General features: G+C 42.4%; 5 protein-coding genes, 1 long non-coding RNA gene and 1 other non-coding gene across 10 annotated transcripts; 3 read left to right on the top strand and 4 right to left on the bottom strand.

Annotated features, from left to right (window-relative positions):
- Positions 1-4,532: 4,532 nt before the first annotated feature.
- On the bottom strand, positions 4,533-10,382 carry pus3 (pseudouridylate synthase 3). The gene is made up of 7 exons (XM_021565345.3): positions 10,210-10,382; positions 7,659-8,101; positions 7,107-7,384; positions 6,574-6,766; positions 6,299-6,408; positions 5,843-6,015; positions 4,533-5,018 (listed from the first exon to the last, which is right to left on the bottom strand). Exons 1-7 carry the CDS (start codon positions 10,247-10,249, stop codon positions 4,774-4,776), a joined length of 1,482 nt encoding a protein of 493 aa, XP_021421020.3. The 5' UTR covers positions 10,250-10,382; the 3' UTR covers positions 4,533-4,773.
- A 5,754-nt stretch (positions 10,383-16,136) lies between these two features.
- LOC149976614 (EF-hand calcium-binding domain-containing protein 3-like) lies at positions 16,137-23,228 on the top strand. The gene is made up of 8 exons (XM_090201683.1): positions 16,137-16,224; positions 16,537-16,680; positions 17,350-17,421; positions 17,661-17,784; positions 18,470-18,618; positions 20,038-20,180; positions 22,453-22,578; positions 22,998-23,228. The coding sequence occupies exons 1-8, from the start codon at positions 16,137-16,139 to the stop codon at positions 23,226-23,228; spliced, it is 1,077 nt and encodes a 358-aa protein (XP_090057809.1).
- Positions 23,229-36,410: 13,182 nt separating this feature from the next.
- Positions 36,411-55,592, top strand: LOC110491700 (myosin light chain kinase, smooth muscle). The gene is made up of 15 exons (XM_021565343.3): positions 36,411-36,585; positions 37,108-37,298; positions 42,182-42,217; positions 42,443-42,573; positions 42,801-42,957; positions 43,759-44,070; positions 44,272-44,368; positions 44,719-44,922; positions 45,353-45,570; positions 50,634-50,757; positions 51,166-51,318; positions 51,722-51,851; positions 52,163-52,244; positions 52,413-52,553; positions 53,084-55,592. Exons 2-15 carry the CDS (start codon positions 37,133-37,135, stop codon positions 53,281-53,283), a joined length of 2,151 nt encoding a protein of 716 aa, XP_021421018.3. The 5' UTR covers positions 36,411-36,585; positions 37,108-37,132; the 3' UTR covers positions 53,284-55,592.
- Positions 55,593-55,706: 114 nt separating this feature from the next.
- On the bottom strand, positions 55,707-74,584 carry coasy (Coenzyme A synthase). Of its 4 annotated transcripts, none has more exons than XM_021565340.3 (10): positions 74,399-74,584; positions 71,468-72,224; positions 70,415-70,629; positions 69,786-69,917; positions 68,516-68,708; positions 68,314-68,378; positions 63,604-63,688; positions 63,244-63,341; positions 62,712-62,858; positions 55,707-61,042 (listed from the first exon to the last, which is right to left on the bottom strand). In XM_021565340.3, exons 2-10 carry the CDS (start codon positions 72,174-72,176, stop codon positions 60,971-60,973), a joined length of 1,716 nt encoding a protein of 571 aa, XP_021421015.2. In that variant the 5' UTR covers positions 72,177-72,224; positions 74,399-74,584; the 3' UTR covers positions 55,707-60,970. The 4 variants fall into 4 exon arrangements, with proteins under 4 accessions (XP_021421015.2, XP_021421013.2, XP_021421016.2 ...); XM_021565338.3 differs by having other exon boundaries at positions 68,510-68,705; XM_021565341.3 differs by having other exon boundaries at positions 68,516-68,705.
- LOC149976613 (uncharacterized) lies at positions 68,586-127,888 on the top strand. Its single transcript, XR_016487188.1, has 3 exons — positions 68,586-68,723; positions 124,645-124,751; positions 127,753-127,888. It is a non-coding gene; the product is annotated as an uncharacterized LOC149976613 (long non-coding RNA).
- Positions 78,972-86,643, bottom strand: LOC110491698 (uncharacterized). The gene is made up of 3 exons (XR_016487187.1): positions 86,298-86,643; positions 86,029-86,116; positions 78,972-80,433 (listed from the first exon to the last, which is right to left on the bottom strand). It is a non-coding gene; the product is annotated as an uncharacterized LOC110491698 (transcript).
- On the bottom strand, positions 109,679-123,792 carry naglu (N-acetylglucosaminidase, alpha). The gene is made up of 6 exons (XM_021565336.3): positions 123,258-123,792; positions 115,169-115,316; positions 114,810-114,956; positions 114,627-114,712; positions 114,198-114,454; positions 109,679-113,888 (listed from the first exon to the last, which is right to left on the bottom strand). The coding sequence occupies exons 1-6, from the start codon at positions 123,665-123,667 to the stop codon at positions 112,681-112,683; spliced, it is 2,256 nt and encodes a 751-aa protein (XP_021421011.3). The 5' UTR covers positions 123,668-123,792; the 3' UTR covers positions 109,679-112,680.
- Positions 127,889-128,090: the final 202 nt, after the last annotated feature.

Raw genomic sequence — 128,090 nt, 5'->3', positions numbered from 1 at the left:
ATAATTGTAATTATTCATAGTTACACTGTAATAACACCAAGTTCCCATGGGTAGGCCTATTTCCAGGAAATATTAAAATCCTTACTATGTGGTATATTTTCAATATCAAATTTCAGTCGCTCAGAAAAGGATATATAAAATAAACATTTTAAAATAAACGGATACTGTGGCCTTTCGTCATGCGAGCTTAAATGTGTTGTGGACACTGAATGCACTTGATGTCCTTGTCTTATGTTCAGGCGATATCACACATTCAGATGAAGATGGTATGAAGACCATTCCGAGCTCCAGAGAGGGATCAACTTGCATTGTCATTACATAATTTCCTGTGAACTTTATATGGGGCTGTATTAACAGCCAATGCCGACTTCAGATGTTTGGCCGCTCAGAACAGAAGTGGCATTGGACTAGATACATCAGTGTTGACAAACATCTGAACGACGCACAAAAACAACTTTTGGGATTCTGATTAAATCAAATCACTGCAATTACTGAAAGAAATAACCTGAAGATGACCAAAATACAGCTATCAAGGGATTTATGTTTTACAAGTATATCCTGTTAAAAAGGTTATATTTGTTTTACTGGGGGGAGGGGGGAATCAGACTCTGGCATGATATGACAAAGCACAGTGCAGTATTCTGGGACAGCACTGGTGGTGGGATCAAGTCTAGAGTCAATAAAAATAAGGATTTTGCTCTGATAGTTGTAGCTTGCCTTGCCGCACCAAACTACTATGCCCCTGTAGCAGTTATGGTAAGCGAGGATCACACACAAATTGTAATAGAGCAGTTTTTTTTTATGCAATGAGGGACAAAGAAAGGCTGGTGCATGACAGTAAAACGGTACCTGTACAAATGGTGGTAGGTCCATAAGTGTTGTTGAATACAGCTATGAAAATGTTCAATAGCGACAGTATGTTGCCGTATTTGCGGCGCTGCTGAAAAATGGTCACAGGACAAACCACGGCAAAAGATCTGGACTCCTGTATCATACGAGCCGGTGAAAGTTACTTAAGTGAACCACGCAATGCAATGGATGAACTGCGCTGCAGTTTATCTGAGCAACTGGGCTCTGTTCTGTTCTGAAAGAAACAAATTATCAAAGACAGTGGTAGTGTCCAATGCACAGATCAAAACCTTTAAGGGATGTTGGACACACTTTTCAAAAACATTCTTGTAATACCAATTCGATCTGACCTTTTGGCAGAAGATTTACAGATGTTTTCAGCCTTATACAAGTCAAACCCAAGACAGAATAAGTACAGCAATTAGTGAGGTAATGTCTTGTTTTTTTTATTTCTTGATGAAACAAAACATAGAATTGACTATTGTAATGTCAAATTGTATACTCCGCATAAAGCTGGCCAGAGAGACGTGAGGAAATCAAACTTCGCAATCCCAAAAAAACACAAAGCTGCTAACCTGAAGCTGTGAAAAAGGAAAATAAAGAACCAAAGTATCTCTGAAGGTCTTTTCAAATTCCTCCAGCTATACATTCTAAATCGTTCAGTCTTAATAAAAAGACCGGGATGAACAATGATCAGAATTTACAGTGTAGTGGACCACCACACCAGATACTAATTGTTCTTGTTGTACCTGTGTAGCAGAAAATGTTACAGTTAAGAGGCCCCATTTTTCCATCCAGTACAATTGAAATCCCAGTTGTTGGCAACAAGAAACAGATGTACAGATTGAGTTCTGTAATATTTCACTCAGGCACAAAATCAACAAGGGGGCTTTTCTGGTCAGAGCTAGATTTGAACACTTAAGATACGGGCAAATTACTTACACATTTCAGTTGGCACGACTAGGGAAGGCATTGGACAGAAGGGGTTTTATATTCCTATGAAGTAGTTAAATGAGCCTCAGACACAAACAAAACTTGATTCAGAATGATATAATTTCTGTAATTCCACAGTATGAATACTTTCCAGTCACACAGTAGATAAAATGTTACCCATTTACATCTTTCTCAATACTGCATCAGAATTCTCTGGCTGCCATAATAGATTACTTAGAGCTAACCAATGGAAACCGTCTCCTCACTTCAAAAAGTCTAATTTCCCAGTTTGAAGCATTGAATTCAGTGACATTTTCACAACCCACGGTTCAAGAACTGCATTACAGTGGTGTAAAGGACATAGTTGAACATTAGTGTTCAGGAAATTCCACCCGCAAATGATACTCTCTAAATTCAGTCTAAACATTTTTAGTCAGTGTGATACCCAGGCAGTGTATGGCCAGACTACAGGGACATTTCTGCAGCAAGAAATACCTTGTTGGTTCGAATCGACAGAGAAGTGTGCGCAATATATCTAAGAACTCAAAAGGCTCTCAACGATCAAGCTTTTATGTAACCCATGCCCCACAGACTTTGCTTGTAAAAATGGACATGGCTAGGATCAAATGACCTAGTAGCTTTCCTCTACCTTGCATATTTGTCAAACATACATAGAATTTGTCCAGTAGTCACATTTTCAGACTAACACCCATTTGTGAAATTGTATACATGTCACAACCATCTTTGGCACGTAAACTGCACTGAGACATGAGTCATCAGTGGGCTATAGATTTGAATCACTCAACAAATAGCTGCACAAAGACACGTTGTCTAGCTGCAATTTACATTTTAATAATGTAGCACAGACGCTCTTAACCAGAGCGACTTAGAGTAGTGAGTGCATATTTTCCTTTGTACTGGTCCCCCATGGGATTCAAACCCACAACCCCGGCATTGCAAATGCCATGCTCTACAAACTGAGCCACAAGGGACCACACAAGTAGTGTAGAGGTTCTCCACTTTGGTCTGAAAGAAGTCATTCACTTATGCACTGTCAACTGCAAGGAATGTGATTCTTTAACATAAAAGGCATTCAACTCACATGCGCCGAATACAACCGGTTACTACATTTAAACAAAAAATGTAACATTAAAATAACATTAACAAGGCTATATACAGGGGGAACAGATACCCATATACCACCCACCACTGCGACCTGTATGCTGTAATGGCCCTCGCTACATATTTGTCGCCAAACCCACTGGCTCCAGGTCATCTATAAGTCTATGCTAGGTAAAGCTCCGCCTTATCTCAGCTCACTGGTCACGATAACAACACCCAGCAGTAGCACACGCTCCAGAAGGTATATCTCACTGGTCATCCACAAAGCCTTTCTTTACAGTTTTCTGCTGCCAATGACTGGAACGATTTGCAATATTATTATTTTTATTGCTGGAGACTTATATTTCCCTCACTAACTTTAAACATCAGCTATCAGGGCAGCTAACCGATCGCTACAGCTGTGCATAGCTCATGTGTAAATAGAACATCCAATCTACCTACCTCATCCCCATATTGTTTTTTAAAACTTTTCTGCTCTTTTGTACACCAGTATTTATACTTGCACATCATCATCTGCTCATCTATCACTCCAGTGTTAATTTGCTAAATTGTAATTACTTCGCTACTACGGCCTATTTATTGCCTTTCCTCCTCACGGCATTTGTACACACTGTATATAGACTTTCTTTTTTACTATTGTGTTATTGACTGTACGCTGTTTATTCCACATATAACTCTGTTGTTGTGTCGCAATGCTTTGCTTTATCTTGGCCAGGTCGCAGTTGTAAATGAGAACTTGTTCTCAACTAGCCTACCTGGTTAAATAAAGGATAAATCAAAATAAATACAGAGTCAATGTGCTGGGGTACAGGTTAGTCGACTAAGCCAACTCAGAGGAAAATGTCTTCATTCACAGCTAAGAATATTGATACAATAAGCAATGGAAATTGGTTCAGTGATAACATAATTAATGTTTACCTTGAACTTGTAAAATCTCATTTCGAGGATCACTGTGTTGATGTGCCTTGATTCTTTTGCAAGCCAACAATGACAATCTCTGTTCTGAGAGGATAGATGCTCTGCCTTGGGTACCTAGAATAGCACACAATTGGTGGTGTTCTGAGAATGTTACAAGTATGTCAATCTATATAACATCATTTTGAAAAAAATCATCAAAATCTGTCAGTTTAAGCTAGAGATATCTGGGTTTTGCAATGGATGCATCTCAATCCACTGCATCCGCCGATGTCGCACTTCCGCATCTGCGTTGAAAGGAGGCAGAGCTATTGCGATCAAGTGTTTAATAGATGAGAAAATTTGCAGAATGTTGGCCAAAATCCATCTCGCGCCATCTTCCTCCAATGCCGGCCACTGGGCTTCCTCTCATCAACATATTTGGTGGTGATTGGAAATGCCAACCGGATGCTTCAGATTTATACATCTGGTTCATTGTTCCATCTGTGGTTAGGTAAGAAACATCCAAGTTAGCTAGTCAACTTTCTTTAGCTTACGAGCTAGTTTAGCTCAGTGCATCGATAATAAGCTCCCAGTATTCACTCGAATTCTACGAAAGGTTCTGCCTGATTGTGACAAATGTTGACTTGAGCTTCCTTGGTGGGAACAGAGATCCTATTAAATTACTATAATTAATTCTAATTCTATGGGTGGGCCACATAACTTGACAAATCTTCAATGATGAAAGGTTATTTTAATCCCGTATCCAAGTTCTCCATTAGACTTTTAAACCCTTTCGGATGAATCTCAAATTGATTTATTCCAGAGAATAACAAAAACCTACAATTGTTTCTCCATTACATAAAAAAATAATCTAAAAGTAAAATAACAGCATTAAGAATTCAGACAATATTATATGATAAGTCCAATTTCTCTAGCAGGTGTCAATCTTATGGTTTCTGATTGGCCCTGGGGTCAGAAGGACGGTGACACGTCGGGGAGGACAGACGAAATGGAGGTATTGTGCGAGTGCTTTGGCCTTTTGCCCTTGTGTACCATTTCGCCACCATTTTCCCCTTCTTCTCGTTCAAGCCTGCCTCTTTTAACAAAGTGTTCTATCCTGGACTCCAGGCTCTCGCAGCGTGGACGCTCAAGCAAGGGCCGATAGGTCCGCTGTTTGGTACCTTCCATCAGCCAGCAATGGGGAGAGGAGGTCCCACCTGTTGATGGAGAAAATGGGTTGTTCCATTACACATCCCCATACAAAATCCCAATGTAACCTGAGTATAAGACAATTAGCACTTGCTCATACAGGCAACTGCCAAAATAATGGTAAATCTTGAGTAAATGAGAGATACAAAGTACACTGAAAGCGGGTGCTTTCACACAGGTATGGTTCCTGAGTTAATTAACATTCCCTCATGCTTAGGGTCATGTATAAAAATCACAGGTTGGTGGCACCTTAATTGGGGAGAACGGGCTCGTGGTATTACCTGGAGCGGAATCAGTGGAATGGTATCAAATACATCAGAACACATGTGTTCCAGGGGTTTGATGCCATTCCATTTGCTCCGTTCCGGCCATTATGAGGCGCCACTGTGCTGGGCAGGCCATTATTTTCGAAACCATGGCTATGCCCCCATCCACAGGGCATGAATGGTCCCGGAATGGTTTGATGAGCATGAAAACGATGCAAACCATATGCCATGGGAGTCTCGTTCACCAGATCTCAATCCAATTGAAGACTTACGGAGGATTTAGAAGCGGCGCCTGAGACGGCGTTCTCCACCACTGGAATTTCCCGTTGAAGAATGGTTAAGCATCCCTCCAATAGAGTTCCAGACACTTGTAGAATCTATGACAAGATGCATTGAAGCCGTTCTGGCTTGTGGTGGCCCAATTAAAGACACTATGTTGGCGTTTCCTTTATTTTGTCAGTTACCTGTAGCCTTTATACTTCTTGACCACAGTCTCCTATGCAGTGCTAGACAATAGGATAGGGATAAATATAGTTGGATTTGATTTCAATGAAGGATTGACAGACCTGTGCTGTCTAGGCCTTGGATCATGCCGTGAATGACCTGGGTCTTGACTGCTGTCTGTGTCCAGTGGTGCTGCAGCGTGGTCAGGGCATGCTCCACCTCCTCAGCCTCCCTGCGCCAACTCAACCCCTCAAAATGGCAGTCGAACAGCACCAGGGGAAAGTCCACCGCCATGCTGAATGAAAATAGAAAGACCACTCGCTTTTGTACTGGGTTGTGTTCATTAGGGCACACTAAGGCAAAATATTTTACAATGGATAAATGACAAGTTTTGGACATGTTCAGACATTACCTCCCTGTTAAAGTGTTTTCTTTCGTTTGGTAACTAATGAACACGACAAAGCACTATGGTGGACATGTTTTCCAATGACTTGTCTTGTTGTCCAAAATAGATGTTATTTGCTTTTCTAATGAGTGTTTGGAAGAGTCTCTGGATAGCAATGCCTAGACCAACTCACCTGTATTGGGGTTTCCTGGGATTCTTCTTCACATCCAGGAGTTGATCCACTATCTCTGGGGGCTCCAGCTTCTGGCCAATCAGCAGCAGCACTGCCATTATGCACCGCACCTGGTGGAAAGAACAACAGACCAAATAGCATGGAGTTAGTACTGGGTGATATAATAATACATTTAATTTGTAACGCGCTGTTCAAAAACCCAAAGCGCTAAAACATATGCAATAAGCCACAGATGAAAACATGTATGTCCAATGAGTCAGGGAGCATTCTCTGACCTGGTGATAGAGGAAGGCCAGTCCTTTGATCTCAAATATGTAGAGGTCGTATGGGTCTGCGGTAGTGGGCGCAGGAGGGGAAGTTTGATGGACAGGCTGGACCGTGGCAGACAGGATGGTCCTCTGGAACTGCAGCACTCCGTTGCCCACGTCCATCTTGCAGAGGTTGCGGAAGTCGTGAGTGCCCTCGTAGCTGTAGACCAATGAGTAAGGAGAAGATGCGGGGCTTTCAGTTCAGCTTCTAAAATGACTATTGCTTCAAACTGTGGTGGTGAGAACATACAGGAAGCATTTCGCCTGCTTTTTAATCTAGCAGGGCGGGTTGTCCCAGCCTACCCATACTGCTGCCAACCTGACTAAATAATTTAGCTTCAGTCAGCATCATTTGACATTTTTAGATTCAATAGCAAATATTGTTTAGAAGGCCTAAGCTTTGCAGCCCTAGAAAGAATCTAGGGTAAACAAGACAATATGGCTCATTGTTTATTTGACCCGTCTTCAAATTACATGCAGGATCATTTGGCACCACCCACCGTTTGGCAGCCTCTGCCATCAACGTTACATCCAGAGCCCCGCGTGGGAAGTAGTACCGGTAGGTTCTAGACTGACAGTCGAAGCGCGCACTGAAGCCCTGCGGAGCAGGTGACCAGTCGAGAATCCTGATGTCCTGGGGCAGGACTCTGTTCAGCATCTTCACATAAGGTAGCTCCGCCACGTCCACTTCGTTCTTGACACCAGCATCGACATTGGAAGGGAGAGTCACTCCTAGGCCTCCACAAAACTGAGTGGAGCGCAAGTCTATGGACATGACCTATGTCAAGAAAAAAAGATATATACTGTTAAGACTACATGATGGCAAAAAACAAATGGGAGTTGGGAATTTGTTACAATATACATGTTTATGTCCATGCATGGACAGCTAGCAATCATATAGCCTTGCTAGCTTAATCTAAGGCATAACAAACTTGTCCATATTATTTGAAGTAACATAGTTGGGTTGGGAGAGGTTGCCCGCTATTGTGCTAATGTTTTCAAGAACTATTAGCATGTTATTGTTGGAGGTGTAGTAGGCCAAGTTATCTGACCTGGGAAAAGGCACTGACTCCTTTGTCAGTGCGGCCACAACGGTGATAGTTAGAACTCTGGCGATCCTGGATCAGTCGAGTCTTCAGAAGAGCCTCGAAGAGCCGGGCTTCCACAGTGTTGTCTGTGTTCTCCTGGACAGCAAAGCCCTGATAGGCCCAGCCCAGGTAGGCTAAGCGGAGTGCAACATGGCGCCGAGGATGGGCAGAGAAATCAAACGGTCGGTCCCGACTCCCTCTTTTGCCCTTTTTCCTGCCACCAGCATCAGGCTTGCTGGTATCCTTCTTTCCATCAGAGTTGGTTGACACCGCCATCTCACCCCCAGTTCCTTCCTTGACCTTCTCTCTCAGCTGTGCTTTCAATCTCCCCACCTCTCCTTCCAGGTCTCTCACTCGCTGTAGTAATTCCTCAGACATGTTGCTTTGCAAACGGCAAAATAACTTATCTGGAAAGTAAGTTAGAATGACAAAGAGTTAGACTGTGTTTGAATGTAGCTAGTAACTAAGACATTCCTTTTTTAGAGTATTTCTGATTTAGTTAGTCACCAGACAGTGACAAATCTAACATATGAACTTAACCTACACAATTGTCTGCTGCAGAAGGTCAGCTTGCTAGCTGTGTAAAGATATACAAATTTAATTAGTCTAGTATGTGATTCAGATGTAGTTAGCATGTTAGCTAGCTAGCTACCCCATTCACTGACGGTAAATGCTTTAGCACCTATTGACGATAGTATCTTCTGACCGGAGTTTTATTAAGAGCCCTGACGCTTGCTCTAAACATTAATGCGGATTACTTGCAGTACATGTGGCAGAAGAGTCAGAATTAGTTAGGTAACATAGATAATTAAGATGTCTTAACTGCATAATATGCTTATATAATTGAATGGTTTAAATCATTATTAGAATGTTTCCCTTCGGACTCTGGTGTTGGCAGTTGCACTTCCTCCCTCAGTTGGGGCTCAGTCACCTGGGGCCCAGAGAGGGGAGAAGTCAAGCTTGTCTATCACATGCCCCTGGTGCTATGCAGAATATCAGAAAGAGAAGGACAGGAGGGAACATCGTCTTCATATGTGAATGTGTCTAACTATTTTAAACCACGTGAAGGGATGGTGTGATTAATGGGGAACCAATTACTTGTCTCCACAATGTCTGTGCACCAGTCACTCCCTCCTTTGGCCTTGGGGGAGATGAGGTCTGAGACAAGATGTGTGGGGTAGTGTCTCGAACCATTGTATGTCATCTCGGATGTTGCACCTATCCTGGGATAATGTATGACCTAGAGGCTCACTCCCCTCAGTGAGCTTGTCCAGGCGTGTGGTCAAGAAGGGGTTTTACTTGAGATAGGAGTGTCTGGAGTTCACAATTGGATGTATGCCATAGAATGAGTTGGTGTTTGTGTTATGAAGTAACAGGGATGAGATCAAAGCCTCGTCTTAGGGGCCAAACTCTGAACAATAAGAACAGCCTTCATAGCAAATACTATCTGGCTCCGGGATACTCCTTTCTTATATATCAAGTTTCACCTTGTGACCCATTCCATACATCTATTGTTTTTCATGTAGACTAAAAGGGCGTAACTTTGCTGTAAAATATATTTGTATTCTTTGTACATCAAATTTGCTTGCCACAACACGGGAGTGTTGAGACGACCAGCCTCGTTATTATAGAAGAAATTAATTACTCTATTCAAAACTTAATAAGGAGAGCATAAAGTCATATCCCAATTGGTGATTGACCTCCTCTCTCCTCATTATTGGATTAGAATGTCCACGACATACATTTTTGGAAACATAAGGAACGCATCTTTCATATCAGCAAGAAATGATCAAATAAAATAAATGTAAAAAAGGTTAAATCACTACACAGCTTTATATTGGTTAGGTTTACTGTTCCCACACTGCCATTTCTCCATGTTACATTGCTTGTTTACTGAAGACAGATGGAAGACATAGGCAGCCACATGTGTTAATTAGTTATCTAACTGCTCTGAACACCTGTGTGTAAACATAACTGGGGAGGTAATGTAGTCCGTCAACTGGAGGAACACAAGGCTTGAGTATCTGTTCAAAACTGCTACAATAACTTTTTTTATTTGAAATAATTTCTCGCTGTAATGGGCCATATCAGCATATGTTCAAACCGAGAACCGGTTTCAAAGCGAAGGTTTACTTTTGTAAACGTAAAAACACAGCGTCGGAATGGTAGTTTATGTGGAGCCAAATGCAGGCGAATGTAACGGCTGAAAACCCTAGCTTTTCAGTGGAGGCTGTTGAGGGGAGGACGGCCCATAATAATGGCTGGAATGTCGCAAATGGAATGGCATCAAACACATGGAAACCAATGTATTTGATACCATTCCACCTATTTCGCCCCATCCATTACCTCGAGCCCGGTCTCCCCAATTAAGGTGCCACCAACCTTCTGCGCTACACATGAATAAAAACGTGTTTTCGAGTGGTAGCTAGTTAGCTAGCTAGCTTTATTCTGAGAACGAGGCACCAGTGAAAATAGTTTCAGCTTGCATCAGCACAATAATATCAACATATTTTACCTTTACTTTGACGTGTAGCTTTGATGAGTAAGGTTATCATTCCCTATCAAGATACTTTGGTAAAACGTGACAATGCATGCTTCAACTCGTGCCTCTACCTCGGAATTAACGCTTCAGTTCGTTCTGAATCAGACGCAAATTCTAGACGGACTTATTTCCTGTAAGGGTTTCTGGGAGTTGCAGTTCATTGTTGACACTCATTGGTATTTTAGGCAGCTATATCTTATATTTGTATGTTTATGTTGTTGGCTATAAATAAACAAATATAAAGCATGACATCATCAAATAAACTTTATTCCCAACAAAGAATACATTTCAAGCTAAAAAAGTTTCCAATGACAGGGTAAAATATATGTGGACAGAAAGCACGCCAAGCAAACACAATATCAGCATCTTACTAACAGTAGCAGATGTGTGGAATTTGTCATGATAGTATCATTTTTAAGTACAGTTTTTCGTAGCTTCTTCGTTTCAAGTCTTGAAATAGACACATTCCGAGTAAGGCTCCAAAGACCTAGAGGACACAACAAATTAGTCAGTTAGCTGTGAATGTGTTGACACACATGTTCTACATATGCCTCTTGTTTGTGTGAATGTGACACAATAACGCATGTCTTATGCTGTCAAAATAGAACATGATGGACAGATTGACATTTGTTTACCTCCACAACCCCCAGACCAATAGAGGCAGCAGCCACCCTTTCCAGGTTCTTCCCCGGGCATTGTCTGATGGTTTGGACACAACCCTAAGGATCATACAGTCACTATCATCAATCAATATGATGACACTATGATGGCTCTCTCATTCTGTGTGTGTGTGTGTGTGTGTGTGTGTGTTCTGCACATGTGTGTAGTCTGTCTGTTTGTAAAGGGACATGCATTTGTGTGTGTGTGTGTGTGTGTGTGTGTGTGTGTGTGTGTGTGTGTGTGTGTGTGTGTGTGTGTGTGTGTGTGTGTGTGTGTGTGTGTGTGTATGTGTATGTATGTATTTGCTGACCTTCAGTTATACAGTGGTTTTACTGATGACGTGGCCACAGAAATCATACTCTACCAGGCAGCATGAGGCTGGGACTGAGCTTCTTGTCCCAGCCCTTACTGCGGAACCAGTCGGTGTAGTTCTCTGCACCACAGCAGTGGTACTGCAACACAGCAACATACAGGGCAACATATGAAGTACACACACACACATGCAAAACAGACACACACACACACACACACACACACACACACACACACACACACACACACACACACACACACACACACACACACACACACACACACAGGTCCAACCAATGTCAGACTATATTACACTATATTACAGTTTAGTGTAATATACAACTTCCAATGGATGGATTTCCTTTTTCATAATGCATCACAGCAGTTACTGACGGATACAACAGGTGATCATTGTTCTCGTCAATAGTGATAGGCCAATGGTTGAATAAAGCTGTGTCACCTCATCCTGAACATCATCTACGACAGGTCTGTTCTTCACGCTGTACTCTGAGATCACGGAGCGGGCTTTCTTTTTGATTGTCTCATCCACCTGCAGAGGGCAGTATAGGACATAATTAATTACATTTGCAATTATACAGCACATTCACCAAAACAGCTCATCGGTTCCCCACTATTTCGTCCAAGGCGCCGCACAGAGGCTTTAGATGTAACAATTGCAGCAGCAACCACAAACCTTTCCTATTGAAACTATTGTGGGCTTTGAAGTAGGGGGCAGCAGAGCTAGGCAGAGGGGCGTAGCTTTCTGCCCAACAAAATAAATGGGAACTCGAGAAGCACTGCTGTTTATTGTGAAATATTTATCTTCAATACTGAAAAGCATTTGCAAAATGCAACACACAATTGACATATATCACCTTACTTTGAAGGACATTACAGGGAAATCCCTGCTACAATCTCCATAGTCAGGATCATGACAAGGATCTCAGCATTATTAAATGGCAAAGCAAAGAAAATGTGTTATTGCAAATTATTTTTTTATTTATTCATTATTTTACCAGGTAAGTTGACTGAGAACACATTCTCATTTGCAGCAACGACCTAAGGAATAGTTACAGGGGAGAGGGATGAATGAGCCAATTGTAAACTGGGGATTATTGAGGGCCAGATTGGGAATTTAGCCAGGACACCAGGATTAACACCCCTACTCTTACAATAAGTGCCATGGGATCTTTTTTTATTTATTTTTATCATATGTTTATTATTTTCCAGCCATGGGACCTTTAATGACCTCAGAGAGTCAGGACACCCATCCGAAAGACGGCACCCTACACAGGGCAGTGTCCCCAATCACTGCCCTGGGGCATTTGGGATATTTTTTCAGACCAGAGGAAAGAGTGCCTCCTACTGGCCCTCCAACACCACTTCCAGCAGCATCTGGTCTCCCATCCAGGAACTGACCAGGACCAACCTTGCTTAGCTTCAGAAGCAAGCCAGCAGTGGTATGCAGGGTGGTATGCTGCTGAGTATTGCAAGCTCATGGGGCTTTCTTTAATTCTGGTCCTGATGACCACAAGGTGTTGATTCCAACCTGATTCAGCCTGCACTCATGGTATCCAAAATAATTAGCTTTAAAGGTCCAATGCAGCCTTTTAAAACATCTTGATATCAAATTATTTCTGGGTAACAATTAAGTTCCGTACTGTGATTGCTTTCAATTAAAATAGTTTTTAAAACATTTTTTAAATAGCTTCTTAGCAAAAAGCTATTTCCCAAGCAAGAATTTTGCTAGGACTGTCTGGGAGTGGTTTGAGTGGAGAGGGGAAACTGAACATTTGCTGTTATGGGTAGAGAGGTTTGGAACTTTTTTTCTTATTGGTCAATTAACTAATTTACCTCATGGTGATGTCATCTTGAAAGGCCCCTCTCATCCAAAACAGGCTGAAATTGCAAGTATTTTCTAACAGCTTTTACACTTAAACGGCATTATCATCATTTTCACAATTCCAAAGTATGAATCCAACCTCATAGCGTGGAAATATATATAAAACACAGGAAAATCCCACTACGATGATGCCCTGTGCGATAAGCAACATGGAAGTGCGGGACAGACCACTGCCGGTGAAAGTCGCTAGCTCTGTGTATTTCGTGAGCGACATTGACCCATTGACAATAAGGGCAATGCCAGACACCTAGAAATAAAGCTGTGAGTATTACTGCTTCAAATAGATGTTGTATTAAAACATTTAAAAGTGGTTTGAGACACACGTCTAAGTATAGTTGAGTGTACGCCTATATTAGTATTTTGACCCTCAAAAAAAGAAAGATGTGATGAAAGTCAATACACTTCGTCCAGTTCTGGCAAGACAAGACTTGAAGACATATCATCATATCAAAATATCCTATCAAAGTGTTTGGAACTTTTTTATTTTTAAATAGAGTGTATCATAAAAAAGTATAGGCTACATTTTGTTACAATGAATGAGCATTTACCTTGGCATAATAATATGCCATTTAGCCCTTGCAATGTGCTCTGAAAAATTATATATCCTTCATGCCACGACACATAGGCTTTTATATATATAGTAAATATACAGTAAATGCATTATTTCTCAATACATTTTTTTGGTGAGTTATTAGCTTTATTAAGATGAATGGTAAAGACTAATGGTAGGCTATATATACAAATCAAATGAAAAGGAACTTAATGCAGAATATTCTTATAATTTTGGTGACACAAAAAAAAAGGTTATCAATTCTGATCACGAAATGAAATGTCTTACCCCGTAGGCTAAATTATTATTCCAAATGTAAGGGTATTAGCGGAGAACAAAGGATGGAAATGGTGATGTCTCCACTGAATATATGGAATGATCCTATTCTCATTTTCTGAAATTGTGAGCCAGACCTAAACAAATTACGCATCTAATGAATGGTATTGAACAAGGTTTATGCAAAGGTCTCTGAGAAACTTGTTCTACAGCGATGATAGTTTGACTATCAAGTGTTATAGCCTAGTTAAACATTTTTTTTTATTATAAAAAAATGACTTTTGCCATGACAGGACAATGAACCTATATTAGATTCATTATTATGCTTTTGTAAACACTTTTTGTTGTTGTTGAGGGAAAAAAAATTCAAGATAAAACGGCAGGTGCGAGACGGAGTAATTGGGATTTCTGCAACTTTGTCGAATAAATAAGAAACGTCACTGATGCGTACGTCATAGGTAACCCATGACACTTGTGTGCCCAAAATTAGTGCAAATGAAATGGCTGTGAGAACCTGCGTCCCCTTCGATTGTTTCTATAAGAGGTGCTTTGAAGTGATATTGGAAACCATTCCTTTTACTCTCAACGTGAGAACACAAAATGGGCAATTCTGATCGTTAACTTTAGAAGGTCTATAAGTAACCAATGTGGTCATTTCAGCGTTTATTTCAGCGTTTTCATTTTAAATGGTAAGCTTATTTTAAACGTATTTTTTTAGGCAATAGAATTAGGATCAAAAATACGTTATTTAATAGGACCTCTATGATGTAGGTCTGGTTGTGACGTCATGGTTTTGATATCATTTTATACTCCCATCACTGCACTAAAACTCTCCAATTGTCCTTCCTGCAGGGTCAACGCCCTATGTGAGCTTATCTGAAAAGCATGGACCATCCCATACCTGTCACAATGAGAGAGACCCCAGCAGGCAGGATGAAGGTTAGGCTAGCTAACATACATTTCCCACTATTTAGCCTTTTTATTATATTGGTGAAAAGTAAAAAGTAAGACAAAGATAGGCTATTGATATAATAAGACAAACATATTCTACTGGAGAAAAAAACAAACAGGTTATTGATATAATAATAAATACAATATTTTTCATAAAAAAAACATTTCCTAAATAATTCACCTATCACTTGTATTTCTAGGGCACCGAAAACCCTGTGGGTCAGGGCAGCAGAGACATAGACCCCAACAGGATAACCTCAGACTTGAAGGAAGTCCTAGATTCTCTGTAAGTACGCGTTGTTTTCTTCTTCAGATTTTTGATCAGAACAACATGAATCAGACAAGCATTATATGCTACTAGGCCTACTCCTCCAATGGATCGTACAAAACATTAAGGACACCTGCTCTTTTCATGACAGACTGACCAGGTGAATCCATGTGAAAAGCTATGATTCCTTATCAATATCAATCCACTTCAATCAGTGTAGATGAAGTCGAGGAGACATGTTAAAGGATTTTTAAGCCTTGAGCCATGGATTGTGTATGTGTGCCTTTCAGAGGGTGAATGGGCAAGACAAAAATATTTAAGTGCCTTTGAACGGGGTATGGTAGTAGGTGTCAGGTACACCGGTTTGTGTCAAGAACTGCATCTCTGCAGGGGTTTTCACACTCAACAGTTTCCTGTGTGTATCAAGAATGGTCCACTACCCAAAGGACATCCAGCCAACTTGACACAACTGTGGGAAGCATTGGAGTCAACATGGGCCAGCATCAATGTTCCCTCTAAGCTGCAGCCCTGAAGAAGTATCAGCCTGCATAGAAAAGCAGGAGACTGAATTTCACTCAACTTTCTGGAGATTCTGGGGGGGGGGGGGGGGGACAAAATATTAGGAAGGTGTCCTTAATGTTTTGTACACTCAGTGTAAAGTGCAGTCTGTTTTATCATTCCAAGATTTTGAAACTACATCTCTTACCTCAATTTGTCTTTCCGCAATTTTCACATCCTATTTCCTCACCTCCTTGTCAATTGTATTGGAGGAGAAGGTCCAAGGTACCTCCTCTCGCACCTTCTCCTTCAAGGCGTTTTGGCAAGGAGACGAGGAGAGCGGAGGCGAGGAATCTAGAAGAGATTAATTGAGCAAGTATGCCAACAGTGCTGAGTCTGTATTATTGAATAGAAAGAGGTTTTAGAATTTTAGAACTGTTTGATGACAATGTCCCTTCTTACCAATGTCACACCATCTTACCATGGCTCTGACCAACAGGGGTGTGGGTCAGCTCAAGGACTTGGCAACCATGGTTGCAGAGGAGCCACTGTCGGATGCTCAAGTTGAAGGTGACAAAATTCACCTTGTGACACCAATAGTGAAAAAAGACAAACACAATCATTTCTATACTATAAATGAGTGTCAATCGCTATGCATACCTGTCGAAAGAATTTAAAATGAAAAGAAGGTTAGTTAATTCCAGTAGCACAAACAGAAAAATAATACAATCGGAAAAATTGTGTATTTAAGGGATCTTAAGCTTAAGTTTTGGTCATAGGACCTTCATCAGTGTACAAACCAGACATTTTCAACCAGAAGGAGTTTGTTTTCTCCTCGGGGACAATCAAGTTAATCCTTTCCTATTCTATCCTATCCCATAGCTTTCCAGGCTGTCTTTAAGCTGTTTGCCACCGATAGTCATGGCTGCATCGACGTAGTGGGTCTCTCTTCCCTATTGGACACAGTAAACATGAGACTCAGCCCCGAGCAGACTGAGGCTGCCCTACATAGGGCCGACTATGACGGTGAGGTCACTCACAAGGACATACACATGCAATGTAATCCCAATGCAGGATCAAGGAATGACGCTATTGGAAATTTCACAAGATGAAAACATTCCATTTGCAATTCTAACATGTTCCACTGAATTCGAAATGCCTTTATAACCTGCTTCCAATACATGTTAAATGTATTTAGGAACTAAAAATTAACTCCAAACTAGCCTTTCAGATGTTTGTGAAATCAAAGACGGGTAGAATATGGGGTGGGTGTGAGTAGTCGATTCAAGGTTTGTACTCAATTGCTTATTAACAAATACTCATAAATGTAGAAATGCAGCTATTTATCAGGTACAATGTATAAAGCACAGAGAACATTTCAAACTTTTAAATGTGTGTGGAGTATGTCAATTATGCAGTAATTGCAGTAATTGCAATGCAGTAATTATGTTAAATTACATTTTCAGTTGTGTATCAGAACAACCACAGGCTTAATTGGAAGATCCAATAGGATACTTATTTTTGCCATCAGCCCCGTTTCACGCTAACATGCAATAACTTGATGACTCAAAAATGATTTCCTTGAGAGTACTCCAACACAGACGTTCTTTCAAATCCCCACCCCTAGTAGAACATATGAAAGCTATCTGTAATTGAATTGTAAGGAACAATAATTCAAATGTGATTTGTTTCTAGGAGATGGTGAGGTAGGTTTTCAAGACTTTCTGTGTGTGATGACAGACAGTCAGAAGTTCGCCAGGTGTATAAACGGTAAAAAGCCTGTAAGAGAGAAAAGTGTGTTTAGACAGATTTTAGATGGCATGCACATGTTCACAATGACATATTTTTTTCAAGCCATGAAACAGGTGCCAACTGCTCCCTCTACTCCTCCCTTAATCTCTCCCTTTCTATCCCTCTCCATTGTCACCCTCTGTTCTTCCCCTTTCCCTCTCCATCAAACCTCCCCCCTCTCTCTCCATTCTCTCTCTTTCTCTCCCTCTCTCTCCCCGTAGCAGAGTCCCCTGACCCATCTCAGAGTGTGGATCAGTCAGACTCTGTATTCTACAAAGCCTTGAATCAGATGCTGAATGCGGGCCTCATTCCCAGCAGTGCCACTGGGGAGATAGTTCGGTAAAATACAAACGTTCTCTGAAAATATACACTAGCAGTACTTCTGGTCAGGCGCTACATGTATGCAAGATTTATTTGTTATTTTTTTTATATATTTAAAAAAGATATACCCCCCATTTCTCCCCAATTTCGTGATATCCAATTACGATCCAATTACTATCTTGTCTCTTCGCTGCAACTCCTCAACAGGCTCGGGAGATGCGAAAGGTCAAGTCATGTGTCCTCCGAAACATGACCCACCCACCCACTTAACCCGGAAGCCAGCCGCACCAATGTGTCGGAGGAAACACCGTTGAACTGACGACCAAAGTCAGCCTGTAGGCGCCCGGCCCGCCACAAGGAGTCGCTAGTGCGCTATGATGCAAGTAAAGCCCCCCTGGCCAAACCCTCCCCCAACCCATACAATGCTGGGACAATTTTGCGCCGCCCTATGGGACTCCCGGTGACGGCCGGTTGTGACACAGCCTGGGATCTGTAGTGCCGCCTCAAGCACCGCGATGTAGTGCCTTACACAGCTGCGCCCCTCGGGAGGTCCCAAGAATTGTGAGGTTTATGATGGGAATAAATATTAGAGTAAATCATTTGAGTAAACTGTTGCTCATGACAAAATATGAAGAACAAAGCCCCAAAATAAAATGTTGTCAGCTTAAGTTCTCGTTCTTTGAGTCTCTCTGTCTCCACCCAGGTATTACCATAAGAAGTCGCTGCGTCATGTGTTGCGGGTGGCGCCGCATCAGGACAAGAGCAGGGGTCACGTGATCACCTACTACGCCAAGGGGGCCCACCTGGTGGGCCTGCAGCCCAAGCAGCTGATGAAGTACATCAAACCCAATGGTGAGCAATGTCTGTGTAGCATCTGAACAACGTTTGACCAGTGTTTGAGAAACATATCTAAACTACATAATTTCAGTTCCTGGTTTAATTTTGTGTATATTACTTCCCCTCCTTAGCACAGGAGGTTGGTGGCACCTGAATTGGGGAGGACGGGCTCGTGGTAATGGGCAGAATCAGTGGAATGGTATCAAATACACCAGAACACATTATTTCCATGTGTTTGAAGCCATTCCATTTTCTTCGTTCCACCATTATTATGAGCCGTCCTCCCCTCAGCAACCTCCTGTACTCCTTACCTATCTTTCAATTTTACATTGTACACTACCATTCAAAAGTTTGGGGTCACTTAGACATTTCCTTGTTTTTGAAAGAAAAGCACATTTCCTGTCCATTAAAATAACATCAAATTGATCAGAAATACAGTATAGACATTGTTAATGTGAAGAGTTGCCTCTTCAACAGTGAAGAGGTGACTCCGGGATGCTGGCCTTCTAGGCAGAGTTGCAAATAAAAATCCATATCTCAGACTGGCCAATAAAAAGAAAAGATTAAGACACCGGACAGAGGAACTTTGCCTAGAAGGCCATCATCCCGGAGTCCCCTCTTCACTGTTGAAGAGGCAACTCTTCACATTAACAATGTCTACACTGTATTTCTGATCTCTTCACTGTTGACGTTGAGACTGGTGTTTTGCGGGTACTATTTAATGAAGCTGCCAGTTGAGGACTTGTGAAGCGTCTGTTTCTCAAACTAGACACTCTAATGTACTTGTCCTCTTGCTCAGTTGTGCACCGGGGCCTCCCACTCCTCTTTCTATTCTGGTTAGAGCCCGTTTGTGCTGTTCTGAGAAGGGAGTAGGACACAGCGTTGTACCAGATCTTCAGTTTCTTGGCAATTTCCCGCATGGAATAGCTTTCATTTCCCAGAACAAGAATCGACTGACGTGTTTCAGGAGAAAGTGCTTTGTTTCTGGCCATTTTGAGCCTGTAATGAACCCACAAATGTGGATGCTCCAGATATTCAACTAGTCTAAAGAAGTCCAGTTTTATTGCTTCTTTAATCAGAACAACAGTTTTCAGCTGTGCTAACATAATTGCGAAAGGGTTTTCTAATGATCAATTAGCCTTTTAAAATGATAAAGTTAGATTAGCTAACTCAACGTGCCATTGGAACATAGGAGTGATGGTTGCTGATAATGGGCCTCTGAACACCTGTGTAGATATTCCATAAAAAATCTGCCGTTTTCCAGCTGTCTACTCTGTATTTCTGATCAATTTGACGATATTTCAATGGACAAAAAATTTGCTTTTCTTTCGAAAAGAAACACATTTCTAAGTGACCCTAAACCTTCTTTGGCAACATTGGATTCCTGAATTGAATTGAATCCGAGTCACTGCGTTGTGTGTGTGACTCTCTCAGCTCCCAGTACCAGCCCATACTCTAAGCGGCCAAGCCTGAACGTCAAGTCAAAGGTCATGGTGGGCAAGCGGGTGGCGACACAGGGAAGTGTCCCCTCTGCCAAGACCTGGAAGACCGTGGAGATCGAGGAGCGCATCAGACAGGTATGAGCTAAAACGACAGAAGGATTGGAGACAATTCCATTTAAATTCAGTAAATTCGGTTATTACTTTATTTTATTTATTGCGCCTTTATTTAGCCAGGTAAGTCATCAAGAATAAATCAATTATATTTTACAATAACGACCTAAATTTACTGAAAATGCATCTGGATCACCGCTGTATTGCATGCTGTGTTGAATATTGTCAAGTATTTTTCATTGATGTAACCAAACTTTATCTAGATGTTATCTTCCCTAGCTTCTTATCTTTAATTCAGTTCTGAATCAGCAATTCATTCATTATTATCCCTATTTATGAATCTAAAAATAAAAGGATAATAGCAGGGGAAGTTTAGTATATTTTACCCAAATATGAAAAGACGGCGATATAAAAGCCGACGTGGGGGCACCCCGACGAAACTACGGCAGTGATTAAATAAACCTCCTCTACCCTCTGTTCTATTGGCGAATGTACAATGACTGGAGAACAAACTAGACAATCTCCGTTCGAGACTATCCTATCAACGGGACCTGAGGAACTGTAATATCCTATGCTTCACGGAGTCCCTGGCTGAACGAGGACATGGTTTATGTAAATTCAACAGTTTTTTCCCTATGCACCATCATGACAGAACGGCAGCGTCTCGTAAACTCAAGGGCGTGGCTCTTTGTTAACAACAGCAGGCGTGCAATCTCTAATATTAAGGAAGTCTCGAGGTTCTGCTCGCCTGAGTTAGAATACCTTGTGATATGCTGTGTAGACCATACTATTTACCAAGAGAGTTTTCATCTATATTTTTCGTAGCTGTCTATTTACCACCACAAACCGATGCTGGCACTAAGACCGCACTCAACGAGCTATATAGGACCATAAGCCAACAAGAAAATACTCATCCAGAGGTAGCACTCCTAGTGGCCGGTGATTTTAATGCAGGAAAACTGAAATCTGTTTTACCTTGTTTCTACCAGCATGTCACCTATGCAACTAGAGTGGAAAAAAACTCTAGATCACATTTACTCCACATAGAGACACATACAACGCTCTCCCTCGCCCTCTATTTGGCAAATCTGACCATAACTCTATGCTCCTGATTCCTGCTTCCAAGCAAGAACAAACAGGAAGTACCAGTGACACGCTCAATTCGGAAGTGGTCCGATGAAGCGGATGCTACTCTACAGGACTGTTTTACTGGAATATGTTCTGGGATTCATCCAATGGCATTGAGGAGTTTACCACATTAGTCACCGGCTTAATTAAGTGCATTGACGACATAGTCCCCATAGAGACCGGACATACATATCCCAACAAGAAGCCATGGATTACAGTCAACATCTGCACTGAGCTAAAGGCTAGAGCTGCCACTTTCAAGAAGTGGGCCACTAACCCAGATGCTTATAAGAAATCAACCATCAAACAGGCAAAGCCAATCCTACTACACCGGTCTGACGCTTGTCAGATGTGGCAGAGCTTGCAAACTATCACAGATTACAAAGGGAAACCCAAACCCGAGCTACCCAGTGACACTAGCCTACTAAACGGGCTAAATTCCTTCTATGCTCGCTTTGAGGCAAGCAACAGTGAACCACGCATAAGAGCTCCAGCTGTTCTGGACGAATGTAGAATCATGCTCTCCTTAGCCGATGTGAGTAAGACCTTTAAACAGGTTAACATTCACAAGGCCGCAGGGCCAGACGGATTAGCAGGACGCATACTAAGAGCATGCTCTAACCAGCTGGCAAGTGTCTTCATTGACATTTTCAAACTCTCCCTGACCCCGTCTGTAATACCTACATGTTTCAGCAGACCACCATAGTCCCTACGTGAGAATGCTGTTCATTGACTACAGCTCAGTGTTCAACACCATAGTGCCCTCAAAGCTCATCACTAAGCTAAGGTCCTTGGGACTGAACACCTCCCTCTGCAACTGGATCCTGGACTTCATGACGGGCCACCCCCAGGTGGTGAGGGTAGGCAACAACACATTCACCATGCTGGCCCTCAACACGGGGCCCTTCAGGGGTGCATGCTTAGTCCCCTCCTGTACCCCCTGTTCACCCACTACTCTGTGGCCGTGCAAGACCCCAACACCATCATTAAGTTTGCCGATGACACGATGCTGGTAGGCCTAATCACCAATGACAATGACACAGCCTATAGGGAGGAGATTGTGAGTTACTCATCTCCCTATCGCTCTCTCTCTCTCTCTCTCTCGCTCACTCTCGCTCACTCTCTCTCTCCCACTCACTCTCTCCACTTCCTTCCATCCCTCCCACAGTTATCAATCAAGTACCCAGGAAAGGAGACTAAGGATATGATCACTCCGGTCAAGATCAAGGTGGACCTGCAAGTGAAGGACAGAGAACGTCTCACCTATGACAACATCAACCAAATACGCATCAAGGTGCTCCAGCTCACACTATAACAACAGCATCATTGCATTTGCCATTTTAGTCAATACCTTTGCAGTATTTCAGTTAGAAATGGCCATGTTTGAGTCTTTCCCTCTTTCCTCCTGTCTCTGTCTCCCCCTTCCATCTATTCCAAATCTTCTCAGCAAAGATGCCTCTCTCTTCTCTCTATCCCTGCCATTTTTGTGTAACAGTGTGCTATGTGCTATGTAATACGTGTAAATACAATGTAGGGCTACTGTACAAACAATATCTCTGCTTGGAAAGGTCTGGTTAAAGGGAGTTACTCTCTACTTCCCTCTCTCTCTCCTCCATCTCTGTATGCCTCTACTTCTCTTTATCACTACATATATTTATCTATCTCCCTCGCTCCCTCCCTCAATCTCCTCCCTCCGTCCCTCTCTCACCCCAGTCCAAAGAGGGCTTGAACACCTACCTGGAGACGCTGAGCCAGTATAAGCAGCGGGATGCCTGGGACTCCTGGGGCTCGCTGCAGAGCTACCACAACTCTCTGGGCCACAATGCCTTCTCTGACACATTCTCCACCTACAGCTGGAGCTGGAGTGGCTGCCGCAACATGCTGCAGCCCTGCGACCTGCTGGAAGAGAGGCACAACTTGCCTCTGCTGCCAAACCAGTATTAGGGAGCAGGGAGTATGGAAGGAGTATGGCGGGAGTATGGAGGATTTCCAATTAAAAGCAAGAAATATGTAGATTTTGCACTACATCCTATTATTTCCTATTTAATTTTTTGACCCCTCTTTTTGACCCCCCAATTTCGTGATTACGATCTTGTCTCATCGCTGAAACACCCCAATGAGCTTGGGAGAGGCAAAGGTTGAGTTATGCGTTCTCTGAAACATGACTCACCAAACCGCGCCTCTTAACACCCGCTCGCTTAACCCGGAAGCCAGCCGCACCAATGTGTCGGAGGAAACACTGTTCAACTGGCAACCGGAAGTAGGCCTGCAGGCACCTGGCCCACCACAAGGAGTTGCTAGAGAGCGATGAGCCAAGTAAAGCCCCCGTGGTCAAACCTTCCCCTAACCCGGACGATGCTGCCCTATGGGACTCCTGGTTACAACTGGTAATGACCCCAGGCTGTAGTGACGCCGCATCACTGCGATGCAGTGCCTTAGACCACTGTGCCGCTCGGAAGGCAACTTCATTCAAATCACATCAAATTGATTTATTCTTAGATCAGCTGTCACGCCCTGGCCTTAGTTATCTTTGTTTTCTTTATTATTTTGGTTAGGTCAGGGTGTGACATGGGGGATTTATGTGTTTTGTCTTGTCTAGGGGTTTGTATGTTTATGGGGCTGTTTCCGTTCTAGGTAATTGTATGTCTATGGTTGCCTAGATTGGTTCTCAATTAGAGGCAGCTGTCTATCGTTGTCTCTGATTGGGAACCATATTTAGGCAGCCATATTCTTTGGGTATTTTGTGGGTGATTGTTTCCTGTGTCAGTGTTTGTGCCACACGGGACTGTTTCGTTTAGTTCACGTGTTCATGTTGAGGTTTTCACATTAAAAACCATGGACACCTACCACTCTGCATATTGGTCCGATCCTTGTTTCACCTCTTCAGAGGAAGAGGAGGAAATCTGCCGTGACACAGCTGATATCTCAAACTGCTGTACAGAAAAATAGCCTAAAACCCCAAACAGCAAGCAACGCAGGTGTAGAAGCACGGTGGCTAGGAAAAACTCCCTAGAAAAGCCCAAACCTAGGAAGAAACCTAGAGAGGAACCAGGCTATAAGGGGTGGCCAGTCCTCTTCTGGATGTGCCGGGTGGAGATTATAACAGAACATGGCCAAGATGTTCAAATGTTCATAAATGACCAACATGGTCAAATAATAATAATCACAGTAGTTGTCGAGAATGCAACAGGTCAGCACCTCAGGAGTAAATGTCAGTTGGCTTTTCATAGCCGATCATTGAGAGTATCTCTACTGCTCCTGCTGTCTCTAGAGAGTTGAAAACAGCAGGTCTGGGACAGGTAGCAAGTCTGGTGAATGTAAACTTCTGACCCACTGGGAATGTGATGAAAGAAATAAAAGCTGAAATAAATCATTCTCTCTACTATTATTCTGACATTTCATATTCTTAAAATAAAGTGGTAATCCTAACTGATTTAAGACATGGAATTTTTAGGATTAAATGTCAGGAATTGTGAAAAACTGAGTTTAAATATGTTTGGCTAAGGTGTATGTAAACTTCCGACTTCAACTGTACATTCGGGCTCCCGCTTAGACAATGTGCGGGAGCACTGGTTGTTCTGGCCAATTGAGATAGTATGTACATGTGTACATGAATGTATAGTTAAAGTGGCCATGCATATATGATAAACAGAGAGTAGCAGCAGCGTAAAAGAGGGGTTGGGGGTAGCCATTTGATTACCTGTTCAGGAGTCTTATGGCTTGTGGGTAAAAACTGTATTTTGGTCCTAGACTTGGCACTCCGGTAACGCTTGCCATGCGGTAGTAGAGAGACAGTCTATGACTTGGGTGGCTGTAGTATTTGACAATTTTTAGTTCCTTCCTCTGACACCGCCTGGTGTAGAGGCCCTGGATGGCAGGCAGCTTAACCCCAGTGATGTACCTGGCCGTACGCACTACCCTCTGTAGTGCCTTGCGGTCGGAGGCTGAGCAATTGCCGTACCAGGCAGTGACGCAACAAGTCAGGATGATCTCGATGTTGCAGCTGTAGAACCTTTTGAGGATCTCAGGACCCATACCAAATCTTTTTAGTTTCCTGAGGGGGAATAGGCTTTGTCGTGCCCTCTTCACATCTGTCTTGGTGTGTTTGGACCATTCTAGTTTGTTGATGATGAGGACACCAAGGAACCTGAAGCGCTCAACCTGCTCCACTACAGCCCCGTCGATGAGAATGGGGGCGTGCTCGGTCCTCTTTTTCCTGTAGTCCACAATCATCTGCTTAGTCTTGGTTACGTTGAGGGATAGGTTGTTATTCTGCCACCACCTGGCTAGGTCCCTGACCTCCTCCCCATAGGCTGTCTCGTCAGGCCTACCACTGTTGTGTCGTCTGCAAACTTAATGATGGTGTTGGAGACGTGGGTGAACAGGGAATACAGGAGGGACTGAGCTGTAGTCAATGAATAGCATTCTCACATAGGTGTTCCTTTTGTCCAGGTTGTAAAGGGCAGTGTGGAGTGCAATAGAGATTGTATCATCTGTGGATCTGTTGGGGCGGTATGCAAATTGGAGTGGGTCTAGGGTCTCTGGGATAATGGTGTTGATGTGAGCCATTACCAGCCTTTCAAAGCACTTAATGGCTTCGGACAGGAGTGCTACGGGTCTGTAGTCACTTAGGCAGGTTGCCATTTAGGCTAGTTGCCTAGATGAGCAAAAAAGACTGTATAAAATAAATTAATACAATTAAATAAGGCAGTCCATATAGTGCAGACAGAGGATATCAATGTTCTGGAAAGATGCTGTATGGAGGAATAGTCTAAGATCTCACCAAATGTGTTCACCAATCTCATAAAACATTTTAGAAAAAGGCTCAGTGCCGAGGGCGCCGGAGTATTGATAACGAACGGGTGCCAATCATTTTGACCCCCATTTTTTACAATCAAAATCTCTTTCTCTGAGCAGTTGTATTAGTATAAAATAATATAATTCGATTTTTGTCTTCTTCATACAATAGGGTTCAGTATTTGTATTGTTTATTTTAAACAGTCTTTTTTTGCTCATCTTTATCAAGGTTGCCATAATTTTGGACCTGACTGTACTTAACATATCTACATGTACTAATTTGCCTGACAATGGAATTCAGGCATGACACAATGACAAGATAAAAAAGTATTATTGTGGATACTGGCTCTCTCACAAGTCTAACATATCCGATACTTCGCAAACCAAACTAGAAGAGAAGCATTTTTAGCTCTCACAGTCTTCAAATGATGGATTATCATGGGACCCTTTAACATAAACATCTTAAATCAGACCTCACAGTCCCACAATTTTTCACTGGCTCATTCCTTAAAGAGTTTAAGGTTCATGTTTGGTTTGGGAGTGGTTTATGTAATGGTTGACAACTTGTCAATGACTCATGACCTAAAATCACAAATTCCACTTCTGTCCTTTCCCAAATGTTGACTTAAAAAGGACCAAATTAAGTGGTTGTGATAAAACGAAGTCACTTCTGAAGAGGAGGGCGCTATAAAGTAGGGTTTCCCAAACCTGGTCCTGGGGACCCCAAAGGGGGCACGTTTAGTTTTTTTGCCCTAGCACTACACATTTGATTCAAATAATCAACTATTCATCAAGCTTTGAGCATTTCAATCAGCTGTGTAGTATTAGGGCCAAAACCAAAACATGCACCCCTTGGGGTCCCGAGGACCAGATTTGGGAAACTCTGGCCTAACGTTCTGTCTTTTTCACAAATGGAACTCATCAGACAATAGTTTACTTGAGTTATAGCCTACTTTTGATAGACAAAAAGACAATGACGTACCCCCAGTGAGCATTATTGGTTGATATTTGTTTAGTCCGCCCTAGCCTGGATTTCAAAGTCCACAGACTTAGATTTTTAGTCTGGTCTGGACCGGCCTACGTTTGGCCCAAAAATGTATTTGGCCAAATGATATACCCCACTGAGCACTGACTGACGCAGGACATCCATGGACATTGATAATTGGTTGATGTTTGTTCTGTCCGCCATGGCCTTGATTTCAATGTCTACAGACTTAGATTCTTAGTCTGGTCTGGACCGGCCTAGGTTTGGCCCAAAAATGTATTTGATTTTGCCAAATGATATACCCCAGTGAGCACTGACTGACGCAGGACATCCATGGACATTGATAATTGGTTAATGTTTGTTCCGTACGCCATGGCCTTGATTTCAATGTCTACAGACTTAGATTTCTGATCCATCTGGACCTGTCTTTATTTAGCCCAAACATAGACTATGATCTGTTCAGATTTGGTCTGGTCCAGGCCGGCCTTGTTTTGGCCCAAACATAGACGTCTATGATTGGTTCAAATTTGGTCCAGCATTTGGCAAAAATTGGAGACATATGGTTTTCAGTGGAAAAGGAAGAGAGAATATGAATCGACTTCCGCTTTAGAATGTGTGAAAAGATGAAAGATAGAAATTTATATAATATTGCCTGTTTTTCTTTGAGATTAAATTCTTGACACAAAGTCAACAGACACCACATAACAATTTTGTTGATGTCTTCTTTGGCAGAGATTACATTAATGCTAGATAACACTTGCTATCTTGCTCTCTGAAGTTGTTTCCATCCTGAATATTAACAAGGTGACACTCCATCTTAACTCCTCCTCCACATTTACTGGATTGGTTGAACAGTCCAGAAGAGAACCTTCCCCGACATTTGACCAGAATATGGGTAATTTAGTTTCAGGTGTTTCTTTTACCCGTGCTACGTTAGGTTAATCCAGACCTGCCAAATTTGGTCTTGTTTGGGGGCAGAGCTCATTGGAATAATACCCAGGGTGCTTTGCAAGTGTTCATTTTTATATTTACAATTTGGTCATTTAGCAGACACTTATCCAGAGCCACTCACAGTGCATACAACTAAAATAGCTAAACAACTACATATCACAGTCATACACTCCCACAGTTTTAATTTGAAGAACCCCTAAAGGACACTCCAGGAACCTTTTTCTTTTTAGAGTGGAGAAAGTAAAATGTTTCTGTAACCCATGCTGAGAAGTTAAAGAGTTCTGTTGGTGGTGTCAGAAAACTTTGAACATGTTCACTGCCAATTCTAAAGCATTTGAAAAGGCTAAGGTAAGTGCAAGTGACAGATTGTAGCAATAATAACTGTTCTCCATTTTACTCTAATTTGATATTTTATTTGAAAAACAAAATGTATGAATGTAACATAATGACTTTTAAATGTACATATAGAAGTGAAATGAGGTATGGTTGAAATGTAGCCATAGAAATAACGACCAAATAAATACTTATTTTCAATGTTCATATATGATAATACATATGATACACTTTTCAACTTTCACTTAGAACTGAAAATTAACGTGACTTCAACGTCAGACAAAGACGTCTTTTCAGTGTCTTTTTAATGGCAATAGCCTCACTCTCAGAAACATTGATGCTTGTTGGCTCCGGGGTGAAGAATTCCACTAGATACAGATCTATGATCAGCTTCCCCTCCTCCAACTTAACCTTAACCATTAGTGGGGGAAATGGAAAATTGACCCAAGATCAGTGTCTAGGTGCAGCTTCACCCTTTACCTGCTTGTTGAGGAATTTCAGGAGTATTTTTCAAGGTCCCTGTCCCACTGAAACATGTATATGGAACGTGTGGGAACAGGATGAAGAATTGTTAACATATTTGGAATACACACTCAGAGAAAGAAAATGGAGCTTCCCCATCTGTGCTTTTCCTGTTTGGAATTCGTCAAAACTGAGCGATTTCCTTCTGATAACGATTAGTGTGTAGAACCAGGAAGGCGTGGGGCTTTGAATGCTGATTGTATCCCCTTTATGTAATTCTGACAATTACCATGAACTCTATGGCTGTGTTTTCACAGGCAGCCCAATTCTGATCTTTTGCCCAATTATTGGTCTTTTGACCAATCAGATCTTTTAACAATAATTGGTCCGAACATCAGATTTGGGCATCCTGTGTAAATGCAATCAATGTGGTCCATAGAATAGATCAGGTTAGAATCATAATTTTGTCTCTATTTCATTCCATTCATTGTAAAAAAGTGGAATCCCCTGGTTTGTACTCAGTACATTTTTTTTCTCAATACATTTATAAATCAATTCTAAATAACCATAGGATTTCCAATTCTACATTATGGATAGGCCATGATTAATCCTCTCTATCAAGATGTCATACTATGTACTCGTCAGATATCCAGGTTAAAATCAGATGAAGAAATATTTTCTGGTTGCTAAAAAGTCAGGCAAAATATCCTCTAACAACCAGTATACAACTTGAACATGAAGATGTCATTGCAACCTTTTGCCTACTGTGTAGTTTTAATCCATTTAGTGACACTGAAAACACATCATGGCTTTCAAAACAGTTTGATCTTCCCGGATTTCATGGTGTACTAACTTTTGTTCACAAGAGATCAAAGAGTAACAAGCGTGGCCCTCTTGAAATGATTTAACTCACACAGCCTTCTCATGGCCCATCAATCACTGTGCTTCTTCACGAGCCTACGTTTGCCTACTAAATCATTTCAGATGCTTCTGAACTTTACCACCAGCCTCACCAAGTCTTTGTGTGTGGAGCCCAGTGTCATGCTATTTTTCCTTCTTGTCCTCTCGTTGCTCTTTAATCCATTTGTAAAAATGCATGATGATTTTATTACTGTAAATTCCAACCCACCATCATTTAAAAAGTTGTTGACAACATTATTCCAGGAGAAACTATGGTAACTATTACTGATCATTGTAGAGGTTTACTTTTTTTCCCAATACATTCAAATGAAATAATTCACTGACTGCTGGTTGGAGAGAACTAAGTTTATAAAGAGATTGATACTATGAGGTATCTAGTAAAAATGAGCCTATACCTGCAGTATCACATTTGACCTAGTGACTCCCAATTAAATGCAAATTACCACTATAATGTATGAGACCACTCCCTCAGTATTTTAATGCTATGGGGCTCTGACTGATAAAACATTGATCTGTCGTAGGGACTGTTTGTTGGAGTAGTAGCAGAAGGCAGCAGGATCAGGTGCAAAATAAAGTTCAGTTTATGATAATCAGACCAGGGGCCGTCCTTGCCGTTCTGCCACCCTAGGAGAGTCCAGAAACTAGAAAAATTTCAGTAAGCAAAATGACAATGAAAAGATGTCTAAAATACGTATTTTCCGGATGTTGAAATCAAGCAATTTTTTGGTTCTGAATGAAAATAGAAAAGACATCTATAAATGTATTTTCTATTTATCTATATTTGGGCCAAATCAAGGCTGGTCTAGACTGTACAAAACTTGAAGCAAACAGACGTCTATGATTGGTTTTTGGTCCGCACCAAATCTGAACCAATGGCAGTGGATGTGGAAATCAAGGCCAGTCCGAACTGCACCAAAAAAAATGTTTGTGAATGCCCATCTATGTGGTAAGCCTACCGTTTGTAAAACAAAAAAAAGATGTCTGGTCTGGACCAAAAGAAAGACATCAGCTCGTGCTTACTGGGTTGTAGTGTAACAGAGACGCTGAGAGTCGAGGTGCAGGTGAAACGTTGAATAAAACGAAACAGTAGCATAAACACAGGAACGATACTGACTGGGGAAAGAACCTAATGGAGTGCCAGATAAAGGGGAGGTAAGTGAGGTAATGTAGTCGAGGTGTGCCTCAAGACGTGCAGGTGTGTGTGATGATTGATCCCAGGACCGGTGGTTAGTATACTGGCGACGTCGAACGCTGGAGGGGAGGAGTGGGAGTCGACATGACAGTACACCTCCCCGACGCACGGGTCCAGCCGCAGGACAACGCCGACCAGAGGGACGGTCGATAAAGGTGGAAATCACAGATGTTGGGATCCAGAATGTCCTCCAACGGAACCCGACACCGCTCCTCTGGGCCATACCCGTACCAGTCCACCAGGTATTGGAGCCGACCCCCATGACGTCGGGGGTCCAGTAGAGATCTGATGGCATAGGATGGACCCCCTGATGTCCAGAGGGGTGCTGTGGGGGACAGCATCAGCTAGCGGACCAGGAACCACTGGACTGTGAAGGGAGACATGAAAAGGTGAGATAATGTATAGGTTACAGCTCCCAATGACTACATCACCTTGTTGACCCTCCGGAGAACGGTCCCACAAACCCGGGGGCTCAGCTTCTTGCAGGGCAGGCAGAGTGGGAGGTTCCTGCCAGACACGATCCTCAGGGTGGTACGCAGGGGGGGGGGGGGTTGCACTGCGGTTCTCCTTTTAATGGTGGACGGCACGCTGGAGTCTTACGTGAGCGTCGCGCCACACTTCTGCGTGCCTGAACTATCTGCCGCAGGAGCGTTGGTCTGGTCAGGGGGCCATGGATCCAGGGCCGGCTGAAAACACTGGAAGGGGGGGGGGGGGGGGGGGGGGCTCAACCCAGTGGATGAGTGACGTAGCCAATGGAAGGAGTCAAGCCCACTCTCCCTGCCGGTGACTCCTCAGGAACCTCCCCAGCTCCTCGTCCATCCTCGCCACCTGCCCATTGGACTGATGCCTATACCCGGAAGTGAGAATGTGACCCCCTGGACCTCTTCCCTAGCCATCCCCAGTTGTGTCAGCTTGTCATGATGTTGACAAGCAGGGGCTCGTCGACCATCTGGGAGATATTTTGTTTTCCTGCTGCCTCCATTGTTGGAGTCAGTATTCTGTAACGGAGACACAGAGTCAAGAAGCAGGTGAAACAACAAACATTTACCAAGATAACATTAGCACCTACGCATAACCACAGGAACAATACTGACTGAGGAAAGAACCTTAGGGAGAGACAGATATAGGGGAGGTAATAAGTGAGGTAATGGAGTCCAGGTGTGCCTCATGATGACGTGCAGGTGCGCGTAATTATTGATGCCAGGTGTGCGTAATGATGGATCCCAGGAACTGTGGTTAGTATACCAGCAATGTTGAATGCCGAATGGGAGGAGTGGGTGTAGATGTGACATGTAGCCTATCATGTCAGCCCACAATGGAATTTTATGAGACCCACCATTTGTAAAGCAAGCCTTTGCTTGAGCTTTATTAGTCCTGATTCCTGTGACTAATACATCTGGATGTTTAAGCTCTGAATATCGGCTACCCAACTTTATCAGGAGTAGCCGATAACATCTTTTAGTGATGGGTCGTTCACAAATGAGTTTTTTTAGGTAAACGTTGGGAGCCGACTCGCATATCAGAAGAGCCGAATCTATTTATAAAAATATTGGAATACTTCCACAGGAGCACAGTAGGTGCTGAGAAACTAAAGTCTACACAACGCCAGATGGGGATGCCTGAGCTGAGGCTTAAACAAAACTGCACTACAAGGTGGAATTCAACATTTTATATGTTGAAGCGGTTTCTTGAGTCAAAGGATGCCATCATTTCTACCCTGGCCATTGTCAATGCACCTGTTGATGCTCTGACCCAAGAGGAATGGGAGGTGGTGGAGGAGGTGTGCAGAGTCCTGGAACCCTTTGAGCAGGTCACTGTGGAGATCAGCGGAGAGAGGTACAGTAAGCAGTTATTACTACATCATTATTTAATCCAGTATTATATATGTATATGAGCAGCAGATGGGAATGTAGTAGACAAAACATGAACCTGAACTAATAAGTTACTGAACGCCCTATGTTCATCAATGGACAGAAAGTTCCACAGAATGGAATATAATCATGTGCTATCAGAAACTGCTGCACTTGACCCCAGGTTTAAGAAGTTAGCCTTCAGTGATGCCAGAGCGATTGATGAGGCTCTTAAAAATAATAACCTCAGCAGCAGGGAGGGACAGCCCCAGCAGCCAGTTGGCTCAAGCACCAGGGCAACAGGAAGAAGAGGGATCAGATGGAGCAGAAGCACCAGCAGTAGTGCCACAAACGTCTGCTGTTTGGATGCTGTTTGAAGAGAGAGCAACTGGGGATGCAGCACAAAGGAATCCCTCAGCAGATGCCATAATGGAGGTCCGATCCTATTTGGAGGAGCAGATCCTCCAAAGATCTGCAGATCCTCTGAGCAGGTGTAAGAACAAGGCCTCTGTCTACCCACTGCTTACTAAAGTCATGACAGGGAGACTCTGCATAGTGGCCACATCCGTTCCCTCTGAGAGGGTCTCCTCGAAAACGGGACAAATAATTACTGAGAGAAGGAACCACATCAGCCCCTCGAAAGTGAGGCAGTTTGCATTTCTGAATGCAAATCTCTCATAAAAGCTAAATATGCTCAGCATTGCTGTATGCTGCTGGCTATAACATGGCAATAAAGAACAGAGAGAAAAGAGGGACCAGTTTAATGTTTTAAGTGGGATGCTGCAGTTTTGCATCATTGTTTTTTATTTTTCTTTGATATGGTGCAATATTCTATTATGCTGTTCAGATTGTATTCGTTTAAAATGGTTAGATTTATATGCACTTTGTTTATAAACATTAAAAAGTTATACTTTACATGCAAATGTTTAATAGCATTCTTTTTCATAACAAACCAATGCATTTTTAAACACATTGTGGTTAAGGTAGACTATGATTTCATTTAATAATTTCATTTGAATTGTTCTAACACCAATCATAGTCAAACTATCGGCAAAACGGTTTGACTTGAAAAAATACACTTTTTTTTAAAGAGACGTTTGGGAGCCAAAAGAGCCAGAATGCCCATCACTAGAGTCTATTTGCAACACGTTTACACTGCAGGAAATACAGATGTAATTTCTTCTTCGCTATGATCAGCTTGTTAAAAACTGACGGATACAAACTTGAAACCACTGATCATGACAATGGGGTGACAACAGTTGTCCATTCCATATTGTCCATTTCACTTTGACCTGTCCTGTTTTTAGGATATGTTGTTAAGATAACAATGCATTGTTTTATTTGATTGGGCGCAATTTAGGTTAGGCTATTTGATCGGAGAAACCTGCATGATTTAAAAAGTATCCGTCTCATTACTGTCACACCCTGATCTGTTTCACCTGTCCTTGTGATTGTCTTCACCCCCTCCAGGTGTCACTTATTTTCCCCAATGTATTTATCCCTGTGTTTCCTGTCTCTCTGTGCAAGTTTGTCCTGTATGTTTGTCAAGTCAACCAGCATGTTTTTTTTCCTGTACTCCTTTTTCTTCTTCTCTTTGCTAGTCCTCCCGGTTTTGACCCTTGCCTGTTTTCTGGACTCCATTCCCACCTGCCCTGACCTCGAGCCTGCCTGCCCTTCGCTACCTACTGGACTCTGAACTGGTTTGGACCTTTTGCCTGTACACGACCATTCTCTTGCCTATCCCTTTTTGGATTAATAAACATCTAAGACTCCAACTATCTTCCCCCTGTGTCTGCATGTGGCTCTCGCCTTGTGCCCTTATACATTACATTGTCATACATTTTATCTCCAGCCTGTAGGCTACAGAAAAGGCCACATACTCTTTCTACCATATCCTCTATCTGCTACATGAATTACGTTCTATTATTTTTGGGGGATGGAACGTTGGTGGAGCGCCGCAGAGATGCGTTTCGCTGACAGCACCCTGGAGCTGGCGCCCCTGCCTTTGACAAAGTGGGCGCTGCTTATCACAGGGCATCAACACTCACCTAACTAAAAATCCCTTATGCCACTGGTTGAGAGAACTTGCCATTTGTTTAGGGCAGAATTGTAAGGTTTTACATGTTGTTGGAGGTGCATATTGGTCAGTTTAGCTCAGAAAAGGCCGCCCTCGTCAATCTGCCGCCGCAGGCGGCCGCCTAATCCTGCCTAATGAGCGGGCCTGCCATGAATCAGACTCTCATGTAATTTGTTTTGATAATCTGATATCAAAACCTAAACCTCGATCAGGCCTCCCCTGCCAAAATAACCACAGCAAGTTGGGGTATACAGTACCTTCAGGCTATGGACAGCCTCTCCACACAGCTCACATACATGAGCTAGAAGATAACAGGTACAGGTACATATATACAGATGACCCCTCCCTATGGACCATACCCCATGGAGCTCTATTCACCAAATGTACATATCCCGGCTAAGTAGACATTTAAAATGTTCCTGGCTCAATCTCAAAACAGGAACACTTTTAACAAATGAATATACGCTTCACAATAGTTCTGCAGGTCAACAGGCCGAAAAATGTAGGCGTATTACTAATGAGCCGAGCACTTGCGCAGGCTCCCATTAGGAACGAATGACGTGCATGGGACTAGAGCGAGTGCCCATTTGCACCTGCACATCCCATGGACTTGGAGGATTGCAAATGGTTAGACCTAAATTACTGCACTCAAATATGAAACTGAAAAGGCCAAAATGTGACTTGACCAAACATTAAAGGGGCAATATGTTTTCGGGCAACCTGACCAAATTCACATTGAAATAATGTGTTATAGATCTGTAATTGTCATTTAACATCTACAAATGGTTAGATCTTTTCTATGGGCGGTATTTCTATGCTCCCTGTTCTTTAATTTAGTTTGGGCTTTTACTTTCGGTTTTGTGCACCAGCTTCAAACAGCTGAAAATAACATATTTTTGGTTATGTAAAAGGTATTTCAGAGCGGTTTTGATTGTACAATGATTCTCTACACTATACTTGCTTATTTTGTCACAAAAACTAAATATAAAATATGAACGCTCCAAACCATTTATAAGGGGAAGTAAACAATGTGCCTTCCAATGATAAGAGTGGCAAGTCAGCTTCTTCACACAGTCCTTTACATATGCATGAGAGAAGATGGACCTAGCAATGGCCCCAGCTAGCAGGCAGAGGGACATTCTGTACTACAACTGTGAACCAGTGTTGCCAGACACTATTGACACTTTCCTGCCCAATGCACAAAAAAAGTAACATTTTTTTTGCCAGCCCAATGACAAAACAAATGTTTGTAAAACTGCCCAATCTGGCGAAACTGCTGTAAACCCTGGAACCATGGAACACACCGTGAACGACAGACACAACAAGACACTCTCGGAAACAGCAAGCCTGCATTGGGATTTCCAAAAACAAGTGAACATATTCAAGTGAACGTATATCACCTATACCTCAATTCTATCCACAACGTTCTATCGCTGTGAGAAATCCCTAACTGTAAGATTCATTCAGCTAGAGTGGAGATTATTATTTGTAGTGTGGTTTGACACAGTGGGTTAGACAAATGTAAAAAGCTGTCCTACTTGCTCTCCTAGATTCCTGTGATGTCATTAGTGGCGTAGAGATTGCCAAACAACATGCCACAGAGGAGCACAGCGAGGCAGTTTTTTTTGTTTGTTGTGTTGTGTGTTCTGTGTCTATGTGATTTATTGTGACAGTTGGCTCGGTGTGCTTGGCAGAGGCGTTTGGTGATCGTGTTTGGTGAAGGACATAACCAAGTAGGTGAACTTTCTCTGTTCATTTCTCTCCATGTCTCTCTTTCTCTTGGTCTCTCTCTAACTCTCTTTGTTTTTGATGTATGTGTGTGGGTGTGTGTGCGTGCGTGCGTGCGTGCGTGCGTGTGTGTGTGTGTGTGTGTGTGTGTGTGTGTGAGTCTGTTTTCTCTCTGTCTGTTGTGTTGTGGGAGGGGGAGGCGGTCCACTGGCTAGCCATATAATTGAACCTGATAAATATAGTGGTTTCCTGTGTTGGGGTTGAGAGCTAGCCAGTGGGCTGTAGCCAGTGTGAAAGCAATGCCAGATGAGGTGTGAATTGTGAACCAAAGGGAACATAAGAGAGTTTCACACATCGCTTTGCAGAGAGATGGAAAGTGAAAGAGATAAGAGTGAGAGAGAGAGAGAAATCAAGAAGAAATAAAAGGAGACAGCCAATAAGAGGAGAGGGCGAAAAAGGGGTTGTTGACAGACAGCGAATCGGAAACCCTGTCGTGTATGCTTAACATTGAATGGTTGCCTCTTCAGATTTGGCTATTTTCACCTGGCAAAGATGGACAAAGGCAGCATGGGCCCCAAGAAGACTTTCGTGTCCACTTTTCGCATGGATTTTAAGCCTGCCGCCCCTCGGCAGTTTGTGTTGAAGGGGATCAAGAATGACCTAGAGGACAGGGACACTGCTCGGGGGGGTAGCAGCAAGCAGGGAACCATATCAACAGGTAAGGAATCAGTTCGAACTATTTTAAATAGTTTACTGTTGTCATCAATCAAATATTTCTGGCTCTTAAAGAACGGGATTCAGACCTTCTTTAAAAATAGCATAGTGCTTTATCGTGGCAATGGTAGTAATTATTTTAGTCATCATTTTGTAGTTATGTGGACGCTTTTGGGCATTGGTCCTATGTGAATCTCAGTGATTGAACTCAAGCATCTGACCCTCAATGATCATCCGAAACCTAATTAGCATATGATTCCGAGGTGTTTGCCTGACTCTCGAGGTAAGCAAGCCCCTAGACTAGGGCTGGATGTTTGTTGTTATTATCCTACCTTGCTGTATGGCCAGAAAGCTCTTTTTTGTTTTGTTGATTTGACAATATCAACATGTTCAAAGGCATTTGTGTATCTATACAACTGAACCACTTATAACATTTTCTAATAATTCCAGTTATAATTATTACATGTTTGAATGCATGAGCCTATTGCCAAAACATTGGTGACGTAAAACAAATAACACACTCTTCTTTAGAAGTTCAAGCCAGCAAAGCTGCCTTATATTTAAATCTAAGAAGGTGTCACGTCCTGACCTTAGTTCCTTTTTTTATGTTTCTATTTTAGGTTGGTCAGGGCATGAGTTGGGGTGGGCAATCTATGTTTTGTTCTATGTTTGTATTTCTATGTGTTTGGCCTGGTATGGTTCCCAATCAGAGGCAGCTGTCAATCGTTGTCTCTGATTGAGAACCATACTAAGGCAACCTGGTTTCGCCCTTGAGTTGTGGGTAGTTGTTTTCTGTCTCTGTACCAGACAGGACTGTTGCGTTTGTTTCGTTTTTGTTCTAGTGTTCAGTGTAATTAAAAGATCATGAACACGTACCACGTTGCACCTTGGTCCTCTCCTTCTTCCACCTACGACGATCGTTACAAAAGGATTACATTTGTTTGTTTTTTCCCAGCTGATCTACCCAACAAACAAAGAAAAATGATAGACGTTTTCTAATATTTATCAAAAAGCATGACTTCTGCCACGTTCAAAATGACTGGGAAATCTCTGACTTCAGTGAGTTCAAGACAACTGGGAACTCGGGGGGGGGACAAGCTCCGACTGGGAAAATACGTTTTGAACGGTCATCCAAGTCAGGAACTCAGGGCTCTTTGTAGAGCTCCGACCTGAAGATCACCAAAGTCATGATTCAACCTTGTTTTTTTCTGAGTTCCCAGTTGTCTTGAAAGCACCATAAACCCAGAGAATGCCAGAATTTGATGACGAAGTTTGATGACAAAATTTACCCACGAAGGACCGCCGCGCCACCTTCCTGTTCAAGTGACCACAGCACAACAAGGTTGTACAAAAATGTATTGTATCCTGCTGCATAAATGATGTAATATGCCAGGGAGATATGTTTACTGCAGCTAAGAAATAAATACTAAGTGTATGTTGTGTAGTAAGCAGTTAGTAGCCAAATTAGTCACCCGAATAATTTGGTCCCTTTTCCCCTCATAACTTAGCCTACTGTTCTGACCATTGGTCATGTGAGTACCTTCTGTATGCAGTGTCTCAGCCTGTTCTGTGAGGTTTACCCTCACTCTTTTGTTTGGGTACATCCCAGTGTTTTGTATATGTGTTTGTTTTGGGTCTATTAAAAACCTAGATGTATTCCTGCGCCTGTCTCCAAATCCTTTATACCAGCATGACAGGTATATTTTCACCTCTTAATTTCACCTACGTTCCGACTTGGTGGTGCACATTTGGCCTATAGCCTATTTTAGAGAAATGTCATCACATATTTTATGAATGAACTGTTTCGCTGCCAGACAAGGCTCAGCTGATAGCCAGGTGTAGCAGTGGTAAGGTGTTGAGACTGCTGTTGGGACTTTATGTAGGTGTCACCTTTATAGTGTTTGTGTGTTTGTCACCTTTATAGTGCAATTAATGTATTGTTTACTGTTGTGTTGGGTAGTGGCTTTGATGGCAATCATCACAATTTTTGGGGGAGTTGGGCCCCATCAAAATGGACATGCTAAAATCACCACTGGATAGATCCCAAATTAATACAATCACTAGCATCAAAAAACATTTTAAGAAATGAGGCTGAGGCAACAGATAAGAACATTTAGCTTAAAATGTTGATAAACTATTAGGCTATTTTTTTTTCACATAAGCACAGCAGTGCGCACAGGGCAGTAGGCTATAAGCGCAAATGGAACATTTGCAGGTATAAACACCATTCTCAAAAGTGACCACAAATGTAATGCTTTTATAAAGGTGCATTTTTATGGTGAAAATGATCTTCCCCAAACTTGAAACTCACTCGCTGTGTATGTATGTCAGTTAGGCTCTACACCCCTTGTAAAACGGATTAATGTCCTTCATTTTAAGAAGTTGATTAGCCACTTTAGATGTGATATGGGCCGGCAGGTAGCCTAGTGGTTAGACTTGGACTTGTAACCGAAAGGTTGCAAGATCGAATCCCGAATCCCCGAGCTGACAAGGTAAAAATCTGTCGTTCTGCCCCTGAACAAGGCAGTTAACCCACTGTTCCTAGGCCGTCATTGAAAATAAGAATTTGTTCTTATAAATAACAAGTACAGACCTTATCAAAAAAATATAGGCCTACGGGCTAGGCTACATGAGTGTGTGTGACTTTGATTTGAAAAAGTTGGAATAAAAAGCATGCGCAGTCTCGTGCTTTAAGCTGAGCACTAAGACGGCACTCAACGAGCTGTATAAGGCCATAAGCAAACAAGAAAATGCTCATCCAGAGGTGGCGCTCCTAGTGGCCGGGGACTTTAATGCAGGGAAACTTAAATCTGTTTTACCTAATTTCTACAAGCATGTTAAATGTGCAACAATAGGGGAAAAAAACCTCTAGACCACCTTACTCCACAAACAGAGACGTGTACAAAGCTTTCCCTCACCCTGCATTTGGCAAATCTGACCATGACTCTATCCTCCTGATTCCTGCAACACAAACAAAAACTAAAGCAGGAAGTAGCAGTGACTCACTCAATAAGGAAGTGGTCAGATGACGTAGATGCTACAGGACTGTTTTGCTAGCACTGACTGGAATATGTTCTGGGAATCTTCCGATGGCATTGAGGCGTACACCACATCAGTCACTGGCATATCCCAACATATCCCAACCAGAAGCCCTGGAAAACAGGCAACATCCGCACTGAGCTAAAGGCTAGAGCTGCTGCTTTCAAGGAGTGGGACACTAATCTGGGCGCTTATAAGAAATCCCGCTATGCCCTCAGACAAACCATAAACAGGCAAAGCGTCAATACAGGGCTAAGATTGAATCGTACTATACCGGCTCCGACGCTCATCGGATGTGGCAGGGCTTGCAAACTTTTATGGACTACAATGGTAAGCACAGCCGTGAGCTGCCCAGTGACATGAGCCTACCAGACGAGCTAAATAACTTCTATGCTCGCTTCGAAGCACGCAACACTGAAGCATGCATGAGAATATCAGCTGTTCCAGACGACTGTGTGATCACGCTCTCTGTAGCCGATGTAAGACCAGACGGATTACCAGGATGTGTGCTCCGAGCATGAGCTGACCAACTGGCAAGTGTCTTCAACCTGTCCCTGACCAAGTCAACCTGTCCCTGACCAAGTCAACCTGTCCCTGACCAAGTCTGTAATGCCAACATGTTTCGAGCAGACCACCATAGTCCCTGAGCACAAGAACATCAAGGTAACCTGCCTAAATTACCACCGACACATAGCAATCACGTCTGTAGCCTTGAAGTGCTTTGAAAGGCTGGTCATGGCTCACATCAACACCATTATCCCAGAAACTCTAGACCCACTCCAAATTGCATACCGCCCCAACAGATCCATTGATGATGCAATCTCCATTGCACTCCACACTGCCCTTTCCCACCTGGACAAAAGGAACACCTACTTAAAAAAAATAAAATTACTTCAGTTTATTTTAGTAAATACTTAAACTTTTTTCCTTAAAACTGCATTGTTGGTTAAGGGCTTGTAAGTAAGCATTTCACTGTAAGGTGTTGTATTCGGCGCATGTGACAAATTACATTTGATTTGATTCGCAAGTGATGGGCTAATATTGTCACCCATCAGACCATTCTTGATGTAATCTTGTCTTTACATATACTAAATAATATATGTGTGAAATTAGTTTTGATTTAGAATGGACCATTATCATTCACCTGTCTCGAAACAGGGGCAGAAGAAACATTTTTCCTTCATCTATGCTCTTAAATAGTGAATAGAGGACGCTTTTCCCATGGTTCATTTTCATGCCAGCCATGTAGGCTATACTCCTGTTGTAAAGAGAAGCAATGTGCTTAATATTAGGAAAGTTGTGAAATAAATATAGTAGGCCTAGCCTATAGAAAGCTGATGGGATCCTCCTCTTTTTAATAGAGGCCTTCAGTCTGTTTTCTCAATACAATTGAATAGCCTATTGAATTGCTGTGCAACGTGTTTGATGAGATGCTCAATCGCATTTGCATTGATGTCAGAGTGATTAGAGGGACAATAGAGTGCTGTGTACCAAGCAGTTAGCACGTTTGGAAGGCTACTAATGACCATCGGTAGCATCAGAGCTTGGAGAAGCCTAGTTACCGTGACTAAACGGTCACGTGGAATTTGACTGCCGGCATGACCACCGGTGTGACAGTAATAGTAAAATCACCGTAACAGCCCTGGATGTGTGCACCCAAAAGTTGGATGCGATCCGCCAAACAAATCCCAAAGAAGAAGAAGGAGACGATGAGACAGGAGAGAGGATGCGAGAAGTAGGCAATTGCGATCTTCCACCCCCCCCCCCGCCCCCCCCAAAAAAGTTTGAATATTAATTGCTATCTTCCCATAATCAATCACCCATGTAATGTGACACTTTTCTTTTCAGATATCACCTCAAAGAGAAGAGTCTCCACTGAAAAGGGTGAGTTGGTCCATTGACAACTGCTTGTCTTCCAGTCAGATTTAGAATAACAAGTATCAAGACAAAGGCCCTCCTATTCGCATGTGAACACTTAAAGTACCAAGAACAAGTCAAACTTTACCCAACTTGAAATATGCTTCAAACCGGCAGTTTGCATGCTTTGCAAAAAAAAGAGTTGAGCTCAGTGATGTAGTGTTAACCACTCGTTGTCTCTGCCTCTTCCAGGTCCCCTGCTGGAGTTTCTTGACCCCCAAGAGCAGTTGGAGGTGCGGGTGGGAGGGCAGGCCAGACTCCACTGTGCATTCAGGAGCTGCAGTGTTCCTGTGGCTTCCTGCTGGATCTACAACAGAGAGCAGGTCTGGGTTGAATTGGTTTGGGGTCAGAAATAAGACTGTATTCCTTTACCATATCTATTGTTGATACTTTAAATAAATGTACAACTTTTCACAGATTAAGTTAAATGTCAAAACATCTGGGAACAGTTTACCGGATTCAGATTAAGTCTAGTCCTGGATTAAACACCAATCTCAAGTGCATTTTAGTCCAAGAATAGGTTTATTCTTCCTCTTCTCCCTCTATGCAGGTGGTTGCAGGCGGGCCGAGGACTCGTGTAGAGAGCAGTGACACTGACAGCAGTGTGGAGATATCTCAGGCTTGTCCGGACGATGCGGGTACATACACTATATTGGTGCGGAATCGCAGGGGCTTGGCTCAGCACACAGTCACCCTCAGTGTTATCGGTGAGTATCCTGGGGCGTGTTCGTGATCACTAAAGTTTCAACCGTTCCTTAAACTAGCGTCATATTCCCTAGGCACCAAATGAAAGAAAACGTACTGAAACAGAGAGGGACTAGCTGAAATCCAGCTTGTCCCTCTCTGTTTAAGGTTTTTGTTGCAAAACATTTTGCTACAGTGTACACTAATGAATATGACCCTGCCTTATCCCAATTGACAATTATTGCTGATAGATTGCATTACCACAACATAATACCAATGAGCCTCGATTCTGCTCCTGGAGAACCACAGAACAAGACGAGATGGTTACTCACACGTAGCAATTCCAAGAATAGTCCTGCTAGTAAACTCAATGTCAACGAACCCTACGGGTCGGGGAAAGTGTCTTCATCTTGAATAGTCTTGTTCAGGGTGAAGCAGGAAAAGTTCACAGCTGCTGACCTCGACTACGTCAAAAGAGGTTATGCATTTGGTCTCTCGGAGCTCAATTGCTTCCATCTAAAGTTGACCATGGGCCCTCTTCCAATAGTTTTAAATGGCTTCCTTCCTTCTTTCCTACATTAAGGTATCATCACTGCTCTAACATGACTGAACTAATGAGTTAAGTCAAGTATTAGGAAACCACATCTAACTTGGGCCCTGTTCAAATTCTATACCACATCTACCTTGGATCCTGTTCCAATGCTTTCAAATGGCATCCTTCCTTAGGAATCCAAATCCACCACACCAGTCATGTTAGATTAATGCTTTCAAAAGGAAGCAAATGTAATCTCACAGGCTCTGTGTTTGTCTCCCTGTCTTCTCAGACCGGCCTCACCCTCCAGCATCTAGTCCCATGGTCTCCCAGCTCTCCTCTTGCTCCCTGGTCCTGTCATGGTCGGGGCCCAGCTACGACGGGGGCACTGCCGTCACAGGCTACGTGGTGGAGGTGAGACGAGAAGGCACTGAGAAGCCCGAGGACTGGACTGAGGTGACGACCCGCTGCAAGAACACCTCGTACCGGATCCGCTCAGTCCTGGAGCCCCTGGGGGAGTACCGCTTTCGCGTTCGGGCCTACAATTTGGCAGGTGTCAGTGAGCCGAGTGAGGTGTCAGACTGTATCAAGATGGACACCAGAGGTTGGCGGATATTGATTTTCTCCAAACAGTGACTTTGATGAATACTACAAGTTTAGATCTTAATCAGTTGCTGATCTGATTGGTTGTCTCTGTCTATTGGTTTTTCCTTTAAATGTCTCGTATCTACATTCTGTTGAATTCAACTACACATATACTGTACCGTAGTTCTTGTTGACTAATCTTGATTCTGTGCTTTTGAAGGAGAGCCAAAAGAGGAATCCCAATCGTATGTGACTGTCACCATTGACACCACGCACAAAGTCAAGGATCATTACAATGTGCATGAGAAGCTGGGAGTGTAAGCATTAGATGGTCACTCACTCAGTATATTGACTCATTGCTAAACTGGGTTGTGTTCAGTTGGCATGAAACGGAACAAAACTGTCCGAAACTGAAGTACTATCTGGGTTGTATTAATTTGTGCTCATCATAGCAAACAAAAAGTGACAATGAGTGTTCTCATTGGACAAGTTCAGGTATTCCCTCCCAGTTTTGTTTAGTTTTCTTCTGTTTGGCGTCTAGTGAATATGACCATGAACTTGTCGATTTTCATTTTCTGTGGCGACCCATTTTAAAACACTTGAAAACGTTTTGCTGCTGTGTGTCCTAATGAACACAACCCTGCTAACTGCCTTCCCCCCTCAACAGGGGGAAGTTTGGCCAGGTGTTCAGGCTGAGTCACAAGGAGACAGGTCAGGTGTGTGCAGGGAAGTTCTACCGGGCCCATAGCTCCAAGGCGAAGGCTGTGGCGCGCAGGGAGATCGAGCTGATGAACTGTCTCCACCACCCTAAGCTGGTGCAATGCCTCGGGGCCTATGACACCCGCTCCGAAATCATCATGGTGATGGAGTAGTAAGCACAGCCAGTTCCAATCATCAAGATTATTATAGGAGTACAATTGCATTGATGTCTTTACTGAGTTTCCATTACAATATAATGTGTGCATGTCAATATGTGTGCATGTTTATAGTGTGTTTCTCTTCTCTTCTGCACTTTCCTGGAGATAGGATTGAGGGCCACTGCTTGTAGCCTGGTACCTAGATCTCCTATGGTTGTTGTCATTGCCAAGTTTGGTCTTGGCAAAACCACACAAACAGATCTGGGACCAGGCTGCACGGCTGTCGAGAGATCTACATAGTTTACATTGAACGTGCATATGCAAGGGATCAGTCTAATAATGGGCTTGTATCATCGAAGCCTATCCAATCTTCTAGAGCAACAGGATCTATGGATTGGTTTGACATGAGGACCTTGGTCTTCCTTATACCTTCTATATCTCTAGCATTGCCGGCGGGGAACTGTTTGAGCGCATCGCGGACGACAACTTTGAGCACACGGAGCCTACCAGCGCACGCTACATGCATCAGCTCCTGGAGGGCATGCAGTACATCCACCGGCAGAACATTGTCCACTTGGACCTCAAGCCAGAAAACATTGTGTGCGTGGACACCACGGGCACGCGGATTAAGATCATCGACTTTGGCCTGGCAGCCAAGCTGGGTGAGTGGGTTTGGAGAAGAGACTAATAGCGTTTTCAAACTATCGTGCTGACCCGAACGTTATTTTGCTACTTTCCTGGCTCAGATATTTTGTTTGCACAGTACAGCTTGGCTGAAGCTCAACCCAGTAGTGTAAAAAGGGTCTTCATAGTGTCCTGCAGATTCAAGGGCCATGTGCCAGTAGGGCACAACGTTGTGGAACGTTCAGAATCAGGTCAAAATAAATATTGCGTAGAACAGACCTACAGTGCCTTCAGGAAGTATCACACCCCTTGACTTTTTCCATATTTTGTTGTCTTACAGTCTGAATTTAAAATGGATTACATGGTGTTTTTTGTCACTGGCCTACATACAATACCCCATAATGTCAAAGTGGAATTATGTTTTAAAAAATGACACTGAACCAAAACATTAACATCACATGTACAGTGTTGGTCCCATGTTTCATGAGCTGAAATAAAACATCCCAGAAAGGTTCCATATGCACAAAAAGCTTATTTCTTTTTTTGTGCACAATTTGTTAACATCCCTGTTAGTGAGCATTTCTCCTTTGCCAAGATATTCCACCCACTTGACAGGTGTGGCATATCACAAAGTTGATTAAACAACAATCATTACACAGGTGCACCTTGCAGTGAGGACAATAAAAGGTCACTCTAAAATGTGCAGTTTTGCCACGCAACACAATGCCACAGACGTATCAAGATTTGAGGGAGCGTGCAACTGGCATGCTAACTGAAGGAATGTCCACTAGAGCTGTTGCCAGAGAATTTAATGTTCATTTCTCTACCATAAGCCGCTTCCAAAGTTGTTTTAGAGAATTTGGCAGTACGTCTAACTGGCCTCATCACACCAGACCACATGTAACCATACCAGCCCAGGAACTCCACATCCGGCTTCTTCATCAGCGGGATCATCTGAGACCAGCCACCCGGAGCTGATGTAACTTGGGGTTTGCACAACTGAAGAATTTCTGCACAAGCTGTCAGAAACAGCCTCAGGGAAGCTTATCTGCGTGCTCATCGTCCTCACTAGGGTTTTGACCTGACTGCAGTTCGGCATCGTAACTGACTTGATTGGGAAAATGCTCACCTTCAATGTCCACTGGCACGCTGGAGAAGTGTGCTCTTTCAACTGTACCGGGCAGATGGCAGACGTGTGGGCGAGCGGTTTGCTGATGTCAACATTGTGAAAAGAGTGCTCCATGGTGGGGGTGGGGTTATGGCAAAGGCAGGCATAAACTACGGATAGCGAACGCAATTCCATTTTATAAATGTCAATTTGAATGCACAGAGATACCGTGATGAGATCCTGAGGCCAATTGTCGTGCCATTCATTCATCCGTTACTACAACAATTGGACACCACGAAATTGGGGAGAAAAAGGGGTAAAAATTTACAAAAAAAAATTAACAAATAAAAAAGGTGGTTTCCATAAGTTTGTGTTCGATACACTCCATTTATTCCATTCCAGCCATTACAATGAGCACGTCCTTCTATAGCTCCTTCCATTAGCATCCATTGGGCATGTGAGAGCATGTGAGTAGAGTTGAGCGGTTGGAAACTACTATCCTAGCTCATGGAGCGGGGCTTGCACACCACTTCGCCGCTGACATTTAATCCTAGTAAAAATGTCCTGTTTTAGGTCAGTTAGGATCACCACTTTAATTTAAGAATGTGAAATGTCAGAATAATAGTAGAGAGAATGATTTATTTCAGGTTTTATTTCTTTCAACACCTTCCCAGTGGGTCAGAAGTTTACATACACTCAATTAGTATTATTTGGTAGCATTGCCTTTAAATGATTTAACTTGGGTCAAAAGTGTTGGGTGGCCGTCCACAAGCTTCCCACAATAAGTTGGTTGCATTTTGGCCCATTCCTCCTGACAGAGCTGGTGTAACTGAGTTAGGTTTGTAGGCCTCCTTGCTCGCACACGCTTTTTCAGTTCTGCCCACAAATTTTCTATGGGATTGAGGTCAGGGCTTTGTGATGGCCACTCCAATACCTTGACTTTGTTGTCCTTAAGCCATTTTGCCACAACTTTGGAAGTATGCTTGGGGTAATTGTCCATTTGGAAGACCCATTTGCGACTTAGCTTTAACTTCCTGACTGATGTCTTGAGATGTTGCTTCAATATATCCACATAATTTTCTTTGCCACATGATGCCATCTATTTTGTGAAGTGCACCAGTCCCTCCTGCAGCAAACCACCCCCACAACATGATGCTCCCACCCCCATGCTTCACGGTTGGAATGGTGTTCTTCAGCTTGCAAACGTTTCCTCCAAACATAACAATGGTCATTATGGTCAAACAGTTCTATTTTTGTTTCATCAGACCAGAGGACATTTCTCCACAAAGTACAATCTTTGTCCCCATGTGCAGTTGCAAACCGTAGTCTGGCTTTTTTTATTTGTTTTTATTTTTTATTTTACCCCCTTTTTTCTCCCCAATTTCATGGTATCCAATTGTTAGTAGCTACTATCTTGTCTCATCGCTACAACTCCCATACGGGCTTGGGAGAGACGAAAGTCGAAAGTCATGCGTCCTCCGATACACAACCCAACCAAGCCGCACTGCTTCTTAACACAGCGCACAACCAACCCGGAAGCCAGTCGCACCAATGTGTCGGAGGAAACACCGTGCACCTGGCAACCTTGCCCTTAACCACTGCGCCACCCGGGAGGCACCATAGTCTGGCTTTTTATGGAGGTTTTGGAGCAGTGGCTTCTTCCTTGCTGAGCGGCCTTTCAGGTTATGTCGATATAGGACTTGTTTTACTGTGGATATAGATAGTCTTGTCCCTGTTTCCTCCAGAATCTTCACAAGGTCCTTTGCTGTTGTTCTGGGATTGATTTGCACTTTTCGCACCAAAGAACGTTAATTTCTAGGAGACAGAACGCGTCTCCTTCCTGAGCGGTATGACGGCTGCGTGGTTCCATGGTGTTTATACTTGCGTACTATTGTTTGTACAGATTAACGTGGTACCTTTAGTCGTTTGGAAATTGCTCCCAAGGATGAACCAGACTTGTGGAGGTCTACCATTTTTTTCTGAAGTCTTGGCTGATTTCTTTTGATTTTCCCATGATATCAAGCAAAGAGGCACTGAGTTTCAAGGTAGGCCTTGAAATACATCCACAGGCACACCTCAAATTGACTCAAATGATGTCAATTAGCCCATCAGAAGCCTCTAAAGCCAGGTAATTTCCAAGCTTTTTAAAGGCACAGTCAACTTAGTGTATGTAAACTTCTGAGCCACTGGATTTGTGATACAGTGAATTATAGAATTCACTTTCAGAACAACAGCTATCTGGATTTGGTTGAAGGAGAAGTGAGGGTGGGCTTGGGCAAGTTGCTGCAGGGGGGTAGGGGTAGCCAGGTGGAAAGCATGGCCGGGCGTTGAAACATGCTTATTGAAATTCTTGATTATCGTAGATTTATCGGTGACAGTGTTTCCTAGCCTCAGTGCAGTGGGCAGCTGGGAGGGGATGCTCTTATTCTCCATGGTCTTTACAGTGTCCCAAAGCCTGTGCTTTCCTAACTGACTGTGTTCCTGACTTCCCTGAAAAGTTGCATATTGCGGGGGCTATTCGATGCTAATGCAGAACGCCACAGGATGTTTTTGTGCTGGTCAAGAGCAGCCAGGTCAGGAGTGAACCAGGGGCTATATCTGTTCTTAGTTTTACATTTTTTGAACGGGGCATGCTTATTTAAGAGGGAGAGGAAAGCACTTTTAAAGAACAACCAGGTTTCCTCTACTGACGGGATGAGGTCAATATCCTTCCAGGATACCCGGGCCAGGTCAATTAGAAAGGCCTGCTCGCTGAAGTGTTTTAGGAAGCGTTTGAGGGGTGGCCGTTTGACCGCGGACCCATTACGGACGCAGGCAATGAGGCAGTGATCTCTGAGACAGCAGAGGATGGCCAACAGCAGAGAGACAGCAGAGGTGTATTTGGAGGGCAGGTTGGTCAGGATGATATCTATGAGGGTGCCTGTATTTACAGATTTAGGGTTGCACCTGATAGGTTCTTTGATCATTTGAGTGAGATTGAAGGCATCTATCTTAGATTGTAGGATGGTCGGGGTGTTAAGCATATCCCAGTTTAGGTTACCTAACAGTACGAACTCTGAAGATAGATGGGGGGGAAATCAATTCACATAAGGTGTCCAGGGCACAGCTGGGGGCTGAGGGGGGTCTATAACATGTGGCAGTGAGAGACTTATTTCTGGAAAGGTGGATGTTTAAAAGTAGAAGCTCGAACTGTTTGGGCACAGACCCGCACCGCACTCACTCTCTTGCTCTTGGTCCTCATCTTAGTAAGTCACCTTGATTTAGCATCTGTGTGTTTCGATCAATTTCTTTATGAAACTCCATGACAGTAGAAGTAGACTACAAATGCATGCTGGGGCGGGCATGCCCTGAGCTCAGTTGTGAAGTGAGGCTGGAGCGGAAAAGAAAGCCTACACACCAGCCTTTGGTCATTGCTCACGTACTCTGCCGGGCACAAACTATCAGCAGGGGGGACAGAGGTCAGTAAACAGGAAAGGGCAGTCCACATATCCTGCAGCTGCACTGGCTAGCATCGCTTGTCAGCAGATGCATGCATGGGCCCTACACTACCTGCTATCCAGTACCAACTACCCTTTTTCGTTTTTGCATTCTGATATCCACTACCCATTTTTATTTTTGTATTTGACTACTGGACATTGGGAGAGCATAACTCTTGAGACGCTTGCTGCCATCCGTTAACGTATTGTTGTCGATGTATTTTATTGTTTTACTGTAAAGTATACTGTATTTAGATGTGAAATTCACTTTGAGTTTGTTCCATTGTGATTTAATCTGCTCTGTGCAGAGATGGATGAAAAATCTTGACCACAATGGGCACGTTACAGGTCATCTTTATTACAGGCTTGCTGCGCAATTGACCAGATCTCACAATACCACATTAACGTGACACAGCAGTCTTCTGAGACTGCATTAAAGGGAACCTGGAACGTGGACGGTATCAATGTAATAACCTTGACCAGCATGTTTTTCAACTGTTTTCCTCTCCAATGCCAGAGCCTGGTACTCCACTGATGGTGATGCATGGGACACCTGATTTTGTGGCCCCTGAGGTGATCAGCTACGAGCCGGTAGGGCTGGCCACTGACATGTGGAGCATCGGAGTCATCTGTTTCATCTTGTGAGTTATGAACAGGCCCACCGACTTGCTTCTATTCAAGTACACCAGGGTGCGGTGTTCAGTAGGGCGCACTGTGGAATAAAATGTCTAGGTTGCGTTCACACTGGTGCAACATGCTTAACCTTTCAGATAGAAATACCATCAATAGAGCAGTTTTATTTGCTGACTCTACATGTCACAGAGACATGGCTGGTGTACACCATATATTTCTATCAGACAGTTTGCAACATTGTGCATTATTGAACATGGTCAAGCGTAAGTTATTTTGTGGCAATGGGTGTAAAGCTTGCCTTTACTGCCATCTGCTGGCTATAAAAATATAACAAACAGTGCCCCATAGGAACTGTTGAATGGTTCAATAAACACAAACAATGGGCAATGTGACCCTGCTTCTCTGCTGCCTCCCAGGCTGAGCGGTGAGTTGCCCTTCCAAGGTAACAGTGATGCAGAGACCCTGAGCCTGGTGACGGCTGCCCGCTATGAGTTTGACCAGGAAAGCTTCGAGGACATCTCGGACCAGGCTAAAGACTTCATCACCTCTCTGCTCAAGAAGGACACAAGGTTTGTGTCTCCTACTGTCAAGATGTTGGCTGACTGGATGGCTGCTTGCTGGCATCCATATTGTCTTATGCACTGGGGACACGTGTACATGCGTGCCTGCATGTTTAGTCTGTCAGGCTAGATTTTATACTCCACCAAAATGTTCTCCTTAGCGAAACATTACTGACACTTGCTTAGTTACGACCTCTGACACGCACCCAAATTCTGTGTGGAGACCTGCGGCGTGTGGTGAAGTCACAGAGCCTCTATGTAGTACATCTAGTGGAGTATAAATCCAAATAAATGGCTAACAATATACTACTGGAGTTGGAGCAGTTTATTCTGTGTTGTGCTTGCAACTGAATGCGAGAAATCGTATAAGGGTGTGTTCTTGCCCCTCCCCAAACCTTGACCCCGTCTTCAGGTGTAGGCTGTTGTGTGACGAGGCCCTGGCCCACCCCTGGATGGCCTCTTTTACCCTTCTGGTCCGCCGTCCCACCAAGTCCCTCAAGAAGGACAAGATTCGACGTTTCTTGGCCAAGCGCAGATGGAAGGTATATTACCTTACACAAATCAATTCTACATCACATTCCATTTGAAACGTTTTCTGCCCTAATGAACACATCCCTGGCCCCATACGGTATGTGCTGAAGCCAACTCTTCAGTCGTTATCATGTCCAGCCATACAAACATCTTTGGCACGACTATGAACAGAGATGAGTGAGCTAAAGCACAAACAGACTGGGCCAGCAGGCTAACTCAGTGAATGAACCAACAAGGGGTGTGTTAATTGCGTCTCATTGATTCAAATGGCAGATGCCTGGTTCTCAGTGATGTGGTGTTTTATCTCTCTCCATAATTATAGAAAACAGGCAAGGCTGTCCTGGCGCTGCAGAGGATGGCCAACCTCACCAACGGACCCGACTCTCCTGGCAGCCCTGGGGAGGGTAAGAGACACATCCATTGATCATCCAGGGCTCAATGTCAGTGTTTTGCCTTTTTAATGTTAAATCGACCTCTGAAAAATAGTACGCTCCATGGTAGTGTGCTCCTGTTCACTAACCATTGTTGGAAGATGACAGTATTATTTTCCCTCTCTCCTCCCCCCCACCCAGAGGCTAGCTGGAGCCCGGCGGCAGAGCAGGCCATCCAGACCCTGGATCAGGAGCTGCAGAGCGAACCCCGCTTCCAGCAGGTCCTAAGGGACACCAGCCAGCCCCGGGGATCTTCCGCCCGCCTGGCCTGCCGCGTCCAGGGTACGTTTGGTTGGAAGCTTAATCAAGAGCAGTGGTTGGGGCCAATTTGAATTGAAGTCAATTCAGGAAGTAAACACATTCGATAATTGAACAAAAAATGTAATCTATTTCCAATGACTTCTCAATAAATGGAATAGGAGAAGCTATTTTTAAAAGTGTTTCCATTTTGGAATTTTCAATTCAAATCATTCCAATTTGAGCGACTTCAGTTAGATTTGACCTCAACCCTGCTCGAAACCCATTTGCTACACACGATCAATGAGAGCACTCTGTTTCCAGTGAAGCAGTCTTCCCATCGGCGTGCTCAGGGTGACCCTTGTGAACTTCAAGTTTAATTTTAACCCTGGTCTCATGTTGCTTGTTATTGTAACCTTAGTTTTCCGTCGCTCGTCATTTGAACCCGTCACTCACCATTTTAACGCTATCCCCATCACTTGCCCTTTGCACCATTGACAAGCCACAGGGCGAGACATTTCAACCCTGCTCGCCCTTTCACTCATCATTTTAACCCTGGTCTCTCCCCATCACAGGCTACCCCGAGCCGGAGGTGGTGTGGTTTAAGGATGAGGAGACCGTGGAGTCATCGTCGAGGGTCACCATGGAGTACGACGGCATGTGTGAGCTGGTCCTGACTGACCTGGGACCTGCCGACACTGGGGTTTACAAGTGCAGAGCTACCAACGACCTAGGGGAGGCGCTGTGCTCGGCCAAACTTACCGTGGAACTGTAGCCTGAAAACACAAAACAACATCTGGATCCCTAATCTCCACCCATTTCCCCAAAGTGTGCACTTTCCGTTATGGATTTAACAATGCTGGAAACTCCCTAGTAGCCGATGATAACACCAATCCAATGTGTTGAATCCATAACGGGAAGTGTGGAAGTGCACACTTTGGGAGAAGGGTGCAGAATCGGGATGTAGCCAACAATCAATGTTGGGGAAGCTACGCTGAAAAGATAGTTTCCCAAACTACCAATTACTTCACACTGGAAGAAGTTAAGCTACAAATTGCAAGAACCGATCACTCCTGTTAATAGAATGTTTTTGTGCTTAATAGGACAAATTACACAAATGTTTCAAGTGAGAATTAGACAGGTCTGATGTCGAAAAAGAAAGGAAATTACCTACTTCACCCATATTTTAGCAAAATAAGTGTGTAGTAGTTAGCTTAATGGCGAAAAAAAAGTAATTAACTGCTGAAAACACTATCAAGATTTTAATTTAGCTTAACTACTATCAAGCTACTGCAAAATATAGTTTCATTGGCAGTTTGACCCTGGGATAGATTGACCACTGTCGGTCATGTTTCTTTCCCATCTCCTAGGACTTCCGATCATTGCAAGATGTAGGAGAGATGAGAAGGCCACTTTAGACTTGAGATACGTTCATTGTCCAACTGTCCACAGATGTCAAGGGTGGCTCAAAGACAATAGAATACACAATGGACTGAACTGAGGTCTAAAAAAAGTCACAGTAAAGCTTAATGTATAGTAAGGGCAAACTAAGAACTTTCCATTCACTTTGATTCAGTTGTGACACTTCATTTGATACACTAACTTTCAATAACAGCAAAGTACAACGCTTTACCAAACCCCTCGACTTTTTCCACATGTTGTCACAGCCCGAATTTAAAATTGATTAAATGTAGATTTTTTTGTTGTCGTCACTGGCCTACACACAATACCCCATAACGTCAGTGGAATTATGTTTTTATAAACGTTAACAAATGAATGAAATGCTGAAATGTCTTAAGTATTCAACCCCTTTGATATAGCAAGCCTAAATAAGTTCAGGAATAAAACTTTGCTTAACAAGTCACATAAGTTTCATGGACTCTCACTGTGTGCAATTATAGTGTTTAAAACTTATTTGGGATAGGGAGTGGTATTTTGAAAAGCGTGCCCAAAGTAAACTGCCTGTTACTCAGGCCCAGAAGCTAGGATATGCATATAATTGGTAGATTTGGATAGAAAACACTCTAAAGTTTCTGAAACTGCTGAAATAATTGTCTGAGTATAACAGAACGGAAATGGCAGGCGAAACCCCGAGGACAAACCATCCCCCCAAAAAAGAATTTCGTCCTACCACTGATTTCAATGGCTGGCACTTTTATAATAGGGCGAAATCATGCCCAATTGCAGTTCCTAGGGCTTCCACTAGATGTCAGTCTTTAGTTTCAGGCTGGTTTTTGGAAAAATAAGATAATCACATGGTTTACTTTCGCCGTAAAGCCTTTTTGAAATCTGACAAGGTGGCTGGAATAACAATAAGTTAAGCTTTGTTTTGATGTATTGCACTTGTGATTTCATGGAAGTTTAATATTTATAGTACCCAGTCACGACAAAGATACAGGTGTCCTTCCTAACTAAGTTGCCAGAGAGGAAGGAAACCACTCAGGGATTTCACCATGAGGCCAATAGTGACTTTAAAACAGTTACAAAATAATGGCTGCGATAAGATGGAAAACTGAGAATGGATCAACAACATTGTAGTTACTCCAAAATACTAACCTAATTGACAGTGAAAAAGGAAGCATGTACAGAATAAAAAATATTCAAAATCATGCAACTAGTTACTAAAGTAATACTGCAAAAAAAAAAATGTAATGCAATTCACTTTTTGTCCTGAATACAAAGTGTTATATGTTGGGAAAATCCAATACTACTGAGTACCATTTTCAAGCATTGTGTTGGCTGCATTATGTTATGGGTTTTTCTTGTAATAATTTAAAACTGGGGAGTTTCAGGATAAAAAAAGAAATGGGGCTAAGCAGGCAAAATCCTAGAGCAAAACCTGGTTCAGTCTGCTTTCCACCATACACTGGGAGATGAATTCACCTTTCAGCAGTAATAATCTAAAACTTAAGGCCAAATCTATACTGGAGTGGCTTACTAAGAAGAAAGTGAATGTTCCCGAGTGGCCGAGTTACAGTTTTGACTTATATCTGCTTGAAAATCTGTGGCAAGACATGAAAATGGTTGTCTAGCAATGATCAACAACCAATTTGAAAATAATAAAAATGGGGAAATGTTGGACAATCCAGGTGTGAAAAGTGCTTAGAGACTTACCCAGAAAAACTCACAGCTGTAATCTCTGCCAAAGGTGATTCTAACACACTCAGGGGTGTGAATACTTACAGTAATAGTCAAAAGTTTGGACACATTCAAGGGTTTATTTTTAATATTTTCTACATTGTAAAATAATAGTGAAGACATCACAACAATCAAATTATTTTTTTGGTTACTACATGATTCCATGTGTGTTAAACAAATCAAGATATTTTTTATACTTGAGATTCTTCAAAGTAGCAACACTTTGCCTTGATGACAGCTTTGGACACTTTAGGCATTCTCTCAACCAGCTAACACAATATCAGGAATAAGTTGAGGGGTATGAATACTTTGAAGGCACTGTATCTACGCTCTCCTAAACTGGTCCCAGATCTGTTTGTCCTGTCATGTTTAATCTATCTTTTCTCAATCTAGAAACAGCACAAAATTACTGCTACATTTTTATTCCACAATTCCTTATAAATATCCCAAACATTATTTTTCACTATACTCAACACTTTAAGTTTATTTTTTACTTAAAGCTATATTAATAAATACTTGATTGACCCTAAGCACTACAAAAGAAACTGTAGTCAAAATGCCCAAAGCTATTTGACTCGATTTATGCATTCTCGTGTCTGAAATATTCGTATTTACAGTACAGTTTGGTCTTTAGAGTATATTATACCTAGGATTGTCTGATGTCCGATGACCCATTTAAACATCCATATAAAACCAGGTCGCGAGGGACTTTTATTTGTTCGTTAAAACAGCAAATCTTCAAACTTATTCACTAAGTAGTAACATTAAGAGCTCGATTCCATCCATATCACGGAAGATCTGAGGTATAGCGCATTTTAAATTGTAAGGCAATTTTTTTTCCTGCGTTCGCAGAGACTGCATTCACAGTAAATGCTGCATATGTCGGTACAATCGGAAATGATCTTTAAATTTAAATTGCGTAACACCGCAGATCTTCTGCAATACGGATTGAAATCGAGTCCTAATTCTCTGGCCATGTTTCGTCTCCCACTATATCCACCCAAATGAGAACTATTTCTAAACGAGTGTGTGAAAAGTCAATCAGACACACACACTGGGGCCATACTTACGAACATTAGAAACAGAAAATCGTAGATGACAGAACATTGCATTGTAGCTGGTCGCATCAGATAACCTGGTACACCAGATGACAGTGATTATTTTCTGGAACAAGTTCTGCATCAGCCAATTGCAAATGTTGACCTAGATGGACATGAACAAATACTTCTCCATGAGAGCGTCCTTAACAAAGTCTCTCGTTATCATCCCACAGATGACAGTATTGCGGCAATGTTGTTATTTTCAAGATGTATCGCGAGTCCGGACTCGAACTCACGTTAGCAAGCATCCACACTAGAGGAAAGGTTCCTTGTTTATTGTTCTACAGCACACCTGTCAATTGTCTGATCAACACATCCTACTGCACGGGGTAGACATATTAATAAGGTCATAAGACAATTCAGTGCTTTCAGAGTGTGTTTGTTGTCATAGCGACAACCGCAAATAATACTTCATTATACATACATTGAAAAATATAAAAACGTATATTTAAAAATGTACCAATTCAAGAGCAAACACCGTTCAGCCTGCATATCTTTTACAGCACGTCATTGCTTACCTCGTTACTCAAAGCTCCGCTAACGATTCTACAACACAAAGCAATGAGGAATGTATTATTGTTATCAAGCGAGTAATCTGTGGTCTATAGATCAAATTTTAATAACCGCTCAAATGTCCTGTTTTGTTTTAGCCGAAATAACTGCATACGACCTAGGCCTGATTATGCAACCATTTGGAACAGTTTTGGGTATATTCTAGACAGTTTAGGAGGTCCAGAAAAGGAGTACATTAGCAAGCCACTCATAAGTTGTATTTTGTCAGGATGTATCGGTGCTAAGATAATATGGGCTTCTTCTGACACAAATGTCTCTCTCGCCTTTCAACTCCCCGCCAGTTCTTAAAGCTGTAGCCTATTTTACATGTACATTTTAGCAGACGCTCTTATACAGAGCGACTTAAAGTAGTGAGTGCAGACATTTTCTTATGCATGTATGTATGTATGTATATATATACATACATACATACATACATACATACATACACACATATATACACTGCTCAAAAAAATAAAGGGAACACAAACAACACAATGTAACTAAGTCAATCACACTTCTGTGAAATCAAACTGTCCACTTAGGAAGCAACACTGATTGACAATAAATTTCACATGCTGTTGTGCAAATGGAATAGACAACAGGTGGAAATTATAGGCAATTAGCAAGACACCCCAATAAAGGAGTGGTTCTGCAGGTGGGGACCACAGACCACTTCTCAGTTCCTATGCTTCCTGGCTGATGTTTTGGTCACTTTTGAATGTTGGCGGTGCTTTCACTCTAGTGGTAGCATGAGACGGAGTCTACAACCCACACAAGTGGCTCAGGTAGTGCAGCTCATCCAGGATGGCACATCAATGCGAGCTGTGGCAAGAAGGTTTGCTGTGTCTGTCAGCGTAGTGTCCAGAGCATGGAGGCGCTACCAGGAGACAGGCCAGTACATCAGGAGACGTGGAGGAGGCCGTAGGAGGGCAACAACCCAGCAGCAGGACCGCTACCTCCACCTTTGTGCAAGGAGGAGCAGGAGGAGCACTGCCAGAGCCCTGCAAAATGACCTCCAGCAGGCCACAAATATGCATGTGCCTGCTCAAACGGTCAGAAACAGACTCCATGAGGGTGGTATGAGGGCCCGACGTCCACAGGTGGGGGTTGTGCTTACAGCCCAACACCGTGCAGGACGTTTTTCATTTGCCAGAGAACACCAAGATTGGCAAATTCGCCACTGGCGCCCTGTGCTCTTCACAGATGAAAGCAGGTTCACACTGAGCACATGTGACAGACGTGACAGTCTGGAGACGCCGTGGAGAACGTTCTGGGTCAGTCATGGTGTGGGGTGGCATTTCTTTGGGGGGGACGCACAGCCCTCCATGTGATCGCCAGAGGTAGCCTGACTGCCATTAGGTACCGAGATGAGATCCTCAAACCCCTTGTGAGACCATATGCTGGTGCGGTTGGCCCTGGGTTCCTCCTAATGCAAGACAATGCTAGACCTTATGTGGCTGGAGTGTGTCAGCAGTTCCTGCAAGAGGAAGGCATTGATGCTATGGACTGGCCCGCCCGTTCCCCAGACCTGAATCCAATTGAGCACATCTGGGACATCATGTCTCGCTCCATCCACCAACGCCACATTGCACCACAGATCCCTCAGGAGACCATCCGCCACCTCATCAGGAGCATGCCCCAAGCATTGTAGGGAGGTCATACAGGCACGTGGAGGCCACACACACTACTGAGCCTCATTTTGACTTGTTTTAAGGACATTACATCAAAGTTGGATCAGCCTGTAGTGTGGTTTTCCACTTTAATTTTGAGTGTGACTCCAAATCCAGAACTCCATGGGTTGATAAATTTGATTTCCATTGATCATTTGTGTGTGATTTTGTTGTCAGCACATTCAACTATGTAAAGAAAGAAGCATTTAATAAGAATATTTCATTCATTCAGATCTAGGATGTGTTATTTTAGTGTTCCCTTTATTTTTTTGAGCAGTGTATATGTATATATATATATATATATATATATATATATATATATATTTTTTTTTTTAATTTTTTTATTCAGCAAGCAAGAGAGCATCTCTCCTCCAATAGGCTATTATTAAATAATATAACGTCAAAACAAGTGTCCAACAAGCAATTGTAATTTGGCTTTACCTGGAAATCCACACGATTTAAGACGAATAGCCGAGGCAGCGAAGATGCCAGGTGCATAATTGAGCAACAAAACCACGAACACAGACCGGCTCGAAATGTGTAGCCTAAGTTGTAAGTGTATGCATATTAGGCCATAATTCATTAGCTCAATGCTAGGCTTAATACTGCAGTGAATATATCCAGTGAATCTACACACACGAAATAAAACAAACGTTAACGAAATCAGAAAACGAAATCACAGGTAGCCTACACTTTGAAAAGCTAACCTATTGATTATATTTTATATTCATTTTTATAAATCTACTTTGTCACATATGCGTTATTTGACTCGAGGCCCAACAGTGGAGCGTTTTTTCCCCTTCAATAAAAACCTTGCCTTCATACCTTGCAGTGTCTGGGCCTTCATACCTTGCAGTCTCTGGGCCTTCATACCTTGCAGTCTCTGGGCTTACAGCCTTAGAGGTTCACACCACCAAATAGTCATAGTGTCTTTACTTTACCATTTTTTTTTTTTACGATATATGAATATAAAACATACATGTTGTATAATCCTCCTACATCTTTACTGTTGTGAAAGCACACGAATGTGTGTGAAATGGACAGGCCAAATTTGGGATTTTGTCATATTTGAAAACGTGAACATTTTGTCTAACGTTAGTACTAGTAGCCTAGTCAAGGATGCATCACTGCAATATTGGCACACAACATTGTTACATACCAACGGGAACAAAAGTAAACCTTAAATTTGTAGGTTTAAAATATCCCTTTAGTGACCTGGGTTGACCTATTTTAAGAAATGCCAAAGACAGGTTCTCTTCCAACGTCACGAAAACAACGCACACACTTCAATGTGGCAGAAGTCGGTGTTGTTGTGATTCTGGATGGCCAGATCTCAAGCAACAATGACAAGAAGCTGCCATGTGGGGAATTGTAGGTGGCTCGTTTCATCTAGTTTTTATCTTGTTCTTGATACAATGTCTTGTTTTGAGGTGTTGACTGATGTAACGTCTATGCTAATATGGATCAAAGTTGTGCAAATGTATTAATGTCTTCAATAAATATTGGAGACAAAATTAGTTTACATGTTGTCAACAATCAAAGTTTTGCCCCATAATTGCGTACTTGTCGGTTTTGTTGCTAAACAACCAACATGTCTATTGGTTGGTGGAAATAAAGTCTATAAGATATTTGATAGGCTGATGAGGGATTTTGTTCCAGGAAATAATCACTGTCATCTGGTGAGGTTAGCATAGGGCTAACGTGTGCCAGGTTATCTGATGGAACCAGCTACAATGTAGCGTTCTATTCATTTTAATTGGCTGATGCTCATTGAGACGGAGAAACTGTTTAAATTTAAACTGTTTCTAAAGTTCACAAGTATGGCTTCAGCGTCTTTTGCAGGCACACCAAAGCAACCGCTGTGGTGCTCTTTTTAAGGCAGACACGTCCCTAACATGATTGCACCCTGGCAGTTTTGGAGCCACCCTCGTCCCTTGCAGGGCTTACAGTGTGCAGTTCACTGTTGTTGTTGTGGTGTGTATGCGCGCGGAGGTCTGACTCAGGACGGTGGCTTGGCTCCTTCCCGACTCTGTTGGATCCGCTTCTGAAGAAGATCCCAGGCCTTCCGTACCTGGGATTTAAATGCAGAGGTAGACGTGAGAAAGGGTTCGTTTATACAATGCATTGACTGGTATCTACATCCTCCCTGAAAGCCATAATGAAAATACTTGGTTGTTAAACGTTAATGTGTAAGCTGCGTCCAGATTCTTCACTTTTCCCCCAAAGTGTTCACTTCCACACTTCCTGTCATGGATTTAACAATGGTGGAAACTAGGGATGTGCCAAACTTGCCATACTCTTATTTGTAGCTGTAAATTCACAGGGATAATACTCGTAATTGGAAAAACTGCTTTGAAACGCCTAAATAGAGGTTGACAATACCTAATCGTCTCTCTGCATTTTCATATAAACCAAGGAAGCTGCAGATCAGGAGCAGCGGGTAGATGCGTTTGCTGTCACTCCGTCAGAACGCAGGGGTTAAAGCAAAAATTATTTAAAAAATACTAAAATAAAACATCCCATCTCCATCTCAGATCGATTGTCTGCAGGGCCAAGTTAACCTCCCAGGTAAAAATGTCAAGACCATCATGCTTTTAAGGAAAGAGGATAATTTTGTACATTAAACTGCAAGTTTGACCAATTCCAATCTTTTTCAATAATGTAAAACACAAAATCATTGACGGAGAACTTTAACCCCTGAGAACGTGCGTCAGCCTTTCATCTTTTTTCCTACCCTCCCTCCGCTTGTTAGATATTTTATTAAATCCATGTTTGTTTTTCCCAATCATGGAAAATAACAAAAAAATACATCCGTTACGATACTCGTTTTGTCCGAGTAGTCACCCCCGAAAGGCGTCCACATACTAGGTTCGGTTTTCTCCTAGCAGAACTCGGCTACGCGAAGCGAGCATCAGTGCCTCGCATACTGCCTTAAAAATACATTTGCTTAAAAAAACAAGGAGAGCGGAAAAATTAGTTTTTCCCCTTGAGACACCGTAGCAACAACATACAGTAACACTTCCTCAAAATAGCCAGAATCAATCTAAAGATAAATCAAGAACTCTGTAATATTTTTTGTTACTGAGGTCTTAGCCGCAATTTTACATCTAAGTGCAGTATTTTTAAGGTGACAAAATGTGCATGAAAGTTGTCATTCAACAACAGATGACTAGTTAACACTTAATTAAAGAAACCCTACTGTCGACCACTCACCGACGAAGGGATGTAGGGTATCGAACTTGGGCTTGCCTCAAGAAATACATTTGTGTGCTCGAACAGCTGTAAGAAACTAAAACTGCCGAACACCAAAGTCATAGAATTTAGTCATAATTCAAACTGTTTTGACTGGGAAGCATACGGTAAGCTTTAGTGGAAACTCTCTCCAGCCAATGTTTACACCAATCCAATACTTTTTAATCCATGATTGGAAGTGTGCAAGTGGCATGCCCACTTTAGAAGAAGGGTGGAGAATCTGGACGCAGCTTAAGATACATAAAAATGATTGTTCCTATAAAAATGCAAGAAGCCTTTATGTGTGGATGGTAAAGGTTTCAGGACTTTTCAAATGTGCTTTATCAAGCCATTTTCCCCGTCAGTGTGTTTGGCTTCGCCCTGGGTCATGTTCATTAGGGAATACCGTAACAAAATGTTTTGCAATGGGAAAATGGACCAGTCCCTCCTTGTTTTCTTCCTTTTGGTTCCTAATGAACAAGAACCTGGACTCCCTCTCCCTTCCTTACCTGTTTCTGGGTGATCTCGGGCTCCCACAGAGTGCAGAGCACCACGTTGGCCTGCTCCACCTGCTGCGTGTTGGGCAACTGGCTCTGCAGCCGGCGCACAGCATCCTCTTGGCTGACACCATCCCTCACCATGATCCGAGACACCGCCTGGGGGGGTAGGAGTTTTGGGGTGGATAATAAATAAATAATTTTTAAAAAAAAGTCTGTATCAGTGTTGTGTCTTTTAGCATTAGATGTTATGCAAGGGTCTTACTCACAGTTACTGTGATTAGAGCATCTGCTAAATGACTCAAATGTAAAATGATCATGTAATTGAACTACCACTGTTTAAGTACCATTTTGTTTATTATTTTCAATTCAAAATGTTCTGGTATGTTGTCACTTTGACACTGAGGACAAAGTTGTGTTGAGGAGTTAAGATAAACCCTATGCCTAAATTCCAGGTTGTGTAATGCATCAAAATGAAAGAGTGCCCTTTGCGCAGTTATCTATGAGGTTATTCTCAGACGTTCAAAGCACAGATGTGGGATACCTCTTCCTCAGGAATGACGGCGACCCAGACCTCGTGCACGATGTCCGTCCAGCCGGCCTCCAGCAGCACAGCCGCGTCCACCACACACACCTGTTTACCTAGGGGGAATAATAGAATACATGCCGTTTAGAAGACACTTTTATTCAAAGCGACTTACAGTCATGCTTATATACATTATGTTCAGAACCCACTCTTCTGGCGTTGCAAGCGCCATGCTCTACCAACTGAGCTACAGGGGAACACAAGCCCACCGTCTGTACACACAGGTGAAAGCACACAAACACTGACACACACAAACATACATACATACACACACACACACACACACACAACTTTGACAAGTATCAATCAGCAACATACCTTCCTCTCGGGCCTGTTGGATCCTTTCCTTGACGAGTAGAGCTATCTCCGGCCACACAATGTCGGTGAGGGCTTTCAACCTCTCCTGCAACAATAGTAATACTAATTTATTACTTTCATTACAAGTGTAATCTTAATGTGCATACAATACAAATGTTACAAGACAAAACAAGTACAGATAACATATCATAAAAGCATACAAGCATAGTTTGAGGATATCAATTGATATAATGATTAACAGAAGCCGATGCCATTAAGTCACAGAGCCAAACTGACAACACATTTTCAGGCCCGATAATGTTTTGGGAAAGAAGCCCACAAAGTGCCTTTAGAAAGTATGCATACCCCTTGACTTCTTCCACATGTTGTGTGTTGCAGCCTGAATTCAAAATGGATCAAATACAGTGCATTTGAAAAGTATTCAGACCTCTTGACTTTTTCAACATTTTGTTACGTTACAGCCTAATTCTAAAATAAGGTAAATATAAATCAATCTACACACAATACCCCATAATGTTAAAGTGAAAACAGGTTTATATTAATGTTTGCTAATTTATTAAACATAAAACACATAAATACCTTATTTACATAAGTATTCAGATCCTTTGCTATGAGACTCCGAAATTGAGCTAAGGTCTATTGATCATCCTAGTGATGTTTCTACAACTTGGTTGGAGTCCACCTGTTGTAAATTCTATTGATTGGACATGATTTGGAAAGGCACACATCGGTCTATATAAAGTCCCACAGTTGAAAGTGCATGTCAGAGCAAAAACCAAGCCTTGAGGTCAAAGAAATTGACTTGTTAGTAGAGGGTATTGGGGAAGGGTACCAAAATATTTCTGCAGCATTGAAGGTCCCCAAGAACACAGTGGCCTCCATCATTCTTAAAATGGAAGAAGTTTGGGTGGGGGTTTACAAGAACCCGATGGTCACTCTGACAGAGCTCCAGAGCTCTCTGTTAAGATGGGAGAACCTTCCAGAAGGACAACCAACTCTACAGCACTCCATCAATCAGCCCTTTATGGTAGAGTGGCCAGACGGAAGCGACTCCTTAGTAAAAGGCACGTGACAGCCGGCTTGGAGTTTACCAAAAGACATCTAAAGACTCTCAGACCATGTGAAACAAGATTCTAGGGTCTGATGAAACCAAGATGAAACTATTTGGCTTGAATGCCAAGCATCACATTTGGAGGAAACCTGGCACCATCCCTACGGTGAAACATGGTGGTGGCAGCATCATGCTGTGGGGATGTTTTTCAGCGGCAGGGACTGGGAAACTAGTCAGGATTGCGGGAAAGAAAATAAAGTTTTATGAAGTTCTAGTTCTAGACTATGCTTTTCAAGAGGTGATGACATTACAACCAAATAGTTAACATTTATTTACAATCCCATGAAAATGGCAGGCAGTTGTCCATGTTTTTAGCGGAGGTAAAGCGAATAAACTACTGAAGGGAAAGCTGTCCCCCTGGAACTTTACAAAGGACTTAACGGTACAGTAGGCATCTACATCTGGTAAATCAATAACAACTAAACGGATGAAGACAGTTTGGTTTCTTATTTGCTAGCTGACGTTAGCAAAGATCAAGGTGTCTTATAGTTATAGAAATAGGACAATTGGAGGAAATATGTGTTTAGCTAGCAAGCCTAAGTTACTCCTTTGTTTATTTGTTAGCTAGTTAATTGCAGCCAATTAGCTGAGGCCGGACAAAGTTGAATTACTATTTCACGGATGCCCCGCCTCACTTTTCTCCACACCCAATATATCTTTGTGTATAATGCATTGTCCGCTCTCCCAAGTTGATGCCCAAGAGACCAAACAGTCTCAGATAAAACGCTCAGATCTGTTCCGAGCATCGGATTGGAAAGTGACACACACACGCTCACACCTGCAGATGTTTAATTTCTCTCATGTCGTCATGGCTGAAGCCAGCGCAAAGTCCTACTATTTATGTGTCCAGGTTAAACGTGGGACGTCCCTCATAAACAAATAGTCAGTTAAATGAATGGTTATTGCATAATTTCCAGATCTATGTTAAAGAACATTATTCACATAGAATATTGCATTCTATTTATTATACATCCTATCATATTCAAAAATTATTGAAAGGTTATGAATGTATTATCAGTTTATGAATCTACTTAATTGTATAGCCTAACAAATTCAAGAATGATTAACAATAAATACTTGTAATCCAATTAAAACGTTGATGTATAATAATGAGTTCATTACCTGAATGCGTCTCTATAGCCTAGGCGTTAACAAAATATTCATACAAATATGATTAGGCCTCTCATAGACTAGAGGCCTTGTAGAAAGAGGGTCAATCAAGTTAGCATTGGAAAAAATACATAAATCCAGCCATAGAGTGTAACCTTTAACCTTTAAAAAAAAAGTTTAACACGCACAATTAGAAGCATCAATCTATATTGAGCAAGCGTGACTAAATTCGAGCACAGTAACTTTGCTCACTGTATCCTCCTTCAATTGTCTCGCCTGGCTGCCTCGAAAAGGCCCCACCTGCTGATCTACACGAAGTGTGTGCGTGCCACTGGCGATGTACTTTGCTGAACATGCTAGCTGTTCTCGGTGGCGCATTATCCCTTCAAACGCATTCCGTCGTGGTATCGGTTGGCCTATTACTACTGGTAGTACCGGTAAAATGTAAGTTATGAATTGCAAATCACCGTAGAGCTGACACTGCGATTTCATTAATAATTTTGACAACAATGTGGTTGTCCAAAATACTATCAGCTTGCACTGCGTCTTTGCTGATGAATGCCATGCTCTCTGGCCAGTCAATTGGTTAAATTGCATTGTATTCAACGAATCTAATAGATCTGGAAATTATGCAATAACCATTCATTTAACTGACTATTTGTTTATGAGGGACGTCCCACGTTTAACCTGGAAAGACCCCTTGATTGGTTGAGAAATGTATTTAGGGACAATATTTGCACATTATTCTTTTAAATTCTTCAAGCTCTGTCAAGTTGGTTGTTGATCATAACTAGACAGCCATTTTCAAGTGTTGCCATTTAATTCAAAACTATCTAGGCTACTCAGAAACATTCAATATCATCTTGGTAAGCAACTCCAGTGTATATTTGACCTTGTGTTTTAGGTTATTGTCCTGCTGAAAGGTGAATTTGTTTCACAGTGTCTGTTGGAAAGCAGACAACCAGGTTTTCCTCTATAATTTTGCCTGTGCTTAGCTTTATTCCATTTCTATCTTTTTTTTCCTTTACCCGGTTTTCTCCTCAATTTTGTGGTATCGAATTGGTAGTTACAGTCTTGTCTCAACGCTGCAACTCCTGTACGGACTCGGGAGAGGCTAAGGTCGAGAGCCGTGCTTCCTCCGAAACACAACCCAACCACACTGCTTCTTGACACAATGCCCACTTAACCCGGAAGCCAGCCGAACCAATGTGTCGGTGGAAACACTGTGCACCTGGCGACCGCGTCAGCATGTATTGCGCCCGGCCCGCCACAAGAGTCACTAGTGCGTGATGGGACAAGGACATGTCTTTCCCGGCCAAACCCTCCCCTGACCCGGACGACGCTGGGCCAAATGTGTCTCCCAGGTCGCGGCCAGCTGCGACAGAGCCTGGACTCGAACCCAGAATCTAGTGGCACAGCTAGCACTGGCACTGCAGTGCCTTAGACCCCTGTGCCACTCGGGAGGCCTATTCCATTTCTTTTTAATCATAAAAAAACTCCCTAGTTCTTGCCGATGACAAGCATACCCATAACACGATGCAGCCACCACCAAGCTTGAAAATATGGTACTCAGTTATGTGTTGGATTTGCCCCAGTTAATTTCTTTGCAACATTTTTTACAGTTTTACTTTAGTGCCTTATTTCAAACAGGATGCATGTTTTGGAATATTTGTATTCGGTACAGACTTCCTTCTTTTAACTTGGTCATTTAGATTAGTATTGTGTACTAACTAGAATGTAGTTGATCCATCCTCAATTTTCTCCTATTAAACTAACTGTTTTAAAGTCACCAAAGTCATGGTGAAATCCCTGAGCAGTTTCTCCTCCGGCAACTGAGTTTGGAAGGACACCTGTATCTTTGTAGGGGCAGCATGTATTGATACTACATCCAAAGTGTAATTAATAACTTCACCATGCTTAAAGGGATATTATTTATTTTTTACCCATCTACCAATTGGTGCACTTCTTTGCGAGGTATTGGAAACCCTCCCTGGTATTTGTGGTTGAATCAGTGTTTGAAATTCACTGCTTGACTGAGGGACCTTACAGAGATTAGGTAGTCAGTCAAAAATCATGTTAAACATTTATTGCACAGAGTGAGTCCATGGAACTTTTGTGACCTGTTAAGCAAATGTTTGCTCCGGAACTTATTTAGGCTTGCCATAACAAAGCGGTGGAATACTTATTGACTCAAGACATTTCAGCTTTTCATCTTTAATTAATTTATAAAAATGTATAAAAATATAATTCCACTTTGACATAAAGGGGGTAGTCTTGACAAGTGACAAATGTAAGCTTTGACACGTCAAGGGGTGTGAATCATTTCTGAAGGCACTATATCTCTGCTGATATAGTCCATTCCATTGATATTTGAAAAGAAAACGCTAAATACAACAAAAAAAAAAAAACATCCCTTGCCATTTTTATAAAATATTATGTTCTCAAATATTATTGGGCTGTATTTCACACATGCCACACACAAACATTACCTTGTTTCCAAAAACTTTCCTGCCTAGTGCGCGTCTGTTGATAGTTTTGTCCTCATTAATAAGATCTGCAAATGATAAGAGTCATTCATTGAAACAGATGCTTTGGGTAAAGCCCTACATTATATCTGTTAAATCAATTCTCTACTATACAGAATATGATGACAGCTTCTGTTGGCTATGTGAACAGAAGACCCACCCGCACCTGATCCAAACTCCTCCAGCACCCTGTTGTAGGCAACCTCCCCCGGCCGGTAGGTCTCGTGGCCCAGCTGGTCGCTGTCGATGCGGACCGCACCCAGGGCCTCCAACTGCTGGGCAATGGAGCTCTTCCCGCTGCCACTGCCCCCGGTCAGGCCAATCACGTAGGGCACCAGGGGGAGATGGGACTTGTTCTGCTTCACAGGGGATAGGTAAGAGGGGTAAAGGTGAACGGGGCATCAAAATGCATTGGCAGTCATATGGGGGCTTGTGTGTAAATAATCACACTAAATGTCTGACATATCATATATCTACGATACTGACTACACATCATTTAATCATATACTAATTTAAGGCTCAGGTCCAATTAGACTACAATGAGATAAGGAGAAACTGAATTGTGAAAAATCAGGTCTTGTGATACCTGATGCATCCCAACAACGTGCTTGACAAAGCACTCGCTGGCAATTAGGGAATAGTAGTCTATTGTGTGACTGCAATTGCCACTGAAAGATCATTTGCGGTTAACGAAGCTGGATGAAAAGCATGTTTCTTCTGCTTGAGGAGAAAGAGTCCCTGAATATAGCCTTCTCTACCCTGGTAACCTTGCTGGAGTAACTATCAGTTGTTCTGAAAAAGCCCTGTCTGCGTCCCTAATGGCCCCCCCTTTTCCTATATAGTGCACTACTTTTGACCAGAGCCCTAGTCAAAAGAATTGCACTATATAGGGCAGGGATCAACTAAATTAAACCGCTGGTCGATTTTTTTTCTTGAGTGGATGATTACAGATAATTAGTCAATTGCAAATAGACCGCAAGCAGCACAAACAGATACAATATTTGACTAAAACAATCATTTCAAATCTTGCTTACATTTGTCTACGACGACATGTGTCTGTCTCTATTATGCATGGAAAAACGTGGGAACAGATTTCCAAAATTAAAATCACTTGGAGGCTGATTTCCTGGTGTTTTTGGTCTTTTATGTCCAACAATGAAAATTGGGGTGGCAAATAAAACCACCTGAGGGTGAAATTCAGCCCTCCAGTTGGGTAACCCTGATATGGGGAATAAGGTGCCATTTGGGACACAGTCCCTGTTATTTGCATAGAGATCAAAAATACTGAAATTAGCCCCATCTTTTGCCGGTGTCAGCGACAAACTACTCTCAGGGGTACACAAAATCCCTTTCTGTCTCAAATACCAAGTAGAAATTAGTATGGTATGTGTGACACCCATGAGCAGGCTGGAAGGGAAGAGGGGGAATGTGTGTACTTTTGGGTCTGCGAGGAGGGTCCCCAGGAGGCGTGAGCGGAGGCTGGAGGAGCTGATCTTCTCCTCCTCCATCTCAGTGTGGTGGGCATCCTTCAGCAGCTGGATCTCGTGCAGCACCAGTCCTGGAACACCCTAATAGGGCAGACAGTTGATGACAAGGACACCAGACATAAAGAGAATATATAGGCTACGTTCAGACGTCACACAAACAATACATAGCCAGCCATCCCTCAGCCTGTGCTGTATCAAGAGGCCCGCTCACAACACTATGACTGTCTTTGCCAGCTATTAGACACCACTGAAGCTTGTTCAAGTTGTACTGTATGTTTCTAAACCCAGAGACGCAACGTCACGAGACTTCCGGGAATGCTTGCGAAACAGACCAGGCCTGAATTTGGGATTCAAGAAGTCAATGAGAGAAGTGAAGAATTCTTCCTTAGTAGTTTGTCTCGAAATCTAAAGTCACAACCTGGATTTGAGCCAATGTCTTTAGTTCAACATGTTATTACTCCAACCTCTGAAAGTGACAAACTAAAATGTTTTAAATTATATCGAAGGAGTGCTTTTGATTTGACGGCCTGCACATGTGCAGTTTGACGCGAGAAGACCATTAAACCCAACGCACTTACATTTTCGAGGCGCTTCTTGTTCACAGCCTCGCCTCCCCTGCGGGTCTCCTCGCTGACCACAATGCATTGCAGCTGGGCATCAATAACGGAGGGTCCAAAGGGTTCCGAAAGGGGTACGAACTCGTACTGCAGCGAGGGCTTGACGTCCTGCAGGAACTCTTGGAGCCGCTGCACCCGCAGAGCATATGGCTCAATTAGCTCCCTTAGCACCTTCTCTGAGGATAGGCAGAGAAAGATAAGAAAAAGAGGTGGAGAAAGAAGAAGAAGAGAACGAAGAATAAGAGGCAATTTTATTCCGCTATTGCGCAAGCGCAAGCGTATCCGTAAATCCCCACTCTTCAATGTCAAGGATGAGTGCAGGGAATTTTCTGCCGCCTAAGCATTTTTTTCCCGGGTCTCCTAAATCCAAACAGTGTACAAAAATATATATAATAATAAAAAACTAACTTTATACATTTGTGATGGGAAAACGCTTTCAGTGTTAACTTAAATGACTAAAAACAGAAAATATGTAGAAAAGATAATCGACCTCTATGTTTTTCAATAATATCCTCTTTGAGAATTAACAATCCCCAAAATAAAAACTAGAGAATCGGGGGGGGAATTTAAAATACCAAAAACAATGAATTTAGCAGTATTGATTTTGTTATTATGTTTGCGCAAAACACAGTATTAGCCATGGCAAAATGCATAGGAAATTAACTTTCTCAAACAAAACTATTTTCTCTCAGCTCCAAGAATTTGAATAACAGGAAATGGCCTTAAATTCAAAAATGTCTACATTGTCAAGATGGGGGACCTCATATTTTGCACCGCCGACAGTCTGCACCCCCTGCCCACCACCTGAAACACATTTTGATCCAGAGAAAAAAACCTGGAGCACAGTGAATTCCAAAGTCCTTTTAACAATGGTAATCCAGATCAGATTATATAGCCCATTATGGGGTAAGGAACCCAATACCTTGTGTATGGATAGAAGACAAGGAGACCTAATAATGCCCAAAGAAACTTGTTTACACAGCAAACATTGTCCTTTCTCATCATTCCACTTACTTTTTAGAAGTTCTTGGTCACACACCCCGATAAGGAACCGCTTGTTCGCCAAGAGGCAAGAGATGTTCAGCAGCGTCTTGTGCGCTCCGTGGAGGCGGTCGAACGTTCCCCCTACCACCACGTCACTGTAAGTCTCCATGCGCTCCGACCTACTATCCCAGTCGTCCTTTTGGCCCTCCTCTACCTCTTCCTCCAGCTTCTGCAGCTGCGGGTGGAGTAGCACCGAGGCCAAGCCGGGCGTGCAGACGTAACAGTGGCCCGTGTACTTCTGCAGACACTGGGCCACCAGCGGGGACTGGCCCGGGTCCTGCAGGGCGAAGTCTGTTAGCACCACCTCGGGGGAGTGGGAGAGGGGCTGTGGGGAAGGGAAGGGGTTACATGCTACCCCTGTCCCACCTGTCTCTGGGCTGGAGGCGTTGTTGGGCTGGGCGCGGACGTTGGTGAGGAGCACTCGTACGTCCAGGTGGCCGCACACATAGGCAGCATTGCTGTAGAGCCCGGTGATAAGGCTGGACAGATCCACCACGGGCTGGATGAAGACAGGCCTGGGCTGGCCCCCGCCTGCACCCAGGTTCAGGCCTGGATGGAGATGGACGTAGAGGGTGCGCTCCACCACCTGGGCAGCCGAGCTGAGTACAGGGGCAATGCGCAGAGGGAGGGTGTGGAGGGGAGAGGTGAGCACCAGGATGCCCGTGCTGAACATGGACATGTTGGCCAGATGTGTCACCGGAGCAGGGACACACACTTGGCACAATGTCTGGGGTAGAGCAAAAGGCAGGGTCAAACCATCACAAAAAACACTGAGAAAACCTATACCTATTAATTAGTTACCTAAGCTAAAGGTCGTTATCAATAAAACGTCACAATACCATGCAGAGCATTCAATTTGGCTGCTGGGGAGCAAGGAGACCAGCGCCGCTGAAATGTGTATTTATTTAACCTTAATTTTATCAAGGAGTTATTTTTTAATCTATCCAGATATCTGTAAGCAGGGATGGACACCTTTCAAAGTATATGTTAGTACTAATATGGACACCTTTCAAAGTACATATGCTTAAATCAGAGTTATTTTTATGCGCCCTTCAGAACATATACAACATATACTTAGAATAGACCCCTGTGGGACACCTTTCGTAATATTCAGGAAACCCGATTTAACACCATCAGTGGATACACTAAGTTCTGTCAAGTGATTTTTACATGCAGTTACATGCAGCCTGGTCTAGGCCAATTGAGAAAAGCCTCTGAATTAGTAGGGAGTGATCAACCGTATAGAAAGCTTTGACAGGTCAATGAAGATTTGACAACTACATGCAATTTTCAAGGGATTGAAAATAACAAATGTTATCTATTTGGCTTTAATATCATCACCTCTTGAAGAGCATAGTCAGAACTACACATTTCCAATTATTCCACATTTAACTATATCATCAGCGTTATACAGCAATGCTTTTCCTGATCAGTAAACATCAATTGATCATCTATTTTCAGATTGGATAGGCTTCCCATCACCTATTGGCATGTACTGTACCTAGCTAGCTAAGCAAACAACATGTGTCATTTAGCTTGCTTCATCAGAGATTAAGCTTTTGGAAAGAGCTTTACATGGGTAAGCCCTCCTCCTGGTAAAGTTGTAAATCGGACTACTGTCTTCAGCACTATAGATGGCGAGCAAATATAGCCATCGAATTTATCCCCTGAAAGATAACGTCAATATAACAAGCTATCCCTTATATTCTGCTCGAAAATTTGACACGTAGCCTATCATGTCTGTCAGCTGCAATCTTGATGAAACTCTTAAAAACAAACTTTAGGTCTACTTACCAATATGCTCAACCGACTGTGAAAAGTTTCTACCGGTAGAAATTGCAAAGTAGTTTCTACTATGCAATTATATCTACTGGTAGAAACTTTGCACAATTGGTTAAACATATTGGTAAGTAGACCTAATGTATTTTTTAAATAAAGGATGGGAAATTAACCTAAACCACTCATACCTGTCAGGTATAGTTCACTTTTATATCACTCAAATATCCAATTAGTTGTGGCCAATATTGAGAGATATCGTGATGCTACACTCACGTATCTGAAATGACATTATCAATTTATGTTTACTGACCATGAAAGCAGTTAATTGCGGTATAACTCGGATAGCGCTAAATGTGCGCAATTGTTTTGCATGGAATAATAAGAAATGTGTAGTTCTGTGATGATATTTCAACCAAATAGTTTACATGTATTTAACAATCCCTTGAAAACCGCACGCAGTTCTCAAAGCTTTTAGCGGAGCTGGGGGGTCTGCACCTTAATGTGACGTTTTATTGATAACGACCTATAAGGGAAAGCTGTCACCCTGGCCTTTTACCAAGGACTAAACCGTAGGTAGCTACGTCTGGTAAATCAATAACGACTAAACAAACGGATGAAGACGAATGATTTCTTATTACTATTGTTAGCTAAGTTAACTATAAGACACATTGACCTTCGCTAAAGAAATAGGAACATTCGACGAAATGTGTTTAGTTAGCTTTTCTACTTGACTTGTTTTTGTTAGTTAGTTTCTGGTACTTGCAGCTAGCTGGATAGCCAAGTAGCTAACGTGAACTAGCTAGCTACGTTAACGTTAGTTGGTTGGTTATGATCAGGACATTGCCAACAAGTCAACCTCAACTCCGCGTTGTGGAGTAGCTAGCTACAGTTTCCATTAGAGTGGAGTTTTACTTGGCAACGACGTACACCCCGGAATATTGTCAAAATACTACACCTTGAATTTACTACCATGACATACACAACCCATAGCTATCATTGAAGTATGTCGCTAACGTTAGCTGACTAAAACCGAGCAAGCTAACGTTAGCTACTGTAGGTTGCGGCGTAAGCAAGCTAGTGCGTAGAAATAACATGAAGAGTGACAATAGTTAGTTACTTTACCTTGTGCAAATGCTGTAGCAAGGTAACGTGAGTTAAGTTTAAATCTGGTCTGCAACTGGCTATTCCTAATGGCTAACTACATTGTTGTACCACTGTCCAATATTGTTATTATTCTTTCGATAAAGAGACATGCCCATTTGACCTAGCTAGCTACCGGTTGCACATGGACAACATTCATTGGTTGATAAATTGATTTGGGGACATCTGGGTAATGCAGTCAGCGAAAATATCTAGCTATTCATTTCCATTTCATAATCAGCCGACAGAGGTCACTATTGATATGTTGGTGCTATTTGTGAAATACGAACTTAAAACAACATTTCTGCTATTGATAGAATAAATCTGGTTCCATTTTATTTTATAATTTATATTATACAAAGTTTTATTTATTTGTAGGCTATCTATTTTATTGTATCACACAGGAGTGTCATTTAACCAGGCAAGTCAGTCAAGAACAAATTCTTATTTACAATGACGGACTACCCCAGTGTAACAGTACAAATTTAGACCGTCCCCTCGCCCATACCCGGGCGCGTACTAGGGACCTTCTGCACACATCAACAGTCACCCTCGAAGCATCGTTACCCATCGCTCCACAAAAGCCGCGGCCCTTGCAGAGCAAGGGGAACTACTACTTCAAGGTCTCAGAGCAAGTGACGTCACTAATTGAAACGCTATTTAGCGCCCACGCTAACTAAACTAGCCGTTTCACATATGTTACACCAGCCAAACCCTAACCTGGACGACGCTGGGCCAATTGTGCGCCGCCCTATGGGACTCCCAATCACGGCTGGTTGTGATACAGCCTGGAATCGAACCAGGGTCTGTAGTGACACCTCTAGCACTGAGATGCAGTGCCTTATACCGCTGCACCACTCTGGAGAAAGAAAGAATACAATCACAGACAGGAAATGGACAGTAGGCCGACCACCTGTAAAAACCTGCTTGGCATCTCAGCAATGAACTTTGTAATGAACCTCAAACCTAGTCATGTTGCAATTCCCACCATCATAGACTATAATGTTTATTTTAAAACAGATCAGTGTCCAAACTTCAGTTCAACATTTATAAGTTGCACCACAAAGCATCTAAGAGTCGGAGTGCAGATCTAGGATCAGTTTGACCTTTTAAGTCATATTGAAAAAAGGTAGAACCTGAGCCTAGATCAGCACTACCGCTCTGAGAAGCTTTATACGCACCCGTCTCACCGGTCTCAGTCCTTATTTCTGCTGCAGATGAGAAATCATGGCCTTTATCCATTGTCAAAAGATAACAGATCAAATCAGTTTATTTGTTACGTGCGCCGAATACAACAGGTACAGTACAACCTTACAGTGAAATGCTTACTAACCATCAGTGCAATTTTTAAGTAAAAAAGAGGTATTAGGTGAACAACAGACAAGGAAATAAAAAAAAACAGTAAAAAGACAGTGAATAATAACAGTAGCGAGGTTATAACAATAGCGGGGCTATATACAGGCACTGGTTAGTCAGGCTAATTGAGGTAGTATCTACATGTAGGTATGGTTAAAGTGACTATGCATACATGATAAACAGAATTTATATTATAAAGCAGTTGCATAAAAGAGTGGGTGGCAGGACACAATGCAGATAGTCCGGGTAGCCAATGTGCGGGGGCACCAGTTAGTCGGGCTAATTGAGGTAGTATATACATGAATGTATAAGTTAGTGGCTATGCATATATGATAAACAGAGAGTAGCAGCAGCGTAAAAGAGGGTGGGGGGCACAATGCAAATAGTCCGGGTAGCCATTTGATTGCATGTTCAGGACTCTTATGGCTTGGGGGTAAAAGCTGTTGAGAAGCCTTTTAGTCCTAGACTTGACCCACCGGTACCACTTGCCATGCGGTAGTAGAGAGAACACTATGACTGGGGTGGGTGGGGTCTTTGACAATTTTTAGGGCCTTCCTCTGACACCATACACACTACCCTCTGTAGTGCCTTGCGGTCAGAGGGCGAGCAGTTGCCGTACCAGGCAATGATGCAAACAGTGCTCTCGATGTTGCAGCTGTAGAAACTTTTGAGTATCTCAGGACCCATGCCAAATCTTTTTAGTTTCCTGAGGGGGGAATAGGCTTTGTCGTCCCGTCTTCACAACTGTGTTGGTGTGTTTGGACCATGTTAGTTTGTTGGTGATGTGGACACCAAGGAACTTGAAGTTCTCAACCTGCTCCACTACAGCCCCATCAATGAGAATGGGGGGCGTGCTCGGTCCTCCTTTTCCTGTAGTCCACAATCATCTTCTTAGTCTTGGTTACGTTGAGGGATAGGTTGTTATTCTGGCACCACCCGGCCAGGTCTCCGACCTCCTCCCTATAGGCTGTCTTGTCATTGTCGGTGATCAGGCCTACCACTGTTGCGGGCGGCCCATCAGGAAGTCCAGGATCCAGTTGCAGAGGGAGGTGTTTAGTCCCAGGATCCTTAGCTTAGTGATGAGCTTTAAGGGTACTATGGTGTTGAACGCTGAGCTGTAGTCAATGAATAGCATTCTCACGTAGGTGTTCCTTTTGTCCAGGTGGGAAAGTGAGAGTGGAGTGCAATAGAGATTGCATCATCTGTGGATCTGTTTGGGCAGTATGCAAATTGGAGTGGGTCTAGGGTTTCTGGGATAATGGTGTTGATGTGAGCCATTACCAGCCTTTCAAAGCACTTCATGGCTACGGACGTGAGTGCTACGGGTTTGTAGTCATTTAGGCAGGTAGCCTTAGTGTTCTTGGGCACAAGGGACTATGGTGGTCTGCTTGAAATATGTTGGTATTACAGACTCAGACAGAGACATGCCGAAAATGTCAGTGAATACACCTGCCAGTTGGTCAACACATGCCCGGAGCACACGTCCTGGTAATCCGTCTGACCCAGCGGACTTGTGAATGTTGACCTGTTTAAAAGGTCTTACTAACATCGGCTACGGAGAGCGTGATCACACAGTTGTCCGGAACAGCTGATGCTCTCATGCATGCCTCAGTGTTGCTTGCCTTGAAGCGAGCATAAAAGTGATTTAGCTCGTCTGGTAGGCTTGTGTCACTGGGCAGCTCGTGGCTGTGCTTCCCTTTGTAGTAGTGTGCAAGCCCTGCCACATAAGACGAGCGTCAGAGCCGGTGTAGTACGATTCAATCTTAGCCCTATATTGGTACTTTGCCCGTTTGGTGGTTTGTTGGAGGGCATAGCAGGATTTCTTATACACTTCTGGGTTAGAGTCTCGCACCTTGAATGTGCTAGCTCTATCCTTTAGCTCAGTGCGAATGTTGCCTGTAATCCATGGCTTCCGGTTGGGGTATGTACGTACAGTCTCTGTGGGGACGACGTCCTCGATGCAATTTTTGATAAAGCCAGTGACTTGTGGTGTACTCCTCAATGCAATCGGAAGAATCCCGGAACATATTCCAGTCTGTGCTAGCAAAACAGTCCTATAGCTTAGCATCTGCTTCATCTGACCACTTTTTTATAGATTGAGTCACTGGTGTTTCCTGCTTTAATTTTTGCTTGTAAGCAGGAATGAGAAGGATAGAATTGTGGTCAGATTTACCAAATGGAGGGTGAGGGAGAGCTTTGTACGCATTTCTGTGTGTGGAGTACAGGTGATCTAGATTTTTTTCACCTCTGGTTGCGCATTTCACATGTTGATAGAAATGAGGTAAAACTGTTTTAAGATTCCCTGCATTGAAGTCTCCGGCCACTAGGAGCACCGCCTTTGGGTGAGCTGTTTCCTGTTTGCTTATTACAGCTGACTGAGTGTGGTCTTAGCACCAGCGTCCATCTGTGGTGGTAAATAAACAGCCACGAAAAGTATAGATAAACTCCCTTGGCAAATAGTGTGGTCTGCAGTTTATCATAAGATACTCTCTACTTTCTATACTCTAAAATCTTGAGACTTCCTTACATTTTGTGCACAAGCTGTTTACAAATATGCACAGACTGCCCACCCTCGTCTTACTTAATAATAAATCATGAAGGGGGCAAATACTTTTTTCACAGCACTGTACAACCGGCCTCACAACTGCAGACCACGTGAAACCACACCAGCCCAGGCCCTCCATATCCGGCTTCTTCGCCTGCGGGATCATCTGAGACCAGCCACCCGAGCTCCGACTGATTTATGTTCAAAATGATTTTTCCCAAACTTGGAATTCCAACTCGGGAACTCGGACCTCTTTCTAGAGTTCCAACTTTCCGACCTGAAGATCACGGATGTCATGATTTGACCTCGTATTTTTCAGAGTATCACAGTTTTTTTAATGTGGCAACTGTGTAGGTGTAGACACATGGTGTTCCATGATCAGAACTCTGTAATCAGAACACTAAAACTGCATGAGCTGTCAAGTCAACCACCTGATAGAGGTCCTAGATGGCAGGGAGCTCAGCCCCAGTGATGTACTTAGCTGTCCGCACAACCCTTTGTAGCGCCAGGCGATCGAGGGGGGTGCTATTGCCATACCAAGCAGTGATGCAGCCAGTCAGTATGCCATTTAGCAGACACTCTTATCTCTACCAACTGAACAGAGGTAGAGGACTAAAGAGGCAGAGGACTAAATTAAAGCATAAACGCTTCAAATGAGTTTGCAACTAAAGTTTGTCAATATAACTTATGACATTGCATATGTTTTGTGATTGCAATGTAATGTGTCCTGACCCTCTTATGACAAATGCAGGTTATTCAACAAAAAGTTTACATAATTTGCAGGAGATTCTTGTTCCCTATAGTCATGTTTTTTTGCTTGTCATTATCAACATATATAGAATAAAATTCACACAACTGGAGCTATCTAGTAAACACATTCAAACATTAAAGAGATTTCTGGGTAAAAACAATTCAGGTAGTTTCAGTGTAAAAATAACCATCCAATTAACCAAAATCACTGTATTAAAAACAAAACATTGAATTCCTATGCTGTTTTTAAACCAAGGATTAAACCATGAGAATATTGTGCCTCTAGTATTCCTAAGAAAAATGTGAGCCTCCTCAAGGTTTCCCCATCGGCAGAATTTAGACAGCTGAGTTTTCGCTAGTGTTTGACAATGTAGAGAGACATTACTACCACACGGAGACCATGACTTTTATAATTAGTGAATTTTCTGGTGTGATTTTAGGGAAGATGCCGTTGTGAAACTTCTCCCACAGTCCGAGCAATAGTATGGTTTCATTCCAGTGTGTCTCCTCTGATGATTTTTCAAATCTGTTGAAAAAGCAAAGCTTCTCTCACACTGAGAGCACTGATATGGTTTCTCTCCGGTGTGAATTCTCTGATGCTGTGTTAAGTTTCCAAATGAAGAGAAGGCTTTGCCACAGTCAGAACATCCGTACGGCTTGTTGTCTAGCCTGTGCACTCGCTGATGTGCCGTTAAAGAGTCTGCCCTAGCAAAACCCTTCCCACATTCAGTGCATAAGTGAGGCTTCTCCCCTTTATGAATTTGCTGATGTGTTTTGAGGTGATGTGATCTGGAAAAACCTGTCCCACAATCAGGGCACATGTATGGTTTCTCTCCAGTGTGCACACGCTGGTGTTTTTGCATGTTACCAAAATGTGAGAACCCCTTTCCGCATTCAGGACAGTTGAAAGGCTTCTTTCCTGCATGCACAGCGCTCTCATGCGATTTGAGGTTTCCCAATTGAGAGAACCGCTTTCCGCACTGAGAGCAGGGATAGAGTTTCTCTTTGGTGAGACGCTGCACCCTCTCTGAAGTGTGAACTCTCGTGTGTATGGTTAAGATGTCTGACCTAGCAAATACCTTGCCGCACACAGAGCATTTGTATGGTTTCTCTACACTGTGAATTTTCGCATGTTTTTTTAAATAGTCTGACCTTGCGAAACTCTTCCCGCATTGAATACAGCCATAGCGTTTCTCTCCTGTATGTGTTTTATTGTGTAATTTCAGATGTCCCAATTGGGAAAATCCCTTTCCGCACAGAGAGCAGTTGTGCGGTCTGTCTGATTTGGGCAGCTCTCTGTCTGATTCCCCTGACTCCGAGGAAGTCTTCCCACTGTCGGAGTGTGAGTTTGGGCTCCCTCCTGGCCCTGGCAAAAACAAACAAGATCTTGAGTTAGACAGATAGAGCTTAGTAAATCTCCACATGATAAATTGTCATGTGACCAATTCAAATCAGGGGTCTAGACTCCCTATTCCTAGGTTTACGTTAGTGTAGGGGACTGATTTAGACCTGGGACAACAGGTGGGAACAATCAATTATCTGGTAGAACAGAAAACCAGCATTACTCTGGACCTTGCAGGGTAAAAAGCGCTGCATGGTCAATACAACGTCTGCATTGGCCGTGCAGTATTTACGCTCATACTTCTTGTGCTTCGCAGAGCAGCGCAGAGCTGTTGTCAATGAAGTGAGTTTGTGTTTATACAGTAACTCCCGCCCCCACCTACCATCAACCAAACATGTCAATGCAGAGCTATACAGAACCTCCGCATTGTTACAAAATTTGGGATGCGCATGGCGATGCGGTTCGGAACTCAATTTGGCCTCTGCATGCCTCCGCCATTGCGTCGCACCCTTTGAGTTCTAAGTCTCAAGTCTTAGAACTCAAGTCCCAAGTCAAGACCGACAAGTCCCAAGTCCTTAACTCATATTTTTAACAAGAGTAATAGTTAGTGTATTATATTTACACAAATCATGAATGCTTTTAAAAATATATATATTTATTACTTTCCAAATAAACTTGATATTTTCATGGAAATATATGGGTAGCCATGAGATAAACATCAATGAAACAAAACTAATAATATAGTGCTCTCTCTCTCCAGATATACTCTAGACACCTAAAAACAATCCTGTCATAAAGTTACAATAATTTAATAAAATCTTCTTCGGGATCGGTGTCCCTTCCATGAGCTAATGTAGGCTAATTTCATTAGCATGAGGTTTAAGTAACAAGAAAATTTCCCAGGACATAGACATATCTGATCTATCAGAAAGCTTAAATTCTTGTTAATCTAACTGCACTGTCCAATTTAGAGTAGATATTACAGTGAAATAATTTCATGCTATTGTTTGAGGAATGCACAATTTTGAACATGAAAAGTTATTAATAAACAAATTAGGCACATTTGAGCAGTCTTGATACAACATTTTGAACAGAAATACAATGGTTCTTTGGATCAGTCGAAAATGTTGCACATACACTGCAAATTGCACCTGGGCTGGAATAATACATTATGGCCTGTCTCTTGCATTTCAAAAGGTTCAATTAAATACAAAATAACTGTTGGTTTATTCTTTGTATTACCATATCTATTGTGTTATATTCTCCTACATTCCTTTCACATTTCCACAAACTTCAAAGTGTTTCCTTTCTTTGTGCAGCTTCAAATGTCAAACAAAGTTGGAAGTTGTTGCGCCGCAGTCTAATTTTCTTCTTGCATGTTTTCCAAGTTGCAATCTGTTTTTTGTTGACTACATCGTAGTCTTTATATTCAAAAATAATAATTTGGGGTATCATCTTTCCAAGGGCTCCGTCTGAATTCACCTGCCGACGTTCCTCTGCACTGCCACCCGCAACTTTTTCTCCGCTGGCACAATTTGATTGGCTGCTGTAATCCGTTAAATTAAGAATTGATGCGCTGAACACTTTTTTAATAGCATAATATTTATATATTTGGGCTTGGGGAGGGTATCAAGTCAGTTCGAGTCAAAAGGCTCAAGTCCAAATTAAGTCACAAGTCATTGGTGTTAAAGTCAAAGTCGAGTTGCAAGTCTTTTTTTAATTTTGTCAAGTTGAGTCTAAAATCATCATGTGACTCGAGTCTGACTCAAGTCCAAGTCAAGTGACGAGTCCACACCTCTGATATATCATACACTGCATTTGAGGAAACAATGGATAAGTAATTTGGATTTGAAAGTTGATCAACTTGTAAACTCACTTTTGAGAAAACCATCTTTCAATGTTTTGGTACTACTATTAGAGAGCCCTTCTTTGTCTACACCCATTCACACCCTCTTAAGCCTTAGCCCCACCCATCTCTTTAAGGGTTGATCTGATCATTCTGTACTAACTTGCCAGCTACTTCCAGACATCTAAGTGAGAGAGAACCGCTCACTGAACATTACTCGCCCTAGCAGAGCTGGTTAGGCTGTTATGTTATCTTCTTATGGCTGGGGGCAGTATTGAGTAGTTTGGATGAATAAGGTGCCCAGAGTAAGCTGCCTGCTACTCAGGCCCAGTTGATAATATATGCATATAATTAGTAGATTTGGATAGAAAACACTCTGAAGTTTCTAAAACTGTTTGAATGATGTCTGTGAGTATAACAGAACTCATATGGCAGGCAAAACCTGAGAAGAAATCTAACCAGGAAGTGGGAAATCTGAGGTTTGTAGTTTTTCAAGTCATTGCCTATCGAATATACAGTGTCTATGGGTTCATATTGCACTTCCTAAGGCTTCCACTAGATGTCAACAGTCTTTAGAACCTTGTTTGAGGATTCTACTGTGAAGGAGGGGGGAATGAGAGCGGATTGAGTCAGGGGTCTACCAGAGTGGCATGAGCTGATCGCGTGCGCTCATGTGAGAACGACCTGCGTTCCATTGCGATTCTAAAGACAAAATAATTATCCGGTTAGAACATTATTGAAGATTTGTATAAAAAACATCCTAAAGATTGATTTTGTACATCGTTTGACATGTTTATACGTACTGTAATATAAAACTTTTTGAACTTTGTCTGAACTTTCGCCTGGACTTGCCCGCGCCTCGCGAGTTTGGATTTGTTTACCAAACGCGCTAACAAAAGGAGTTATTTGGACATAAATTATGGACTTTATCGAACACATATATATTGTGGAACTGGGATTCCTGGGAGTGCATTCTGATGAAGATCATCAAAGGTAAGTTAATATTTATAATGCTATTTCTGACTTCTGATTACTCCACAACATGGCTCGTATCTTTGGCTTGTTTTGTTGTCTGAGCGCTGTACTCAGATTATTGCATGGTGTGCTTTTTCCGTAAAGTTTTTTTAAAAATCTGACACAGCGATTGCATTAATTAAGGAGAAGTGTGTATATAAGTCCATGCATAATAGTTGGATCTTTTATCAAAGTTTATTATGAGTATTTCTGTAAATTGATGTGGCTCTCTGCAAAATCACTGGATGTTTTGGAACTACTGAACATAACGAGCCAATGTAAACTCAGATTTTTTGATATAAATATGAACTTTATCGAACAAAACATACATGTATTGTGTAACATGAAGTCCTATGAGTGTCATCTGCCATAAGAAGTTATCCAGAGTGTTAGTGACTGCAACTCTGCTGTCAGATTGTCTGTTTGTAAATTCAGAGTGTTTCACGTTCAGAGCGCACACTGGATCCTCAATAAGTAGGCTTGTTCTGAAAGCTCAGACCTCACAACTACAGTCAAGCACCCAAGCTAACTGGCTAACTACTTCCAGACACAATGAGAAAACACCCCACTCTGACCATTTTACTCACCCTAGCAGAGCTGGTTAGGCTTGTTTCATGTTATCCAGAGCATTGGTGTCTAACTGTGCTGCTGGCAACAATTGAATTACACTTTGTTGATGACGTTTACTGACACCGGACATATTCAACGGGTGTTGAACGTTAAAACATTATTCTGCGCTCTGGCACACTAAGACAAGCTTCTTTTGTTAAGAAATATAGCTAGATAGCTAGCTAGGTAAATAATGAATCCAATGCATGACGTAATGTTAGTTAGCAAGCCAGCCAGCTTCATTAGCTAGGTAGCTAACAGTACACTAACTTGAAATGAAAATACTTTGTCAAAATTAGAGTGGAGTCTTTTGTTAAGACACGTAGATAGCTAAACAATGGACAATAATCACAACGTTACTACCCTGCATGAATCTGCAGCTAGCTAACCAACCAGGTTATATGGCTATAACTAGTCAAGCAAATGTGTCTGCGATACGAAGAATAAGATCATACACATAACGTTAGCTAGCGACCCAGCCAGCTAACGTTAGTTAGCTAACAGTACACTTGAAATGAAAACACTTTGTCAAATTTAGAAACGTGTAATATCTGAAAATATAGCTAGCTAGACTATCTTATCAGTATACATGGTTGGACGCATCTCCTGTCTGATGCCATACATGGTTGCTCTTAGTTTGACAATGTATCCAGACTGGTATTTTCTCCATCTCCTTAGCTATCATTCTCCAGCTAAAGTTAGCTGGCTAACAGCAAACTTTAACTTGACATTAGATTTATGCAGTTTTACTACGCGATACGTTTTCAAAAAGCCACGTTCGACACGATTACCTAGAAATACTGACCAGCTCCAATAGACAGATATGTGCTATATGGCAGACCAATCCAAACTCCTCTCTCAGCGTGTCCAGCCCACTCATTATCTCAGCCAATCATGGCTAGCGGGAAGGTTGCTCACTTCTTATGTGGCTAAACCAACTAAGCTTGTAATTTAACGATTTTATTTGTATTTACAGACGTTTGATAATAAGGCACATGAAAGTTCACATGTTCGAGAAGGCATTTCGTAAACATTTTAAGTCCAAACGGCTCTCCTGTGAAGTCGTGACTTGCGAAATACGCCTAGTTTCCTGAATCGGGTCACAAATCTTCAAGGCAAGTTATGCTTGAATGGGAGAGACTAAGGCAGGGGTCTCAAACTCATTCCATGGAGGGCCTGGAGTCTGCAGGTTCTTAGATTTTTCCTTTTAATTAAGCCCTAGACAACCAGGTGTGGGGAGCTCCTTACTAATTAGTGGCATTAATTAATCAATTAAGTATTTTGTTAATAATATAGCCTTGTTCTGTTCAATGTTCTCTACATAGTACTCTTAATAACCCCAAATTCATGTTATATTCAAAAGAATACAATATATAAATTGCTGACACCATTCAAACCAATGAAGGTTCGGAACTTTAAAGCCAATTATCTCAGAATCATCTTTTTGCAGATAGAACCTTATACTGTAGCTCTCGAATTCCCTTCTCAGAGAAGGACATGTACACTTCACAGGGAGGGAAAGAATATGGTTGCCTACGCCTGCACTCTGGTCCTGGAGTGCTGCAGGCACTTCATGTTTTTGATTTAACTGACCTGGAAGACCAGGTCAGGTGTTCATTTTTAGCTCAGTTGGTCAGGGCTGCGTTCAGCACATAAAAACGTAATAGAGTGTTCAACTGAACAGAAGCCATGAGGCACTGATCGACCAGTTGAAAAACCGGGAAGGGCTGGGTTGCGAGTTCAAAATGCACCCTTGCCCTTTAAATACGCCACTCGTTGCTTCAAGTCTGTTAAAGAACGTTTTGTGAAAACGTGTAGTTCAGTAGAAAACGTTCCGCAACGTACCAAACGTTCAAACGAACTGAACGCACCCCTGATCAGGGCCTAGATTGAACAAAATCCAGCAGTACCTGTGGCATTCCAGGAACATGATTGCCTACCCCTGCAATAGTGTGTCATTTTCAGCGCGTGGGCCACTTATTCATTGATTTGTTTTCTCTATGTAATCTAAATGCAATTAACCAGTCCCATAATTCATCTTCCATATAAGAATAAACTAAAGTAAATAGCAAATTAAGAAAAAAGGTAATTGAGGATTATTTTTGAACCACAACACTTATCCAGTAATAATCATCAGCCACCACTCTTACTTTGATAACTGAAATCGCCATGGTCCTCTTCTTCTTTGACTTTCAACTCCGTCGGTTGGTATTTATTCACCGATATCCTGCCATGAGGCTGCGTAGATAAATGTATAGATTAATGAGCATGAACGCATTCTATAAAAAAAGCACGAGTAGCCTATATCGCGCGCAAAATCCTACAAGAGCTCGACGAGAAGTGTGTCTCCTGCCTCAAAGTTGTAGCAGACATTAACCAAAGCAAAGGGGCAATGGTGAAACAGGCATGCCAAATGTACCTCTTCTTCCATCGCGTCCCGCAAAATCTAGTAAAGAAAATGAAGCCTATGTAAGAGGCTATTATTTTGAGCAAACGTTGTGTTAAAGTATAGTCTGTAGGCTAGTCTGTGTCCGGTAAAGCGTCGACTAACGATGTAAACGCTCCCATGGGGCAGAAGTCAGCTTGTTGTTGTGATTCTAGATGGCCGGGACGTCACGCTCCAGGAAATCGATGAATCCGGGAGAAAGAGAGCCCGCGTGTTTGAAAAAGGGAAATCGTCGTGGTAGCTATTGATAAAGAAGAACATCAAGATGAAGCAGCTGCTTTAGAAGTGGGACGCACTTTTGAGCGCTACATCCGGAGGGGTTCGTGCTGATTTTAGGGAGATTGTGAGGTGGTAGTTTTTGGAAAAAAGGGACGGGGAGGAGGTAGGCGAATAATTACAATTTTGCAGGTTAATAACACTGGAGTGATAAATGATCAGATGGTCATGTACAGGTAGAGATATTGGTGTGCAAAAGAGCAGAAAAGTAAATAAATAAAAACAGTATGGGGATGGGGTAGGTAAAAATGGGTGGGCTATTTACCGATAGACTATGTACAGCTGCAGCGATTGGTTAACTGCTCAGATAGCAGATGTTTGAAGTTGGTGAGGGAGATAAGTCTCCAACTTCAGCGATTTTTGCAATTCGTTCCAGTCACAGGCAGCAGAGAACTGGAACGAAAGGCGGCCGAATGAGGTGTTGGCTTTAGGGATGATCAGTGAGATACACCTGCTGGAGCGCGTGCTACAGATGGGTGTTGCCATCGTGACCAGTGAACTGAGATAAGGCGGAGCTTTACCTAGCATGGACTTGTAGATGACCTGGAGCCAGTGGGTCTGGCGACGAATATGTAGCGAGGGCCAGCCGACTAGAGCATACAGGTCGCAGTGGTGGGTGGTATAAGGTGCTTTAGTGACAAAACGGATGGCACTGTGATAAACTGCATCCAGTTTGCTGAGTAGAGTGTTGGAAGCAATTTTGTAGATGACATCGCCGAAGTCGAGGATCGGTAGGATAGTTTTACTAGGGTAAGTTTGGCGGCGTGAGTGAAGGAGGCTTTGTTGCGGAATATAAAGCCGATTCTTGACTTGATTTTCGATTGGAGATGTTTGATATGAGTCTGGAAGGAGAGTTTGCAGTCTAGCCAGACACCTAGGTACTTATAGATGTCCACATATTCAAGGTCAGAACCATCCAGGGTGGTGATGCTGGTCAGGCGTGCGGGTGCAGGCAGCGAACGGTTGAAAAGCATGCATTTGCTTTTACTAGCGTTTAAGAGCAGTTGGGGGCCACGGAAGGAGTGTTGTATGGCATTGAAGCTCGTTTGGAGGTTAGATAGCACAGTGTCCAAGGACGGGCCGGAAGTATATAGAATGGTGCCGTCTGCATAGAGGTGGATCAGGGAATCGCCCGCAGCAAGAGCAACATCATTGAAATATACAGAGAAAAGAGTCGGCCCGAGGATTGAACCCTGTGGTACCCCCATAGAGACTGCCAGAGGACCGGACAGCATGCCCTCCGATTTGACACACTGAACTCTGTCTGCAAAGTAATTGGTGAACCAGGCAAGGCAGTCATCCGAAAAACCGAGGCTACTGAGTCTGCCGATAAGAATATGGTGATTGACAGAGTCGAAAGCCTTGGCAAGGTCGATGAAGACGGCTGCACAGTACTGTCTTTTATCAATGGCGGTTATGATATCGTTTAGTACCTTGAGCGTGGCTGAGGTGCACCCGTGACCGGCTCGGAAACCAGATTGCACAGAGGAGAAGGTACGTGGGATTCGAGATGGTCAGTGACCTGTTTGTTGACTTGGCTTTCGAAGACCTTAGATAGGCAGGACAGGATGGATATAGGTCTGGAACAGTTTGGGTCCAGGGTGTCTCCCCCTTTGAAGAGGGGGATGACTGCGGCAGCTTTCCAATCCTTGGGGATCTCAGACGATATGAAAGAGAGGTTGAACAGGCTGGTAATAGGGGTTGCGACAATGGCGGCGGATAGTTTCAGAAATAGAGGGTCCAGATTGTCAAGCTCAGCTGATTTGTACGGGTCCAGGTTTTGCAGCTCTTTCAGAACATCTGCTATCTGGATTTGGGTAAAGGAGAACCTGGAGAGGCTTGGGCGAGTAGCTGCGGGGGGTGCAGAGCTGTTAGCTGAGGTTGGAGTAGCCAGGCTACAGCATGGCCAGCTGTTGAGAAATGCTTGTTGAAGTTTTTGATAATCATGGATTTATCGGTGGTGACCGTGTTACTTAGCCTCAGTGCAGTGGGCAGCTGGGAGGAGGTGCTCTTGTTCTCCATGGACTTCAGTGTCCCAGAACTTTTTGGAGTTGGAGCTACAGGATGCAAACTTCTGCCTGAAGAAGCTGGCCTTAGCTTTCCTGACTGACTGCGTGTATTGGTTCCTGACTTCCCTGAACAGTTGCATATCGCGGGGACTATTCGATGCTATTGCAGTCCGCCACAGGATGTTTTTGTGCTGGTCGAGGGCAGTCAGGTCTGGAGTGAACCAAGGGCTGTATCTGTTCTTAGTTCTGCATTTTTTGAACGGAGCATGCTTATCTAAAATGGTGAGGAAGTTACTTTTAAAGAATGACCAGGCATCCTCAACTGACGGGATGAGGTCAATGTCCTTCCAGGATACCCGGGCCAGGTCGATTAGAAAGGCCTGCTCACAGAAGTGTTTTAGGGAGCGTTTGACAGTGATGAGGGTTGGTCGTTTGACCGCGGCTCCGTAGCGGATACAGGCAATGAGGCAGTGATCGCTGAGATCCTGGTTGAAGACAGCGGAGGTGTATTTGGAGGGCCAGTTGGTCAGGATGACGTCTATGAGGGTGCCCTTGTTTACAGATTTAAGGTTGTACCTGGTGGGTTCCTTGATAATTTGTGTGAGATTGAGGGCATCTAGCTTAGATTGTAGGACTGCCGAGGTGTTAAGCATATCCCAGTTTAGGTCACCTAACAGAAGAAACTCTGAAGCTAGATGGGGGGGCGATCAATTCACAAATGGTGTCCAGGGCACAGCTGGGAGCTGAGGGGGGTCGGTAGCAGGCGGCAACAGTGAGAGACTTATTTCTGGAGAGAGTAATTTTCAAAATTAGTAGTTCGAACTGTTTGGGTATGGACCTGGAAAGTATGACAATACTTTGCAGGCTATCTCTGCAGTAAACTGCAACTCCTCCCCCTTTGGCAGTTCTATCTTGACGGAAAATGTTATAGTTGGGTATGGAAATCTCAGAATTTTTGGTGGCCTTCCTGAGCCAGGATTCAGACACGGCGAGGACATCAGGGTTAGCAGAGTGTACTAAAGCAGTGAGTAAAACAAACTTAGGGAGGAGGCTTCTGATGTTGACATGCATGAAACCAAGGCTTTTTCGATCACAGAAGTCAACAAATGTGGGTGCCTGGGGACATGCAGGGCCTGGGTTTACCTCCACATCACCCGCGGAACAGAGGAGGAGTAGAATGAGGGTGCGGCTAAAGGCTATCAAAACTGGTCGCCTAGAGAGTTGGGGACAGAGAATAAAAGGACCAGATTTCTGGGCATGGTAGAATATGTTCAGGGCATAATGCGCCGACAGTGGTATGGTGGGGTGCGGGTACAGCGGAGGTAAGCCCAGGCACTGGGTGATGATGAGAGAGGTTGTATCTCTGGACATGCTGGTTGTAATGGGTGAGGTCACCGCATGTGTGGGAGGTGGGACAAAGGAGGTATCAGGGGTATGAAGAGTGGAACTAGGGGCTCCATTGTAAACTAAGACAATGATAACTAACCTGAACAACAGTATACAAGGCATATTGACATTTGAGAGAGACATACAGCGAGGCATACAGGTGTCACAGGTGTTGAATTGGGAGAGCTAGCTAAAACAGTAGCTAAAACAGTAGGTGAGACAACAACAGCTAATCAGCTAGCACAACAACAGCAGGTAAAATGGCGTTGACTAGGCAGGGGGCGTCGGATTTACTACACACCTGAGTGCCTAGAGCCTGAGTGCAGCTGGGGCCGACAGATAAAACATAAACAAGCAGAATGGGGGTAACCATAAGTGGTCTTGTGATAATTGTTGGTGTTTCTGCTGGTCAGAGGGAGCAGGTGCTCCATGTTAAACGGGTGGGGGCAAGAGATGTGAATTATTGTTTTGCTCTCTCAAGAAAAGGGCACCATTGAAAGTAGTGATTATTGGGGTAGCGGTAAATGTGAAAGCTGACCAACTGAAGGGGGAAATTCACAGTACCTTGTCAGCTCGGGGATTTGAACTTGCAACCTTCCGGTTATTAGGCCAACGCTCTATCCACTAGGCTACCCTGCCGCCCCGTTTGAGGCGACACAGACAGGGTGGCGTGAGTGGAGAAACAGAAGTCATTGTCTTTCCTGTTGAGTTTTGATGTTGAGTTTTTGCCCGACAAAGTGATGTTAGGATATAGAAGTGCATTTGTGCTGACTACATTACATTGTTACAGGTGTCAAGCTTATGGGCATGTTGCAGCAGTGTGTAGGAGGGAGGTTCCTAGGTGTGAGGAGTATGCAGAAGGGCAGGAGACAAAGGAATGTGTAGCATTGGGGAAAGTAGTGGTATGTGTTTAATTGTGGGGGTGCCCATGGGGCTGGGGATCAGAAATGTCCTGTGCGAGAGAGGCAGGTTGAGGTTTCCAGGGTTAGAGTAGTGAAGAAGTTGTCATACGCTGAGGCAGTGAAGAAAGTAGAGGAAGATGGATCAAAGGGGAGGGATCCTGAGAGGAGTGGTGTGAGTAGTAGATTTGTACCAGTACCAGAGGGATAAACCAACAATTGATATGTTTCAGTAAGATTGGATTTTTGGCATTTGTGGCAATGGTTATCTGTACTGGTTATCTGTTAACTGTACTGCAGGGATGGATTGTGAGTTGCAGAAAATAAAGGTTGCAGAAAGGTATTTGAGTGTGTGAGACTTGACATCAGAAGAGTTACAGGGTGTTTTAAGTGGTGGTGTCCCATCCTTCAAGGCTGTCGGCCTGAAGTAGGACTAAATAGATTTAAATAGTGGAGTAGGGTATTTATTATTTTTAGTGTGTAGTGTTTTTTAATTTTACATTTTTTTAATTAAGCAAAGTATAAGGGAGTTTTCAGTCTAGTAGGTGGCGGTAATGCAACGTGTATTGGATGCCAACCGCAGTTAAACCTAATCGAAGAATTCTAGATGGCCAGATTGCTAGCAAGATTTACATGAAACTGCCATGTGGGGAATGTTAGTGGCTCATTAAATCTGGTTCTTGATACCATGTCTTGAGGTGTTTTGACTGATTTCATGTCAATGCTCTATGGTTTAAAATGGCTAGCTAGCTAACCAATAACTGTAATGATGTATTTGAGACAAGTGGTCATTGTGCAAATGTACTTATGTTTTCAATAAACATTGGAGATGAAATATGCTTTACATGTTGTCAACAATCTAAGCCAACCCTGTCTGTTTTGCCCCATAGTTGTGCACCAGTAGGTTTTGTTGCTTAACCAACCCCTCTGTTCACCTAGCTAGAACATTTTGGTTTCTAACCTTGGCATTTTAACACAATGGGCACAGAGGTGTAAATTGCTATTGGGCAGATGGAGCATGGCCATGAAATGCCAGACAGACCACCTGAATACGGTTCCTGTCTTTGTGAATTGGTGCATTAACACAAAGTGTTGACCAAAGATATAGAACCTTGTTGATACTTTAAAATAGAGGGTTTCACTCTGTTTTTGTGTTGTATGCCTATTCGATTTGAATCAAACCTGTAGTTTCTAATTTAAGCCAGAAAGTTCATTTCTGTACCATGTTGTCTTGAAGTAGCCTTCTTAACGCCTTAGAGTACCACAATATGAGTCATAATACCCATAAAACCCATTGGTCAAACAGGGAAATGGTTCCATTCATTTTTCCCATTTGAGGATTTTAGAAACACTTAAAGTAAGGTCTCTGTTTTGTTTAGGCTTGCACTGGCGTGACGTTTTGATAACTGGGTAAATCTCTCTAGGACAAGGTGACTTTTATTAATATATTAGTCTGTATTTACTCCCCCCAAAATGAAATGCTAATTAGCTGCAAATATGGCTACCATAAAGAACTACAAATGCCATCATGATCTGGACGAGACTGCCGAATCAAGGCAAAGGTAAGAAACTGGATTAACTATGAATAAACAAACTGGCAAAAAAAAAATGTAATGGACAATTCTGTGAACTGTCTCGTGCACATTTTAAATTAACGGTACCTGGTAGCAAAGGTGTCGGCTAGAGATAACGTGTAGGAGCTTGCAGGGATTTGACGTCTACTTTGATGCAAATCAGGATTTTTGAATCAGAGGAAATAGAGCCAAATATATTGATAAGTCACCTTGTCCGAGAAAGATTCTTTCTCAAGCAAGATTATGCTAGGGCTTTCTACGAGTGGTCTGAGTGGGGAAGGGAAAACTGAAACTAGCTTTTATTGACAGAGGTTTGGAACACTTTGATATAGGTCTATTAACCAATTTACTGCATGGTGATGTCACCACGGAAAGCTGAAATTCCCTCCCATGTAAAACCTGCTGATTTACAAGGTTATGTGTAAGTTGCTCGTTGAAGATACAATCATCAGGAAATAACACTGACGTCACACTTTTGCAGTGTTAGTTTTATCAGCTGTTGTACAAAATGATATAAAACACAAGCAAAGCTGAATTTTTACCAACCTGGGCCTTTAGATCTGCTTGAAAATCAGTTGTAAGGTTTGAATATTGCTGTCTGAATGATTCCCAACCAAATGTGCTGAGCTTGATCAATTTTGGAGAAAAAAAAACAATGGGTATATGTTACTCCGAGTTATGCAAAGTTGGTAGTTTATTCACAGCTGTATTAGCTGCCAAAGGTGGTGCTTTCACGATTAAAAGAAAGAGTGCACTCAAATGTTGATAATGCTCTTTATTGCAAGAGCTGTCTGGAAAGATGACTTGAAATTTCAGCCTGTCTGTGGCATGGAGTTTTCGCCTTCCACAGTGATATCACCATGCAGTAATTTAGTTAATAGACCAATAAGAGAGTTCCAAACCTCTGCCAATAACAGCTAATTACATTTTTTCCCTCCCCACTTAGACCACTCCAAGACAGTCCTAGCACAATTCTCGCTTAAGATATTGCCCTTTGATAAGAAGCTATTTTTGACCATTAATAAAATAAAAATTACAATAAAGGTACTTAATTGAATTTGAGCCCAAAAAGGGCTGCATTGTACCTTTAAATCCAAGCTGTTAAAACACAGTGCCTTCATAAAGTATTCACACCAAGACTTTTTCCACATTTTCTTTTGTTACAGCCTAAATTGTAATTCATTAATTCGAGATTGTGTCACTGGCCTACACATAAATGTACTAATTAATTAAAAATTAAAAGCTGGAATGTCTTGAGTCAAGTATTCACCCATTTTTGGTAAGCCTAAATAAGTTCAGGAGTAAAAATGCCCTGAACAAGTCACATAAATTGTATGGACTGACTGTGCAATGTGTTTAACGTGATCATCTCTATACCCCACACATACAGATAATTGTAAGGTCCCTAAGTTGAGCAGTGAATTTCAACCACAGATTCAACCACAAAGACCAGGGAGGTTTTCAAATGCCTCTTAAAGAAGGGCACCCATTGGTAGATGGGTAAAAAATAAAACAGACATTGAATATCTCTTTGAGCATGGTGAAGTTATTAATTACACTTTGGATGGTGTATCAATACACCCAGTCACTACAACGATACAGGCATCCTGTCTAACGGAGTTGCCGGAGAGGAAGCAAACTGCTCAGGGATTTCACCATGAGGCCAATGGCGACGTTAAAACAGTTAGGGTTTAATTGCTGTGATAGGAGAACTGAGGGTGGATCAACAGCATTGTAGTTTCCTGGGTTGGGGTCAATTCCACAAATTCAATTCTCCCTCCCTGTAAATACCATTTAAATTCCAGGTCAGTCTTTTGTATTAGAGAATTAAATTCCTCTGAAATTGAATTCCAAGATTTCAGTTCCCAATTCAATATTATCACCAACAATTCCACATATTCAATTTCCTCAGGCTTTCAGGCTGATCAATGCACTGTTCAGATAGCCAAGCGATACTGGAAATAGGAATGCAGGTTGAAACGATTAAAAACAAATCCTATAGTAAATTGTGTTCCATTAACATTGGAAATGTAAAAATATTTAATTTCAATTCAAAAGATTCAATGTTTTTCCAATTCAAACACAATTTTAAAGAGTCCAAACAGTTTCATTCCAATTCAATTCGAAATTCAATAACTTTGAAGTTAAAATAATAATAATAATAATAATAATAATAATAATAAATACCTACCTACCTACCGCCTTCGGAAAGTATTCAGACCCCTTGACTTTTCCCACTTTGTTACGTTACAGCCATATTCTAAAATATATTATTTTGTTAAATCATCAGCAATCTACATACAATACCCCATAATGACAAAGCGAAACCATACCTTATAAGTATACAGACCCTTTGCTATGAAACTCGAAATCCTGTTTCCATTGATCCATTGATCATCCTTGATGTTACTTCAACTTGGAGCCCACCTGTGGTAAATTCAATTCATTGGACGTGATTTGGAAAGGCACATCCCGGTCTATATAAAAAGGTCCCCACAGTTGACAGTGCATGTCATGGCAAAAACCAAGCCATGAGATCGAAGGAATTGTACGTAGAGCTCTGAGGCAGGATTGTGTCGAGGCACAGATATGGGGAAGGGTGACAAAAAATGTCTTTAGCACAGGAGGTCCCCAAGAACTCAGTGGCCTCCATCATTCTTAAATGGAAGACGTTTGGAACCACCAAGACTCTTCCTAGAGCTGGCCGCATGGCCGAAGTGAGCAATCGGGGAAGAAGGGGGTTGGCAGCGTAGCCTAGTGGTTAGAGCGTTAGACTAGTAACCGTAAGGTTGCAAGAACAAATCCCCGAGCTGACAAGGTACAAATCTGTCGCTCTGCCCCTGAACAAGGCAGTTAACCCACTGTTCCTAGGCCGTCATTGAAAATAAGAATTTGTTCTTAACTGAATTGCCTAGTTAAATAAAGGTAAAATAAAAAAGGGCCTTGGTCAGGGAGTTGACCAAGAACCCTATGGTCACACTGACAGAGCTCCTCTGTGGAGATGGGAAAACCTTCCAGAAGGATGACCATGTCTGCAGCACTCTACCAATCAGGCCTTTATGTTAGAGTGGCCAGACAAAAGGCACATGACAACCCACTTGGAGTTTGCCAAAAGGCACCCAAAGACTCTCAGACCATGAGAAACAAGATTCTCTGGTCTGATGAAATCAAAATGGAACTCTTTAAACCTGAATGCCAAGCATCACGTCTGGAGGAAACTTGGCACCATCCCTACGGTGAAGCATGGTGGTTGCAGCATCATGCTGTGGGAAAGTTTTTCAGCGGCAGGAACTGGGAGACTGGTCAGGATCGAGGGAAAAATGAACAGAGCAAAGTACAGAAAGATCCTTGACGAAAACCTGCTCCAGAGCACTCAAGAACTCAGACTGGGGCAAAGGTTCACCTTCCGAACAGGACCACAAACCTAGGCACACACCCAAGACAATGCAGGAGTGGAGGTGCTTCAACAAAGTACTGAGCAAACTGTCTGAATACTTATGTAAATTATCAGTTTTATTTATTTTTTTGTAATACATTTGCAAACATTTCTTAACCTCTTTTTGCTTTGTCATTATGGGTTATTGTGTGTAGATTATCCTCAATTAATTATATATATATATTTTAGAATAAGGCTGTAACGAAACAAAATGCAGAAAAAGTCAAGGGGTCTGAATACTTTCCGAATGAACTGTATATACACACACATAATTCATGTGTACATTACTCTTTATGACAACCTGAACCTCCCTGTCATCCAAGTGAAGATAAGTACAATGTAATTACTTGGTGTTACAGTTCATTTTAACTAGCTAAATCCTGTGCATCTTGGATGTGTATTTACTTGTAATTATTGTGTACCTACAACACACATTACCCATTCTGACTATCTAAAATAACCACAGTAATACACCACAGAGTACACATCTGCATAAGTACAATGTTGTCGCTAGTTGTTACACAGGAGTTAGCTACTTAAAGGTGAAGTGTAACTTTAGATTTACTTATGACCATAGCCGCGGGAAGATGTTTGGGGGTGCTGCAATTGTTTTTGCATGCACTACAGACGCTATATCAGTCTGCTATCAGAGGAAGAGTAAAAGCTCAGTGAACAACTTGTGAGAAAATATTTTCTAATAAAATGTAAAGATGTTTTTTCAGGAGTGCAGCACCCTCAGCACCCCTACTTCCCTTGGCTATGCCTATGAGGAATTACTATATAATGACATATTACTCATTACCAAATGAAAATACCTACAGCCAAAAGATGAGTTTCTACTTTGGTTAACTTTATAGCAACATGTAAAAAAATAACTTACATTTCTTACAAAATAAGGATTTTTATTGTTAGATTAAACAAAGATTTTAGCCTACTCAATAACATAAAACAAACTTTTAGTGGTGACTCAAATCTATAGTCTATAGTATGGCGAGTAGCGTAGATCGCTAACTAATTTTGAAAAATGGGATTGTCTTTTTCTTCCCTTTAACATTACAACAATGGAAATTGACAACTCTTTCTCTTCTCGGTATTCATTTGATTATTTCTTGTAAGCATTTCCCATCCTGGAGTCTGAGACCTTGTGTTTTAGGTTATTGTCCTGCTAAACAGTGAATTCATTTCCCAGTGTCTGGTGGAAAGCAGACAACCAGGTTTCCTCTAGGATTTTGCCTGTGCTTAGCTCCATTCAGTCTTTTTTTTCCATCCTGAAAAACCTCTGTCCTTCAAAATTACAAGCACACCCATAACATGATGCAGCCACTACTATGCTTGAAAATATGGAGAGTGGTACGCAGTAATGTGTTGTATTGGCTTTGCCCCAAACATAAACCTTTGTATTCAGGACAAAACGTTAATTGCTAAGCCAAATGTTTTGCAGTGTTACTTTATTGCCTTGTTGTAAACATGATGCAAGTTTTGGAATATTTGTATTCTGTACAGGCTTCCTCCTTTTCACTCTGTAAATTTGGTTAGTATTGTGGAGTAACTACAATGTTGTTGAGCCATCCTCAGTTTTCTCCTATCACAGCCATTAAACTTTAACTGTTTTAAAGTCACCATTGGCCTCATGGTGAAATCCATGTGTTGTCCTTCCTCTCTGGCAACAGAGTTAGGAAGTACGCCTGTATATTTGTAGTGACTGGGTGTATTGTGCCGTGACTAACAATCTAAAGACAGTTAATTAGATAACACTCTTTAATCGTTACCCGATTTAAAATTAATCATAACAATTAACTCACCATCTGGGGCACCACGAGAGCGGTTCTTTAATGAGTTACCATCTCTCGAATTAAACTCAAAAAGGTCTTTACCTATCACGTCTATAAACAGTCAATTTGTTAGTCATAACATCATATCATCATTGTGAAGTCGTAAACTCTTTGCATCTGAAAAAAACAGCCTTCAGTACTACATTGTTTTCATTTTTTATTTACTAGCTATTTAAAATGGGAACACAGGATAAACACACAGTGTAGACCGGTTGACTGGAGAATTAATGCGCTGAAAACAGGTCCCTAGCGGAATGACAACATGGATGCTTGTTAATGAAGAGAGAGAGGGACAGAGACACTTAACATTGCCACATTCAGAAATGACTCCCACCTACAGTAATCATATACTTTGCACACGAACCTCCACCCGCTTTGAACAAGAAATCATGAATGTATTGACGTGAAATGCCAGGGTTCGCCGGGGATCTCTCGGTGAACGTGGCAGCCTTGGAAAGGGGATTGGGCCCTTTCGCGGCACGCTTGTGAGGCTCGGATTGTCTGAAATGGTTCCAAGAACACTTCTCCGGTTCTTCTTCGTAGTTGTCCTGTATCCAGTAATTTGTCGTGCAGCCCTGAATAGAACTACAGAGTTTAATGTGAACTCACTACATATTCGTCGCCAAACCTACTGGGTCCAGGTCTTTGCTAGGTAAAGCCCCGCCTCATCTCAGCTCACTGGTCACCATAGCAACACCCACCCTTAGCAGGTATGTTTCACTGGTCACCCCCAAAGCCAATTCCGCCTTTCCTTCTAGTTCTCTGCTGCCAATGACTGGAACGAATTGCAAAAATCACTGAAGCTGGGGACATATCTCTGTCACTAACTTTAAGCATCAGCTGTCAGAGCAGCTTACCGATCATTGCACCTGTACACAGCCCATCTGTAAATAGCCCACCCAACCTTCCCCAAATTGTTATTCATTTCTGCACCCCAGTATCTCTACTTGCACATTATCATCTGCACATCCATCACTCCAGGGTTAATGCTAAATTGTAATTATTTTGCCACTATGGCCTATTTATTGCCTTACCTCCCTAATCTTACTACATTTGCACACACTGTACATATACTTTTTCCTATTGGTGTTATTGACTGTACGTTTGTTTATCCCATGTGTAACTCTGTGTTGTTTTTGTCACACTGCTTTGCTTTATCTTGGCCAGGTCGCAGTTGTAAATGAGAACTTGTTCTCAACTGGCCTACCAGGTTAAATACAGGTGAAATTAAAATAAAATAGAGTGAATGTTTGAATGCATCCCACGTGCGACGACATGCACACAAGAAAAGCTACATCAATGCAACCCTCCAAGACACAAATCTCATATTTTCATTGCATTTCTTATGAGGCGAAATCAGCCATTTAAAAAAAAAATAGCTTCACAGAAAAGAGCAATTTCTCAAGCAAGAATTTTTCTGAAACTGTTGGAGTAGTTTGAGTAGGGAGGGGTGTTGTAACTCTAGGGGTCATGGGATCACATTCCCATAGTGTGATTGTCATGAGACGGGGTGATCTCTCTCTATGTTCACCCCCAAGACCCATTTTTGCCCAACCCTCATATCATGAGTCATAAACCTTTCAGGAATCAGGGAAGGGACTTGTTTCTGGCCAACCAGGAATAATTATAGGCAGATGGAATCAGACAGACAACTGACTTGTCTTCCTGCTCTTCCGAGATATTGCTGACAGAGTGTTCACTAAGATGTATAAACAAAAAGGAAGCAGTCACACCAGGAAAAGTTTGAAATCTGTCCCTCAAGAGACACGACCGAGGTCATGTGGTGTGTCTAATAAAGGCTTCCTTGTTCAACATCCCATGATGTTGGACAGGAAAACACCCAACTCCCTCTCACAAGAACTTTCGTAACACAGACAAATGATGAGGCCATCGTAAGAGTCACACCCACCCTAATAAAAACTGCTCCCTGGCAGTTGTAAATGGAGATAATCTCAGACCGACAGGAGACTGGGAAAATACCTGTCGAAGATGAATAGACTAAAAACAGAGGGTCTGTTCAGGCGGGGCCATGCTATGGCTTCCCAACGACACCGACTAATGGAAAATTGAACCGACTTTGAGGAGAAAGAGACATCTTGCAAGACGGAGAGAGGAGTGTAGGCATGAGAGTTGTCAGTCTTGAATTGAAACTTTAGGAAACGGCCTCTGAACTCAGAGGCACATCTTCCTCACAGAGAAACAGAATACTGACCAGGACTAAAGAAAAATGGACAGAACTTAACACTTAGCTGAAAAACAAAATGGCCCACGTGTGGGGTCTTACACACCTTCATACCATGTGCTGCAACACAAAGTTGACTGCACCAATAGACGGTACTGACACGGGTCGAGTAGAGAGAGGACCTGACTAAGGCTGGGTGTATACCGTATTTTACTAGATACCGGTATTGATGCACGGACCGGTTTGGGTTTTTACCTTCTAACGGTATTTAAATGTTTAGTTTGTTAAATGTGATACAATGTGTAACGTCCATTTGTAGTTTACTCCGCTACTTGAGTCATCCTTCTCCGCTCTCTCTCTCCCCCCATGCAGCTTTTCATACAGACCTAGTCCCACCCCGTCACTCAAGGAGCGCATCTGTTTTTGCTTGACCACGAGACATTTTCATTCAGTCTGCATGGTCAGTGCAGCACATGCAACAATGTTGACAACGATGTTTCCACTTTGATCTTAATATAAATCCACAAGCATTCTATAATTACCCATATTAGTTTGTGTTTCTTACATCTGCAGCTAGTTTGTATTTTCTTGGCAAGTTAGCACTGTTGCTTCATACTCATCGCCAAACCCACTGGCTACAGGTTATCTACAAGTCTCTGCTAGGTAAAGCCACGCCTTATCTCAGCTCACTGGTCACCATAGCAGCACCCACTCGTAGCACGCGCTCCAGCAGGTATATCTCACTGGTCACCCCCTAAAAAATGTTTTTTGAGAGGATGCTCAGGGGACCATAGTGTAGTTACAAATCAATTGTAGACTGCAAATTAACAGCAATAAGCCCAAACAAATCATATTTAACTAAAACATAATAATTTCAAACCTTGCTTACATTTGTATATGATCACGTCTCTCTCTTATGCGTGGAAATACTTGAACAGATTTCCCAAATTAAAATCACTTGGAGCTGATTTCCTGGTGTTTGCACAGTTTATGGCAAAAAACAAGTTGCTTACTGAAGGAGCAACAACGGCTTAGCCGAGAAGTGGTATGCCACACAAGCTCACAGAACGGGACCACAGAGTGCAGAAGAGTGTAGCGCATAAAAATAGTCTGTCCTAGGTTGCACAATGCGCAATGCCAAGCGCTGTCTGGAGTGGTGTAAAGCTCGCCGCCATTGGACTCTGGAGTAGTGGAAACACGTTTGGCGGATGCCAGGAGAACGCGACCTGCCCGAATGCATAGTGCCAACTGTAAAGTTTGGTGGAGGAGGAATAACAGTCTGGGGCTGTTTTCATGGTTCGGGCTAGACCCCTTTGTTCCAGTGAAAGGGAATCTTAACACTACAGTATACAATGACATTCTAGACGATTCTGTTCTTCCAACTTTGTGGCAACAGTTTGGGGAAGGCCATTTCCTGTTTCAGCATGACAATTCCCCAGTGCACAAAGTGAGGTCCATACAGAAATGGTTTGTTGAGATCGGTGTGGAAGAACTTCACTGGCCTACACAGAGCCATGACCTCAACCCCGTCCAACACCTTTGAGATTAATTTGAACGCCGACTGTGAGCCAGGCCTAATCGCACAGCATCAGTGGCCCGACCTCAATAATGCTCTTGTGGCTGAATGGAAGCAAGTCCTTCCCAGAAGGCTTCCAAAAGGCACGCATCAGCAGCTTGTGTGCATAGAGGCCTGGGGATTCTAAAAGTGTTTGTTAATTAATGGTCAATTACCAAGAAACCAGCAGTCATTTGCATGATTTCATGACCGCCACAACCGATACCAATTTGATTTGATACGTTGCCTATCAAGATACATTGGCGCCGATAAAATACAGGAACGATACGTAGAAGTATGAAACGATTAGGTGCGAATTGGTTTGATTAGAGAACGAATTGATGCAAACTCGTTCCATGCAATAAGATACGATTCCATGCACTAACATCTGTTGCAAAAACACATTTTTCCATTGTAAATTAAAATCTGCTGCTGATGGAGCTCCCGAAGCCACTCCTGCTTTGTCTTGGCTGTCTACTTAGGGTCGTTGTTCCGTTGGAATATTAACCTGCTCCAGAGCGCTCAGCACCTCAGACTGGGGCAAAGGTTTTCATCAAGGATCTCGCTGTACTTTTCTCCGTTCATCTTTCCTTCAATCCTGACTAGTCTCCCAGTCTCTGCCTCAGAAAAACATCCCCACAGCATGATGCTGCCACCAACACCGCTTCAGAGTGTATTACTCGCTAATGTTCAGTCTCTGGACAATAAAGTAGACCAGCTCAGGGCGAGGATCTTGTTCCAGAGAGACATCAGGGACTGTAACATACTCTGTTGTTTCACATAATCATGGCTCTCTCGGGATATACTGTCCCAGTCCATAAAGCCAGCTGGGTTCTCAGTTCATTGTGCAGACAGGAATAAAGAACTCTCTGGGAAGAAGCAATGTGGGGGTGTACGCTTCATGATTAACTACCCAGGGTGTGATTGTGATAACATACACGTATGTATGTACTATGTAGGCACCTGTGCAGAACCATAAGGGAGACTAGGCATCTACTACCACAATCAGATAAGAGAGGTGCTACATTGCACCCCTTTTGTCCCCCCAACTTTGATTCTGAAATCCCCATCACCCACTAAATAACTTGTAATCTTGCAGATTAAATGTTTGAGCTTGTGACGTCTCAATCAATATTTGTTTACAAATTAGCTATGACATTAATATTTGGCATTATTAATAACTTAGCTAATTCCATAGGTTGTCACTCAACTAATTAAAGCCAAAAATCACGCAAGCCATTTTAGCATTTGAATGCTGAAGGTCCTGCGTAGAGATGTGCAAGAACAGGCTGCCTACCTAGTGTTGGTCAGCGTTTAAAGCTGGGCAGTGTGCAGTTTGACTACAGCAGGCTACTGATATTGCCTGGGGCATGCAAAATTACTTGTAGATCAATGACTATCAGCAGTTACATGCTTAGTTCGACACTGGAGAGGTTTTAATGGGAATTGTTATGTTTGTGCTTATAACAAATGTCTGTGTTATATATTCATGTGCTGTTCTATAAACCAATTTCTGTGTTCATTCAAGTGGCTGACTGTACAAATCACCTATCAGTAGCTGCAATTTGGCAGTACACCCAGACTGTTTTGAGAACAAAAGATCTGTTTCAAGGTCTCAGCTTAGAGAGAAGCTTTGTGGGGTGTTGGTAGGTCACATGAATGAAACAAAACGGTAATGATGAATTAATTATGCTAAATCATGCAAATATAACTTGTCTGTGTATAGCCGTATATAAGACAACTGTTGGGACTGCCCCAGGAGAGCTCCTGATTGACATGTGTACTATGGTGCATTGAGTTGGTTGGAACCTCTCCAGCGCGCTGACAAACAATGATTCATTTAAGATTGACTTCAAGTGTCCCTGTGTAAGAGTTCTTCAACAAAAAGGTATTTTCGGGAGGTAGAATTTTATTTTTTTATGAGCAAGAATAAAATGGTGAATCAGCAATTCATAATGTTTGAATCGATTCTCTGACAGATGCATGCTACATATGGACAGGTTTGGGGTCTACGGACCAATGCACTTGACTAGAATCTTAAACATTTGAATCGTGACGATTCGTATCGGTGAATGTTACACACCTAGTAATCCCCTCATTGTGGATACGTTGAGTGCCAGGTCTCTCTGCATCTGAACACATACACAGTGTCACTGTTCTATTACCAATGGCAGTTAGGGATAGGTGATATCTGATATTAAGCTTTATTAATTTAAAATCGGTTTTAGAATAAGGCTGTAACGTAACAAAATGTGAAAAGGTCTGAATACTTTCCAAATGCACTGTAAATTATGTTTCACAATTTGGTTATCAAATGTATCAAAGTAATGACGTGGGTTTACGTGAGGGCATGTCTGCATGATGCTGATGCGGGCCCCCTTGCTGGTATACTCTATACATGTTCGGCTCAAACTGGACATCTATCGAACAACTGCAGCAGGCAATCGTATGAGGTGGTATTGACTTGGAGGGCCTGTGACAGGGTGATATAATAGATAGCAAAGTAGTAAATTGCATTTTGTTCTACAGAAAGGACAACGCTTTTGCTAATTCACTTCATAACCAAAACGGACTCTAGTAGTTATATCTGCTTGGCTGGGGAATTAGACTAGTTTATCAAGCAGGGTATTTTTGAATACAACTTTTCACTTAACACACACTACCTGTTGTTGATGAAGCCGTCTGTGTCGTCAGGGCAGTAACAGTAACTGTCAGAGGCCTCGGTGTTGGAGTGTCTTTTTCATAGGAATCGAGGGATACTCTGGCAACAACGAAGGTGTCACAAGGGTACTTGTGTCACATGACACTTATTCTGAGGTCTTGCCTGACAAACTGTGAAAATAGAACGTAAACAGTGAATTCGATTATTTTTGGAGGTCGCTAAACCATTCCTAAAAATGTTATGATACCCACCTTTGCGCCTTCTGGTAGGTCCTGGCATCCGTTCATGACTAGGGGATCAGTCTGGCACCCAATTGTGCACTTTGTTTAACAGAAAAGGGGTCAACGATTGTCATAGCGCGATAAATAATGTAATCTCATATGGAAGCTAATTCTATGCTTTACAGATGTAGACTGACTGGCTCGAGATCGGATCAGACTCAGGCCGGTGATGCCATTACACCATGCAACACTATGCAACCAACTGTGACATGTTTTGCTATGTCCCTGGGTTGGTTTGAGTTTGTTGCTGCTAGTTACACTGTTGTAGTCAGACATGACAGACATGAGTTAGCTAGTACCACCATAGCTGCATCCGATATTGATTTGTGCCCTAGATATGGGTTGACCCTCGGAGGCTAATGTGACAGTTTCATCTGAATTACACTAACTTAGTGGCATGGAAATACGATGACATTGCTAAAATATGCAAATAACTAGTAGGAAACAACATTCTCATATCATGTTGTATGAGGATTCTGTGTTATGCACTATAGCCCGTTACCATATATGTGATTGAATATTATTTGCTGTTGGCTTGTGTGGGTATGTGTGTTATGCAACATAGCTGACTTGAGACATTGTTAACAGTTTCAAGGCCATGGGCCTTTCTCATGATGGAAAAATACAGAATAACACAACAGGAACTGTGCAATGTGTAGGGGGGGGCACATTCAGAACGTAGTGTTGCGAGAACAAAGTCTTTTGTTAGATAACAGGAGCCAGGTGCCTGATAACTGTATATTCTACACAACTACAACAACTGACCGCTGAAGCGCTTAGGGGGCTGGTACCAGCTCGTGCGCCAACAATCAACGATAGGCTGGGTGAGTCTAAACCACGCCCAGTCACTACTCTGTGACAGGCCGGCTCGGAAGCAGGAACTACCGCTGTTCAGAGTATATTATAATATCTTTGTCAGGAACAAGTCAGTTCTCTGTTTTGCCCTGCGAGTTGTGACAGAGAGCCCGTATATACGAAAATTGCATTTACCATTTATTGCTTAGCTAATAAAAAAATACATAGCATACAATACGGTGACTCAATGTCATATTTATCCTGACACCAGATTCGATTGACACAACCCTAACAGTTGTAAAATTTACTTTAGAGAGTTGGAAATGTTGACATTAGTTACTAACAAAGTTTGTTTAAAAAAGCTAGCAATGCTAATGTTAGCTAGCTAAAATATAGTGGTCCCCTCAATCGTAGTTAGCTGGCTAAAGTTATACTGCATCTGAAGTCAATTTGGTGACATCACAATCACAACAAAAGGTTTTCCTACTAATCATTTTCCTACTTTTTAAATGTTTTCGTGTTTCCAAGCCAAATCCTAGTTGTATTGAGCTAGCTAGCTACCCTGATGATTGTCAAAATATACATAACCATCAGACTATGGTCTATTATATATTGGCACGGTTTCGACTTCGTTTTGGGCCTAACACCAGCGGCAATATATCCTCCAAACACTGGCATTATCACTTATACTCACCACCACTAGGGACCAACGAACCCTAACCATCTATTCTGCATAATAGGGTCCTTTAGCAGGGCTTGCAAACGAGTTGGCTGTGGATCCTGCTGGAAGTATGCATTACATGGTCAATTCATATAGGGCTTTTCAGTCTAAAACGTCTGTGATCCTTTGAACGTGTTGGGGGCAATGAAACAACAGAGCCCCATTGAATGAAGGAAGGCGACGGGGACATTTGAACGTGGAGCATGATTTGATGACAATTGTAATTCAAACCCAACCTTCATTTACTCATGGTGACGAACTGAGGTTCCAAACTCAGTTTTAGACCAGATTGACTTTACGACCAAAATGATCCTATTTACACTTTAGTCAAATTTGACACTAGAATAACTGCTTTTGGCTCATATTGATGCCACATAGGCCATTTTCAAGGGGATTAGTTGGTTTTTAGGGGGAGTCCCTCTTTCACATATTTCCCCTGAAGGTCCGATAAGAGGTGACACAAACCAGTTGAGTGTGTATAATAAATATTTATGCAACTTGTACCTCCCCTCAAAGATATTACAACATAGTTGCCTATGTTCTTTGGCTTGTCATTTTTATCTCAGAATTTGTTTTTCTTAAAAGACAAAACAAGCTTTACCTTGATAAAGTCCTTCTACATCAGAAAGAGGATGTCATACTGATCTCCCAGGGTGGACCACTCTCATACAGTTATTTCAGAAAGTATTCACATCCCTGGACACGTTGTTACAGCCTGAATTAAACATTTATTGACATTGTTTTCTTCCTAGGCATAATGCAAGGCATTATCACTGGGATACGAGGTGACAACAGGGCCTAAAAGTACAACGTGTTTGTTAGGTTTTAAGCCAGTTAAAATATGCTTACAATTATTAAAAAGACAAAAAGTGTGTGATTGAATTGTGTTTGGGAAATAAAGATGGTAATATTTCATTCAGTACAGACATTTTTAGGCAGCTTAACTTACCCTGTCCCATGGCTCAACTTACCCCATCCAGTGTACTTTTTGCCAAAATACCACTTTCTTTGGACAAGCTATATTTTCAAAAGTGTTTACATGAATTCTGATTATTTCCAGGGATATACAACATCCTGAAATATATGTAGATATCTTTGTTAGAAAACTATATTTCCCTTGACAGTGATGCTAAATGTAATAATGGCTCAACTTACCCCACAGCAAGTTAGGGTGTTTTTGTTACTATAAAAAGGTGAACAGAGACTGTTTTCCTGATTCATCATTGAACTGTTCCGTGCGATAGTTTGATAAATCCCAATAAATTTGTTGCGCACGAAAATCCTAGAATCTATATGTACGCCTGAATTTAATAAGAAATGTATGCACGGTTGATGAATGAGGCCACTGCAGATTTCTCCTATGTCTCATAGTTTGAGCTAAGGAACCTGGCAAGAAATCCCATGTGGGAACAAACAGTGAAGAGCAAATAGCAGAACTGAGGAGTTTTTATGTCTGTAATAAAAAAAAAACTTTTGTGGGGAAAAAAAACCTAATTCTGATTGGCTGGGCCTGGCTGTCAAGTGGGTGTGCCTACACCCTCCAAGGACCACCCCCATGGATGCGCCCCTGCTCAGTTGTGATATCCATAGATTAGGGCCTAATTAAATTTAGGGCTGTCCCCTGACTAAAACAAATCTTAGAAAGATGACGTTCGGTCGACCAAGATTTGTTTAAACATGTATTTTTTCATATATAGACACACCCTATGTGTTTTAATAAAATCAACTACAGTGCATCCTGAAAGTATTCAGACCCATTGACTTTTTCCACATTTTGTTACGTTACAGCCTTATTCTAAAAAGGCAAAAAAATGTAAATTATTATTCTACACACAATACCTCAATTTCAAAGTGAAAACAGGTTTTTAGAAATGTATATTAAAAAAAAAAAACATTTACAATTATTCAGACCCTTTGCTATGAGATTTGAAATTGATTTCAGGTGCATCTAATTTCCATTGATCATCCTTGAGATGTTTTTACAACAACTTGGAGTCCACCTGTGGTAAATTCAATTGATTGGACATGATTTGAAAAAGGCACACACCTGTCTATAAAAGGTCCCACAGTTGACAGTGCATGTCAGAGCATAAACCAAGCCACGAGGTCGAAGAAATTGTCCATAGAGCTCCAAGACAGGATTGTGTCGAGGCACAAATCTGGGGAAGGGTACCAAAAAATGTCTGCAGCATTGAAGGTCCAATAACAGTGGCCTCCATCAATCTTAAATGGAAGAAGTTTGGAACCACCAAGGCTCTTCATAGAGCTGGCCGCATGGCCAAACTGAGCAATTGGGAGAGAAGGGCCTTGGTCAGGGAGGTGAATAACCAGAAGAAGAAAAACAACCTGGCCCAACTATTCTCCTCCTGCTGCTAACTTGAGTCCGGTCCAAAACCAGTGAACGAACTTGCAAAACTGCAAGTTTTGAAAAGAGCAATGACGGCTCTTTGTTTATAATGCACTGTCCACTCTCCCAAGTTGATGCCCAAGAGACCAAACAGCCTCAGATCACATTCGACACTCGGATTGAACAGTGTAACACACGCGCTCGCACCTGCAAGCGACGCGCAGATGTTTAATTTCTCTCTCTAGCTCTTGCTCTGCTGAAGTCAGCAAAAATTCCTACTATTTATTTATGAGTCCAGGTTATAAACAAAAAGTCAGATAAATTCATGGTTATTGCATCATTTTCAGATATATTAGAAGCGATTTAAGACGAAACAACAATGTAATTTTACCTGGCCAGAGAGCAGGGCAATCATCAAATACTGCTAGTTGTTCCCCTTGCAAGGGCCGCGGCATTTGTGGAGCAATGGATTACGATGCATCGAGGGTGGCTGTTTTCGATGTGTTCCTGGTTCAAGCCCAGGTAGGGGCGAGGAGAGGGACGGAAGCTATACTGTTACACTGGCAATACTAAAGTGCCATTAAGAACATCCAATAGTCAAAGGTATATGAAATACAAATGGTAAAGAGAGAAATAGTCCTATAATTCCTATAATAACTACAACCTAAAACTTCTTACCTGGGAATATTGACTCATGTTAAAAGAAACCACCAGCTTTCATATGTTCTGAGCAAGGAACTTAAGCTTTAGCTTTTTTTACATGGCACATATTGCACTTTTACTTTCTTCTACAACACTTTGTTTTTGCATTATTTAAACCAAATTGAAGAGGTTCCATTATTTATTTGAGGCTAAATGGATTTTATTGATGTATTATTATTAAGTTAAAATAAGTGTTAATTCAGTATTGTTGTAATTGTCCTTATTACAAATAAAAGAAAAAAATCATTTTTTTTTATAAATAAAAAAATGTAATAATAAAAATCGGCATCGGCGTTTAAAAATCATAATCTGTCAAATTGAATATTTCCCCAATTGTGCGTCCATATAGCCTAGGGCAATGTGGTAAAGTATGTGGTAAAGTACCCAATTCGTTGTAAAAAAAAATAATAATAATTTTTGCTCGCTCACCTCACTTTTCTGGGGGGGGGGGGGGGGGGGATCCATTAAACAGTGAATTTTTTTTTGTCTGGCCTTAAAGCAAGCACACATTTCTTAAATTGACCATTTTTATAGGTCGTTTTATACCATTTTTATAGATTGTTAAGCCGCTTCCACATGAAATGTCTTAGAATGTCTCAAATGTTTAATTGTAAACAAGATTAGAAGTAATGTATTTTGTAAATCACAGAGCATAAGGGCGAAGACCAAGAAGGCGGAATCACTTTCCTTAAACGTATTCATAATGGAAAGAAAATAGCCTTTATTCACGTGTACGCTAAATGCATATGATCCTACATTTCTTGATTCTCTGAACAGCATATTGTTAAAATTAACTGAATTCCATCTGGTTATTTGGACAGACATGAATACCATTTTTGACATGGGAGAAATCTAATAAAACCAACTACAATCCACATGCAACCAAGGCTCTCCAGCATATACTCTCTGATTACAACCTCATTGATGCCTGACGAGCACATAATCCTAAATAAAAAAGTAGTACACTTTCTCCTCAAACAGGCATATAACATTCTCACAAATCGATTTCATACTATTATCTACACCTGTATTTGATTTAATTAAGAAAATAGAAATTCAACATATGAGCATGTCTGACCACCACGCTTACTACTGCCTACTTCAGAATCTCCTAAAATAGCCACAAGATGGCGTTTCAACGTTTCTTTACTACAAAATCCTGAATTCTTTGATCAATTTGAAATTAAATTAATTCATAATGACCAATAAAATATTTCAGTCGATCACCCCTGGATTCTATGGAATGCCACCAAAGATTGTATTAACAATAAGGCAACTGCATTTGGATCGAATAAATCACAATTAACATTTAGAAATAGGATTTCTTTAACTGTGTTAGAGCGTTCTCCACAAACTCTTTAGACCAGGTAGCCATTTTTCCAAAGTCAAGACAGAACTTAACTTATTGATTAGACAGAGAGCAGAATTTGCCATCAATAGAGTAATACTCAACCATTACTTCCATGGTAATCGTCCCAGTTGTTTACTAGCCAACAAGCTAAGTAGTAACGATCAATTGGCTGATAATTAGCAACTATTGAATCTGAAACACGGTAATTACTATCAGAACACAAATTTATTCAAGATTCTCTCGCTTCTATAAAGACCTGTACACCTCTGATGGCTCCTTAACGCATCGAAGATCATAGATGAAGCTGAATTGAGCTCAAGCTATAAAACGTATCTAATCAAAATCAGTCCTAATGCCTCTCAAGGCACCGGTGGAAGACTCCATCTCTACTTATGGAATCCCAATAGTTCCCATTTAAAATATTTGGGAGTAGAAGGCTCCCCTTCTGGCTATTGGGATCCAATCCATAATGCGGTACAAAGAGGGAAAGACGTAGGACTATCCGTGCCAAGCTTTCAATTGTATTTCCAGGCACTGGCATTTCGCCACATCCTAAATTGGTTAAGACATGATTCTTCTGCACACCGGCTGAGTATAGAGAGACATACGGTGTCTGCTATTGCCCTGGAAGAGGTAGTCTTCACTGATACGGTATATCCCTTCAACAATGTAAACTACACTTTGGTCCTATTATTGCTCACACAATTTATATTTGGCGCAAAATTGAAAAAACAATGTAACTGGGAATCAAAATGGCATGCCCATACGCCAACATTCCACAATAATGCCTTGCCATCTGGAGGACGGCGTTTTGCGTCACCCCAATAGTCCAAAGGTGGAATCCGTACCCTTATCGATATCATGAACAGTAATGATTTGAGAACATTCCAAAATTTGAAAGATACATTCACATTACAGGGCAATTCCTGTATTCAGCTATGCTGGCCTATGGAGTCCCTTGGGAAACCCAACTACTGAAACATCCAATGATGGGATTCATAAATAAATGATCTGGGCTCCGAAAGGACTGCTCTCTATAATACACTGAGTATACAAAACATTAAAAACACTGCTCTTTCCATGACAGACTGACCATGTGAAAGAGCAGGTGTTCCTAATGTTTTCTACACTTAGTGTATTAATTAATGGTTCAATTAAGTCATATATTAATCTATGCCGGTTATAGTAATTAAGTTTAAGGCCCAGTGCAGTCAAAGTTCAGATTTTCCTGTGTTCTGTATCATTTTTGTATAATGGCTGATGAAAAGAACAATGTAAAAGTGTGAAAAAGAATGTGATCAGTGTTATTTCCCGATAGTTGCTGGTTGAAAAATACAACCCAGGACCTTCTATTCAGCAGGTTTTGTATGGGTTCTGGCTCGCCTCGTGTTTTGGCTCGTCTTATCGAGGCGAAATAAGTTTTTAGACCAATAATAAAAATAGACTTCCAAACCTCTGCAAATAACAGTTCGTTTTCAAGTTGCATATCCCTCCCATTAGGCCTCTCTGCTTCCTTCCACAATCCTGACTGTGATTAATGCACCACTCTGGTCCCCTTTCCCCGTTCCACACCCAGACAGTCCTAGCAAAATGCTTGCTTGAGAAATAATTGTGCTAAAAAGCTATTTGTTTATTTAAAAAAAAAAGTTAATGTAAAACTCCTTAACTTAGTTGTTACCCAGAAATGATTTGATATTGAGCCAAATACAGCTGCGCTTGGCCTAGGGATAGTTCAGTGAAATGCATGCCAAGGCTCAAGCAAGGCTACTTAACAGTGAAATATAGATTTAAATATCTGTTTCCTTACCTTGAAAGCAGCCTAATTTCATGCCCAAATCATCTCCCTTTTTTTTGTTGTTTAAACCAAGTAATTGGTAAGCAATTAGGCAACACAATCCATTTAAGAGATCATTAGGGCATTATATTTAAAATATGCTAAATGAGGGAGATTGACTTGCATTCGTTTTTTCTCTGAAAATGCACATTTTACCGTTTGTTGGCAGTGGTAGTTTTACAAAACCGAATAGTGGATTGCAGTCACTCCTTGTCCATAGACTGCTTCGAAGGTAAGAAGAAAAATATTGAAATGGCATTTTGCTGAACTCTCTATTTAATGTCATAGTTTTTTTTCCTTACACATTTAACATATGTTTGGATGTTTCATCTTCAATATGTACATTTGTATGCTGCTCTAGTAATCTCAACAATCCACAATATAATTATTTACAAAATAAAAGGGTATTTTGAGCCTCTGAGTACATTCTACAGAAAAGTGATTGGGGGGGGGGGGGAGAGACATTCTTCTCGCTGTGAAAGGAGATAAATCTTTCGGCAGATTACAGACAGGCTCACTTTAGTCTCTCCAAAGCCTGTGGATAATACTTGAGGAAGATTCTGCTGACTATGTCGTAGGTGTCACCCTGTGGTTTGGAGGGGTACTTCCGCTTGTTGAAAACAAAGCCCTTCTCCACCTGGAAGACGGCCTGGTTGAAAGCGTCTTGCCTGAAGGGTCGGCCTCTCTCCAGGCACTCCACCAGGGTGTTAACAAACAGGCTCCATCGCTGGGAATAGTAGTCTTCCATCAGGCCACCCCACTCCTTGCTGGCATAGTCCAGAATGTTGCCCTCGGGCCCCCACAGGGTGATCTGGTTCCGGGCGTTCATGTCGTACAGCCGTGCCTCCGCCTCATCCAGGGCCAGGGAGCGTGCCTGCTCCAGCCACGTCCCCAGCAGGAAGTGGCCGTCGCTGGACAGCAGGCGCTCCAGCTCGGGGAGGAGGTCGTACACCAGCACGCCCCCCGCCGTCAGGAGTTCCGGAAGCTTCTGGGCCTGGAAGGCATCCCGGATCTCGTGGTAGTAGTCGGTGGTGAGAAGCTGCAGAACCTCTCGGGTGACGTCCACCAGGTCGTATCGGAACGTCTCTTGGGCCATGAGAGGCCAGGCCGCCTGGTACAACAGCCTCCAGGCCTCGTACAGGTTGGCCCGCTGGTACCACACCTCTGTGGTCTTGTGCAGCGAGGGCCGGTGCACCAGTGGACTCTTGTTGTGGTTCTTGTAGTGGGGCACGGTGCAGTTGTAAACGCTACCAAAAAGCAGTCTCCAGGCGGCCGTCAGGTTCTCGTGGGTGCTGCCGTAGCGGCGAACGGCATACAGCGACACCCACTTGGCCAGGTTGACTGGCTCTTTGCGCCACGCCAACTCGCTCATCAGCTCGTACACCACAGGGTTCTGCTCAATGCCCTCCGGCGCCAGCCCGAGCCCAACCAGGGTGGAGTTGGGGAAGGCGAGAGCATCGAAAGGCCCCGAGTTGATGCTCTCCACCGTGCCAAAAAGCCCGCTATTGCCGCCAAAGTTGTGAAGCATGCACCATATGAAGGGCTGGCCGTAGAAAGACTTGGTCAAGGAGAAAGCCGGCGTGGACTCTGCAAACAAGTCCAGCACGATCATCCGACCGATGGGCACTCCGTGCAGAAGGGCCTGAATCTGGGCAGGCTTCCAGAATGCTGTGTCAAACACAAAGAGCCAGCCCTGCATCAGCCAAATGGCCCGGGGATCCACTGGAGACAAAAAAAGATTTTGGGGTGAGAGAGAAGAAAGGCAGAGCTCTTGATATGGCTAGGAGTATGGGCAAGGGGTCTGTGTACAACCCCCACAAGTGGCACTATGGCAGGGCACCCTGGGGTTATGAAAGTAGGACGATTACAGTAATTACGACCCAATGTATACTGACATTTTAACATCCGCTAACTGTTGTGGCCGGAATTCCCGGAAGAAAAACTACTTAACACATTAGAGGGTAACGAAGCTAGTGTCAGCTAATTAACAGACAGCGGTTTATTTTGCGTCGTTCGGCATGCACGTCTCACCAGAGGTCATGGTGTCGAAGACTGCGCGGCTGACCGAGGACAAGTAGGTGGGGTCCGAGGAGGTCGGCGTCATCTCGTTGAAGGTGTCTGTGTTGTAGATGTGGTCTGTGCCAAATTGCTTGACCAGCTGGGACAGGAACAGGGAGCCGATCGAATGGAAGAGGGGGTCACGGGGGTCCAGGGTATATGCGCAGGAGTAGCTGCAGTTGAAGTGGCTCCAGGGCGCCAATTTGGTCACGTTGGCTTTCGGAAAGAGCCTGGAAAATGGAACAAACAAGGACTGAACAATCTAGGAAAACATTGTAGCCGAGCACATTGATCTTAACTGATTCAAATACCTCCAAATGGCTATTTATTTTGTATTCCAACAACAAAAATATAGAACGGAAGCCATGGATTGATGAAACGGTTTTGAATAAGCAGTCATACCTGACGATGCCCTGAGGCACAATCCCAGAGAATGCCGGCAGGACAGGCAGCATTCCAAAGGATCTCATTCGGTCTAAAATCTTGAACTGGAGTGCAGAATAAATATACAACATATATATCATTATTATTCCAAATGCAGGAGGGAACCAATGTGTGTATGGAGACCAATCAAAATGTTAGTACTTGAAGGTAGAGCTGCTTCACATGCCAGGACTGTGGTAGGGGTCCGCCCCACTGGAACAGGTTCCCCATACGGTTCCAGGCTAGGAAGGCGGGGCCAGTGAAGAAGTGGTCAATTTCAGTCTGGTTCAGCCCCAGTGAGAGGTACACCTAATCCATCAAAAACAGCTAGATGTCAGAGTTGTTCTAAAATACAATACAATACAGTTAAGACAAAATGTGTGTTTAAATAGGAAAAAGTTAGAAAAAAATTACTTTGCACTTTTATCTGGCATTACCCCCACCTATTAGTAGGAAATTAGTTGTAATATGCATTCCAGTTTGCTCCACCTCAGCACACACACACTATGGGATCTCATTACCTCTTGCCACAAGGCCTCTTGTCCAGTAAATGCCAAAGGCAGATTGATGCCATTCAGTGCCATCCAGTCGATCTCTCTCTGCCATCGTGGCCAGTCCCACCACAATGTGGAGTAGCTCTGAGTGCATACGTTCTGATAGTACCTGAATCTAGAAACAAGAGAAAGGCATTACCAGGGAGCTACACTGGGACGTCGGGAAAACATTGGTGTTTAGTTGCTACACTGGACACAATGTGTCCTCAATCCCATTGAGCACATTTGGGACCTGTTGGATCGGAGGGTGAGGGCTAGGGCCATTCCCCCCCAGAAATGTCAGGGAACTTGCAGGTGCCTTGGTGGAACAGTGGGGTAACATCTCACAGCAAGAACTGGCTAAACCAGGTGCAGTCCATGAGGAGGAGATGCACTGCAGTACTTAATGCAGCTGGTGGCCACACCAGATACTTTTGATGGATGTGCAAACTACAAGCAAGCACAGGCTGCTGGGTTAACGTTTCATTGGTTGCCTTACTAAGAAGTCGAGCAGAGGTAACGTAGTGTTTATCTAAACCAAAATCTAGCTAGCTTTCATAATATGCTGGCTAAACATTCCGAAGCAAATCAATGTAATTAGCCAGCTGCTATCTGGCAATGTGATTTGTAACTTTGCAAGCAAATGTAAGCTACGCTAAGTTATTTTAGCTACCGGACCATATCTATCTATTAGCTAGCCAACTAACTACTGTAGAGGCTAACTTGACTGGCCTGTGTGTTCGATTAACATCTGCAGTGACATCAACCGATCCCATTAACATCTGTAGTGACAACATCAAGCTCAGCACCAGGAACTAGCGCAAGTCACCTTTGCTAAATCTTTCCCTGACTCCGTGATGAGCAAATAAATAGTGTATTCAGAAAGTATTCAGACCCCTTGATTTGTTCCACATTTTCTTACGTTACAGCCTTATTCTAAAATGGATTAAATAAAAAAAAAAAATATATATATATATATATATACACTCAATCTACACACAATACCCCATAATGACAAAACGAAAAACAGGTTTAGACATTTTGAAAAATATATATAAATTAAATACATTTACAGTGGGGCAAACAAGTATTTAGTCAGCCACCAATTGTGCAAGTTCTCCCACTTAAAAAGATGAGGCCTGTAATTTGTGTCATAGGTACACTTCAACTATGACAGACAAAATGAGAAGAAAAAAATCCAGAAATTCACATTGTAGGATTTTTAATGAATTTATTTGCAAATTATGGTGGAAAATAAGCATTTGGTCACATACAAACAAGCAAGATTTCTGGTTCTCACAGACCTGTAACTTCTTCTTTAAGAGGCTCCTCTGTCCTCCACTCGTTACCTGTATTATTGGCACCTGTTTGAACTTGTTATCAGTATAAAAGACACCTGTCCACAACCTCAAACAGTCACACTCCAAACTCCACTATGGCCAAGACCAAAGAGCTGTCAAAGGACACCAGAAACAAAATTGTAGACCTGCACCAGGCTGGGAAGACTGAATCTGCAGTAGGTAAGCAGCTTGGTTTGAAGAAATCAACTGTGGGAGAAATTATTAGGAAATGGAAGACATACAAGACCACTGATAATCTCCCTCGATCTGGGGCTCCACGCAAGATCTCACCCCGTGGGGTCAAAATGATCACAAGAACGGTGAGTAAAAATCCCAGAACCACACGGGGGAACCTAGTGAATGACCTGCAGAGAGCTGGGACCAAAGTAACAAAGCCTACCATCAGTAACACACTACGCCGCAAGGGACTCAAATCCTGCAGTGCCAGACGTGTCCCCCTGCTTAAGCCAGTACATGTCCAGGCCCATCTGAAGTTTGCTAGAGAGCATTTGTATGATCCAGAAGAAGATTGGGAGAATGTCATATGGTCAGAAGAAACCAAAATATAACTTTTTGGTAAAAACCCAACTTGTCGTGTTTGGAGGACAAAGAATGCCGAGTTGCACCCAAAGAACACCATACCTACCGTGAGGCATGTGGGTGGAAACATCATGCTTTGGGGCTGTTTTTCTGCAAAGGGACCAGGACGACTGGTCCGGTGCATCCTTTTTCCATTATTCATCCTTGAGATGTTTCTGCTTCAACTTGATTGGAGTCCACTTGTAGTAAATGCAATTGATTAGACAGGAATACAAAAACATTTCTGCAGCATTGAAGGTCCCCAAGAACACAGTGGCCTCCATTATTCTTAAATGGAAGGAGTTTGGAACCAGCAAGACTCTTCCTAGAGCTTGCTGCCCGGCCAAAATGAGCAAGGGAGAAGGGCCTTGGTCAGGGATCAAGAACCCGATGGTCACTGACAGAGCTCCTCTGTGGAGATGGGAGAACCTTCCATGAGGACAACCATCTCTGCAGCACTCCACCAATCAGGCCTTTATGGTAGAGGCCAGACGGAAGCCACTCCTCAGTAAAAGGCACATGACAGCCGGCTTGGAATTTGCCAAAAGGCACCTGAAGGACTGACAAAATTCTTTGGTTTGATGAAACCAAGATTGAACTCTTTGGCCAGAATGCCAAGCTTCACGTCTGGAGGAAACCTGGCACCATCCCTACGGTGAAGCATGGTGGCAGCATCATGCTGTGGGGATGTATTTCAGCGGCAGGGACTGGGAGACTAGTCAGGATCGAGGGAAAGATGAATGGAGCAAAGTACAGAGAGATCCTTGATGAAAACCTGCTCCAGAGCGCTCAGGCCCTCCGACTGGGGCAAAGGTTCCCCTTCCAACAGGACAACAACCTTAAGCACACAGCCAAGACAATGCAGGAGTGGCTTCGGGACAAGGCTCTGAATGTCCTTGAGTGACCCAGTCAGCCCGGACTTGGAACATCTCTGGAGAGACCTGAAAATAGCTGTGTAGCAACGCTCCCCATCCAACCTGACAGAGCTTGAGAGGATATTCAGAGAAAATGGGAGAAACTCCCCAAATACAGGTGTGCCAAGCTTGTAGTGTCATACCCAAGAAGACTCAAGGCTGTAATCGCTGCCAAAGGTGCTTCAACAAAATACTGAGTAAATACTGAGTAAATACTGAGTAAACGCCGATACCGATTATTGGAGGACCAAAAAAGCCGATACTGATATATTTTTTTATTTATTTTTAAATCAGTCGATTTTTTATTTATTTATTTGTAATAATGACAATTTCAACAATACTGAATGAACACTTATTTTAATTTAACATAATACATCAATAAAATCAATTTAGCCTCAAGTAAATAATGAAACGTTCAATTTGGTTTAAATAATGCAAAACTAAGTGTTGGAGAAGAAAGTAAAAGTGCAATATATGCTATGTAAGAAAGCTAACGTTTCAGTTCCTTGCTCAGAAGATGAGAACATATGAAAGCTGGTGGTTCCTTTTAACATGAGTCTTCAATATTCCCAGGTAAGAAGTTTTAGGTTGTAGTTATTATAGGAATTATAGGACTATTTCCCTCTATACCATTTGTATTTCATTAACCTTTGACTATTGGATGTTCTTATAGGCACTATAGTATTGCCAGTGTAACAGTATAGCTTCCGTCCCTCTCCTCGCTCCTCCCTGGGCTCGAACCAGCAATACGACAACAGCCACCCTCGAAGCAGCGTTACCCATGCAGAGCAAGGGGAACAACTACTATTAGCGCACGCTAACTAGCTAGCCATTTCACTTCAGTTACACCAGCCTCATCTCACGAGTTGATAGGCTTGAAGTCATTAACAGCGCAATGCTTGACGCACAACGAAGAGCTGTTGGCAAAACGCACAAAAGTGCTGTTTGAATGAATGTTTACGCGCCTGCTTCTGCCTACCACCACTCAGTCAGATACTTAGATACTTGTATGCTCAGTCAGATTATATGCAACGCAGGACACGCTAGATAATATCTAGTAATATCATCAATCATGTGTAGTTAACTAGTGATTATGATTGATTGTTTTTTATAAGATAAGTTTAATGCTAGCTAGCAACTTACCTTGGCTTACTGCATTCGCGTAACAGGCAGTCTCCTCGTGGATCGCAATTAAGAGGCAGGTCGTTATTGGGTTGGACTAGTTAACTGAGGTTGCAAGATTGGATCCCCCTAGCTGACAAGGTGAAAATCTGTCGTTCTGCCCCTGAACGAGGCAGTCAACCCACCGTTCCTAGGCCATCATTGAAAATAAGAATGTGTTCTTAACTGACTTGCCTAGTTAAATAAAAGGTATAAAAGAAAATAATAATAATAAAAAATAATCGTCACGTCGGCGCCCAAAAATACAGACATCCGATTGTTATGAAAACTTGAAATTGACCCTAATTAAAATCGGTCGACCTCCAGTCTGAAAACGTATGTATTTCATTTTTTTTGAATTGCTTTGTTTTTGCTTTGTCATTATTGGGTACTGTGTGTAGATTGATGAGGGGGAAAAACGATTTAATTAATTTTAGAATAAGGCTGTAACGTAATAAAATGTGGAAAAGGTGAAGGGGTCTGAATACTTTTCGAATGCACTGTGTTATGCAAAAACATGGTGTGTGTCTTGTGGTAATACATGGTGTGTTATAAGTAGGCTACAACGTCTACTGTAGTATCTCTGTCTTGTAGCTGCTTAGTTGATTGTTTATGCAAAGCTTGAAGTCTAAATTGGAGAAAATTAGTAAGGAGGAGATGGGGTGGTTGACTGACTGGTGCCTGTTAAGTGTGGGTAGTGTGTGAAGGTTAGTATGCATGATCTATTAACACGAGTGGGGTAGGTGGGTGGATATCGTTCTTTGAGTGCGTATTGATGGGGACAAAGTAGTAAAATGTTGGCTAATCACCAACTTGTGTATGTTCTACAGACTAATCCTGCTGCTGACCTTGACACCAGCGTTTGTCATACAGATCCTGTAGATTCATTGGATGAAAGCTTTCAGCCGGGAACAAGCTCGAGCTCAACATCTGATCTCAGCCAAATCATAGTTGACTTACACTTCACTGTTAATGTCGTGTCATGGAAAAAAACTGCCCCATGCGCTTTACAATCCAACCACTTAACATGATGACATTGCTGGGGTTAGCTGATGTGCGACTAATGCACTATGGTTAATTGAAGGGCACAAATGTCCACAGCCCTCACGATAAACAAGGAAAACTCGATTGTAACAACACTCCATTCTTCACGTCCCACTGATTTTCGCTTTAACAGGGCCCAGCCACAGCACAAATGTCTACAGCCCTCACAGTAAACAAGGAAAACTAAATTGTAACAATGCCCTGTTCTCCCCCCACCCTCCAATTTTCACTGTGCCATAAAGCAGCGAAAGAGAGCCCAGAACACTGAACTGGTCATATCTTGGCATATCTTGGCGTTATAATGGATTTCACCTTTGAGTTACTTGCTGAAATTCTTACTCTTTCAAATGACTGCTCGACTTGTTGACTGCTCGATCCACACAGCAGACATTGTGGGCTAGGTTAGGAATGCTGTTTTGCATACAATTGTATCTTACGTCATTACGTCATGTATATACGTTATATAGGTATGCACATCAGCTTTGACATCAGTTTTGCACAGACGTTAAACTAGACATCGGGCCGATACCGATGTCAACATTTTTTGCTAATAACGTATGATTCCAATATATTGTGCATCCCTAATAAGAAGTAATCGGGTAGGCCTATTTTACGACGTTTCCACCGGATCAGAGAATGACACCCCCCCCCCCCCCCTCTTTCACGCTGAGTGGTTATCGAAAGAGAGCTGCAAATATTTTTTTAATAGGCTACATTGAGGAACTATTGTCATTCACAATGGGTGTAAAAATAGACTTTGTTTACTTGCTGTCTGAGGTCAATAAAAAATGAATTTGAGAAGTAAGCAGTGGTGAGTTAAGACAATCAGAAATTCTATCAGATCACCAAATGGGCACATTTATAGGCCTACATTTGCACGCAGGTCAGGTAGCCCAGGCCTACGTTTATGGATAAATCAGGTGCGCTTCCTTACTCAACATTGACAGGAACGCTACAAACAAACAATAATGAACAAATTGACAACTCCTAAATGGAATGAAATAAACCAAAACTTGTTCCTCACAAGTGTAGCTTAGGTTGTGCAGTCCGCAAACAACGTGTCCACTTCGACAATGAGAATGGTAAAAGACTAATAAGAATATATTGAATGCATTAAAAGAAATTACCGTAACCAAACAAACATTGTACATTAGAAATTATGGGAAATAACGGTAAATGTGATACTTGTGTGCCATCCCCGTGGCCTCCACAATCGATTAGTCCACTGAGACAGGCGTGAATCAGACCGGTGTCTCATATCATAAAATCGATATATTTTAGACTGCTTGACTAAAAAAAAAGATCTTAGTCAACCAACAGCCTATCGACCGAACAATACTGAGACCAAGTATCTCAGATGCTTTCTCCAGTGAGATACTGTACATTCAGCCTCTTGCGAATTGAAGGAAATGATTTTATTCATAGTCAATTTTGGGGGGTATACCTGGCTTCCCTTGGCATCCATGAATGAATACACGCCACTGCTCTCCGTACAGGAGGAGCGTGTCCCCATGCTTAACAATAGCAAGTCCCTCATGTACGTGCCTTTCCGATGGCCTCATTCCAGCCATATCCCACTTCTGACTCCAATGTAGCGAATGGCTACATTACAATGCTTCTTGCAGGTCACGAACCCGGGTCTTGCAAGCCATTGGCACAAGAATGTACTATTAAAACCTCTTGCATTCGTGAAAATCAGCCTAGGGCTAAATTGAAATGTTTCTTACAGAAGAAATCTGGAAAGCATATGCATAACCCAGTAGCAAGGAAAAGGGAATAGTTTGGAGATTATGGGAACATTAAACTAAAAAGGTGAGGACACAACAGTTCACCCGACGAGACCGAATCCAAACGTTACACTGTTCATTTTACATTTACTATACTTTGCGGTTCCTTATGTTTCCAAAAACTGTACCGCAAGCAATGTGTGTTCGTTCACCTTCTGACTGAGCGTATGGGCTCTTAACAAAAGTCCCCCGGGAAGAAGATATCGTTATCAATAGGCACTAAAGATAGTTAGCGTCTATGAATAAGGTAACTTGCTCACTGCTCCAAAAAATATCTCACTAGGAGGTCGTAACAAGCCAAAGGCTGTATGTATGCCGTGCATAGCATTATCATATTTGTGATGGAACTAGATTTCCACATCTGAGCAGCTTTTTCAAGCTTCTAAACATAAACGTAAATCCCAGACACTCCATTTAGTATGTATGGCATGTAATCAATTTGTGGATGTCCCATCACCAATTTCATATGATATGTTGCAATTTACAATTCATATTATATGTTACGAATTTTCTAAGCATACAATGTGTTATGATTTTGCAGAACGTACAATATGTTGAAACAAACGTATGAAATGATACGAATTCTAGATAGGTGGATAACATCAGCTAGCTGGCTAACATTAGTTAGGGGTTAGGGTTATGTTTAGGAGTTAGGTTAAAGCATTAAGTTTGTGGCTAGGGTTAGCCAGAGGTGTGGACTCGAGTCACATGACTTGGACTCTAGTCAGACTCGAGTCACAAATATGATGACTTGCAACTTGACTGACTTAACATCAATGACTCGTGACTTGACTTGGACTTGAGCCTTATGACTCGACCTGACTTGATACCCTCCCCAAGCCAAAACATTAAAAATGATGCTATTAAAAAAAAAGGTTAGGGGAAGGATTAGCTAACATGCTAGGTAGTTGCAAAGTAGCTAAAAATTCATAAGTAGTTCAAGTTACTAATGAACAAAAAATATCTGTGATGAGTTTCAAACTTGCAACCTTTGGGTTAGTAAACATAACCTTAAGTAACCATCTCGCTTATGTAACCATACCAATCATAACAGATCATACTCTGATTCAGAAGGGTTGGGTTAAATGCAGAAGACACATTTCAGTCGAAGGCATTCAGTTGTACAACTGACTTGGTATCCCTAATTTGAGTGTCTCGTGTTTAATATGTTACGTCTAGTCTATGAGCCCAGGTTGCCCTATTACATCCTGTGAGGACAGTAGTATCTCCGCATAAAGTTTCGTTCACTTACCTGTGTTGGGTGCTGATGCGCAGTACGCCTGTGAGTTGCGGCAACGGGCGAGGAATGTTAAGTTGATTACCTGACCACGATACGTGACAATTGCAGAAGTATTTTAAGTAGTTGTAAATCCCAGAGGCGACTGCCACCCCAGTGCTGCCTGTGGCTATGATTTTATTGTTTTTCGCCGACCGGAGCTCACACACTTCCAAATTATCATTGGATAAAGTTCTGTTGACGGACACTATGAACTCACGAGATCTATTTCCAAGTAGACGTCTCAGAAGTTCCACTACAGCTCTTCCCTGAGTCTTGTCGTTGGCTTGCGGTTTTAAATGTGCGAGAGTCTGAAACTCGCAATGTGCTGATAAATTAGAGACTACTACAAGTAAAGCAATGCTATAAATACATTTAAATCTCATTTTGATCAAAATCAACTTAAGCGAAAGAGTCGTATGCGTCCGTGTAATAAAATACGAGTTTGGTCAATTTTCAGGCAATCAGGAAGTTTTCGTTTTGAGAAATGCTCTGTGCCAATCAGAGTGTGATTTGTTTGGAGTCAATCAAAGTATTAAACCAATCACAGTCGAGAGGTTGGTAAATGGTAAAAACGTGGGGGAAAAAATAGTCACCCGATGAAGTCTGAGGACGTTTTATTTTTAGATTAGATGTATTTGGGTATAGAAAGGCACAGGGAAATTCCTCAGCAAAACGTCACAAATTATGTTATTTGCGTTTTCAAGGCTGGACCTACAGTAGGCCTATATGTAAAATATATATATATATATATATCTATAACAACGCGAATCATATTGAGAGGACATAAAAAAAAAAAACGGTCCTATCAATATGATTCTCGTTCATCCGCCCATTCAAACCAATCAGGACGTTTACGCACTCCACGGCCCGCCCTGACACTTCATTTTAATGCTTGTTTACTTACATTCACTGTCTGGTTGTATTTACCACATGCATGCTACCTCGTCCATTTAGTATTGTTTAGTCAGTGAAGAGTATTTATTGAGTGCAACTAGCATACTAATTATTAAGGGATATAGCAATAGTTATATTGTTTACGCGCTACTTCTGTAACGTGTTGCCTCTCTCGTGCCCCTGCACATGCGCATTTACTAATTGCCTCATAAGGGCTGTTGCCAGGCCAGAGAGGGCCATAAATCAATAGCCCTAGTCTTAGTTCTCTCTCCCTCTCGGTTTAAATTGCTGATGTGTGAATATTCCTGTGTTAGCCTGTAAAATTATTGCAGTTGTTGATATGCATTTATCACACACATCCTGATATATATTTATAGTTTGCATGTCTATTTTTGATTTGCATATATGTATCTCATAGTATCTTGTAAATGGATCCTGATGATTGCATTGTCTCTCCCTTTTTCAGAACCACAAATATATGAACATCTTCAAATGGAAAAGCTCTGTCAGCGCTTGTGTGTGGTGACCATCAAGAGTACAGGCCTCCACATCATGAATATGACCAGCACTATAGTAGGCAGAACCAAAACATATCAGCATTAAGCACTAACGGGTGAGGGCATTCACAACTGACCGTTCAGACGAGCTCCAGCTAGCCGTTTTTACAGTAGATCACTAACTGTGTACAACAAAGGCTTGAATGAATTCAGTCACAGGTTGATCACATTGCAGAAAACATTTGTCACAATTAAGCATATTTTTAAGTAAACAAAACATTTGAACATGTTTTAACCAAAACCAATTGGGGCCATACTTGCAAACACTAGAAACAGTTTAAGTTTCACAGTCTCAAAATGTGCATCAGCTAATTAAAATGGTTGATTTACTTGCACTTGATAGAACGGTATATTGTAGCTGGTCCCATCAGATAACCTGGCACACATTAGCCATATGTATGCTAACCAGTCATCTTAAGTTACCACAGCCACAAAGTCATAAGGCCTGCCTACTCTACCAATCAGATGAGTTCTTGGATCAGGGAAGCACACCACAGTATTTTTTATTTAACCCCTATTTTACCAGGTAAGTTGACTGAGAACTCATTCTCATTTACAGCAACAAATTGGGGAATTTAGCCAGGACACCACTTACAATAAGTGCCATGGTATCTTTAGTGTCCACAGAGAGTTACACCTGTTTAACATCCCATCCGAAAGACAGCATCCTACACAGGGCAATTGGGATATTTTTTTTTAGATCAGAGGAAAGGGTGCCTCCAACATCACTTCTAGCAGCATTTGGTCTCCCATCCAGGACCAACCCTGCTTAGCTTCAGAAACAAGCTAGCAGTGGGATGCGGGGTGGTATGCTGCTGGCAGTCTGAGTCATTAATACCCATAAAACCTAGCAGTCAAACAAGGAAATGGTTCCAATCATTTTTCCACCATTCATTTTTCCCATAGGGGATTTTAGAAACAATTAAAATAAGGTCTGTGTTTCATGTAGGCTTATCCTGGCATGACGTGTTGATAACCGTGTAAATCTCTCTAGGACAATGTGACTTTTGCCAATATGTTTGCCTGTATAATATATTGTGTAATTTTGTAGTTACTTTGATTGTAAATTAACAATAGAATATGTTTCTAAACACTTATACGTTAATGTGGATGCTACCATGATTACAGATAGTCCTGAATGAATCGTGAATAATGAGTGAGAAAGTTACAGGCCCACAAATATTATACCTCCAAGACATTTTTGGGGGGAGGTATGATATTTGTGGGCCTGTAACTTTCTCACTCATTATTCACGATTAATTCAGGACTATCTGTAATCATGCGGTATGCATGAGACGGTAGCTTCAGTCTTTACTAAGTCTTTCTTAACAAAATTATAACAACTCTCATATAAAGTAAATTCGGTGTTTCCCTTCAAAACTCGGTAGGTATATTTCAAACAGTTTCTTGAGGACTTACCAGCCAAACCAGATGTGAAATGTCTCCAGGAGACATGGCTTAAACCTACTCTAGATTTTGTATTACAAGGTTATGTTGGAGTCCATAGAGATAGTGTGGCAGGGGGGTGAGAAGGGTGTGCTACCTTTATAAAGCTGGAGATCCCATATACAGTACCAGTCAAATGTTTGGACACCTACTCATTCAAGGGTTTTTCTTTATTTGTACTACTTTCTACATTGTAGAATAATAGTGAAGACATCAAAACAATGAAATAACACACATGGAATCATGTAGTAACCAAAAAAGTGTTAAACAAATCAAAATATATTTTAGATTCTTCAAAGTAGCACCCTTTGCCTTGATGACAGCTTTGCACACTCTTGGCATTCTCTCAACCAGCTTCATGAGGTAGTCACCTGGAATGCATTTCAATTAACAGGTGTGCCTTGTTAAAAGTCCATTTCAAGGACAGCTTTTTTCCATCTACGTAACATTGCAAAAATCAGGAACTTTCTGTCCAAAAATGATGCAGAAAAATTAATCCATGCTTTTGTCACTTCCAGGTTAGACTACTGCAATGCTCTACTTTCCGGCTACCCGGATAAAGCACTAAATAAACTTCAGTTAGTGCTAAATACGGCTGCTAGAATCCTGACTAGAACCAAAAAATTTGATCATATTACTCCAGTGCTAGCCTCTCTACACTGGCTTCCTGTCAAAGCAAGGGCTGATTTCAAGGTTTTACTGCTAACCTACAAAGCATTACATGGGCTTGCTCCTATCTATCTCTCTGATTTGGTCCTGCCGTACATACCTACACGTACGCTACGGTCACAAGACGCAGGCCTCCTAATTGTCCCTAGAATTTTTAAGCAAACAGCTGGAGGCAGGGCTTTCTCCTATAGAGCTCCATTTTTATGGAACGGTCTGCCTACCCATGTCAGAGACGCAAACTCGGTCTCAACCTTTAAGTCTCTACTGAAGACTCATCTCTTCAGTGGGTCATATGATTGAGTGTAGTCTGGCCCAGGAGTGGGAGGGTGAACGGAAAGGCTCTGGAGCAACGAACCACCCTTGCTGTCTCTGCCTGGCCGGTTCCCCTCTTTCCACTGGGATTCTCTGCCTCTAACCCTATTACAGGGGCTGAGTCACTGGCTTTACTGGGGCTCTCTCATGCCGTCCCTGGAGGAGGTGCGTCACCTGAGTGGGTTGAGTCACTGATGTGGTCATCCTGTCTGGGTTGGCGCCCCCCCCCCCCCCCCCCTTAAGTTGTGCCGTGGCGGAGGTCTTTGTGGGCTATACTCAGCCTTGTCTCAGGATGGTAAGTTGGTGGTTGAAGATATCCCTCTAGTGGTGTGGGGGCTGTGCTTTGGCAAAGTGGGTGGGGTTATATCCTTCCTGTTTGGCCCTGTCCGGGGGTGTCATCAAATGGGGCCACAGTGTCTCCTGACCCCTCCTGTCTCAGCCTCCAGTATTTATGCTGCAGTAGTTTATGTGTCGGGGGGCTAGGGTCAGTTTGTTATATCTGGAGTACTTCTCCTGTCCTATTCGGTGTCCTGTGTGAATCTAAGTGTGCGTTCTCTAATTCTCTCCTTCTCTCTTTCTCTCTCTCGGAGGACCTGAGCCCTAGGACCATGCCCCAGGACTACCTGACATGATGACTCCTTGCTGTCCCCAGTCCACCTGGCTGTGCTGCTGCTCCAGTTTCAACTGTTCTGCCTTATTATTATTCGACCATGCTGATCATTTATGAACATTTGAACATCTTGGCCATGTTCTGTTATAATCTCCACCCGGCACAGCCAGAAGAGGACTGGCCATCCCACATATGCTCTCTCTAATTCTCTCTTTCTTTCTCTCTCTCGGAGGACCTGAGCCCTAGGACCATGCCCCAGGAATACCTGACATGATGACTCCTTGCTGTCCCCAGTCCACCTGACTGTGCTGCTGCTCC

The sequence above is a fragment of the Oncorhynchus mykiss genome, chromosome 16, assembly GCF_057628025.1.
Source record: "Oncorhynchus mykiss isolate SJ-2025 chromosome 16, ASM5762802v1, whole genome shotgun sequence".
Lineage (NCBI taxonomy): Eukaryota > Metazoa > Chordata > Actinopteri > Salmoniformes > Salmonidae > Oncorhynchus > Oncorhynchus mykiss.
This window is presented reverse-complemented; position numbering and strand designations above follow the sequence as displayed.

Excerpts from the sequence above, each read along its gene's own strand:
- pus3 (XM_021565345.3), bottom strand. The coding sequence starts at position 10,249 with ATGATAACCTTACTCATCAAAGCTACACGTCAAAGTAAAG. Across the intron at positions 7,385-7,658 it reads GAGTCAGTGCCTTTTCCCAG|GTCATGTCCATAGACTTGCG; the intron begins GTCAGATAACTT and ends TTCTTGACATAG. Across the intron at positions 6,016-6,298 it reads CCCAGGAAACCCCAATACAG|CATGGCGGTGGACTTTCCCC; the intron begins GTGAGTTGGTCT and ends ATTTTCATTCAG.
- naglu (XM_021565336.3), bottom strand. The coding sequence starts at position 123,667 with ATGAGATTTAAATGTATTTATAGCATTGCTTTACTTGTAGTAGTCTCT. Across the intron at positions 115,317-123,257 it reads CGCATCAGCACCCAACACAG|ATTCAGGTACTATCAGAACG; the intron begins GTAAGTGAACGA and ends TCTTGTTTCTAG. Across the intron at positions 114,455-114,626 it reads GTGCCTCAGGGCATCGTCAG|GCTCTTTCCGAAAGCCAACG; the intron begins GTATGACTGCTT and ends TCCATTTTCCAG.
- LOC110491700 (XM_021565343.3), top strand. The coding sequence starts at position 37,133 with ATGGACAAAGGCAGCATGGGCCCCAAGAAGACTTTCGTGTCCACTTTT. Across the intron at positions 52,245-52,412 it reads TCCTGGCAGCCCTGGGGAGG|AGGCTAGCTGGAGCCCGGCG; the intron begins GTAAGAGACACA and ends CCCCCCACCCAG. Across the intron at positions 52,554-53,083 it reads CCTGGCCTGCCGCGTCCAGG|GCTACCCCGAGCCGGAGGTG; the intron begins GTACGTTTGGTT and ends TCCCCATCACAG.
- LOC149976614 (XM_090201683.1), top strand. The coding sequence starts at position 16,137 with ATGGCTCTGACCAACAGGGGTGTGGGTCAGCTCAAGGACTTGGCAACC. Across the intron at positions 16,225-16,536 it reads GTCGGATGCTCAAGTTGAAG|CTTTCCAGGCTGTCTTTAAG; the intron begins GTGACAAAATTC and ends CCTATCCCATAG. Across the intron at positions 22,579-22,997 it reads TCAACCAAATACGCATCAAG|TCCAAAGAGGGCTTGAACAC; the intron begins GTGCTCCAGCTC and ends CTCTCACCCCAG.
- coasy (XM_021565337.3), bottom strand. The coding sequence starts at position 72,176 with ATGTCCATGTTCAGCACGGGCATCCTGGTGCTCACCTCTCCCCTCCAC. Across the intron at positions 63,689-68,313 it reads GGAAAGTTTTTGGAAACAAG|GAGAGGTTGAAAGCCCTCAC; the intron begins GTAATGTTTGTG and ends CTATTGTTGCAG. Across the intron at positions 63,342-63,603 it reads CCAACAGGCCCGAGAGGAAG|GTAAACAGGTGTGTGTGGTG; the intron begins GTATGTTGCTGA and ends TATTCCCCCTAG.